Below are 127,434 nucleotides of genomic sequence, written 5' to 3'. Positions count from 1 at the left end.
GAATCGTTTAAGCAATATTGTATAGTTCATTGATTTTATCATAGTCTTATATCAAAGGCTCGTACAAAGTAATTTCAGTCCTGTGTTGTGCTTGTTGATTGAATTGTTTTTTGGTTTTACAGCAAATTTATTTCAAGCAGACGGGCTAACAATTTCTTAGTACACCGAAAACCATCGCGGACTGACCGAATCTATCGATCAATGATGCAAGCAGGCCAGGTAAGAAAAACAACTAGCATGCAGTAAGGTTCGAACCCACGATAGTTGTTTTTTCTAGCATCATTGATCGACAGATTTGGTGAGCCTGCAATAACTTTCGGTGTGCTAATGATATGTCAGCCGTAATCGTGGGTCAAAAAAGCAGATTCAGAAGGGCTAGATCACGTTTATTAACACACATATGTGTGTGCCTGTTTCTTTGACTAACAATTTCTTGTTTTAATATGTTTTTTTTTTCTTAACGGGTAACAAAGGGTTCAAAATATAAACTCACCCCGCTCGCAAATGTATTGAAACTGTTGGCTGCAAAGCGTTTTTCTCCATTCTCCACGATGCATATCTAGTAGAACACAAACCATATCTTTTCTTTTGTAGTCTGTTGGCGTCCAACGATGGAAATTTACTTTGTCCTCTATGTTAATCACCGGTGAACCGCTGATCCAATGCCAACCAATTTCGTATGTCATTCGCATGCCAATAAAAGCATAACGCCCTTCAGACAATTATAAATATAATTAATTTTGAATATGCTATGTAATGTTTTACCACAAAAAGCTTACGGGTGGGTGAAATCAAAAGAGCATTCTCACTTATTTTGTCGAGTTAAAAAATGGTTGTTTTGGTTTTGTTTGTACGTCCAGCGCATGATAAACGTTTTGGTAAGTTAACACGGAAACATGTTTCGGTTGACGGGATAATCGCATCAAACATATTGCAAAAGAAAAATGTTTTTTAACGTTGGCAATTATGCATGTCCTGTATCACTTAGCTGACTTAAATATCGAACTGAAGATAGAAAAAAAGTGCTCATAAGCCATTAAGCAAAAAATAACAGAAACTGCTCTTAACCGGTCATCATGTGTATGTTTACCTGTTCGTTTAAACGCATTAAAAACCCTCTCGTGCACGTTTTGCTCGTGTAAGTCGGCAAGCATGCCTCCAATAGCTTCACAGCTTTCGCTTGCCTCGGCGTAGTTGCGCTTTTCCACGAACAACTTGTATTCCTTGTCGTTCAACGTGAAGGTTTTTCCAACTAAGTCATACGAAGTTTGTCACAAAAGGGCATTTAAAGGTAATTCTTAACGAAGTTTTCCAGACGCTATGACTGCGTCACTGCCATTAGAAATGTCCGAAAGTACGGATCGGAGCCTATACCCAATGCCAAGCGTTATAGTGTCGGTACTCGCCCGATACTAGGGGAGTATCGGTGCTAATCCGAAGCATAATTAACATTTCAATTTCAGCCATGATTAGCAAACCAACGCAGCGATTCAAACTTGAGAAGTATATATTTATCGAAAATTATAGTTGGTCAACAACAACTGGAGGTAACTAAACTTTAACCTTGAAGCAAATTTTGGCATAATAACCTGGAAAAAATACCATTGAATGTTTCAATTTCACCTTTTGTGCTTGTCGGAGCATAGCAATGACGTCATTTGGTATCGGATCGGATCGCGATACATTTGTCCAAACTATCGAGTATCGAACAGCCTTAACTGCCACTTTATGTAATACTATACTAAAAATATTTATCCCTAAGATGCGATTGTTTAAACTCTTAAATTACTAAATGCGTCAAATATTTGCATTAGGGGTAAAACGTTTACTATTTCTAGTTAAATTCGACAAAAATATCAGTTTGGAAGTGCTACCCTGCCGTAAGCCATCGCAGACTCACCGAATCTGTTGATCAATGATGACAGCAGGACAGGCTAGAAAAACAACTAGCCTCCAGTGAGGTTCGAACTCACGAACTCCGGTCAAGCCGGGACCGTCGCTCTACCAACTGAGCTATGCAGGCTCAGAGAGGAGCGAGTCGAAACCATACGCCAATGCTTGATCAATCTGTTAGTACAAGCAACTTCATATTGAAATTTCCGAGAAATTCTTTAAACCCAATGCAAACCACCGAGCAGGGAAAGTCATTGGGTTGGACTTCCTGCATGTAAGTCGAAAACAATCCTCATCCATTTTTAACCAATTTTCTTGCGTTATCTAGGTGCCTTTATACGCCTAAACAGTGTTTTAAAACCGTTTTAACATTTAATTTTAATTTCAGAGTTCAGAGTTATACATGCGTTGAATATTCCTTAAATAGAACAGCACTACGATAAACTGCAATATGTAATATCTTACCGGGCGAACTATTACACTTAGGTTGATTACAGTCTCTCCGCTCGTAGTTTTTTCCCTTGCATTCCAGTACGTTGTGTGTGGAGCCGGGGCAGGGGCGTCGGCGGCGCTGCTGGCCCGATCCGCAAGTGACCGAGCAGGCCTCCCAAGGCCCCCAATCGCCCCAATTCCTCCACCAGGACCCTTCATCGGCGGGGGCTGAAGGCGGAGCGGTGGGGGCTGAATGCGTGGTCAGCGGGGGATGAAAAAAGGGCGTGGTCAGCTGGAGGCGTGGCTGGGTTCGATGGACGACAGAACGCATCGTAGTTGTAGGTGGCCTCGATGTAGTAGAAGCTATACGAAATTTAAAAAATAAAGTTTATAAAAGGCGACTATTGGAGAAATCGACGATGACTATGACTGTCCGATTCCAGCATTTTTAACAGTTTTTGTTTCTCTTACGGCCACCAGTTAAAAAAACGTTTTCAGATATGACATCATAGGGACGTCATAAAACGATTATCCTAAAGAACACCTGGCATTCTCTTGCGAAACTGTGCGCAAACATGCAACTAAAATCCAAAACAGTCGCGGAAAGCGCGATAAACTTTGCGTTTGTTTGGTTTAAATTGGCAAATCTTTCAATTCAAACAAAATGAGTATTATACCCATAAAAATATTGGTATATTGTTGAAAAATGCCAGCATATATATTCTAATTTAGGAGAAATCGAACGAGAGTTTTTTAGTCACAGGGCGCAACATACCTTAATATGTACAGCGCCCTTGACGTGAACAGATTTCTTCAAATCTGTCGTATTTCTAAGCTAATTGCACTGCTCTTCAAACAGCGTTGAAAATGTTTTCTAGTCAACCTAGTTTCGCAAGCCGACCGAAAACGTTTAGTTAAAAAAAGTATGTCAAATCGTTTAAAGCTCCTTGGTTAGAGGATACTGTGAATAAAAACCTTAGGTATGTCTTGTATACAAATCTAATTAATGTATGTATGAAGGCAATGATGTCGAATAAATGATGTACATACTTCAAAGTTTACATTAGGAAGATGACAAGCGAGAAATACTTTAAGATAAAGTAATATATATGTATCCTAGGTTTATTCTGCATAATCTAGGTTTTTTAAATTGTTAGCTAGGTTTGTCTATAAATTTTCGTGGCAATTTCAGTTTGTTGCTTGACAAGCTCTTGTGACCATAAGTTTGGTGGGAACCACTTCCCTAAGGTGACCAGCACTTTCACGTGTCCCGTAACATCCTTATTAGTGTTAGGCCACTTTTAACGTGGCAAAACTTTTCGCAGTTCCATGGCTTGTCGCTATTATCAATGAGCAGCCTATATTTTAGCTTTTATTGGCACATCGTCACGTTTTGACGCAGCTTTGTGACGTCACGTTTGACGTAGCTTTGTGACGTCACGTTTTGACACAGCTTTGTGGCTTAACGTGTGACGTCAGTTTATGACGTAACTTTGTGATGACATTCATAAAGTTGGTTTTATAAAAGTTTTCAATTAAATGCATTCAAACATTACCAACGCAATTTGCCACTCCTGTCCAACGCAAAGATTGGTCACAAATCGAAGTGCGGTCGCCCATGTTTTAGGAGCCTTGGTCACAGAAGAAGGTGACCTCAGACTTATAGAAATAAGGCCCACGTGGGTCAGTTACTCCACCGTTGTCCGTTAAGGGAGGAGGGCGACATCGCTTTTCTGTAATAAAGTAAGCCAAAGTTGTTGGCGCTGGCGGCTTCCTTAGTAAAAACAGACTTTTTGTGTACTACATAAAATCAGTTGTAATTTCCGAAAAGCAATTTCTGCAAAAATATTACTGCGTAAGTTTACGAAAAAAGTTCGTTATTGATGTTGTAAACAGGTAATTTTTAAATGACAAAACATTGCTTAAATAATTAAATCCAGTAAATTTATTGTAACCAAAAGATTAAAAAAACGGCTTAGTTTAAGGCACCAAGGTTAGGATATCATTGAGTTAACTTTATAAAACCCTGATTTCGATAAAAAATGCTAAATGTAATTTAGAACAGCAGTTTCATAAATCAACAGTCTTAAAAACTTAAAGCACGCGCTGTCAAGTGAAAAACCTCAAACCTTGACAACGTGGTTGGTGGTTCCAACCAGAAGTGGTGCAGTGTATTTCTCCTCTGTTAGCCCGATATCCTTTATTGCAAACCACTCGCACTCGACTGTGGAGATCCAAAGAAACCGGACCACCGCTGCTACTCTCGAGTCGGCCGTTTGCTGGTTCGTCCAGTCCTGGGCATCTGTAAACTGCGTTTGCGATTTTATACGTATCTTAGATTTTGGTTGTTATCTGGAACGATTTTTGTGCTATCTGATGACGAATTATCGTTGGTGCAGAGGTTAAATTAGTTTTTTTGGCGGACGGATAGCTAGGCAAGACTACTATAATAAAAGTACAGTGAGGGGATGAGAAGCGTCACCCAGGCTATGAGATACTGCGAAAGCTGTTAGTGATTTTGACATTTATGATTTGTTTAGTATACCTTCGGGCGTTTTTTTATTAATAGTAGGTATCATTAGCCGTTGTTGTTGCGGTTAAACTAGTCCTTTCAAGGCAAAAAAGTGCAGTGCAAATAGGGTTTTACTTTTAAAGAATATATTTTATCTCTTTTTCAATTATTATACGCACAACGCAAACCTAATGTTTTATTTCTCAAATTCACATAATGAAAATTTGGTGTGTTTGCCTACAGCTTTATTAAGATAAGTAATAAGAATTCAATTTGTCCTCGATAATTCATGCGATTTAACTAATGCCCATGGGCGTATCCACGGAGGGTGCACGGTAACTTCGTTACTGGATCCGCGCCTGCTAAGGCCCAATGCCAAAATCTGAATTATTAATATAATTGTGTTAAAAGCATAATCAAGAAAACACAAAATGCAAACAAGGATGACATTTTGGCATTTTTCAGTATCTATGGAGCGTATTTTTATTTTTTATTTGTAATATGGGGCAAATTGTAATAAAAGACTTATGGTATATCCCTTGGCTAAGTTTTGCAAGTTTGAAAAGGAAGTTGTTAGGCAAACACATTCGTTATTGGTTTAATTTTCGAAACTGCACATTTTTTAAACATTTTAAAAGTCCGCTTACCGCATCCTGTGGGAAGAGCGGTTTCCCATCTTCCGTAGTTGCCACAGCGGCTCTCTGTGGCGCCCACTAGTTGAAGCGAAGGATTTTTACACCGAAACGTAAAGGTTTCGTAAACAGAAGCGACGTGGTGACTTTCAACGTGAACATTGGCCGCATTTCGAATTGCAATATCATCGGGAATTTCTGACAGGCGACATGTGTACTCTGCATGACAATCAAATAATTTGTGGAAAATTATTTTTACTTTAAGCGAAAAACAAATAACCGCGGTGGCTACTGCATTGGTTTACAGAAACAAGGCAGTGTTCATATGTATACCTAATGTCTGCCGGTTTACTAAAATCTCGACTATTATAAAACACAGTCAGTGTTTTAAATTTACCGTTGTTAGTTTAAAGTTCAACGGTCCTAATTGTTTCGTTAGAAAACAAAAAACAAAAACAGTAAAGATTCTTGTGTGGTGTCGCAAAAATATTTTACCGTAACAGATGATTGTCAGCCATAATCCATAAAAAATGAACTTAAATGACATTAAAGAAAAAATGAGGTTTATGAGTTAAAGCCTACGAATTTAACAAACATAAAATCTAAACCTTCAAACTCTAAATTAAACCAAAAATGATTGCGTTAAACATCAGATTACCGTTCTCACAAATATTTCCGTAGAATCCGTCGCGACAATCACAACTGTAAGGCAACGGCGTTCCGATGCAGGCTGCTCCGTTTAAGCAAGGCAGAGTGCTGCAATGATCGGACACTAAAATAGGTAAAATAATTCTGCAACAATCCGGAATCAAAATGTATAAGGAACACTAAATAATGGTTAAAAATCAATACAATCAATGTTGTAAGCTACCTTGAACAAACAATAACATAATAGTCTACGTGTGTTGTCGTTACATTCCTCAGTCACCGAAGTTTAAATCAAGTAATGATTATTAAAAATACACGCGTATTTCTTTTTTAAACGAACGATGAACCGATGTTTGTTGAAACCGATATTAATTTGTGCGTTTGGCTAAAACATATTCGTTAGGCATCTTACCTGCTTCACAACGATCTCCGAAATAACCGCCCAGGCATGTACAGCGGCCATCCGTTTGACATGTTCCCCCGTTATAACAAGGGTCAGTATTATCGTTGCAGCGTTTGTCTGGTTACAAAAAAAACTACAGTAAATGCTTAAACATCTTTAGATGACGCGTTATCTTTCCAACAACTAAATACTCAGTAATCAACTTCGTTAAACTTAAAAGACTCCGCAATTTTACGCTGAGTCAAAAACATTTATAAACGACAGTTGTACAGCTTCCACGAAACACATTACCAGCGCTAAACCAGTTTGCTATAGCCTAGCAGGGGTGGCCAACACGTGGCTCGCGAGCCGCATGCGGCTCTTCGCCCAGTTATATTTCCTTTTTTAAGTTATGGATTATTGTCGGTTTCGAATCATGATCATGCTGGTTGATATACAACATTATATTAAAAAATGTGCATTTTTTTCTTCTTCTAAATTACAATTTTGTCTATTTATCGAAATAAAGGCAATTTTTTCGCGTTTCGCGCGATCGCCTTGTGGAGTGAGTAAGAAATGGGGTGATAGGCTCGTCCATGTGTGTAAAGTATGGCTCTTAACGGTTAACCAAGTAATAAATGCGCGTCCTGGAATCTGATTGGTTGGCCACCCCTGGCCTATAGCTTATTTTACTACGAAATGTTGCGAACAAGTAACATCAGCGGTGTAATGTACTGCCGACCTTGCATTCATTCAAATCAATACATTTTCTGAATTTAATCATTTAAGGGTAAAGGCAGTATTGTAAAGTTTATCGATTATATCGAAGTCTCATATTAAAGGCTCGTACAAGTCATTTCAGTCATTTGTTAATTCTTGTTGAGTGTATTGGTTTCCTTGTTTAAGCGCATCGAATTTATTTTAATTTCTAACGTCAGTTTGTCCGCATAGGAACTAATAATTTATTGTTTTAATTTTTTTTTAATGTTTTTTTCTTAACGTGTAACAAACGGTTCAAAATATAAACTCACCCCGCTCGCAAATGTATTGAAACTGCAGGTTGCAAAACGCTTTTCTCCATTTTCCAAGATTCATGTCTAGTACAACACAAACCATATCTCTTCTTTTGTAGTCTGTTGGCGTCCAACGATGGAAATTTACTTTGTCCTCTATGTTAATCACTCTTGAACCGCTGCTCCAATGCCAACCAAGTTCGTTTGTCTTTCGCATGCCGATAAAAGCATAACGCCCTTCAGACAATTATAAATATAATTAATTTTGAATATGCTATGTAATGTTTTACCACAAAAAGCTTACGGGTGGGTGAAATCAAAAGAGCATTCTCACTTATTTTGTCGAGTTAAAAAATGGTTGTTTTGGTTTTGTTTGTACGTCCAGCGCATGATAAACGTTTTGGTAAGTTAACACGGAAACATGTTTCGGTTGACGGGATAATCGCATCAAACATATTGCAAAAGAAAAATGTTTTTTAACGTTGGCAATTATGCATGTCCTGTATCACTTAGCTGACTTAAATATCGAACTGAAGATAGAAAAAAAGTGCTCATAAGCCATTAAGCAAAAAATAACAGAAACTGCTCTTAACCGGTCATCATGTGTATGTTTACCTGTTCGTTTGAACACACTAAAAACCCTCTCGTGCACGTTTTGCTCGTGTAAGTCGGCAAGCATGCCTCCAATAGCTTCACAGCTTTCGCTTGCCTCGGCGTAGTTGCGATTTTCCACGAACAACTTGTATTCCTTGTCGTTCAACGTGAAGGTTTTTCCAACTAAGTCATACGAAGTTTGTCATAAAAGGGCATTTAAAGGTAATTCTTAACGAATTTTTCGAGACGCTATGACTGCGTCACTGCCATTAGAAATGTCCGAAAGTACGGATCGGAGCCTATACCCAATGCCAAGCGTTATAGTGTCGGTACTCGCCCGATACTAGGGGAGTATCGGTGCTAATCCGAAGCATAATTAACATTTCAATTTCAGCCATGATTAGCAAACCAACGCAGCGATTCAAACTTGAGAAGTATATATTTATCGAAAATTATAGGTCAACAACAACTGGAGGTAACTAAACTTTAACCCTTAAGCAAATTTTGGTATAATAACCTGGAAAAAATACCATTGAATGTTTCAATTTCACCTTTTGTGCTTGTCGGAGCATAGCAATGACGTCATTTGGTATCGGATCGGATCGCGATACATTTGTCCAAACTATCGGGTATCGAACAGCCCTAACTGCCACTTTATGTAATACTATACTAAAAATATTTATCCCTAAGATGCGATTGTTTAAACTCTTAAATTACTAAATGCGTCAAATATTTGCATTAGGCGTAAAACGTTTACTATTTCTAGTTAAATTCGACAAAAATATCAGTTTGGAAGTGCTACCCTGCCGTAAGCCATCGCAGACTCACCGAATCTGTTGATCAATGATGGCAGCAGGGCAGGCTAGAAAAACAACTAGCCTGCAGTGAGGTTCGAACTCACGAACTCCGGTCAAGCCGGGACCGTCGCTCTACCAACTGAGCTATGCAGGCTCAGAGAGGAGCGAGTCGAAACCATACGCCAATGCTTGATCAATCTGTTAGTACAAGCAACTTCATATTGAAATTTCCGAGAAATTCTTTAAACCCAATGCAAACCACCGAGCAGGGAAAGTCATTGGGTTGGACTTCCTGCATGTAAGTCGAAAACAATCCTCATCCATTTTTAACAATTTTCTTGCGTTATCTAGGTGCCTTTATACGCCTAAACAGTGTTTTAAAACCGTTTTAACATTTAATTTTAATTTCAGAGTTCAGAGTTATACATGCGTTGAATATTCCTTAATTAGAACAGCACTACGATAAACTGCAATAAGTAATATCTTACCGGGCGAATTATTACACTTAGGTTGATTACAGTCTCTCCGCTCGTAGTTTTTTCCCTTGCATTCCAGTACGTTGTGTGTGGAGCCGGGGCAGGGGCGTATTCGGCGCTGCTGGACCGACCCACAAGTGGCCGAGCAGGCCTCCCAAGGGCCCCAAGCGCCCCAATCTCTCCACTGTCGTTGTCCTGTTGCAGGGGGAGCTGTAGGAATTCCTAAACAGTCCGACAATGATGTATTATCGGTATTGCTAGATAAGCTAGGTTCATTAATATCTGGAATTTTAACCAAGGAGTTTAACAACTTTAAGTGTATTTCAAGTTACTGCAAACTAAGCGAAATTCAAGTCGCTTTTAACTAATAGCAGCCAGGTTCCCGAACCGTTAAATCAGTAAACACTTTTAATTATATTAACCCACAGAAAAAAAGCGAAACTGAACAAATAGGACACAAACTGATAAATGATTGCAGAAAAGAAATTCTAGTCCGACTGTAGCAGCAAAATTTGCCGAACTCTGTGTCCCAACTCAAGGTCCGACCCTACAGCCTGTATTTCACTCAGTTGCGTAACTAAAGCGAGGTGCATATTCAGCAATCCACTTATTGGGGTGTCAGACAATGTATCATTCGCAACACGTGGTTGGCAATTGTATCTTATTTTACATATTTGCCTTATAAATTTCGAAATTTGGTACTTTGCATGTGCACGTCGGACCTGGAATTTCGGTATAGTCTTACTTGAGTCCCGAATCCCGAGTGCGACTCCGACTCCGCATCTAAAGTAGTCAAGTCATTTGCCAAAATAGGTCTACAAGCTTTCCATATTTGCACCTTTAAATGTCTAGAGTAGGGGTTCCCAACCTTTTTACGATCTCGTACCACTTGGACGCTCTGTAGTGTTACGCGTACCACTTTAGCAGAAAAATAATTTTATTGAATCATATTTTTATCTATTTTTAGCTTACAACTAGCATAATTCAACGCTATTAGATTATATTTATCAAGAGCAATCATTTGGTATAATTAACGCCCACTGTACCACAGCGTTGTACGCTTTACAAAGCAACTGTGCTCCCAACATTTTTTTTTAAGTATGCATTGTTTCCTGTTTTTTGAAGATTGCATTGTTTCGAAACAACAGGAATAGTTACCTACAATAAGAATGGGCTTCGGTTAATTTTTTTTATTTAAATAAAACCAAAGAACAAAATATAAAGTTATGAATCCAGGGTTTTGTGAAAAAAACGGGTGCTCCTCGCGTACCACCTGGAAAACTTTTGCGTACCACTAGTGGTACGCGTACCACAGGTTGGGAACACCTAGTCTAGAGCCTATAGATAGTTAAAAATGCAAATACGGAAAGCCTGTATTTTTTTTAAACAATTAGGTCGGAACAAAAAAAAAAAAAAATTAGGTTTCCGAGTTGAAGCCTATATAGGGGTTAATTCGATAAAATGCGACGAACATGAAACCTAAACCTTTAAACTCTAAGTTAAACTTAAAATGGTAGCGTTAGAAATCAGATTACCGTTCTCACAAATATTTCCGTAGAATCCGTCGCGGCAATCACAACTGTAAGGCAACGGCGTTCCGATGCAGGTTGCTCCGTTTAAGCAAGGCAGAGTGCTGCAATGATCGGACACTAAAACAGGTAAAATAATTATGTAACAATCGGGCCTCAAAATTGAACCGACTGGAACACTAACAAATGGTTAAAAAACAATGCAATCAATGTTGTAAGATATCTTGAACAATACAAAAAACACGATAATCTACATGTATGGGTGCACCTTCAGTCACAAAAGTTGTATATCAAATATTCTTATTAACACATGATAAATACACGCGTATTTCATTTTAAAACGAACGATGAACCGATGTTTGTTGAAACCGATATTAATTTGTGCGTTTGGCTAAAACATATTCGTTAGGCATCTTACCTGTTTCACAACGATCTCCGGTATAACCACCCAGGCATGTACAGCGGCCATCCGTTCGGCATGTTCCCCCGTTATAACAAGGGTCAGTATTATCGTTGCAGCGTTTGTCTGGTTACAAAAAAAACTACAGTAAATGCTTAAACATCTTTAGATGACGCGTTATCTTTCCAACAACTAAATACTCAGTAATCAACTTCGTTAAACTTAAAAGACTCCGCAATTTTACGCTGAGTCAAAAACATTTATAAACGACAGTTGTACAGCTTCCACGAAACACATTACCAGCGCTAAACCAGTTTGCTATAGCCTAGCAGGGGTGGCCAACACGTGGCTCGCGAGCCGCATGCGGCTCTTCGCCCAGTTATATTTCCTTTTTTAAGTTATGGATTATTGTCGGTTTCGAATCATGCTGGTTGATATACGACATTATATTAAAAAATGTGCATTTTTTTCTTCTTCTAAATTACAATTTTGTCTATTTATCGAAATAAAGGCAATTTTTTCGCGTTTCGCGCGATCGCCTTGTGGAGTGAGTAAGAAATGGGGTGATAGGCTCATTCATTTCGTCCATGTGTGTAAAGTATGGCTCTTAACGGTTAACCAAGTAATAAATGCGCGTCCTGGAATCTGATTGGTTGGCCACCCCTGGCCTATAGCTTATTTTACTACGCAATGTTGCGAACAAGTAACATCAGCGGTGTAATGTACTGCCGACCTTGCATTCATTCAAATCAATACATTTTCTGAATTTAATCATTTAAGGGTAAAGGCAGTATTGTAAAGTTTATCGATTATATCGAAGTCTCATATTAAAGGCTCGTACAAGTCATTTCAGTCATTTGTTAATTCTTGTTGAGTGTATTGGTTTCCTTGTTTAAGCGCATCGAATTTATTTTAATTTCTAACGTCAGTTTGTCAGCATATGAACTAATAATTTATTGTTTTAATATGTTTTTTTCTTAACGTGTAACAAACGGTTCAAAATATAAACTCACCGCGCTCGCAAATGTATTGAAACCGCAGGTTGCAAAACGCTTTTCTCCATTTTCCAAGATTCATGTCTAGTACAACACAAACCATATCTTTTCTTTTGTAGTCTGTTGGCGTCCAACGATGAAACTCCTCTTCGTTCTCTATGTTAATCACTCTTGAACCGCTGCTCCAATGCCAACCAATTTCGTCTGTCCATCGCATGCCAATAAAAGCATAACGCCCTTCAGACAATTATAAATATAATTAATTTTGAATATGCTATGTAATGTTTTACCACAAAAAGCTTACGGGTGGGTGAAATCAAAAGAGCATTCTCACTTATTTTGTCGAGTTAAAAAATGGTTGTTTTGGTTTTGTTTGTACGTCCAGCGCATGATAAACGTTTTGGTAAGTTAACACGGAAACATGTTTCGGTTGACGGATAATCGCATCAAACATATTGCAAAAGAAAAATGTTTTTTAACGTTGGCAATTATGCATGTCCTGTTTTACTTAGCTGACTTAAATATCGAACTGAAGATAGAAAAAAAGTGCTCATAAGCCATTAAGCAAAAAATAACAGAAACTGCTCTTAACCGGTCATCATGTGTATGTTTACCTGTTCGTTTAAACGCATTAAAAACCCTCTCGTGCACGTTTTGCTCGTGTAAGTCGGCAAGCATGCCTCCAATAGCTTCACAGCTTTCGCTTGCCTCGGCGTAGTTGCGCTTTTCCACGAACAACTTGTATTCCTTGTCGTTCAACGTGAAGGTTTTTCCAACTAAGTCATACGAAGTTTGTCATAAAAGGGCATTTAAAGGTAATTCTTAACGAAGTTTTCCAGACGCTATGACTGCGTCACTGCCACTAGAAATGTCCGAAAGTATGGATCGGAGCCTATACCCAATGCCAAGTGCTATAGTGTCGGTACTCGCCCGATACTAGGGGAGTATCGGTGCTAATCCGAAGCATAATTAACATTTCAATTTCAGTCATGATTAGCAAACCAACGCAGCGATTCAAACTTGAGAAGTATATATTTATCGAAAATTATAGGTCAACAACAACTGGAGGCAACTAAACGCTTTAACCTTGAAGCAAATTTTGGCATAAAAACCTGGAAAAAATACCATTGAATGTTTCAATTTCACCTTTTGTGCTTGTCGGAGCATAGCAATGACGTCATTTGGTATCGGATCGGATCGCGATACATTTGTCCAAACTATCGGGTATCGAACAGCCCTAACTGCCACTTTATGTAATACTATACTAAAAATATTTATCCCTAAGATGAGATTGTTTAAACTCTTAAATTACTAAATGCGTCAAATATTTGCATTAGGCGTAAAACGTTTACTATTTCTAGTTAAATTCGACAAAAATATCAGTTTGGAAGTGCTACCCTGCCGTAAGCCATCGCAGACTCACCGAATCTGTTTATCAATGATGGCAGCAGGGCAGGCTAGAAAAACAACTAGCCTCCAGTGAGGTTCGAACTCACGAACTCCGGTCAAGCCGGGACCGTCGCTCTACCAACTGAGCTATGCAGGCTCAGAGAGGAGCGAGTCGAAACCATACGCCAATGCTTGATCAATCTGTTAGTACAAGCAACTTCATATTGAAATTTCCGAGAAATTCTTTAAACCCAATGCAAACCACCGAGCAGGGAAAGTCATTGGGTTGGACTTCCTGCATGTAAGTCGAAAACAATCCTCATCCATTTTTAACCCATTTGCTTGCGTTATCTAGTGGTGCTTTCATACGCTTAAACAGTGTTTTAAAACCGTTTAAAATTTAATTTTAACTCCAGAGTTCAGGGTTATACAAGCGTTGAATATTTCTGATTTAGAACAGCACTATACGATATTAAATCTCACCGGGCGAATTATTACACTTAGGTTGATTACAGTTTCTCCGCTCATAATTTCTTCCCTTGCATTCCAGTACGTTGTGTGTGGAGCCGGGGCAGGGGCGTCTTCGGCGCTGCTGGACCGACCCACAAGTGGCCGAGCAGGCCTCCCAAGGGCCCCAAGCGCCCCAATCTCTCCACTGTCGTTGTCCTGTTGCAGGGGGAGCTGTAGGAATTCCTAAACAGTCCGACAATGATGTATTGTCGGTATTGCTAGATAAGCTAGGTTCATTAATATCTGGAGTTTTAACCAAGGAGTTTGTAACAACTTTAAGTGTATTTCAAGTTACTGCGAACTAAGCGAAATTCAAGTCGCTTTTAACTAATAGAAGCCAGGTTCCCGAACCGTTAAATCAGTAAACACTTTTAATTATATTACCCCAAAGAAAAAAAGCGAAACTGAACAAATAGGACACAAACTGATAAATGATTGCAGAAAAGAAATTCTAGTCCGACTGTAGCAGCAAAATTTGCCGAACTCTGTGTCCCAACTCAAGGTCCGACCCTACACCTACAGCCTGCATTTCACTCAGGTGCGTAACTAAAGCGAGGTGCATATTCAGCAATCCACTTATTGGGGTGTCAGACAATGTATCATTCGCAATACGTGGTTGGCAATTGTATCTTATTTTACATATTTGCCTTATAAATTTCGAAATTTGGTACTTTGCATGTGCACGTCGGACCTGGAATTTCGGTATAGTCTTACTTGAGTCCCGAATCCCGAGTGCGACTCCGACTCCGCATCTAAAGTAGTCAAGTCATTTGCCAAAATAGGTCTACAAGCTTTCCATATTTGCACTTTTAAATGTCTAGAGTAGGGGTTCCCAACCTTTTTACGATCTCGTACCACTTGGACGCTCTGTAGTGTTACGCGTACCACTTTAGCAGAAAAATAATTTTATTGAATCATATTTTTATCTATTTTTAGCTTACAACTAGCATAATTCAACGCTATTTGTAGCTTAAGGCTTAAGCTATAAAACAGTAGATTATATTTATCAAGAGCAATAATTTGGTATAATTAACGCCCACTGTACCACAGCGTTGTACGCTTTACAAAGCAACTGTGCTCCCAACATTTTTTTTTAAGTATATGCATTGTTTCCTGTTTTTTGAAGATTGCATTGTTTCGAAACAACAGGAATAGTTACCTACAATAAGAATGGGCTTCGGTAATTTTTTTTTATTTAAATAAAACCAAAGAACAAAATATAAAGTTATGAATCCAGGGTTTTGTGAAAAAAACGGGTGCTCTTCGCGTACCACCTGGAAAACCTTTGCGTACCACTAGTGGTACGCGTACCACAGGTTGGGAACACCTAGTCTAGAGCCTAGATATTTAAAAATGCAAATACGGAAAGCCTGTATTTTTTTTAAACAATTAGGTCGGAACACAAGTCATTTAACTATCGATGGCCCATACTGAACTTCAGGACAGCCAAGTCACAGCCTTAAGTTCAAATGCGATAAGGCTTGGTACTGAAATTTATACCGAGCACTTATTCAATTTTAGGTGGCCCTAAACTGAACAAAAAAATACCCCTTGTGTTAAGTGCACACGTTTACTCAGCAAAACAGAAGAAAACGTAAATTCACTTTTACCCTGGGAAATAACAACGGCCAGTTTAAACATTGTGCAAGCGTTTAAATCTATAATATGTTTAACATTTCAATACCATATTTAAGAAGGGAGTGCGACTGTTCTGTTGTCACAAGGATCCATAGTTTTTCTATTTTCAAATTTTTATTTCTGTTTTGGTTGTTTGAGTATATGTACGAAATAAACATGACGGAATAAGATTAAATCGACTCTTTTTGACGGTAAACGATATTTTGACCGTAAATCCAACCATATCAATGTACTTACTCTGACAGGTCGGCATATCGGCTGGCCAGTTACCGCCCTGGTTGCATCGCACATGGACATTGGTCCGAGAAAGCTTGAAACCTGCATCACAGCCCAAAGTAGCGAAGCTTCCTCTCGAAAACGTTCCCCGTTCGTTGCCGCCCGACATGCGACCATTCCGAATGTTGATTCTCTTGCAGCGATTTTCTGAAAAGTTGCCAAATCTTTAGCGGAATAATCTATGAAAGCATGTAGCATTACATCAACGTCATATTGAAAACACATATGTTAAATGGGATAAGATTCCTTTGGAATGAGTCCTAAACCTCATTAGATTACCTCCTCTAAACCCTTTGCAATTGGTACTAAATGGCCCAAGTAGCATATAAAACCTTAACAATAATCCTTTACTGGCTTGCGTAGCGCTTCACTGATAGTCTGACAAACCTGAGACACAATTAAGTCTTCTAGAAACACTTTAGATTGGTCACATAAATTATCAAGCTTGTATTGCTCACATAAATTATCAAGCTTGTCGTATGCGTAAGATAAGTCTAACTACCCAAAGGGACAGACTGATATACATGAAGTGTTTGCCCATATAAAGCTTACTGATCAAATTAATACTTTTAGCAGAATCTGGCTCCATCCTCACATACGATACGTGCCCTTACGCAGCAGAGATTTGCAAAACTTTTCTCCTACAGAGAGATTGTCAGCAGAGCTCACTAGGAGCATTTGGCAGGACTAACCAAAATCGTTTCACGTTACAAGTGAGAACAAATAGAGCAGAAAGTCGAGTTATAACTAGTTTAAACTTGCTTCACCACCACTATGAGCTCGTTCAACTTGCTGCGGAAACTGTCGGTCCGAGGAAGATGAAGTTTACCGCATGCCAGTTTTTTATTAAATCCTGACCTGCTTGCCTAGAGTTCACTGCCAAGCGAAAGATGTCGCTTAGACATTCGTGCCTTCATGTTGTTCGCCTATCGTGAGCTAAATAGCGTCTGTTTAAACTGAATTTTTTCGCATACGGCCATAGAGTAGCAGAAAACATAACCGGTATGAAAAAATATTTAGCTTTAAACCGGGTTAAGTTCTTACTATTTCGGCCTTCAGGCCGACCGGTAAAGCTTCTGTTCAAGTAGCCTAAGATAACAGAATGAGTATCAGCCACATATTTGTAAATAAGGGCATAGATCAGGGGCGGCCAACATACGGCCCTCCGGCCCGCGATAGGATTTTGAGCGGCCCGCAGACAGTTTCCGGTTTTACGTGATAATGTGGCCCGCGGCCACAGTCTACTACCGCAATCCCCAATTACTTTCTTACTACGTCAAATAATAGTGATTGTTAGTTATTCTTTAGTTTTTGTTTTGGGTTAAAATTTGAGGACTCCAGCCACAAGATCGAAATAAGAACAACATTAATCACACAGTTCGGAATAAGACCAAAATAGGACTAATATCAAATAGTCGTAATACCGTATAAATCGGCATAAGTCATAAATCCCTAGGAGTAAAACCTAAATGACCAGAATCAGGCCTATAAAAACATTTTACCTAACCCCAAACTTCACCCCTAAGTACATAAATCCACTAATAATTACAACCCTTACCCATTTTCTAACCCCACCCATTATCCACCGGCCACCAATAACCTCAAAACAGGGCCGGAAAATTAGGTGCCAAAACATACCAGGGCGCCCAAAATTCAACACCGAAGCGACCAATGCCATGGCCCCCATTGTCCCATACCTTCTCCCTACAGTTTCAGGCGGCGTGATTGTGACCATATAGGTCTTATTCCGAAGAATTTAGGACTTAGTTCGACAGATTTGTGTCTTTTTTGGACGATTTAGTTATTATTCTGTAGTATGTATTACTGCGTGTTTGGCTTTAGTATGTCGTTGGTGTTAATACTATGGTTTTATTGATTTTCTGCTTTAGGCATTGTTGGCCTCATTGTGTGTTCCAAATTTAGATTTAGAGTTTACATCAATATTTTTTCTTGGATTTTGCCGAGAAACGTAAAGTTTAACAAAGATTTGATGCCGAAGTACTTTTTCAAGTCGGCAAGAAAAAATCAGTTGTTAACGGGGCATTGCAAGTGTTGCTGTGTTTAAAGAGTAGAACATTAACCGCCATTATGCGACAAAACATGTGGGAATGGAAGTACAATTAATTTATCGATCAGGAATCCGGCCCGCCAAGTACTTCAGTTTCCCATTTCAGGCCCGCCGACTAGAGAAGTTGCCCGCCACTGGCATAGATTATAAATAAAATGCCAAGCTTAGTTAATTTAGTTTAATATTGCCTTAAAACCACAACCAAACGTAATGTGTAAAACAAATTACTGGTTGCGTTAAGTTATGTTTACTGGGTATCGAACAAAAGAGAATACCGTGGCAGCATTACTCCATATACTAGTATATACTGTATTAATCGGCTTTAAGGCCAATGAAAGAAGAATTAAACCTGTCTTGAAGAATTACAAAATAGTCAAAACCGTTGTCGGACGTGTATGGGGAAAACACAACAGCTTATATTTTAAGCACGGACTTACCAATACAAGACACTTGATCCAGATTTCGGCTCCACCGCTGGTTATCTCTACACGTAACGGTAATCGATGCATCTGCAGTTCCTTGAATGTGAAACCCGCTGTTGCAATTGAATCTTAATTCGGTGCCAGCGATTCTGTAACCTTGCGTTGTTGCAGGATAGTTGACCTCTACCCGACCGTTGACCAATCGCTCCGAAAATGGCGGACATTTTAGATCTGAAATGAACGCAAAATTTGTTTGACTGCTCTTTCAACTAAATTGTTGAAACCGGCACACAAGTTCCATTCCCGCTTTGTCAAGATATCAACCAATTAACTCCGCCGGTCGCAATGTAGTTCAAGTCATCACGACACATGATTATCCCTGTACACGCCCTCGGCTGTAGCCCAAAACCTAAACAATTTTTTTTTTTGTTTTTTCGACAACAATTCAGCATATTTTCTTTTGGCTTGCACTGTTTAATGGTTTGTAAATACATTTTGTAAATAAATATTGTTGGTTTTGTTGTGATATATTAAAAAAGGCTGCGTCAAACAAAAGATAAAGTCTTGGTTACTAAATGTTTGACTTACATGTCAAGAAGACATTAAAATGCATTGAAACAGTGGTTCCCAAACTTTTTTGACTCGCGGCACACCAAAAAAACAAAAATATTTTAACTATTTCGCGGCATGCTTTTAACAGAACAACAATAGGCTAGAGTTATTTTACAATCGCCCTAAACCCAAGACAAACTATATGTAAATATCTCGAAATCATTATTTGTAATAAATACTGCGAATTTAAGTCTAAAATGCTTGCGTGTATGCCTATTAGTAATACAAATACTCTCTTTTCCAAAATTACAAAAAGTTTCGCGGCATACTTGACAATCTCCCGAAGCGCACTGGTGTGACGTGTCACACAGTTTGGAAATCACTGCATTAAAATAACCGATTTCCAAAAGTGACCACATAAGCCAAAGCTCACTGCGATTTTAGCGGTAAAAATTTGTAAAACGATTTTATGTTTACTTGCCTTGTGCACACGTGGTACCTCCGAAATCCGGTGGACAATCGCAATAAAACCCTGACGGTCCATCGGTAGGCCTACAAGTGCCGCTATGTAGACAGGGATTTGACGCACATTCGTCGGCTACAACAAGAAAAAACACGTTACAACTATTGAACAATTTATCCTAATTTTTGCACATAATTTGCTTGCTTTATGTTGTGTTTTTCTTGTATTTTAGTTTGGTTATTGTTTATAATCGTACGACTTAAACAATTCCAATTGTTTAACGTTCCTTCTTTATGACAACGACATGACTTTCAACGCAAAAATAAAGGAAAACTGCTGATGGGGCAATTACACGACAACGAAGGTTTTCTAAACTACACATGACTACGTCTGGTTCTCATTCGGTCCAACAAACGACAAAAATAATGCTGTTGAAATTTAAAATGTAAATAAACAATGAACGGCCAAACATATTCGGGTATAGCCTACTTACAGCGTTTAGCTTCGAAATGCCGAAATGTTTTCTAATCTGACAATGTTATCACAGACAATATATATTTCATCGCGGTGTCATATAATATGTTTCATTTCACCACTATAGCTTCGTGGGTAAACCCCAGGCGAGGTAGGATATTGGAGGTATAAAAACAGGGGGTACGAAGTTGGATGTTGGGGGTAGTGTGGTTTACACAGTGTTTTAATCACTGAAGTCACTGTTTTTTAATGACTTGTCTTTGACTTAAGACATCTGTACAAATGCCTTTAGCCTACGTATGTTAAAGTGTTATAATTACATTTTTTTAAGCTAAAATGACTTTTGATTCCAATCATTAAATAAACTAAATGTTAACTCGCTATTTGTTCAAGTTTTCTGTGTTTTCTTTGCGAAAAAATGCTTAGAATAGAACGAGTTGCGTTTTCAGACGTTTAATATTACTGTTGATGCCTATGTAGTGACTATAGTGACTAAAAATTGACTTGCTGCGCAAAAATGACTTGGACTGGAACTTGACTTGCCATTTGTGAAAATAATTTGACTTGGACTTTAGTTATTTTACAATTGACTTGACTGGGACAGGAGTCATTTCAAATTGACTTATTTACAACACTGGGTTTATATATCAGACGTGGCTAAAACAGCTGCTTTTAGGTAACCAAATTAGCTTTTGAAACTGCAAAGTTAAGAAACTCGACCGCTTAACTTCATCAAGCTGGCTGTGTTTCTAAAGCAACATCAAGCCATGTTCATTTGCAGCTCGTCAATATATAGGCCTGTAACGCGAAATTTGGTCCGGGGCCAAAACTGATCCGGTCGGATCAATTTTGGCGTTGGAACAGCCGCTAAAACAGGTCCGGCTAGGCCAAAACTGGTCCGGCCTAACCCTAACCCTAGCCCTAGCCAGACCTCTTTTAGCGGCTGTTCCAACGCCAAAATCGGTCCGACCGGACCAGTTTTGGCGCTTGATTACGACCAAAATCGGTCCGGCCGGATCGGGCCAATTTTGGCGTGACAGACCCACTCTCGGTGTCATTTTGGCGAACCAATTTGAAAAATGTTCCGGTAAGCAGCATATCGTCCAACGGTCTGCGTGTGGATCAGAGCCGAATCGAAACTTTATCTAATTGCATTAGCTTAAATATCACCATTCTTTCGTATGCTAGTTGTTCTAATGTACCAGGCTACAAGTAACTGGGAGTACACCAATCAATAACAGCCGACTAATCACGTGATTTTTTTGCAAGCAAAAACAGATTCTTCTTTCATGTAATTCATATATTTAATGTGAGGTTTTTGCCTCGGTTAACTTCGGAAACCAACACTACACAGGAGTCAGAAAGGTCGCTACTTTTGTAATCATTGTAACCCTTTAAATCACTCGTATCAAAACAATTGGTATTGACGAAAACTGTAATTGTTTGGTTACATTTTAAGCAGTCACATGATTTTTCTAAAATACAAAAATAAACCACAAGATTTTAAAAATTACAAGCGGAATGAAAGTCGCTTAAAAGGAAGTTGAACCAGTTTCCAAGAAATTCCATGCAATCCTTACCTACCGATGCCTTCTGCACAACTATGAGCCTGCTACATCTATATTTGTATGTTCAACTCTATTGAATGTAATCAAATACAGCCATTATAATATTACTCGCACTGATGTAAAAATCATCCATTTTTAACCCATTTGCTTGCGTTATCTAGTGGTGCTTTCATACGCTTAAACAGTGTTTTAAAACCGTTTAAAATTTAATTTTAACTCCAGAGTTCAGGGTTATACAAGCGTTGAATATTTCTGATTTAGAACAGCACTATACGATATTAAATCTTACCGGGCGAATTATTACACTTAGGTTGATTACAGTTTCTCCGCTCATAAATTCTTCCCTTGCATTCCAGTACGTTGTGTGTGGAGCCGGGGCAGGGGCGTCTTCGGCGCTGCTGGATCGACCCACAAGTAGCCGAGCAGGCCTCCCAAGGGCCCCAAGCGCCCCAATCTCTCCACTGTCGTTGTCCTGTTGCAGGGGGAGCTGTAGGAATTCCTAAACAGTCCGACAATGATGTATTGTCGGTATTGCTAGATAAGCTAGGTTCATTAATATCTGGAGTTTTAACCAAGGAGTTTGTAACAACTTTAAGTGTATTTCAAGTTACTGCGAACTAAGCGAAATTCAAGTCGCTTTTAACTAATCGCAGCCAGGTTCCCGAACCGTTAAATCAGTAAACACTTTTAATTATATTACCCCAAAGCAAAAAAGCGAAACTGAACAAATAGGACACAAACTGATAAATGATTGCAGAAAAGAAATTGTAGTCCGACTGTAGCAGCAAAATTTGCCGAACTCTGTGTCCCAACTCAAGGTCCGACCCTACACCTACAGCCTGCATTTCACTCAGTTGCGTAACTAAAGCGAGGTGCATATTCAGCAATCCACTTATTGGGGTGTCAGACAATGTATCATTCGCAATACGTGGTTGGCAATTGTATCTTATTTTACATATTTGCCTTATAAATTTCGAAATTTGGTACTTTGCATGTGCACGTCGGACCTGGAATTTCGGTATAGTCTTACTTGAGTCCCGAATCCCGAGTGCGACTCCGACTCCGCATCTAAAGTAGTCAAGTCATTTGCCAAAATAGGTCTACAAGCTTTCCATATTTGCACTTTTAAATGTCTAGAGTAGAGGTTCCCAACCTTTTTACGATCTCGTACCACTTGGACGCTCTGTAGTGTTACGCGTACCACTTTAGCAGAAAAATAATTTTATTGAATCATATTTTTATCTATTTTTAGCTTGCAACTAGCATAATTCAACGCTATTTGTAGCTTAAGGCTTAAGCTATAAAACAGTAGATTATATTTATCAAGAGCAATAATTTGGTATAATTAACGCCCACTGTACCACAGCGTTGTACGCTTTACAAAGCAACTGTGCTCCAAACATTTTTTTTAAGTATATGCATTGTTTCCTGTTTTTTGAAGATTGCATTGTTTCGAAACAACAGGAATAGTTACCTACAATAAGAATGGGCTTCGGTAATTTTTTTTTATTTAAATAAAACCAAAGACAAAATATAAAGTTATGAATCCAGGGTTTTGTGAAAAAAACGGGTGCTCTTCGCGTACCACCTGGAAAACCTTTGCGTACCACTAGTGGTACGCGTACCACAGGTTGGGAACACCTGGTCTAGAGCCTAGATATTTAAAAATGCAAATACGGAAAGCCTGTATTTTTTTTAAACAATTAGGTCGGAACACAAGTCATTTAACTATCGATGGCCCATACTGAACTTCAGGACAGCCAAGTCACAGCCTTAAGTTCAAATGCGATAAGGCTCGGTACTGAAATTTATACCGAGCACTTATTCAATTTTAGGTGGCCCTAAACTGAACAAAAAAATACCCCTTGTGTTAAGTGCACACGTTTACTCAGCAAAACAGAAGAAAACGTAAATTCACTTTTACCCTGGGAAATAACAACGGCCAGTTTAAACATTGTGCAAGCGTTTAAATCTATAATATGTTTAACATTCCAATACCATATTTAAGAAGGGAGTGCGACTGTTCTGTTGTCACAAGTATCCATAGTTTTTCTATTTTCAAATTTTTATTTCTGTTTTGGTTGTTTGAGTATATGCACGAAATAAACATGACGGAATAAGATTAAATCGACTCTTTTTGACGGTAAACGATATTTTCACCGTAAATCCAACCATATCAATGTACTTACTCTGACAGGTCGGCATATCGGCTGGCCAGTTACCGCCCTGGTTGCATCGCACATGGACATTGGTCCGAGAAAGCTTGAAACCTGCATCACAGCCCAAAGTAGCGAAGCTTCCTCTCGAAAACGTTCCCCGTTCGTTGCCGCCCGACATGCGACCATTCCGAATGTTGATTCTCCTGCAGCGATTTTCTGAAAAGTTGCCAAATCTTTAGCGGAATAATCTATGAAAGCATGTAGCATTACATCAACGTCATATTGAAAACACATATGTTAAATGGGATAAGATTCCTTTGGAATGAGTCCTAAACCTCATTAGATTACCCCCTCTAAACCCTTTGCAATTGGTACTAAATGGCCCAAGTAGCATATAAAACCTTAACAATAATCCTTTACTGGCTTGCGTAGCGCTTCACTGATAGTCTGACAAACCTGAGATACAGTTAAGTCTTCTAGAAACACTTTATATTGGTCACATAAATTATCAAGCTTGTATTGCTCACATAAATTATCACACTTGTCGTATGCGTAAGATAAGTCTAACTACCCAAAGGCACAGACTGATATACATGAAGTGTTTGCCCATATAAAGCTTACTGATAAAATTAATACTTTTAGCAGAATCTGGCTCCATCCTCACATACGATACGTGCCCTTACGCAGCAGAGATTTGCAAAACTTTTCTCCTACAGAGAGATTGTCAGCAGAGCACACTAGGAGCATTTGGCAGGACTAACCAAAATCGTTTCACATTACACGTAAGAACAAATAGAGCAGAAAGTCGAGTTAGAACTAGTTTAAACTTGCTTCACCACCACTATGAGCTCGTTCAACTTGCTGCGGAAACTGTCGGTCCGAGGAAGATCAAGTTTACCGCATGCCAGTTTTTTATTAAATCCTGACCTGCTTGCCTAGAGTTCACTGCCAAGCGAATGATGTCGCTTAGACATTCGTACTTTCATGTTGTTCGCCTATCGTAACTATTAACCAGAGCTAAATAGCGTCTATTTTCGGCCTTCAGGCCGACCGTTAAAGCTTCTGTTCAAGTAGCCTAAGATAACAGAATGAGTATCAGCCACATATTTATAAATAAGGGCATAGATCAGGGGCGGGCAACATACGGCCCTTCGGCCCGCGATAGGATTTTGAGCGGCCCGCAGACAGTTTCCGGTTTTACGTGATAATGTGGCCCGCGGCCACAGTCTACTACCGCAATCCCCAATTACTTTCTTACTACGTCAAATAATAGTGATTGTTAGTTATTCTTTAGTTTTTGTTTTGGGTTAAAATTTGAGGACTCCAGCCACAAGATCGAAATAAGAACAACATTAATCACACAGTTCGGAATAAGACCAAAATAGGACTAATATCAAATAGTCGTAATACCGTATAAATCGGCATAAGTCATAAACCCTAAGGAATAAAACTTAAATGACCAGAATCAGGCCTATGAAAACATTTTACCTAACCCCAAACCTCACCCCTAAGTACATAAATCCACTAATAATTGCAACCCTTACCCATTTTCTAACCCCACCCATTACCCACCGGCCACCAATAACCTCAAACAGGGCCAGAAAATCAGGTGCCAAAACATACCAGGGCGCCCAAAATTCAACACCTAAGCGACCAATGCCATGGCCCCCATCGTCCCATACCTTCTCCCTACAGTTTCAGGCGGCGTGATTGAATTTAGGACTTATTTCGACAGATTTGTGTCTTTTTTGGACGATTTAGTTATTATTCTGTCGTATATATTACTGCGTGTTTGACTTTAGTATGTCGTTGGTGTTAATACTATGGTTTTATTGATTTTCTGCTTTAGGCACTGTTGGCCTCATTGTGTGTTCCAAATTTAGATTTAGAGTTTACATCAATATTTTTTCTTGGATTTTGCCGAGAAACGTAAAGTTTAACAAAGATTTGATGCCGAAGTACTTTTTCAAGTCGGCAAGAAAAAATCAGTTGTTAACGGGGCATTGCAAGTGTTGCTGTGTTTAAAGAGTAGAACATTAACCGCCATTATGCGACAAAACATGTGGGAATGGAAGTACAATTAATTTATCGATCAGGAATCCGGCCCGCCAAGTACTTCAGTTTCCCATTTCAGGCCCGCCGACTAGAGAAGTTGCCCGCCACTGGCATAGATTATAAATAAAATGCCAAGCTTAGTTAATTTAGTTTTATATTGCCTTAAAACCACAACCAAACGTAATGTGTAAAACAAATTACTGGTTGCGTTAAGTTATGTTTACTGGGTATCGAACAAAAGAGAATACCGTGGCAGCATTACTCCATATACTAGTATATACTGTATTAATCGGCTTTAAGGCCAATGAAAGAAGAATTAAACCTGTCTTGAAGAATTACAAAATAGTCAAAACCGTTGTCGGACGTGTATGGGGAAAACACAACAGCTTATATTTTAAGCACGGACTTACCAATACAAGACACTTGATCCAGATTTCGGCTCCACCGCTGGTTATCTCTACACGTAACGGTAATCGATGCATCTGCAGTTCCTTGAATGTGAAACCCGCTGTTGCAATTGAATCTTAATTCGGTGCCAGCGATTCTGTAACCTTGCGTTGTTGCTGGATAGTTGACCTCTACCCGACCGTTGACCAATCGCTCCGAAAATGGCAGGCATTTTAGATCTGAAATGAACGCAAAATTTGTTTGACTGCTCTTTCAACTAAATTGTTGAAACCGGCACACAAGTTCCATTCCCGCTTTGTCAAGATATCAACCAATTAACTCCGCCGGTCGCAATGTAGTTCAAGTCATCACGACACATGATTATCCCTGTACACGCCCTCGGCTGTAGCCCAAAACCTAACCAATTTTTCTTTTGTTTTTTCGACAACAATTCAGCATATTTTCTTTTGGCTTGCACTGTTTAATGGTTTGTAAATACATTTTGTAAATAAATATTGTTGGTTTTGTTGTGATATATTAAAAAAGGCTGCGTCAAACAAAAGATAAAGTCTTGGTTACTAAATGTTTGAAAAAAGTCTTGGTTACTAAATGTTTGAAAAAAGTCTTGGTTACTAAATGTTTGAAAATTTTTTACATGTCAAGAAGACATTAAAATGCATTGAAACAGTGGTTCCCAAACTTTTTTGACTCGCGGCACACCAAAAAAACAAAAAGATTTTAACTATTTCGCGGCATGCTTTGAACAGAACAACAATAGGCTAGAGTTATTTTACAATCGCCCTAAACCCAAGACAAACTATATGTAAATATCTCGAAATCATTATTTGTAATAAATACTGCGAATTTAAGTCTAAAATGCTTGCGTGTATGCCTATTAGTAATACAAATACTCTCTTTTCCAAAATTACAAAAAGTTTCGCGGCATACTTGACAATCTCCCGAAGCGCACTGGTGTGACGTGGCACACAGTTTGGAAATCACTGCATTAAAATAACCGATTGTCAAAAGTGACCACATAAGCCAAAGCTCACTGCGATTTTAGCGGTAAAAATTTGTAAAACGATTTTATGTTTACTTGCCTTGTGCACACGTGGTACCTTCGAAATCCGGTCGACAATCGCAATAAAACCCTGACGGTCCATCGGTACAAGTGCCGCTATGTAGACAGGGATTTGACGCACATTCGTCGGCTACAACAAGAAAAAACACGTTACAACTATTGAACAATTTATCCTAATTTTTGCACATAATTTGCTTGCTTTATGTTGTGTTTTTCTTGTATTTTAGTTTGGTTATTGTTTATAATCGTACGACTTAAACAATTCCAATTGTTTAACGTTCCTTCTTTATGACAACGACATGACTTTCAACGCAAAAATAAAGGAAAACTGCTGGGGCAATTACACGACAACGAAGGTTTTCTAAACTACACATGACTACGCCTGGTTCTCATTCGGTCCAACAAACGACAAAAATAATGCTGTTGAAATTTAAAATGTAAATAAACAATGAACGGCCAAACATATTCGGGTATAGCCTACTTACAGCGTTTAGCTTTGAAATGCCGAAATGTTTTCTAATCTGACAATATTATCACAGACAATATATATTTCATCGTGGTGTCATATAATATGTTTCATTTCACCACTATAGCTTCGTGGGTAAACCCCAGGCGAGGTAGGATATTGGAGGTATAAAAACAGGGGGTACGAAGTTGGATGTTGGGGGAGTGTGGTTTACACAGTGTTGTAATGACTTAAGTCACTGTTTTTTAATGACTTGTCTTTGACTTAAGACATCTGCACAAATGCTTTTAGCCTACGTATGTTAAAGTGTTATAATTACATTTTTTTAAGCGAAAATGACTTTTGATGCCAATCATTAAATAAACTCAATGTTAACTCGCTATTTGTTTAAGTTTTCTGTGTTTTCTTTGCGAAAAAATGCTTAGAATAGAACGAGTTAAACGTTTTCAGACGTTTAATATACTGTTGACGCCTATTTAGTGACTATAGTGACTAAAAATTGACTTGCTGCGCAAAAATGACTTGGACTGGAACTTGACTTGCCATTTGTGAAAATAATTTGACTTGGACTTAAGTTATTTTACAATTGACTAGACTGGGACAGGAGTCATTTCAAATTGACTTATTTACAACACTGGGTTTATATATCAGACGTGGCTAAAACAGCTGCTTTTAGGTAACCAAACTAGCTTTTGAAACTGCAAAGTTAAGAAACTCGACCGCTTAACTTCATCAAGCTGGCTGTGTTGCTAAAGCAACATCAAGCCATGTTCATTTGCAGCTCGTCAATATATAGGCCTGTAACGCGAAATTTGGTCCGGGGCCAAAACTGATCCGGTCGGATCAATTTTGGCGTTGGAACAGCCGCTAAAACAGGTCCGGCTAGGCCAAAACTGGTCCGGCCTAACCCTAACCGTAGCCAGACCTGTTTTAGCGGCTGTTCCAACGCCAAAATCGGTCCGACCGGACCAGTTTTGGCGCTTGATTACGACCAAAATCGGTCCGGCCGGATCGGGCCAATTTTGGCGTGACAGACCCACTCTCGGTGTCATTTTGGCGAACCAATTTGAAAAATGTTTCGGTAAGCAGCATATCGTCCAACGGTCTGCGTGTGGATCAGAGCCGAATCGAAACTTTATCTAATTGCATTAGCTTAAATATCACCATTCTTTCGTATGCTAGTTGTTCTAATGTACCAGGTTACAAGTAACTGGGAGTATACCAAACAATAACAGCCGACTAATCACGTGATTTTTTGGAAACAATAGACTCAACGCAGCCATAACACACCCGTGAATTCACATCCATCTCCGCATAAGCAATTTAACATGATTCGCTCAGCTCTAGTGTAGACGGGTCTTAATAGCAGAGCTAGCAAATACAAACCGAGTAGCCTACACTCACAACAAGGCTCGTCAAGAACAGTGACGTCATCCAGGCTAACAACGCCCGATCTTGCGACGAAGGAAATGGATTGACTTTGTGCGGGAAGTATTGGAACTTCGGCCGGTTGCCACTCGCCACGAGGCGTTGAAACGCTCCACCTTTGAAGGAAATAACATGTTACTATGGTTAATATCGACCCGAGCTTACCAGTATTGCTATCCGAAACTAGGTATTTTATTCGTAATAATTTACCTTTGTTGGTAGGCTACGCAATATTTTGGGAACATCTATCCGTTTCAATACCAAATGACCTTATGTTATTACTAATTGACCAACTTCTAAACAGAAATGTAATATTTTTTGATTAATAAGCGAAAATTGCTTTGGCGCTGGAAAACATTCGTTATCTTTAATATTTATATCCAACTTAGAAAAAAAAGTTTTTTTTTAAAGTTGAAAACGTCCAGTTAGATTGCAAACCATGTCTGAAATGCTAAAGTTAGTTTGGTTTTGGATCGGCACCGATTCCACTTGGCATCGGGTATCGGCTCCAATCTTATTTTATTGGACTACTTCCAGCTGAAATCCCTTCTAGGAGTCAACTGTTGTTAGTAAACAGTTATAGCTAATAAGGTTGGTTAATTTTTTGGTAAACAGTGATGTTTATTTGTTTTTTTTTTCAAAATTTAGTGAATAAAAAAATGAACTAACGCCAAAAAAAATTGTTGATAAAAATCACAGTTTGTTTCCACCAGTAAGGCTGCGGAGTCGGTTTGTTTTGCCGGAGTCGGACTCGGGACCAGGGCTGCGAGAGTCCGACTCCCGAGTACGACTCCGGCCAAAATGTAAGATCTTGTCTCGAGTCCAGCTCTGACTCTACAGCCTGTATTTTACCCATTTACGCAACTAAATTAAGGTGGAAATTCTGCAATTCACTCATATTGGTTTCCTAATTGATCCACCCGCAATACATGGTTTAATAATATTTTACCATTTGCTATTACGCTTTTACAACTTATTTTGCCGCCTTAACAGTTTTAAAATTTGATACTGCGCATGCGCACGTCGGACTCGGGACTCGGGTAGTTTTACGCGGTCTTACTCAAGTCCCGAGTCCGACTCCGGCAAAACAAACCGACTCCATCGAGTCCCGAGTCCGACTCCGACTCCGCAGCCCTGCTCGGGACGCGAGTAAGACGGCGTAAAACTACCCGAGTCCCGAGTCCGACGTGCGCATCCACAGTATCAAATTTTAAAACTGTTAAGGCGACAAAATGTAAGTTGTAAAAGCGTAATAGCAAATGGTAAAATATTTTTTAACCATGTAATGCGGGAGGATCAATTATGACACCAATATGAGTGGATTACAGAAAATCCACTCTAATTGCGTAAATGGGTAAAATACAGGCTGTAGAGTCAGAGCTGGACCCGGGACTCGACAAAATCTTAATTTGGCTGGAGTCGTACTCAGGACTCGGGAGTCGGACTCGGGTTGTTTTTAACCGACTCCGCAGCCCTGTCCACCAGTACGCTCAAAGCCATCACAGACTCGCCGAACCTGTCGATCAATGAGGCAAGCAGGGAAGGCTAGAAAAACAACTCGCCTGCAGTGATTTTCAAACTCACGACCTCCAGTCATATCGGGACCGTCACTCTACCATGGAATTTGATACGTAAGCCGTAATCGTTGGTCAAAAAGCAGCTTCATAAGGGCTAGATCACCTTGGTAAACACACATATGTGTGTGAAGGTTTTGTTGTTTTCACTAGTTCTGTTTTTAGTGACAGATCGACAATAGCTATACTCAGGGAGGGTAAGGTTTTCATGGACCTGGGAATGTATGCTAGTCAGAGGCCTATTGGACTATTTACATTCTGTTTATTTTTCCAACCACAATTACTTGAAATAACATTGATTTATTCTCTTATGAACCAGATTTAATTAATATGTTTTATAGCTTTAGAATTTAGACAAGGCAAAGCTTGTCTTCGCATAGTAGCTTCATGTTGTGAAGTAACAAACACGCACTGACGTCACAAGCTTATGGTCGAAAATATAAAAATAAACCTGGTGAATATTTACTCTAACCAATGAAACTATCTCGTATCAGAGATGATATTAGATTAAAACTTGACAGTTTTTTAAAAAGATAACTTAAGTTGTTGCGGTGGGCCTATTTTTTTGTGGGCCTGGGGCTGCGACCCCCTCAGCCCCCGCCTTAATCCGCCCCTGGCTATACTGCCAAACGAAATCGTTTCACACTTATGGTATATGTCAGTCAAGTGGAAGGTCGAACCTTTTGCGCGAACCGATTTTTACCGCCAGTTTCGATCGGATGGCGAGCTTAAAATGGAACTTGAGGCACTTTTCCCGCTCCACTGGAAATCCGCGAGAGAAAAGAATGCGAGGCTTGGTGCCGTACGCGTTGGTGCGCAGCGCATAACCTGCGAAAAGACCAATGTCAATTTTGTTTGCTTTCAGTTAAACCGGGAGGTTGCTTAAATTTAAACTTACTTAAAGGGATTAGATCCTGTGAAGACATTTACAGATCGCCAAAAGTTAACAGTTTTTAAGCTGTCCACATACAACTAAATTACTCAGAGTTGACCATAATTCGAGTTTACTAGGTTTTCGTATAGCCTCTTAAAACTTACCCGAAAACTTCTGTATTTCTAATAACGTACACAAAGTTTGTTCATAAATCTATAATTTCTTATTTCAAAATCACCAATCGCTCGAACTTAAATGTCACCACTAATTTAAAGTTACTTTTCAATTAATCTAAAATTGTCCATAATTTAACTTTACTGAAAATGTGAAGATATAAATTAGTACAGTAATTTTTTAACTCGATTCACATTTCAAGTGGTTCACATTTCAAGTTTAATGTCATTTTTTAAGGGTGAACCAGCAGAGATGGTCATCAGGGATGACGTATTTATTTTTATTCGTCTATCGATTTTGCCTTTCGGTGAGTGAATTTCAGGACATCTGTAGAATAGCAGTAAATCAGGCGGTCGAAAGGCGTGGCATGAAATACACACGCTGCTGGACAGTATCGCCGATACATTACGCGTCAATATAAGCCAGTGTTATAAAAAAGTAATTTTGAAATAACTTTAGTCAAAGTCAAGAGTTTTTCAATAAATCACCAGTCAAGTCCCAGTCAAGTAATAATTAAAGCATGTCAATTCGAAGTAAAGTCCTTGTCATAAAAATTAAACGCTAAACTACTAAAATTGAATAACTAGCTCGAACAATAATTCAAATGAAAAATAGCAAAACCCAACATATTTATGAAGAAAAATTATGATATATTACCCAATTTTATAGCAAAAATGCCTTACAAATCCCTTTATTTTAACCCAAGTCATTTATCCGAAAGACTAAATTCAAGTTAAGTCAGAAGCCTAAAATATTTAAGTCAAGTCAAGGAATTTGAAAACAGTGATTTAAGTGCTTCCAAGTAAAAAGTCATGGCAACACTGATATAGGCTTACTTCTTCTGCCCTGCCAGGTGTTCCATTCCAGATAACGGTTCCATTCGCTGTTCTCTCCGTTTAAGTAGCCACAGGTGGGATACCTGTACGATTCGAAGTCACAGCTTGGATCGACTGCAAATCAAGTCAATGGCTTGTTTTATTACGGTAAATCTCTGCTTGACATGCAAGCAATGCCGTCTGCTCGTCCGCCACAAATTATCCGGCGACCGACGCTTAAGGTTATATCAGAGGCCACCAACACTTTTCAGAGACCTGCAACACTTTTTTATGGCCGGAAATAATCGTTAATCAAGTGTTGACGCGGGATACAACTTTTGCGGAAACCAATTGACAACAACCCCTAATTACTCTTCAATTAAGGAGTAGCACAAAACCTATTGAGAAAGCCATGACATGTGCGAATTTTACCCAAATTTCAAAATACACGTTTAGCATGTATAGTATGAATAAACTGCGAACGATTTGTGTATCACAAGCTGAAGATAAATTCTGGCAGCACAATTCGTTACACGGCTGTCAGCTGCACATTTTGAAGTAACGTATACCATAATTTACGTCATTACCAAGAGCTAAATGAACTCTTCGATAGGCAGATGTAGATCCTGGATTTTTGTTTTGGGGGTCGAAATTTTTAGAGATTAGGTCACAAAGTTACTTCATAACGTTTCGTCATAAAACCATTATTTTTAGGCAAATTCGTCCGCAAATATGCCGCTTAAATCTAAGGTTTGTGACGTATTAAGAATGAGGCACATAAAATACATAATTATATTATATTCTAGTTTAATAGAAATGTCATTTTAAAGAGTTTAAGCGTTCACACAGCAAAAGATGATACCTAATGCATAGCGCATTTCGACTGAATACATTCCCTGGCCTAAAACAAACAAAATCTAGACGGGGTTGCGGTTGTTGTATATTTTGCCAGGGTTGTTTTTTTCAGAGCCTTTACTATGGGTGGTTCAATAATTGGGTCATTATTAAAAGGGTTCTTTACGAGGTTAATTTTTGTAGTATTATATATTACACTTTGGGTAATTCGTTTTGGTAAGTTGTACTTTCTCTTGACTTGTTTTTGCAAGCAAAAACAGATTCTTCTTTCATGTAATTCATATAATTAATGTGAGGTTTTTGCCTCGGTTAACTTCGGAAACCAACACTACACAGGAGTCAGAAAGTTCGCTACTTTTGTAATCATTGTAACCCTTTAAATCACTCGTATCAAAACAATTGAGTTTGACGAAAACTGTAATTGTTTGGTTACATTTTAAGCAGTCACATGATTTTTCTAAAATACAAAAATGAACCACAAGATTTTAAAAATTACAAGCGGAATGAAAGTCGCTTAAAAGGAAGTTGAACCAGTTTCCAAGAAACTCCATGCAATCCTTACCTACCGATGCCTCCGGTACAACTATGAGCCTGCTGCATCTATATTTGCATGTTCAACTCTATTGAATGGAATCAAATACGGCCATCATAATATTACTCGCACTGATGTAAAAATTGTAAGGAAAACCCGACACTGGGCTAGTGCTTCTTATTTAAATTTATACCTAGGGAAACCGTGTAGATTCTTATTGGCTTATATCAGGGGTCGGCAATTCCTGGCACGCGTGCCACTTGTGATGATATTTCAGGGCACGTCAAATGATTTAACACGCACGAACAATGTGCAACCATTACATCACTACTACATCATTAACATTATTATTACTTCACTAATTTCGATTCGGAGTGTTCGTGCCAAAAATTAATGTCCGTACTGTTGTATTTAACATTATTTTTTGTGGGCGATAAACTTGTTGTTCACGACTAACCGTTCGCACTACGTCACAATGCCTAAAAAGTGGCGTGTGCGTTAAAGCCACTGATCTCTATTCATAAAAGCGTTAAGCTAAAAGAGTAACTGATAGTTAAAACTTCTAGGTGTCGGCTGAAAAGCGTCGAAGTAGATTCCGAACTAGCGGGCAGCACAGTATTGTGTTCGTGACAGTTCGTTTTTTTCAGCAGGATTTGAGTATATTACAGAAATTGGCGCTTGTCTACAATCCTACCATAATTTATTTATTTTACCACTAACGAAACGAGGTGTCAAAGGTAAAATTGTAAGGAAGGCGTAAATATGTAAGAATAAATATAATAATAATAATAATACTGGACCCACCCAAACCCAAACGCTAACTCTGACCCTAGCCCAAACATTGTTAGCAATATAACCACAAAATGTAGTAGGATTCTTGACCAGCGCCCAGAATTTTACTTAAAAATTTGGTTTAATGGCGTCTCCCAAGAAACGTAAATTAGATGTCAGATCATTCGTCATTCGTCAATTAGCAGATAACAGCAGGGCTACGGAGTCGGACTCAAGTAAGACTAAGTAAAACTTCCTAAATCCGACGTGGCGCATGCAAATTTTGAAAGTAATAAGGCAGCAAACTGTAAATTGTTAAGGTGGAATAGCTTATCGTGGCATATTTTCTATGGGCCCTATCAGTGAATTGCTGAATATCCAACTTATTTTTGTCACGTAAGTGAGTGAAATACAGGATGTAGAGTCGGAACCAGATTTGGGACTCGACGTAATAGCACATTTGGATAGGGTCGGGCTCGGGTTCAACTTTTCGGCCGAAATCGGACTTGGGTTGTTTTAACCCACTCCGCAGCCCTGGTTGCTATTAGTGCGAAACCAAACATAGAAAAATGTTTGGCACACGAGTTATTTATATTTTCACATTATTCAGAAACTGGCACACTGCATACGAAAGGTTGCCGACCCCTGGCTTAGATTATATCAAATATACTGTATACCATCAGATGTACCCTCCTGTAGACAGAAATAGTAATAAAGAAACGTTCAGTAGTAAGATGTGAAAGAAACTACTAAGGTTTGAAAATGTCTAAAACAACCTATTGAAAACACAGAATAGTGAAATTATACGGAAAGGGCACCCCAATTCTGTTTAAAAATTACAAATGCAAACATGAGTTTTAATGAAGTTTTTTTAAATATTTTCAAACCTTTGTGATTTATTTGGATATTACGAGTGGAAAAGGTCTATAACTCTAGATTCTAAAATATAGATAAAAATAATATTATTTTATAAACTAAACAGCAAGGTTTTCACAGTGGTGAAGGCGAAAGTCGATTTAGCGTTAGAAAGTTTGTATATCGTTAGTTGCTATTAAACTACGCGAATCAATTTAGTTTTTCTGGTCGACTTTAATTTTGCTCTGTATAGTGTCGGACAAATAGCGCTGCTGTCTCTTGATAGATATTATTAGACATCCCTACTGTGGGCCCTTGAACTGACCGATGCACTCAGCTTGGCCTTGCCACGTCGCATTTTCGTTGCACGTGGCTGATTCGTTGCCGACCAGCGTGTATCCAAGGTCGCATGCGAAGGTCACTCGGGAACCGTAGGTGTAGTCGGAGTTCTGGTCGTCCACCCGACCATTGTCCGGTACCCGCGGCGCCTCGCACTGCTTCACTGCATTGCGGAAGGTATAGCTTTAATCAATAGTCCGGATTCTATAAACATTTATTTTTATGTCGTTAAAAGTGTGGACAGTGCATCCAGCGCGTAACATATGGTCTTATCCCACCTATATTTATGCTTATATCAGAAAAACAAACAATCATAAAGATGTCAAAGAAAAACAAGACAATGGTTGTTCCACAAAAATGTTGTAACAGTTAAAATACAACCTAAAAACTATTGCAGAAAATTAACAAAAACCTACTTATCGAAATAGAAATGGGATAATTGTAAATCAACAGCGAAAAAAAAAGCAAATGCTGTTCAATATGTTTGTTCAATTCAGAGATGAACAACTATATAACGTAAAAACGTTCTAGCTGAACCTAATGTGATAAAGCTAGGCCTGGGTAGTTAATTCTGCAAGCTCGCGTATGCCGCATTTTGCTTTGATGAAGATATAATACATTTAAAATGTCGTTGAATATAATTCAAAACTAAATTTATTGATAAAAATTTAACTGAACGACATTTTCAAAAAGCTGACTATAGCTTTTATAATTTTTAAACGATTTGCGTTCATTTTTAAATGATTTTTAATGTGATAAACTATAGGCCTGGGTGGTTAATTCTGAAAACTCGGGTATGCCCTATATGTTGCTCGAATGAAGATATAATACAGTTAAAATGTCGCTGAATATAAAGCAAAACTAAATTAATTGATAAAAATTTAACTGAACGACAACTTCAAAAAGCTGACTACAAGTTTCTTAATTTTGTAAACGAATAATGTGCAAAAAAATGTATTTTTTTCGTATACCAGTAACGTTACTTGTTCCGTGAAATGGATTACCACTAGTCATACGAGTTCTGTGAACAACATGAACTCTATCGCTGCTGTGCGACGAAAATGAAAATCAGTCGGCCTACACTATAATAATAGTTCATCATGGACTATAGGGGTGCAGTATGACCTCTTGAAAGAGGATTTCTTTTTTTTTTTCAAAACGAAAAAATAAATGATATTTAGAATACACTCAAAAATCCCTGATTGGTTCAAAAAACTTCAAAGCTTAAACTTAAAAAAAACATGCGACACACAAATAAAAATCAACGACAGCACCAACCAAGACACACGGAGGAATGTTTTCCGAACCAGCGTTTATTGCTCTGGCAAACGAGTCGGGTGAAACCTTCCAGTTTGTAGCCCTCGTTACAGACGTATTCGGCCTCGCTGTGATAGTGACGTGTTCCAGTAAGGTAGTAAACCTTTCCATGTGGTATTGCTGGCAGTGCAGGGCATTCGGCCCCTGGAAAATTATGGAAAACAAAATAAAATCAACATGTTTGCCAAAATATACTTTTTTTCTAAAACGATATAAACTACAAGTTTAAAACGGCCGTTAATTTCAGTTTTCTCCAGTGTTTAAAACTAGTAATTTCGAAATAACTTAAGTCCAAGTCAAGTCCCAGTTCAAGTAATCAGTTGCCATAGTCAAGTCCCAGACAAGTCGTTGTTAAAGCAAGTCAACTTCGATTCAAGTCATTAATATAAAAAATAAAGCGTTAAACCAATAGACTTGGTAAATTCGTCCTATTATGAGCAATAACTCAACTAAAATTAACAAAAACCCTATATTTACAGCATGAAAATTGTTTTACGTAAAACAAATAAGACAAATGGCCCAATTTTATCCAAAAAATTAAATGAAAACACTTCATTTTTTTTAACCAATGTATTTGACAAAATAGTTTCAGTCCAAGTCAAGTCATTCGTCCAACAGACGTAAGTCCAGTCAAGTCTTTGATAAACAGTGACTTAAGTGCACTCGATCTTGACTTAAGTTATTGCAACACTGGTTTTCTTCAAAGTGGCATATCGTCGTTTCTGATTTGAATGAAGCTTTTTCGTTTTATCTTGGAAGTACGGCATCCATGTTACATGGTTCATTGGTAAGATTGACGGACGCTTAACCGTTTTTTAAAGTCGACCGCAGCAACTATAGGACGATTAACTTTGGTCATCAAGAGACGTACTAACTCGTTTTTTCTTTTTATGCAACCCTGGCCCTTGATTAATTAATTATAAAGGGGTTATTCTGACAAATATTGTGTTCAGGGCCGACGTATCGGTAACCTATACAGGTGATCTTCTTCAGGGCAAAATACTAGTAACTTTACAGAAGGTCCTTGATGCCTAATACGCAATAGAATTCATGGATGCTCCCTATTCTGACCCGGCACTGTATAACCAGCAGGAATAAACGTTTTAAACCTTAGCAACCGAAGACCTACTTGGATTAAAGCACGACTTGCCGCACTCTCCGTCACACAAGCATCGCTTACTAGCCCCTCGACAGTCGCTCGTCGTAGTGCAAGGCTTTCTGCAGATTCGACCCTTAGGGAGCTGGTCTAAGTCACGCCTGCAAACGCATTGGCAGGTCTCTGTAAAGCAACGCTATAGTTAAACATTGGAAGCGAGGCAGCTTGAGCGAAAACATTCGGTCCCAATCAGTTCAAAACCAAAATAAAAATAAAGAGTCTCCGAAAAACGTGCAGCTCCCCATTCTGCATAATGATCTAGTTCTATTTTTCTATAATTAAAAATAAGTTGAAAGGATGATATTCATCCGCTGCCATAAAAAATACTAAACCAAACCCTAAAACTCACCAAACAGACAGTAGAAAAAGAAGAACGCCTCAAGAGAGAAATCGATTCTCATCTCTAAAATTCTGACCTGAATTATAAAAAAAAAACTTACAATAAATTTAAACAAATTTCGCATTAAGGAAAGGGGATTTTCAGCACGAAAATCTTTTGTACAATTAAAGTCCGTCTGCATAAATAAACTAGCATATTTACACAGTTTTTTTCCCTCAGCTTTTAGGTTTAACGCGATAGTAAAACCTCTCAGGCTGCTGAAAAATTGTGTAGGTTACGTTTGCACTTAACCAAACGAATCACGAGATCAGCAGTCAACCACTTCCGCCAATACAAGCCGCATTTCTCAAATTCAGCAAGAAGTGAGTCGCAGCTCTAGGTTTCAAACTATTACTGCGTTTCTGCAACTCGTAAAGCGCAAAAGTAAGCACTTGGCAAAGCCCTCTGAAAAAAAGCTTGATCCATTATTTTAACTAACAAATTCGGGTTGCGCAAGAAAATACCTTTCCAGTGATATAAAACTTGCTATAAGTTTAAGGGGGGAAAGTATTTAATAGCGCCGATAACCGATATTAATATTCATAACCGATCGCGGCCATCTTGATACTGCTCCAGACTGCTCGATTCTAATCCTTATCGCGGCGATTTTTAAACGGCTCCAGTCTAGTCAATTCGACTCGGAATCGAACGAGATTTTTACACGCTGCTTTTGTCTACTCTATCTTCTTAAGGAAAGGAATTTTGAAGAAAAAAATTAAAGTTTAAAAAATTCATATTTACAACTACACAGACGAAATATCGTGATTTTTCATCCTGGAAACATCCGGCCAAAACGATTCGATATTGCCAACTGCCCCAATAATGACCTATATTAAGAGAAGGACAGTGGTCACACCTTTCTAATGATACCCCATTTGTCATAATTTTGGCTTGGATAAGTGGTTCAGCGGAGAAACCTAGATTTCCAGATTGAAACAAAACTACCGTGTTTATTTAAGAACTCGTGTGTGGAAATTTGGTCCGAATCATTGTCAGTCCCGGAGGCTTTAAAATCGTCGTTCAAAAAAGATTTTATGTAAAAGCGTAAACGTCATCGGAAAACGTTAAGTAAAACTACTTTGAGAAACTTTAGTATGATTTATATGGCCTAATTACTCCAAGGATATATTGTAAATTGTACAGATGTAAAACAATTCTGTCAAAACGTCAAAAAAACAAGTTGGTTCTTGTTTAAGTTTGTAAATAAAAAATTTTAAATGTGGTCATGACATAGCCTACTTGATACGATAACAACTTCATGATGAATTACTACAACAACCCGCTTTCCGCTATAAATATCTAAAGGTTTCAAACTATTACTGCGTTTCTGCAACTCGTAAAGCGTAAAAGTAAGCACTTGGCAAAGCCCTCTGCTTCGATATGGGCTCCTTCAAGTTATGTTTTTCTGCGTTTCAGGCCAACATCGTACCAACAAAGTACATTCCGACAGAGAGAGCCGCGCTCTATCAAGACTATAGAAACCTCTAGTTGCCAAGTTTGACAAATCGTAGCGCTATGCTGGTAGTTCTAATCTAATTGGTGAAATGCTTCTGGTTTTAGCCTTGCATGTAAAACCGAATAGTGCTAATTCACATTTCATTTAAATAGAAAAGCTGTTTTATCAAGACTTATTGTGAATTGATTAAAACTAATTTTATTGTTCGGATTTTGGTTTAGTTTCAACTCTTCGCGATTACGGTAATTCTTATCTAAATGAGGCAAACTAGACTTTGCTTTGATATTAATTCTAAACTAATCTAAAAATGCTAATCCTTGGCTAGGGTGGTTAGATATTTCAGTAGCAGAAGCGACACCATGAATTTGCGTCCATAAACTGTTTCTACCAGAATAAAAATAATAATACTAACTTTAATAATAATTAAAAACATCTCCTTACTTATTATTAATTTGCATAGTTCTCGCTGTATTATTAGTAGGCCTACCATTAATCTGCGTGTTTCTCGCCAGCCATATACCAAAGGTATCACTAGTGTATCGGTATCGGACATACACTTATAGTATACACAGGCAGAAGTCTGTTGGTTCTGACGCCGAAATGCTGACACCGAAGGTCATGCATATAATGTTCAATTGAAAACCTTTTTTGGTTAAAATTCTGCCTCAATTTTTATATGTAAACACATTTGTTTTGTTTTTAACGTTTGGAATGAATTTACTAAGTTTTGTAGACATTATTTTTGATGCCAATGAAACTTCGTAAAATCTTATTTGAAACCCAATCAATGCAAGACATTATATGTCCGCTTCTTGAAACAAGATGCAATACAAGAAACCTTGCTGTATTTAACCACATCGCTTGAAACAAGATGCAATACAAGAAACCTTGCTGTATTTAACCACATCGCAAGAACATGCGCTGAACATGAATTTACTAAGTTTTGTAGACATTATTTTTGATGCCAATGAAACTTCGTAAAATCTTATTTGAAACCCAATCAATGCAAGACATTATATGTCCGCTTCTTGAAACAAGATGCAATACAAGAAACCTTGCTGTATTTAACCACATCGCTTGAAACAAGATGCAATACAAGAAACCTTGCTGTATTTAACCACATCGCAAGAACATGCGCTGAACACATTCCGTTGCATTGCTGCAAACTTGTCTCATTCATTTGCCGGGCTAGTTCTAGTTTGTTCGAAACGTCGCCGCCTGTGCAATCAGCGGTTTGACGTAACGACTTACTACCAGGGCTGCGGAGTAGGGGTAGGACTCGGGCCTCAAAGTAGTCGATTTATTTCGCTGAAGTCGGACTAGGGACTCGACAGAGTCGCTTTGTTTTGCTGGAATCGGACTCGGAACTCGGGCCCCGAATCCGACGTGCGCATGCCCAGTACCAAATATTTAAAGCTGATATAGCTTTCAACTGTGTGTTGTGAATGGATAAATTATATGACTTATGAAGGGATTGCTGAAAATTAACCTATATTCAACTTGTGAACTATATGCTGGTAGAGCCGGAGTCGGACTCGGAACTCGGGAGTCGGACTCGGGTTTTATTTATTGACCAGAGTCGGATTCGACAGTTAAACTCTGGTTATTATTAACCGACTTCGCAGCCCTTCTTACTACAGTGACGATTGCGCGATGCCTACTACGTCTGTTTTGCTGCTAGCGACTACTAGGACCGCTTTACAGGTACGAGCCACAGGCTAACTAACCTTTACGTTCTGCTTCATTTTTAAATAAACCAGTTTGTTTTTCCTCAAAAGCTAATGAGCACCCCAGTTTGCTTAATCTAAATGTAATTTAAAAACAAAGGCCAAAATGAAACTTCGTTTTACAGCATTGGTTCTTAAGGTTTTTTATAGTGTTTTAAAAGGTGCGATAAGAAAAACAGTATAAATTAGGTTAGGGATTCCCGGTAATTAACATTTTGTTCCGATGCCGATGACCTAAATTTTGAAAAAAAAGATTGCGACCCGGTCCGATACTAAATGTCGTCATCAGTGTGTTTAAACCAGGGCTGCGGAGTCGGTGAAAAACAACCCGAATTCGACTCCGGCCAAAAAAATACACCCGAGTCCGACTCCCGAGTCCCGAGTCCAACTCCGGCCAAATGTAATTTTTTGTCGAGTCCCGAGTCCCGACTCTGACTCTACAGCCTGTATTTTACCCATTTACGCAACTAAATTACGGTGGATTTTCTGCAATCCACTCATATTGGTGTCATAATTGATCCACCCGCATTACATGGTTTAAAAATATTTCACATTTGCTATTACACTTTTACAACTTACATTTTGTCGCCTTAACAGTTAAAAAATTTGATACTGCGCATGCGCACGTCGGACTCGGTACTCGGGTAGTTTTACGCGGTCTTACTCGAGTCCCGAGTCCCGAGTCCAACTCCGACTCCGCAGCCGTGTTTTAAACAAGCATAAATAGGTGAAATTGAAGTGTTCAAGAATATTTGTTTACGATTAAGACCGAAAATCACTTCACCGTTATGTTTAATTACTTCCAGTTGTTAACCTACTGTGCTTTAAACAGCTTTAAATTCTTGTGATGGTTGGGTATCAGATTGACACCGATGCCGCTCTAGTAATGAAAATGCGACCCGCCTTAAGCATTTTCACGCACCTTTAATAATTATGTCTCACGTGCTTTCTAAGCCCTTTATTTTGTCGTATATGTAGGCTATATAATGTTAAAAAAAACACAGCTTCGCAAAACCCTTCGTGGTCACCCAGATACTTTATTACCGTTTATTTTACTTAAGTCGCTCAAATGAGTAAACAAATTTTTTTTATTTATAGTTCTTGCTAACCACCGTATAGGCAACTTCAACCGGTCGCATAATAGTTTAATGTGCATTGCGTTTATCAGGGCTGCGAAAAGTCGGCGTCATCGTGTTTTTAAAAAAATGCTGTCTCGATTCATCGCGATGAAGTAGCTTGCACTTGCTTGGCTTAGCACTTCGGTTCTTGTGGTAAGTGTTTTTGCCGCTAACCACTGTTTATTGAACTAAACATAAGTTCACAGCATTCAAATGGCGATGTCTAGAAATAGTAATGGTTCTCAATCTTTCATGATAGTGGCATTTTGGGTTGATTTTGATTTTTAAAGGTCCACCGGTCCGCAAAATTTGTTTTGAAATTTCACCGGTCCGTAAGCTAAAAAAGGTTTAAAACCACTGGACTAGGCTACTGTTCGCCATGTCAGCTTGTTTAGTTTATTCCATCGACTTGTTTACAACACTGTAAAGAAGCTCCTTGTCATCATAAAGAGCTCCTTGTCTCTTGGCTGCCTATATGATTGGTGTTGCCTATTTTTTGAGAAATTTTAAACCTTGTTGGTGGGCAAGTGACAAAAGGTTTCGGAGCACTGGTCTAAAGGGTTTCCTTATATGTTGTAATATACGACAACACTTTATTGGGTACTTGTTTGCTTTACCGCTGCGGAATGGAGTTACCTTCTTCAGTAAACAAATCGTCTTTAAGATCGTCAAGTTGTTCTGTCTTAATTGCCTTGTTTGGTTTATAAACCCAAACCGGAGTTTCCTAAAATTTCAGCATCGCACGACACTCAAGGAAAAACCTACAAATCCTAAATACACAAATATAGAATACTTTTGGCAAACTTATCCATTTCATTTGTCTCAGTGCTTATTTGCCAAAAATTGGCCACAAAAGTTTTAAACCCGTTTATTTTCAATGGTTTGTGCCTAATAGTTGTTCCACTTGGTGACCATGCGTTCTCATACTTCTATTTTTCCATATAGGTATGATGTCGGAATGATATTTTGTTGATCTTAGGTTCTTAAAAAACTTGGACAGCGAATGATAAAAAAATAATCGTAAGGAACTGCCCTAACGCAAAAAGCCTGTGAGTCTCGGGCGCCCTGAAGCGGTGATTTATCCTGGTGGTTCGCTTCGTATATATATCACTACTCAAGGCAGAATGGCTGTCGCTAATAGGATTTAAATCTTAACGTTATGCAACCATTTTTTTGTCTGCTGTTTTTTGTGGTGACCCAAAAAATGAAATACCAATTGTCGGCACTGCTACCAACCAGGAAATTGGTCAAACCCATGTTTAACGAAGATCTCAGGCAACAATCTAAAAAATGAACGGAAGCATTCCTTTATAACCGGAAAATACTTTAACAAGAAAAGATGCAGAATACTTTTGTCCTGTACTTTTAGATATATCAATGAATAACTAAACAACATCACTGGAAGAAAGGGTGAAAGTTGCACTTAACTTTGGCGACTGGTGACATGGACTTGGACTTGACTTATTATTTTTATAAAAAATAACTTGAACTTCAGCTATTTTATAAATGACTTGACTGGGACTTACAACACTGTCTATAGTCTAGCACTATAGTAGTGGTACAGTTAAAGGGAAAGTTTACGACTAATAAATAAAATCAATGCAATATTCGCATTCTCTTTTCTTTGTATACTTACGCATTTCTACTCGCGCAAATATATAAGGGACTGTTACAAAAAAGGTATCACAACTTGTTCAAACCTTAGCAGCTGATCAAATGTAAGGCTAACACACATCAGTTCTGTATAATAAAGTTTTCTTGGCCGAAAACTGTTTTTATTTTAGGTTACGATGTCATGTTATATTGGGCTTTAAAGACGCAGAAGAAATGTCAAAACCAATATAGAGGTAGGTTTCATTTTGAACGTTTCAAACATCACTTTGATCATTTTTTAACATCTGTTGTAAATTTGTTTGGTTACAACGCTGGCTCAACAGCGATGCCTTGGCACCAAACAAACAGTTTGAGCAACCCTTAATAGTTGTTTTCATGTCTGGCTTACGCAAATCAATTCTGCACGATAAAGTTTCCCTTTCGCAAAACAATGTTTGGATTTACGAGTTACGGAGCATGCACCATATGGCCAATGTGACAATCGGCTTTCACTATTTGTTACGACTTTACTAGTAATACTAGAAAATTACCTAGGCCTCCTGTAAAGTCGCTGTGAGTTCTTATTTTCGGGCAATAAATAACCTACCAAAGAGAACTTATATTAAAGACCACAACAAGAAAACCCAATGTACAGATGTATTGGTTGCAAGAGTAGAATATTACCACACCACAAACAATAATGACACTTAGACACACACAATTACTTACAAAAGCGACAGACAGAGCATAATGAAGCTTAAGGTTTTACTCGCTAATTTCACAAGGCTACACCCAGACGTCTATCATCGCTGTAGGCGGTGAGCCGCTCGTAATATACGCTAAAATAAAACTCCTTTTCACGGGAACCGACGCGCTCCCGGAAACCCCAGGCCTGCCTTACAGGGCGGCCGTTTCGTGGAAAGATAACATTGGGCGGACCTTTTAGTGAGAAGTTAAACCGCGCCGGAAAACAAGCGATAAATGATTGTGAGATTTGCAGAAATGTTTGGAGACAGGAAAAAACATGTCTAAAGTCCAATTAACGGTGAACACCACAGCGCACAAGAATATTACATTAATATACGATTATACATGTCTCGAAATGCGAAAACCTAATTCCTAGCCCTACATTTAAGAACAAAGGCGCAAAATTAATAATGAATGTTAGAATTTACAGTCGGCGTAATTAGCAACCGGTGATAATTTTGTAGTGCTAATTAAGCACGTAACACTATTCACACACATCGTTCGCGTTCATCGTGTCGTTGATCCAACTTGCCAATCTCGGTACGTTTGCGCAGTAGCCAGGAAAACGCTCTCCGTCGCGTACGTACCCGCATCCGTAGCCCCAGCTCAAGATCCCAATCTGCATCCAGCACGTTTCTCCGGTTTGTGAGTTGACGACCTGCCACGCAGAGTGTGTTACAGCAAGGACGTACAGCACAACGGCCCAATCTTACCCCAAAGTATGAAGTGATTTTGTTCCGAATAGTAAGGGTCTTGTATATTACTGCTCAAAAAATACCTCTAAAATATTTTTTTCACGGTTTAGTTTTTTTATCTTTTGTGTTTGTAGTGTTAACGTTGTTTGTGTTAATTGTCAATAAAGTCACTAACTTGAAACTATTGTTATACCCCATACCAGATTATTGATTTTTATAAAAATGAAGCAGGCAACAATTCTTTCACTCGTCCGACATTACATTAACGCCGAGTTTGCTTAACCTTAGAGGTTATTTCCTACAGAAAGGGCATCTTTAAGGTCATAACATCAAATCCCACCACCTGCTATATTATTTACAAACATCTGCATGTAATCATAGAACACAAGCACGCACATGTGTGTGTTAACAACTGTGATTTAGCCCTTCTTAAGCAAGCTGCTTTTTGATCAACGATTATTAAGCCCGTGTAGCTCAGTTGGTAAAGCGTCGGTCCCGGCTTGACCGGAGGTCGTGAGTTCGAACCTCACTGCAGACTGGTTGTTTTTTCTAACCTGCCCTGGTGGCCTCATTGATCGACAGGTTCGGTGAGTCTGCAATTGCTTTTGGTGTATCTCTGCATGTAATGAGATAATATATTCCGCACAAATGTGCGAACGTAAAAGTGTTTGTTTATTATCGATGACAGGCCTACCTTTCGGACCAATGGTCCACCAGCGTCTCCTACACAAGTATCCGCTCTTACATTGGCTCCTTTAAAGGTGGCGCATATCATTTGTTCGGTGAATCGTTTATGTCTATCATTCATCCTTTGTACGTTGGCATTGCAACTGAAATTATTATGTAGGTTATGTTGATGTGTGTCGCCTGAGCTTCCAAAGTCTTTAACCATTGCGAAAATATCATTGTAGACATCTTTGTGTTTTCGGACCATTTAAGTAACCATTTTTCAGAAAATGATGCTTGATGCTTGATTTAGAGCGGCAAGATTTATTCACATTTTCTCAATTTGACTCGATTGTGATTTTTTTATGGTTGTTAAACTTAAAATGAAATTCATGTATATATTTCGTGACATGAGGGATACTTACTCTTGTCTGCTGAGCAACCTTTGTTCAACTTGTTGGAGTTTATTCGAAGCTAGTATATTTCGGGGACTGTCATAGCCTACGACAACTTCGATGTGGCCAAAACCAGTTGCAATGATCGTTGTTCTATCATTTCGATCATTTAACAACCAGTTTACTAAAAATACAATAGTCAAAAGTTTGTCCCTTCTTAGATAACATTTCAGCATTCAAGATTGAATGTATAAAACAACATTTGAAAAACGAATTTTACTCGGGATTCAATTAAGACATTTGGTCAAAAATTTAAAGATTGAAAATAATATACATATTTTGCGGCCCCGAAAGATTCAAAAAAATAAATTTCGGTTCTTGGTTGGAATCCCATCGTTTTCACCTTCTTTTTGGCACAAAACTTCAGGAGAATCATCGTCGGAAATCAATTGTTGGCCGTTTGTGTTCAGCATTTCTGCTCGATTCAAACAGCCGCCACTGCAAGGCAAGCACACAGGCCTGACGTAAGGGGTTAGCGGCACACGGCCGTTAAAGCCGTCGTCAGAGGGCACAAGGTCACGCCGCTGGTTTAACACCAGCTCCTTACCGATCCGAATCTACAGAAAAGAAGCATTAGAATCCGAGTGAAAGGCAAATAACTGCTGGCAGACTTGGTCAACTAGATAATTTTAGTTTTTTAATTCAATGGATTAGAGTAAAATACGGCTAACAAACCTAATTTGTGAATTGCTGATGCGCTTTAATTTTAGTTCTAATCTAATTCAGATTTTACCAAATGTGCTACTTTGTCCAACGGCATTTTTATTCTCTTAGTCAAATCAAAGGATTTCAATTCAAACTCTTTGGTTGGAACGTAATTTTCACAGTCTGAAAAGCATACGCAATGCTTAATAACATAAAAATTAGCACACATATATTTACCATTCGCATTCTTATTAGAATACTTCTCGATTTAAATGAAATTGGTGTAAATAATCAGATGTAAATTTCAGTTCAAGTTCGTTTTTTATAATTCGGTAATTCTATTATTCTAATCTATTTTGATAAAACTCAAAATAATCTAAAATTCTAATTCTAATTTAACTTGAAAAAAATGAAATGTTGTAATTTCAATTCTAATCTAATTTAAAAAGCTAAAATAAATCTAGTTGTCCAAGTCTGACTGCTCGGTGTTGATGTGGCAGACAGATATTTCTTTAGAGAGAAAACATATGAAGTTTATGGACCCTTGCATCTCAACCAAACGAATTTTGCCGTTCATCAATGGGTATTATAACGGTATTATAAATAAATTGTCTATAGTTACCACATTAAACGGTCATCAGCTTTACGAATGTGACGAAATAACCATTTAGGGCTTTAGGCTATGTTAGTTTTATCATAATACTGTATTTACTCACAAGTGCCACGTCGAAGTCATAAAGGTACGCGTTGTTATAATCGTTATGTTGAATGATGTTGCACGGCTGAAAGAACCTCTCTGCCTTTGTGTTGATTTCACTTTTCTTCCACTTTTTGGCCGGCAACTCGAAAACCCCTAACATATTAACAAAAACGTTTATTTAAAGATTGCATTTGTGAATCAACAATTAATGCAAAAGGCTTATCAAGTGTTTCTGAACCTGTGAGTCGAAAATTGCCGATGACTTTGAATTAAACTTATTGATCCCAATGTTCTATCTTTGTTCGCTTACAAGAAGATCAGTGAAGAAATTGGGTCGCCAAAGCCTTGCTTTATACTTTAGTTTTAGAAAAAAAGGTTGAGAAACACTGGATTAACGCTTAGTATAGGAAAGAAAAAACTCCGTTGACGAAGTTGTATTATTACATGTACAATCGTGATACATAGCAACTATCAAATATTTCTTATGTTAACAAGCCCCTGGTCGACCACTTACCAAGACCCACCGCAAAGACGCCGTATCGACCATAGATTGCCTCAGCCACGTGCGCAGCAGTTAAAACCCACTTGTCATTGATGAGAGATCCTCCGCCCAAAAGGCCGTGTTTTATACTCTGTACGTCAAACAGCTAGCTGTTAGGTTCGAAATGAGTAACTGATGTACTGATTATGCAACTTTTATTGTTCTATACCAGGGGTCGGCAACATTTTTCTAGTCGCGGGCCAAAACCAAACTCAGAAAGGTCTCTGCGGGCCGCACAAAAAGTTAACTAAGAATTGTGTGATTAAAATGTTAGAATCACTGTGAATCAGGCGGGCCTCGAATCTTTTATTGCACTTAAAAACTTGTTTAATTACATTTAAGGAGGTAGGAAAGTGTTGGTGGCAAAGGGCGAAAAAAGGCGGTCGTTTGGTTTGAAAGCCACACGTCGTCATCCATTTTACTAAAGAAAAGTGTAATAAAACATAAAACTACTTTGAGAAAACGCGATGACTTTAATAGTTAATCTAGTTCAGTGTTTCTTAACCTTTCTAAGTCAAGGCACACATTGCGAGCGAAGCGAGTACGATTTTTTTTGCGTATACCGGCATTCTTTTTAAATTTCTTGCAAGTATTTAATACATTGCCGAAAATAAAAAAAAATGGTAGAAAGTATATGTCCCATATTTTTGAATATGTTTCGACCGAACAATTCCTTTGCATTGATATTTATATAAACAACGAAAGCATTAAAGCGACTTAGCGTTTAGAAGTGAATAGGCAAGTTGCATATCGGTACCTGTACAGTGTACGTAAATCTCTTTCACCTCAGAAAATATATTCATAACCTGCAAAAAAAGTCACACAGGCGCACGTCCCGCAAACCTAAAGGCGTGTGTTTTAAACGACAAACAAAATTATATTTTACTATGCGTGTTGTTGAGAATGGTGTTGTTGCATTCACTGATTCATCTTGTACAGGTTGCCGAAACGTTGGAGAAAATAATGACATTTCGTTGTTTGCGAAACAAACCGTTTGAGAGAACAAGAGCAGTCTCTTTTGGTTAAGTTGTGGTGTGGTTTGGTCACTTTTTTTAGGAGCAAGCAAGCTAGCGTTCGCGCTAGCAGCAATTGCTTAAGAAAGAGTCAGCGTTGGCGTTCAAAAAAAGTTCTATATTAGTTGTGTGCGTACACAAGGTCAGAAACAAGCCGTTAAGCAGGAACAAAAGGTGGGCGTAACACTTCGTTTTAGTATATTATGCCTGGCAGCAACAGCATATGTATTAACAGACTAAAATATTGACAGACACTTCAAAAACAATTATTTGATTCTGTAAAGTTATGCCGAGCTTACTCGATGAAGAGTTCCAATCCTTCGGAATATAATCGCCTGCCAAGGCCAAGCCCTCTCGGCTGCTTTGCCAGCAATCACCCTTCCACCACTTTTTGCTTTAAGTATGCTCTCATTGTCGCCGGCTATTCCGCATTCGCTGTAGTCTGCAACAATACGGGTGAAAAACTCATTTAGGCGTAGTTCACCCAAACCAACACGGCCCATTGAGCAGATAACGGCGCACAAGCGACTTTGTTTCGCGACTCCCTTTTTAGTTTTGAAAAACCTATACAGCCTCCTATTTTATGTGTATTACACATAGACCACAATACAATCTTGTACAATTCGAAAAAAAGTTCACATTCCTTGATAGATTGCTTCAAAATTAGTTGAATTGAGTTGTGCCATGGTGACGTCATAAAACTGCAATGGTGACGACATAAACACGACACGTTTACTGAAACAAACGAAATTTGCACAATTGTTAAACTAGCGGTTGTTCTTGCTACTCTACTGCTATCTTTTGTTTATATTGTTTGTTTTTTGTCAATTATGCGTATGGCAAATAGCACACGACGATCTCCCATACCTCTTGCGACCCCCAGGGTGGGAACCACTGTTGTAAAGGGAGGCTTAGAACAAAGTTTAGAAACGTTTTTTTCACTGGGAATGTATACCCAAACAAATAAGAATAGACAAGCTGCTACATAGCTTTTACGTGGCAAACTAAAACCTTAGATGAAGAGCTGTAGGAAAAGCGCTGATCTTCTTGGGCACCATTCACTAAAATTATGATTCACCCAAAGCTGTTGTAGTAAATCTTAAAGAATGCTGTTCTTTAATTGTGTATATAGTATTAGATAGAATGGAAATTGAAAAAACTCATAAATGGGAGTCGGCTCTCTATGTGACTAAGTGTGACAAGTGCTATACCGAAAGATATATTAAGCACGTGCTGAAAAAGCCGGTCGTGAAAATGTTGTTTTGAAGTGAAACGCCTAAACAAACGATACATTTATTTTACCGTTTCCTCGTTTGTTTTCAAAAACAAGGTAACAAAATCTTGACCTTTCTATACACTCACCAAACGTGGAATTGAAGACCTTATCCAAGCTTTTGTATAGTAGATAGTAGCTCTCCAGGTGAATGTAGTTGGCAGGCTTGCTGGCCAACTTTCTAAGCCCAAGATTTTGCTTTGATGGCCAGTTGCAGTTCTTGCAAGAACTAACGCCGTAAAACTAATTTGAACACTAATAGAGGTTTTCTGTTCTTTTTAAATAAAGTCTCCGAAGACATTAATCTTAAATTTAAAACATAGATCACAAAACATGACAAAGGGTTCTTCAAAGCAAAATGTAGTGTACTTTTAAGGTTCATATTGGATCCCCAACGCCGCATATAAAAGCAACTTTATAAACGAACTGATTGCAATACCGCCTTAATTAAGGAAACTGAAAAGCTCTACTACTGTGAATCCTCAAATAAATCAACAAAGCTTTCAAACTGCATAAAACGTCCCACGGGGTAATACTGACACAACAAATAGCGTTCTTAAGTCACATTTGCAAGATCTTACCTGTAAGTTGTCTCCATAGATTAGTTCCAAACGTTGTTTGGTTGGCTCAGGGCTGCCTTCGTTGTCGCGACCTACAAATCAAACGCGTTGCTATAAAAGGAAAAGTAATTTGGGTCTAAGCACAAGAAAGTACGCAGAGTGTTATTCCACAGTTGGTAATGTTTTTAACGTGGATATGCGTTGTGGTATTTTGTTTTAACGTTGATATGCGATGATGTATGTGTGTTGAAATGCGACGTGTGTAACATGGGACGTATTTTTTGTCAAGGTTCAAGAACCGCAAAACTTTTTTGCGCTAAATGTAATTTCGCATATATTTTATCTTACTAAGCTCTATAATCTAAGGTGACAGGTTGTTAAAAAACGCATTTTTTCTTCTGGATGGTCCTAGAAACTGTTTGTTTCTTTCCAGGAAAAAACGGTAAGTTTGCTTAGACCAGGGGTTCTTAAACTTTTTTTACCGCCGACCCCTGAAATTTTTTTTTGCGTTGCATGGACCCCGATAGACAAGAAATGCCACAAAATGACGTCACAAAACAAATAGACTTCATGACTCTGTTATTTCGGTCCGAAAATTGTGAAAGTTAAATGGAGTCAACTATACATTCAGTCCAAAACCGTTCAATTTTCAATTAAAGTGATTTCTTTTAAAAAATAATTACCTTATGTATACACTAGTTTTTTAACTAGGCCTTCATGGACCCCCTAAAACTAGTTCACGGACCCCCAGGGGGACCCCAGTTTAAGAACCCCTGGCTTAGACGGTCCAAACCACTGTGCTTATATTAGACGCGTTACTGGGCTAAGAGCGAAAGGGACCATTAAGACATTTTAATGTTGTTGTTTTGTTCAACGAGCGAGGCAACACTGTGTGACTCTGCAAATCCAAGTCACATAGCCACGATTTTTTCCATAAGAAATATAAGTATTTTTCAAAAATTGGAAATAAGCAATCGTGGTTTAAAATTGTGAAGCAATTTTGTTAACTTGCACGATAAAAGTCTTAGCGCAAAGTTTTTTATCAGTCCTTAACACTTGGGCTAGCGAGGACAGTTGGGCGACAGCCTAGATGGTTGCGATCTTAATTTTGTATATTGGTTGTCTTGAAACGAAATGAAACCCAATAATTCGATTATATAATAGTTATTACCAAAACAAAGTACGGTAAGCCTGTTAGCACGTTCTGTGGGCGCATAAGACAACAAATGAGTACTAAAGTATCGGGGCCTTTAGATAAGTTTTAAAATTTGTTTTAATATATTCTCTTAATGACTGCCCTTTCGTCTCTGACACTCTTTTCGAATAACTAACAAGTCAAGTCCCAGTCAAAGTCATCGGTTGCCCAAGTCAAGTCCCAGTCAAGTAACAATTAGAGCAAGTCAAGCCAAGTTCTTAATTGTCATAAAAATAAAACGTTAACTGATAAACTCGTCAGATTATGAGCAATAACTCAAGTAAAAGATATCATAAACGCAACGTACAGCAATCAAATTGTTTCATGTGTAAATTTTAAAATAAATATCCCAATTTAATAAATAGGCTTAATCAGTGTTGTAATGACTTAAGTGCACTTAAGTCACTGTTTTCAAATGACTTGACTTGACTTGAGTCTTTTGACCAAAATGACTTGACTTGGACTTAAGTCATTATGTCAAATAACTTGGTATTAAAGTAAGTGTTTTTCATTAAAATTTATTTTAAGTTTTGCACATTAAACACATTAAGTGCTGTATATTGCGTTTATGTTAGTTTTTTAGTTAAATTGTTGCTTATGATCGAACAATTTCACCAATTTCAATAGTTTAATAATTCACTTTTATATCAATGACATGACTTGAAATTGACTTGCTCTCATAATGACTTGACTGGGACTTGACTTGGGCAACCGATGACTTGGACTGGGACTTGAGTTATTTTCGCTTGACTTGGACTTGGTTATTTCAAAATGACTTGTTTGACACAACACTGGGATTAATGAAAAAACTTTATTTTAACCCAAGTGATTTGTCCAAACAACGTCAAGTCATTTTGACCAAAAGTGACTTGACATTTTGACCAACATTTTTGACCAACAATTTTGACCAAACAAGTCAAGTTAAGTCAATTCATTACAACACTGGTTTCTGTGTATGACATTTACATGTGAATAAAAGGCAGAAAGAGCACACCTACCGTACGTGCAAATAAAAACGTGACGTTTTCTGTCTGGGTATCTCGAGAACGTGGCAGCGAGCTGGGCATCTAGCAAAACCAGAGGTTCGGTAGTATTCTTCCCCAAGTTGACTTTTGAAAATAATCTCCCTGTGACAAACATTGTTGCAAAATGCGTTTAGAAATTCAAGTAAAGTAATTTGTTACATCACTCCAATTTAGTAACTTCTAAGTCAGGTCGCAGTCCAAGTTGCTAATACCACATAAGTCAACTGTATGAAGTTAAACCATTGAAACTACAAAACCGTTCTGAGAAAAATAATTTACGTTCAAATGCCAAAAATATAAATTCGAGTTCAAACACCCAAATAAAAGAATATAATTACAAAATATAAACCCAAGCCCACGGTTTTAGGTGTGCAAAATTGCGGTAAGCAAGCTATATTGAACATGATTTTATTCACCAAAATTACTCAATCCTAAGTCATTTTGTTTAAATGACTTGAGTCCGAGTCAAGTCGTTTAATGAAAAACTTGTGTAAAGTCAAGTCATGTTACTTTGGGATTGCACCAAACGCATGGCAATACTGGTAAAGGAGTGAGTTGTAAAACCAGCTGAAAAGCTCCTAGACTAGATGAATGGAAATTTGTACGATTTGGACAACATAGCAACCAAATTTACGGCAATGTTGTATTTTTCTTTTTCTTAATTTTTAAGGCATGCAAAGCTGAATTAAACTTTATACAAAACTTTACTTTTGGTGTAGTTGGTTTTTAACTCGTCGAGCTTTTCAACAACGTAGTCAGTGTTGGAAATTTCTTCGGTTAAATCAATAACGGTGTGAGCTGTTCTTGCAACAACAATGATGCCAAAACTTACCGCATTTGAATACATTTCCATCTAAAAAATATTGGTTATTGTCTCTTATGAGAACTTGCATTATGTTCCCAATAAGTACAGAATGTGAATATCTTTTATTTTAAAACGCCCTTTGAAACGTACTGTCCAAGCAATTATGACAGGAAAAAATATATATTAATTCACTTTGAAAATACGTAAACGTTTTAAAACTAAGTTAAAACAAAAGATCACGATACACTTTACATAGCTGCTGAGAGTGGTCCATTTGTGGGTGGATCCAGGGGTAGGGGGCATCTATCGAAACTTTTCCCAAACTTTGCTAATGGTTGTAATTTTTTTTATTGACCGGGAACACAATTTATCGAAACTTACGCAAGCAAATAATATGTTTCATAGCCAAAATGATTAGCATTTTTTTTTTCGATCATCATCTTACAGAAAACTGTAATCTCGTTGCATGGTTATCGAAAAGTTGTTGGGAGGATTAACAATCCATTCGCTTCGAGACACATTCATATAACTCAATATGGCCGTGTCGCGCATAAAAGAAAATCGGACTCTCACCCTTTCAACAAGTTTCTGGGCGAAGCGAATCGCGTTGGTGAACTCCTTAAATCCCATGCTTCTCGAGCAATCAATCACAAAGGCAATCTCCAGACCTTCTTGGTAATTCAGGTTGATTGGCTTGATAATATTGCTCGGCTCGGGGGTGACCCTGATGTAACGGGCATCTTCCGACAAAAACGTAATGGTTGCCACCATTTTTTCTGAAAAGAAACGTACTGAGAGGTATCAATAATTTTGTGACACGCCTGGTTTGCAAATATTTTCTCTGTGGCAAGCATTAAACTAAGCGACATAAACAAGCATGGATTGGACCTCGACATTTGGAATTGTCTTTTTCAATCTGAAAAAGTGCACTTAGAACTCGAATACAATTAAATTAATAATAAATAATAATCTTTAATATCATCAAAAATGGCCTAACGAAATGTCTGTTGCGGACGAAATAACAATGTTCATATATGCTTTCAGTAATCTGTTGTTTATATGCTACATTTAATGCTAGCTAATTGCAGTTATAACAATGACTCGCTATGGGTAGTGTTATCTTGAGGTTGTTATTGCTCTTTCAATTTTTAAACTATAAACCAACACCATATTTCGAAACTCCATTTAATGATCTTAACACATTTTGCTGCTGTGATTTCAATTGAAATGTGTTATACTTTTGATACGAACTGTATTCGTTGTCGGTTGTCGCATTTTAGCACCGATACCGCGCCTTCATTTGTATAATATAACACTGAAACCACAGTTCTTGCAGTTTAGAGGTCGGTGGTGGATTTCCTGAATTTTCTGACAATAATTTTTCTGAAATCATAAGCCTAGGTTTGCTTACCTGTGAGCCAATGCGTGGCTAAAGTGTTGGACATCACAACTCCTAATGTCGAAGTAAAAACTACATGAACTGAGTTAAACAACCGAGTAGTTTTCAAACTCACCGACGCACTTGGGCGCCCCTCCGTTGCTCCACTCGAGATTTTGTGCACATCTGATTATTGCTGACCCATCCATAACAAAGCCTCTATTGCAGCCGAAGCGTACAGTCTGGCCTTCGCCGAAATTATCACCCAACCGCCAACCGTACAACGGCAAACCAGGGTCCAGGCACGCCCTTTCTGTGTGGGTCAAAATCGAGTTAGGTTACGTAGGGATCGAAATTATCGGATAAGAGCAGTGTTGTAAACAAGTCATTTTGAAATGACTTAAGTCCCAGTCAAGTCATTCGTAAAATAACTTAAGTCCAAGTCAAGTATTTTTGAATAAATAACAAGTCCAGTCCCAGTCCAAGTAATCGGTTGTCCAAGTCAAGTCCCAGTCAAGTCATAATTAGAGCAAGTCAACTTCAAGTCCAGCCCTTGTCAAAAAAATTAAACTTTAAATTATGAAAACTGGCAAACTCCTCCGATTATTATGAGCAACTCAGGTAAAAAAATAACATAAAAGCAGCATATTACAAGCAAATTCTTTTATGTGCAAAGATTCGGATAAGTAACGCGGTTTTATAAATATTTGCTTAATTAAAACACTTTATTTTAACCCAAGTCATTTGTCCAAATCACTTAGGTCAAGTCAAGTCATTTGCCCACAAGACTTAAGTCAAGTCAAGTCAAGTCATTTAAAAACAGTGACTTAAGTTCACTTAAAGTCATTGACTTAAGTCATTACAACACTGGATAGGAGACGTCAAGTAATAGTATCGGTATTTGTCCTATACTAAGGTGGTATTGGTGCGGCTTAATTTCTTAGATTATACAGTAGTAAACCAACAATCAGACGTTTTCCGCTGAAGCAGATGTTTGGCAGTACCTCTTTGCAAATGCTTTCGTTAAATTTCCTATAGTCGAGTGGTTATATATACACGGTATTGATTCTCCTCGTTACGGCCTACAACAAAGCTATGGCAACAATTTTTTTAACCCAGCAAAACCGCAAAAGTTGCAATCAGGGGATGTGTTAACAAAACGTCCAATTTGCATGGAACAGCGCGAAAATTACACTGTGCTGATTAAGCCTATAGGGTTGTTTTAGTACATTTAACCTGATGAGAAGAAGTGGATCAATTTATGCTATTTAAGACTGTGAGTTCCATTATTTCGAGCAATATGCGAATCTCATTCATGTGGCTAAAGCTTTACGTATTTAAAGCACAGTTTGTGTGGGGTGATGGTCTGATGCCCCCTGAATCCGTCCTTAGGTAGTGTCATCTTGATTGTTACGGATTTCAAATTTAAATGTCTTAGTTTCTACTTTTAAATTTTTTGGTCTCAAATAACCGTTTTATAGATAATATGAAAGTGTTTTGACAAGCCAAAACATTTCGTTCATTAGTTTAAATTAAACTTTAACGCCCGACCACATATCACAAAAAAACATTGGTAGGTATCACGTAAATAACCATTTGTTCAAACCATTGATATGGCCCAAGATATAGCATTGTTAGGCAAAAATGAGCTTTCAACCGTATAAACTGCGGTAAAGTTACGACCCATCATTGTGTATGGAATCCTGATATAAACCCTTGGCTCTCCCCGTCTCACCCCGGTACTTTCACACGTCCCCACCTAATATTTCGTATTCCCTTGGGTACCACAATACTGCCAACGTGATGTATGTCACTAAAATAGTTCAAACAGCAAACCGATGTGGACTATAGTCTAATTTCATCTTTCACATAATTCACCACTGACGCATTAGCGTTCACCCCTCAACAACAACAGCATCGAGCGGGTCAGTCTAGTGGCATTGTTCGTCCTCTCTTAAAATGTTTTCTTACCACAACCAACAGGCAATTCATCCTCCCAGATTCCGAAGGTGCCACAAATGATCTCCGGTGAACCATTTAAGATTAGTCTGTGGTCGGTGCATCGAAATCGCACCACGTTGCTTACTGAGACTTGAGAAGCTGAAATACTGTTTCCACGTTGGTCCAATATATCAATACCAGCTGGTAAGCCCTCCAACGAGCACGTGTACTCTGCAAAATGTAATTAAACGTTTTAGTTATCATGCTCATTTTTTGTGAAAATATTAAGATTTTAAAAAGCACCGTTTAAAGGAGGCATAATAAGTAGGCTATGCGTGTAAAAAAGTTAAAAAAAAAAAAAAGAACAGTGAAGTCATGTTCAATGTAGGTTGCAGATTATCGTTTGGCAACATTTATGGCATATAGGTTTTGATCTGCCGTTCAATAATTAACTATTTTTTTATGAGAACCAAAACAAACTTTAAACTGTTCAATGGGAATCTTTTTCTACATTTTCTGACACCTGTTTCGTGAGAGAGTATCAGAGGCTTATAAATACCATTTACCATAAGTTGTCAAACATTAAAAATGGTCACTCTTTACCTTGCTCACATCTCGTGCCGTGGAAACCATTGCGACAAGTGCAACGGTACTGCAGATTTTCAAGGACGCAGGTAGCGCCGTTCAGGCAAGGCAAAGTGCTGCAGTGATCCGACACTGGAAACAGAAACATTCGTCATAAAGCTGCGAATGAACTTAAAACGTAAAGGACAACGTTTGCGCAAAGTAATGCGTCGCAGTAATCTGGGGACAGTCGTATTGCGGACAGTCGTATTTACTGAAACATAGTTCAGTAAAAATGGGATTTGGTATAGTTGTGGCATCTCTATTCATCTGTCACGTGGTTTAGGTAAAGTGGCCTTAAATAAAATGTTCTTCGACGTAAGCAAACAAACATCTAATACTCGTAAAGGTTTCTGTGGATAGATTTTTTTGACAGATTGGCTTGCACAAAAGATTAAGCTATAATCGCTTTGCTGTGTATTCTCACCGACGTCGCATCGATCCCCAACGTATCCAGGTGTACAAGAGCAGACACCTTCGTGACAGGTTGCTCCGTTCTTGCACAAGCCTGGGAAGCATTCATCGGCGACTGTGAAAAGTAACATTTTAAAGCAGTGGTTTCCGACATGTTTTATTCACGGACGACTTTCCATTTACTATCCAGTTTACGGACCCCTAAGTCTATATAACCAACAACTTTACGAAACTACACCAATACTTATCAATAACTAAACGTTAAATTCAATATTGTAAAATCGAGTTAAATAGCAAATTTTCAAAACATAATATTTAAACATAAAACGTTATATTCAAGAATTTGAACCTGCATTAAAAACGTTTTGAATTCTGTGTGGAATTGCGGAAACCCTGCAACCTTTTAACGTACCTATTTTCTTTAACTGCAAACTTTCTTTGTACAAAAACGCCATGACAGATACATCTACGTTTTGGGGCTGTCAAAGAGCGAATTTTATTGCCTGACACGACACGTGGCTTAAGTTGTTTTAATGCACTGCAATGGAGTACAAAACGAAAAAATTTTACTCCGTACCAGTTGGGAAAGTATGTGTTTTATTTTTTGAGTTCAGTGTCATTTGCTTTTGCCTTATCAACACACTAATTCAGCAAATCAATGCACGAAACAAAAAAGAAATTTTGTAAATTGAGTTCTGCTGTCGGCTAAAAGTCTACTGTCAGATTCTACTGGACGGGCATGTTATTCGCAAATATCCTTTTCACAAAACCTTTGCTTGTAATGAAAAGTATTTTCATATTGTTTAGGCATGGTTTAAACATGTTATAGTTTCTTCCAACGACAAAGTTAGTAATTACTAGGGCCATTTTTATTTTAACCTAAAAAAAATTTTTTTTAACTTTATTTTTATCAAATTTTAACTTTATTTTAACCTAACGAAATTGCTTGTTTGTAGAGGCCACAGTTCTTCCTTGAATTGATGCCAGTTATCCAAACATAATATTTTGTCTATTTCAGATCCAAACGTGATATTTTGTGGCAAAGTCAAGGTGTTTTATGAATTTTAAAAGATTAAACTTGCTTAGGCATTTTTGTATTACAGATTGTTAGTATAGGCCATTCCCAAAATTCAAACTGTTGATCTTCGAAAAGACTACGTTTATGAAGAGGAAGTGTTTTGTAACAACCAATAAAAAATAGACAATTTGCGATAATAGTTACTGCTGATCCAAGTGGGCATTGTGACATTTTGCCTGCTTTTATGGGTTAATATGGTTTAATTGTGTCGCAGTTCCTGATTTACAATGCTTCCACGACGATATTTACATAAACCACTCTCAAGAAACACAAAAACTTTGTCAAAAGCTATAATTTGACAAATTTTGACTTTATTAATAAATTTTAACTTTATTGTAAATTTTAACTTTATTTTAACCTATAAACTTCTTAGTAACAGTCCCCTAGGTGCTGAAAACAACTTTATTCTTTGATTCATGGACAGACGAGGTCCTTAAAAAATTTTAACTTTATTGACTTTTGCGGGCCCTAGTAGTTACCTATGATGAAAACATGGCATATCGCTGCCATCGACGAAGATTTTATGGGCACCTAGTAAACCCTGTTGCCGTTTCTCGGTTAATGTTTAAAAAGCGTAAAAAATACGACCAACCTTTCTCGCAAACGTAGAAATGTTCGGCATTGCAGTCAGCCTTCTGCCAGCATTTAGTGTGACGCCAACCGCGATGCCAATCCCAACCCCAATCATGGCATTTCGCATCAGCATTTAAGTATGCACATTGCAGGCGGCGATTTGTTTGACCTTCGGTAGTCCAAGGATTAAATACATCTCTGTTGTCGATGTTTATCACCTTGTCACCGTCGGACCATTTCCAGAAGTTAGTCACCCTGAGGCCAATCCATGATGGGCTGGCTGATAACACAGACACAGTAGCATGTAAAGCAAGCAACTACTGTAAATACGATGCATATAAATAGGTCAGGCGCGGGTCTAGGAATTTGGTTTGGGGAGACATGACCATTTTTTTTTCAGAGACGAAGTTAGTCAAAATTATAAAGTACGTCAAAATTATAAAGTTGTACCTAAACGTGACGTCATAAAAGTAACCTTATAAACACACACAGTTCGTTTCACTTGGTATACTTTCAGATTCGACAGGTGTTACCCTAAGCTACAACGATGTTATAGATTCGCTCACAGCGCAAAACACCTTTATATCGTTTAAGTTGCCCAAACTTTAATCTTCGATGTTGTGATGATCCTTTAGGCTAAAGCGATTTTATTCAAATGAACTGAGACATCCTAGAAACATAATTAGATTCAAACTAGAAATATTTTTGCATTTACTTAAATGGGCGAAAAATACAGTTTTGGGAGGCCATGGCCACGTGCCTCACCCCCCTTGGATCCGCCCTGGTAGTGAGCCTATACGCGAAGCCAAGTAGAAATGTCATGGCTAAGTGGAAATACTTATCAGGGGTGGCATCTGTGATAATCGAATGTAAAGTTCTTATAAATATGCTGTTGCTACCAGACATAGTATATTTAAAATAGGTTCCTCTGGCATATATTTTTTCAACCAACGTTTCGGCTTACTATCCGGCAAGCCTTCGTCAGGGACTAACACACAAGTCAACAGGGCGCAAAGTAAAAACACACAAAGAACCCCTGTTGACTTTGTGTGTTAGTCAAAAGGTTTTTGGCTTGTTAACGCTTAAAGCAGTTTTGAGTAAATTGGCCCGTATGTATATTATAACGTCACTTGTAATCGAATGGCGGGGAAAAAGCTTTAGCAGAAATGTCGAACATTGACATGTAATAAAAAATACAAAGGACCGAACAATTCTATCAGTCAAGTTAAAATTGAATTAAGCCAACCGTAAGTAAGAAGTTTTGCAATCCCCACGTGCACCTCCTTCTCCTTGAGGACTGCAAGACGACCTCCGAGGTGGCGGCAGGCATCCTCGGCGTTTGCGAAATTCCTTAAATCAGAATGGGCAATATACCGCTTGTTTCGGAAGTCGTACTCGCGTCCACCTTTACACATGCAAACATTGAATGTAAATCAGCGTTTTTTGAAATGTCAGAAAAAGCATGCTCAGATTTATCCTAGAGGCAGACTGTTGGTTTATTCCGGTTCTAACCATATGTACACATCGGCAAACTTGGGCCGATATTTTGCTGTTCTTAAAACCACCCAAACTTCTGAGGGTTAAGTTGGCTGTCGTTAGTATCATGCAAAGCTAATACGCAAAATAAGACTTTTTTGTTAAATAGGTAATAAACTTAATGTTAAATTGGGTTGGATTGGTATGTAATGTTGTAGGTGTTCCGTAAGATTTTATGTACATATTATACCGCGCAAGCTGACACTGCCTATAAAGCATTGGTGTAAAAGCTGACTGATTGGTTTTAATGTAAAACTCAATTCATCTTCTAGTTCAATACTTTTCAACCCGTGGTATGGCACGCACTTGTGCGGATAAAAAAGATAAAGCGGATGACAAACGTCGTGCGGATGAATGTGTGGATGAAAGTGGTGCATATTATGATTTTATTATGTGTATTATAGTAATCAAATAATGTGGTGCGCCCACTTATGTGTTACAGGACAGTCATATAGTGTATAAGACACAAACTCCTTCATTGTGATTTCATAAGTAGGAAAAAACAAATGTTGCAAACTTACTGTGCTATAGTTTCGTGAGGACAAAACTTTTCCGAAATAAAAAAAGTAAAGGTTGAAAAGCACTGTTCTAGTTGATTATAAAGTTGTCTAATCAAAATAAATCGAGTAAATCAATGCTGTTTTCACAAGAAATTTGGTTTTGTACTTTGCCAGAAGGCTTATTTGACGCAGCGACCTATTTACTCCCTTCTTAAGTCAATTGTTTTGGCACAAAGCTGGACTTCACTTTTACAACCTTAAGATGACTATAAAAATCCAATATTGTAGGATAAATCAGAAAATAATTTTATAGCATAATCCATTATACTCTACATAAGTGGTTCTCAACCGGGGTGCCGCGGCACCATGGGGTGCCATTTATAATGCTCACGGGTGGCGCGAAATATAAGATTTTTAAAATTTTGCTAAACTGTTACAACTTTTTTGTGTAAGATTTGAGTTGAATAAACCCAATTTTAACTTCCTACGTTTTATAGAGTTGTTGTAGGTTGTTCCAATTCCGTTTATTGCAACATTCTAGTGAATTACCTACAGAAAAATCTTGCAGGGGTGCCGCAAGCCATAAAAGGTTGAGAACCACTGCTCCACATGTACACTATTAAACAAAAAACAAAACAAAAATTGCTGCAAAACAATTTACCTAGTAGAAAAAATTGTTGCAAAGCATAATAATGTTGAAGAAAGTATATTAGAACTGCTTTGACTCATTTACACAGATTCAATTTTGATAACTTGTTGATCAAATCTGATCATACTTTGATAGCTAACCATACAAAACAGATGAAAAGCAAGAATAATTTAGTTTTAATTGCACTTAATGAAAACATTTAAGTCTAAATGAGGTGTTTTTGAGTAAACTACTGAAGTTAAAGTCTAAAGAACTTTATTAAAGTCTACTCATGTTGCCCAAAGTAGTTTAATCAAGTAATTTGACAATATTGTCTCAAGTGAACTTGAGTAAAGCAATTTACTTGAGTTCTTGAGTCGTGACAACTTCTAAGCTTAAATGTGCAACTAACTGAAGCAACTTTGTTAGATATACCACTTACAGGGATACAGGGGACAGTCTCTCAGCTTATAGTTGGCTCCCTTGCATTGTAGAACATTGTGTCGGGAGCCGGGACAGGGGCGTCGTCGGCGCTGCTGGCCCGACCCACAAGTGACCGAGCAGGCCTCCCAAGGGCCCCAGGCGCCCCAATTCCTCCACCAGGACCCTTCATCGGCGGGGGCTGAAGGCGGAGCGGTGGGGGCTGAATTCGTGGTCAGCCGGGGGCTTGGCTGGGATCGATGGACGACCGAACGTACCGTTAGTTTGTAGGAGGCTATACAAAATTCAAAAAATAAAGTTCATAAAGGCGACTATAAGAGAAATAGACTTTCCGATTCCAGCATTTTTAACAGTTTTTTTTCTTACGGCCACCAGTTAAAATACGTTTTCAGAAATGACGTCAAAGGGACCTCATAAAACGATTATCCTAAAGAACACCTGGCATTCTCTTGCGAAATTGTGCGCAAACATGCAACAAAAACCCAAAATAGTCGCAGGAAGGGCGAAAAAAAAAGCGTTTGTTTGGTTTAAATTGGCAAATCTTTCAATTTAAACAAAATGAGTATTATACCCATAAAAATACTGGCATATTGTAAAAAAATGCCAGCATTTATATTCTAATTTAGGAGAAATCGAACGAGAGTTTTTTAGTCACACGGCGCAACATACCTTAATACGTACAGCGCCCTTGACGTGAATAGATTTCTTCAAATCTGCCGTATTTCTATGCTAAATGCACTGCTCTTCAAACAACGTTGAAAATGTTTTTTCTAGTCAACCTAGTTTCGCAAGACGACTGAAAACGTTTAGTTCAAAAAAGTATATCAAATCGTTTAAAGTTCCTTGGTTAAAGGATACTGTGAATAAAAACCTTAGGTATGTCTTGATGTCTTGTATACAAATCTAATTAATTTATATATGAAGCCAATGATGTGGAATAAATGATGTACATACTTCAAAGTTTACAATAGGAAGATGACAAGCGAGAAATACTTTTAAGATAAAGTAATAAATATGTATCCTAAGCTTTGTATGTGTATTAACAACAGAATCTGGCCCTCCAACAGAACTCATAATGCCGAAGATAAAAGTTCTAAAATGTATTAATAAAAGCTTGAGAAGCGCACCGCTCCGAACAAAAATCAGTCAGCAAGGTCTAAAACTTTAATACAAATATGTATTTCGCTTTAATACAAATATGTATACGCTTTAATACAAATATGTATTAGGTTTATTCTGCATAATCTAGGTTTTTGAAATTGTGAACTAGGTCTGTCTATAAATTTTTGTGGCAATTCTGTTGGTTGCCCTTTTTACTGCTTAAATCTTAGTTCTATTGTCTGGTTTTTCTTGTCAGTTTGTTGCTTGACAAGCTCTTGTGACCATAAGTTTGTCGGGAAGCTCTGCCCTAAGGTGATCAGTAGGCCCCGCAAAAGTCAATAAAGTTAAAAAATTGTAAGGACCTCGTCTGTTCACGAATCAAAGAATAAAGTTGTTTTCAGCACCAAGGGCTGTTTTTAAGAAGTTTATAGGTAAGAATAAAGTTAAAATTTACAATAAAGTCAAAATTTTTAACAAAGTCAAAATTTGTCAAATTATGACTTTTGACAAGGTTTTTGTGTTTCTTGAGAGTAATTTTTGTAAAAATCGTCGTGGAAGCATTGTAAATCAGGAACTGCGACACAATTAAACCATATTAACCCATAAAAGCAGGCAAATTGTCACAATGCCCACTTGGATCAGGGGTAACTTTTATCGCAAATTGTCCACTTTTTTATTTATTGTTACGTATCTAAATTATTCTTATAAAACACTTTATCTTCATAAACGTGGTCTTTTCAAAGATCCACAATTTGGATTTTCGAAATAGCCTACTGACATTCTGTAATACAAAAATGCCGAAGCAAGCTAAATCTATCGCCAAAAAAACGATGCACTTTTTATAATCCATAAAACACCTTGACTTTGCGACAAAATATTACGCTTGGGTCTGTAATCGACAAAATATTATGTTTGGGTAACTGGCATCAATTCAAGGAAGAACTGTGCCCTCTGCAAACAAGCAATTGCGTTAAAATAAAGTCAAAAAACAACAAAAATAATGCTGGTGAAATTTAAAATGTAAATAAACAATGAACGGCCAAACATATTCGGGTATAGCCTACTGACACGTTTAGCTTTAAAATGCCGAAATGTTTTCTAATCTGACAATATTATCACAGACAATATATATTTCATCGCTATAATATGTTTCATTTCACCACTATAGCTTCGTGGGTAAACCCCAGGCGGCATATTTACATAGTGTAGGCTCTGATGGCACTTATAACAATATTAACCAATATGAACGCTCTATTGCGCCAAACAGTTGACCAATCAAAAAGCTGTTTGAATCAGCTGTTTAGTGGCGTCAGTTTTGTCCTTGAACAAGGGTCAAATTAATTAGTAGGTACATAATAACAAATACTTTTTGGACATACATTTATTAAAACTGTGAACTTTTTTTACGATAGTAACAATTACTTTTTGGACGTATAGAAACGCTGTATTGCGCCAAATAGTTGACCAATGAGAGAGCCGCTGTTTAAATCAGCTGTTTAGTCGCAATCAGCTGTTTACTATAATTAACAAATACTTTTTGGACGTACATTTATTAAAATTTTGTACATTTGCTTACTAAATTAATTTACATTAGGCTATCTTGCAAAACACAGGTGGAATAATAGTTTCACTTTATACAAAGCAGAATGACGGAGGTGGAATTATTAGAGAGTTTAGGCGCTTTGGTTGAGACTAAAGGTGAGGATTTCATTGAGGCAAGGTTGCCGATATGATTTCAAAACGAATGGGATCAATGGCTAATCAACTATAGTGTTATAACAAACACAAGTTGGAACTTCAGAAAAACATTTCAACTTGTAAAAAAATTATGTTTTAAAAAATATTATCAATGTCAACATAATCAAACAAGAGGTTCAGGAACTCGGAAAACAGACACGGGGTTTTATTTTAATTGTATCAGCACTGTACCTTTTTTTTTCACTTTTTTTTTTCACTTTTCTACTAAAAAAATTATTTAAATTTTAGTTGCCCTAGCTTAATGGAAATTCGGATCAAGAAAATAACAAAAAAGACAAGACACACAAACAAGCTTGTGACAAAATACCCCTGCATTGTGAAATTTATTAATCAACACAACCATAGCCGGAGTTCATCGGATGTTTTGGAGCAACTTAAATTATTTAATTGCACAAAAGCTCCATATACCAAGTATTTTGAGAGTGGCTTTAAACCAGCTGCAGCAATTCGACATCATGAAACTAAATTATTAGCTACACAAGGAGTAAAGGCACTGACAAACAACAGGCTAGAAGGTTTGTCTATCACATTTGGCAAAAGTGGCTGCAGTTGTCTTGTGGAAAGTACACTGGGCATACCATGTTTACAGCAATTGAAAAATATGCATCTGGTGTTGATGCCAAAATCAAACTAAAAAAAATAGATGAATCTGCATTTGTTGTCTGCATTTTAACACCATTGATGGAAAGGGTTCATCAGACCAAGCAATCGAGTGAGATAATTTTTGTGGATTCCACATAAAATCTAAGTACTATATTAGAATATTATAAAATTAATTAGCTAAATTAACTTATTTTATTTTAATGGGCTATATTTCTATTTGAAGGATTTTCACTATTCAAAGAAATGCTTGGAAGGAACGATTTTTATGGAAAATTATCGCCTCAAATTTTTGTGACTGATGATGGCACTGCAGAGAAAACTGCTCTTCAGATTGTTTGGCCAGATGCGGTGCAACTTTTATGTGTTTTTCATGTACTACAAGTAGGAAAAAATATAATTAAAGTTATTGTTCCATTTCCCTTACATTTAAAAACAGTATATGCTGGGTTTTAAAGGATGGTTTACATTTTTTTAGGTTTAGAATAATTTAAATAATATAATTTTAGTAACAATAATAAAATTAATGTAACAAAATGTAGAACAACCTAGGTATATGCTGTAATTACATTATTAAACTCTCACCTATTCAAAAAAAGTAAATTCTGGTTTATCTAGTGCCAAAAATAAACCCAGAACAAGTATAAACCAAATCCCCCATAAGGTTTCTGCTCTGTACATAGTTATTTTATTGGTAAATGTTGTATTGTTTGTTTTACTTATTATAATATAAAGTTTTTAACTTGTTATTTTTATCACGTATGTTAATGGGTTAATGAATCGTAAGGAAGAATGGTGCCTTGCATTTCGCAACAAAAATAACCTTTTAACTAGAGGTCAACAGACTAATAACTGTTGTGAAGTAACTATTCGTATTGTCAAAGAGATTGTTTTTAACAGGTGTGGATATATCAATTTTAATGACGTAGCCTTTTAAACTGTTTGTTTTAATTAAATTTAACATGGCGTTGCTTTTGCCTATATGAATTTTTAGCCTATAGCATGAATTTAAAATAAACATTTGTAAACCTATTGCTAAACTTGACATTTTTCTATTTTTGTATAATGTGGTAAAATAAACAAGTTGGGTCTAGCATATTCTACAATAATGTGGTACATTTAATTTACATTTTCAGGTGCAAAGTTTACAATCCTTGTCAACTGATTCACTTTCATTACAGAAATTTACAGTCCTTACTTTTCCAATAGAATTTTAAGTAGAATATTAAACCGATCCAAAACAGTAATGCTGCTTCAGTCCCCTATTCCATCGGCATTTATTACAAAAAAATATGAAACTCAATATATATATACATATATATATAGTAAAAAGTGAAAAAACAGAAAATGGGGAGTATATAGTACAAACAGATGAAGGTGTGTGCTCATGTGTGGACGGCATGGGGGGTAAAATGTGCAAACACCAAAATCGGTTATTTTAACCAAACAACTAACATCAAGTTACCTCTATCAGTCAACACCACAAGAGAAAAATTTTTATGCGTGTTTGGCTCTTGGGACAGAACATGCTCCCAATGTTGAATTTTTTGAAAATATGACCACTTTTCCAGACGATAAAGATATCAATACTGAAACTAGGGATGGTAAGTATATGGTATAAATATGCTGTTATACGTTGTCAATTATTCCCACATTATTTTACCATTAACATTTTTGTGTAGGTGAGGTTTTTCAAAGTCGTCAACACAAAACAACTCAACTACATGAAGAATTTTTGGAAAAACAACCTAGCAAAAAGATTAAAACATCCTATGTGAATAAATATTCTGGTATACAAAAGGAAGCCAATATTAAATCATTGACACAGTCATTTGATACTGTAAAAGAAAATCTAGGAAAATCTTTTGAAACCGAGCAATGTCTAGAAGCACTGGAAAGTTTTATTGGGACTTTAACTAAAATAAAAACTTCATCACAAATGATGACTTTTATGCACCAGCTAAAATAAACTCCTATGCTTGCAAAACGGAGTGGAGGGCGAACCAAAATTTTGTGCCAACCGACTGCAATTCAGAGAAGGCCTTCTGGGGCTCCAAGATGTGCAGCCCCCCTTTCTAAGGGTAGAAAATCAAGAAATCTGGCTCAAAATGTTAAAAATAATCAACAAAATGCAAAAGCCCATTAAATTCGACTTGATATTTTTTCTGTGTAAACCAATTTAAGCTTTATGGTTCGAGTGGCTAGAGTTATAGTTTTTTTGTGATGTTTAACATCGTATTTAATGGCAAATTATTTGCAGTTAAGCTTTAGAGCTGTAAAATAAAACAAAAGTTGCACCAAGCTGTGTTGTGTTTTTGCATCGAAACAGCATTTAACAACCTTTAGTACAGTGGTCTCCAACCTTTTTATTAACCGACCCGAACTTAAATGAAAACAAATCAGCATTTGCATGCGACCCCAATTTGTTTTAACACGTGGATTTAAAGTTAACACATGAAACAACTTATACTTTTAATCCATGTTGTTTAAGGACAAAACTGACGCCACTAAACAGCTGATTCAAACAGCGGCTGTCTGATTGGTCAACTGTTTGGCGCAATAGAGCGTTCATATTGGTTAATATTGCTATAGGCGCCATCAGAGCCTACACTATGTAAATATGCCCCCAGGCGAGGTAGGATATTGGAGGTATAAAAACAGGGGGTACGAAGTTGGATGTTGGGTGAGTGTGGTTTACACAGTGTTGTAATGACTTAAGTCACTGTTTTTTAATGACTTGTCTTTGACTTAAGACATCTGCACAAATGCCTTTAGCCTAGGTATGTTAAAGTGTTATAATTGAATTCTTTTTGAGCAAAAATGACTTTTAAATCCAATCATTAAATAAAATAAATGTTAACTCGCTATTTGTTTAAGTTTTCTGTGTTTTCTTTGCGAAAAAATGCTTAGAATAGAACGAGTTGCGTTTTCAGACGTTTAATATTACTGTTGATGCCTATGTAGTGACTATAGTGACTAAAAATTGACTTGCTGCGCAAAAATGACTTGGACTGGAACATGACTTGCCATTTGTGAAAATAATTTGACTTGGACTTTAGTTATTTTACAATTGACTTGACTGGGACAGGAGTCATTTCAAATTGACTTATTTACAACACTGGGTTTATATATCAGACGTGGCTAAAACAGCTGCTTTTAGGTAACCAAACTAGCTTTTGAAACTGCAAAGTTAAGAAACTCGACCGCTTAACGCCATCAAGCTGGCTGTGTTTCTAAAGCAACATCAAGCCATGTTCATTTGCAGCTCGTCAATATATAGGCCTGTAACGCGAAATTTGGTCCGGGGCCAAAACTGATCCGGTCGGATCAATTTTGGCGTTGGAACAGCCGCTAAAACAGGTCCGGCTAGGCCAAAACTGGTCCGGCCTAACCCTAACCCTAGCCAGACCTGTTTTAGCGGCTGTTCCAACGCCAAAATCGGTCCGACCGGACCAGTTTTGGCGCTTGATTACGACCAAAATCGGTCCGGCCGGATCGGGCCAATTTTGGCGTGACAGACCCACTCTCGGTGTCATTTTGGCGAACCAATTTGAAAAATGTTCCGGTAAGCAGCATATCGTCCAACGGTCTGCGTGTGGATCAGAGCCGAATCGAAACTTTATCTAATTGCATTAGCTTAAATATCACCATTCTTTCGTATGCTAGTTGTTCTAATGTACCAGGCTACAAGTAACTGGGAGTATACCAATCAATAACAGCCGACTAATCACGTGATTTTTTTGCAAGCAAAAACAGATTCTTCTTTCATGTAATTCATATATTTAATGTGAGGTTTTTGCCTCGGTTAACTTCGGAAACCAACACTACACAGGAGTCAGAAAGGTCGCTACTTTTGTAATCATTGTAACCCTTTAAATCACTCGTATCAAAACAATTGGTATTGACGAAAACTGTAATTGTTTGGTTACATTTTAAGCAGTCACATGATTTTTCTAAAATACAAAAATAAACCACAAGATTTTCAAAATTACAAGCGGAATGAAAGTCGCTTAAAAGGAAGTTGAACCAGTTTCCAAGAAACTCCATGCAATCCTTACCTACCGATGCCTCCGGTACAACTATGAGCCTGCTGCATCTATATTTGTATGTTCAACTCTATTGAATGGAATCAAATACGGCCATCATAATATTACTCGCACTGATGTAAAAATTGTAAGGAAAACCCGACACTGGGCTAGTGCTTCTTATTTAAATTTATACCTAGGGAAACCGTGTAGGTTCTTATTGGCTTATATCAGGGGTCGGCAATTCCTGGCACGCGTGCCACTTGTGATGATATTTCAGGGCACGTCAAATGATTTAACACGCACGAACAAAGTGCAACCATTACATCACTACTACATCATTAACATTATTATTACTTCACTAATTTCGATTTGGAGTGTTCGTGTCAAAAATTAATGTCCGTACTGTTGTATTTAACATTATTTTTTGTGGGCGATAAACTTGTTGTTCACGACTAACCGTTCGCACTACGTCACAATGCCTAAAAAGTGGCGTGTGCGTTAAAGCCACTGATCTGTATTCATAAAAGCGTTAAGCTAAAAGAGTAGCTGATAGTTAAAACTTCTAGGTGTCGGCTGAAAAGCGTCGAAGTAGATTCCAAACTAGCGGGCAGCACAGTATTGTGTTCGTGACAGTTCGTTTTTTTCAGCAGGATTTGAGTATATTACAGAAATTGGCGCTTGTCTACAATCCTACCATAATTTATTTATTTTACCACTAACGAAACGAGGTGTCAAAGGTAAAATGGCAAGGAAGGCGTAAATATGTAAGAATAAATATAATAATAATAATAATACTGGACCCACCCAAACCCAAACGCTAACTCTGACCCTAGCCCAAACATTGTTAGCAATATAACCACAAAATGTAGTAGGATTCTTGACCAGCGCCCAGAATTTTACTTAGAAATTTGGTTTAATGGCGTCTCCCAAGAAACGTAAATTAGATGTCAGATCATTCGTCATTCGTCAATTAGCAGATAACAGCAGGGCTACGGAGACGGACTCAAGTAAGACTAAGTAAAACTTCCTAAATCCAACGTGGCGCATGCAAATTTTGAAAGTAATAAGGCAGCAAACTGTAAATTGTTAAGGTGGAATAGCATATCGTGGCATATTTTCTATGGGCCCTATCAGTGAATTGCTGAATATCCAACTTATTTTTGTCACGTAAGTGAGTGAAATACAGGATGTAGAGTCGGAACCAGACTTGGGACTCGACGTAATAGCACATTTGGATAGGGTCGGGCTCGGGTTCAACTTTTCGGCCGAAATCGGACTTGGGTTGTTTTAACCCACTCCGCAGCCCTGGTTGCTATTAGTGCGAAACCAAACATAGAAAAATGTTTGGCACACGAGTTATTTATATTTTTACATTATTCAGAAACTGGCACACTGCATACGAAAGGTTGCCGACCCCTGGCTTAGATTATATCAAATATACTGTATACCATCAGATGTACCCTCCTGTAGACAGAAATAGTAATAAAGAAACGTTCAGTAGTAAGATGTGAAAGAAACTACTAAGGTTTGAAAATGTCTAAAACAACCTATTGAAAACACAGAATAGTGAAATTATACGGAAAGGGCACCCCAATTCTGTTTAAAAATTACAAATGCAAACATGAGTTTTAATGAAGTTTTTTTAAATATTTTCAAACCTTTGTGATTGATTTGGATATTACGAGTGGAAAAGGTCTATAACTCTAGATTCTAAAATATAGATAAAAATAATATTATTTTATAAACTAAACAGCAAGGTTTTCACAGTGGTGAAGGCGAAAGTCGATTTAGCGTTAGAAAGTTTGTATATCGTTAGTTGCTATTAAACTACGCGAATCAATTTAGTTTTTCTGGTCGACTTTAATTTCGCTCTGTATAGTGTCGGACAAATAGCGCTGCTGTCTCTTGATAGATATTATCAGACATCCCTACTGTGGGCCCTTGAACTTACCGATGCACTCAGCTTGGCCTTGCCACGTCGCATTTTCGTTGCACGTGGCTGATTCGTTGCCGACCAGCGTGTATCCAAGGTCGCATGCGAAGGTCACTCGGGAACCGTAGGTGTAGTCGGAGTTCTGGTCGTCCACCCGACCATTGTCCGGTACCCGCGGCGCCTCGCACTGCTTCACTGCATTGCGAAAGGTATAGCTTTAATCAATAGTCCGGATTCTATAAGCATTTATTTTTATGTCGTTAAAAAAGTGTGGACAGTGCATCCAGCGCGTAACATATGGTCTTATCCCACCAATATTCATGCTTATATCAGAAAAACAAACAATCATAAAGATGTCAAAGAAAAACAAGACAATGGTTGTTCCACAAAAATGTTGTAACAGTTAAAATGCAACCTAAAAACTATTGCAGAAAATTAACAAAAACCTACTTATCGAAATAGAAATGGGATAATTGTAAATCAACAGCGAAAAAAAAAGCAAATGCTGTTCAATATGTTTGTCCAATTCAGAGATGAACAACTATATAACGTAAAAACGTTCTAGCTGAACCTAATGTGATAAAGCTAGGCCTGGGTAGTTAATTCTGCAAGCTCGCGTATGCCGCATATTGCTTTGATGAAGATATAACACATTTAAAATGCCGTTGAATATAACTCAAAACTAAATTTATTGATAAAAATTTAACTGAACGACATTTTCAAAAAGCTGACTATAGCTTTTATAATTTTTAAACGATTTGCGTTCATTTTTAAATGATTTTTAATGTGATAAACTAGGCCTGGGTGGTTAATTCTGAAAGCTCGGGTATACCCTATATGTTGCTCGAATGAAGATATAATACAGTTAAAATGTCGTTGAATATAAAGCAAAACTAAATTTATTGATAAAAATTTAACTGAACGACAACTTCAAAAAGCTGACTACAAGTTTCTTAATTTTGTAAACGATTAATGTGCAAAAAAATGTATTTTTTTCGTATACCAGTAACGTTACTTGTTCCGTGAAATGGATTACCACTAGTCATACGAGTTCTGTGAACAACATGAACTCTATTGCTGCTGTGCGACGAAAATGAAAATCAGTCGGCCTACACTATAATAATAGTTCATCATGGACTATAGGGGTGCAGTATGACCTCTTGAAAGAGGATTTCTTTTTTTTTCAAAACGAAAAAATAAATGATATTTAGAATACACTCAAAAATCCCTGATTGGTTCAAAAAACTTCAAAACTTAAACTTAAAAAAAAACATGCGACACACAAATAAAAATCAACGACAGCACCAACCAAGGCACACGGAGGAACTTATTCCGAACCAGCGTTTATTGCTCTGGCAAACGAGTCGGGTGAAACCTTCCAGTTTGTAGCCCTCGTTACAGACGTATTCCGCCTCGCTGTGATAGTGACGTGTTCCAGTAAGGTAGTAAACCTTTCCATGTGGTATTGCTGGCAGTGCAGGGCATTCGGCCCCTGGAAAATTATGGAAAACAAAATAAAATCAAAATGTTTGCCAAAATATACTTTTTTTCTAAAACGATATAAACTACAAGTTTAAAACGGCCGTTAATTTCAGTTTTCTCCAGTGTTTAAAACTAGTAATTTCGAAATAACTTAAGTCCAAGTCAAGTCCCAGTTCAAGTAATCAGTTGCCATAGTCAAGTCCCAGACAAGTCGTTGTTAAAGCAAGTCAACTTCGATTCAAGTCATTAATAAAAAAATAAAGCGTTAAACTAATACACTTGGTAAATTCGTCCTATTATGAGCAATAACTCAACTAAAATTAACAAAAACCCTATATTTACAGCATGAAAATTGTTTTACGTAAAACAAATAAGACAAATGGCCCAATTTTATCCAAAAAATTAAATGAAAACACTTCATTTTTTTCAACCAATGTATTTGACAAAATAGTTTCAGTCCAAGTCAAGTCATTCGTCCAACAGACGTAAGTCAAGTCAAGTCTTTGATAAATAGTGACTTAAGTGCACTCGATCTTGACTTAAGTTATTGCAACACTGGTTTTCTTCAAAGTGGCATATCTTCGTTTCTGATTTGAATGAAGCTTTTTCGCTTTATCTTGTCAGGATGGCATCCATGTTACATGGTTCATTGGTAAGATTGACGGATGCTTAACCGTTTTTTACAGTCGACGGCAGCAACTATAGGACGATTAACTTTGGTCATCAAGAGACGTGCTAACTCGTTTTTTCTTTTTATGCAACCCTGGCCCTTGATTAATTAATTACAAAGGGGTTATTCTGACAAACATTGTGTTCAGGGCCGACGTGTCGGTAACCTATACAGGTGATCTTCTTCAGGTCAAAATACTAGTAACTTTACAGAAGGTCCTTGATGCCTAATACGCAATAGAATTCATGGATGCTCCCTATTCTGACCCGGCACTGTATAACCAGCAGGAATAAACGTTTTAAACCTTAGCAACCGAAGACCTACTTGGATTAAAGCACGACTTGCCGCACTCTCCGTCACACAAGCATCGCTTTCTAGCCCCTCGACAGTCGCTCGTCCTAGTGCAAGGCTTTCTGCAGATTCGACCCTTAGGGAGCTGGTCTAAGTCACGCCTGCAAACGCATTGGCAGGTCTCTGTAAAGCAACGCTATAGTTAAACATTGGAAGCGAGGCAGCTTGAGCGAAAACATTCGGTCCCAATCAGTTCAAAACCAAAATAAAAATAAAGAGTCTCCGAAAAACGTGCAGATCCCCATTCTGCATAATGATGTAGTTCTATTTTTCTATAATTAAAAAGAAGTTGAAAGGATGATATTCACCGCTGCCATAAAAAATACTAAACCAAACCCTAAAACTCACCAAACAGACAGTAGAAAAAGAAGAACGCCGCAAGAGAGAATTCGATTCTCATCTCTAAAATTCTGACCTGAATTATAAAAAAAAACTTACAATAAATTTAAACAAATTTCGCATTAAGGAAAGGGGATTTTCAGCACGAAAATCTTTTGTACAATTAAAGTCCGTCTGCATAAATAAACTAGCATATTTACACAGTTTTTTTCCCTCAGCTTTTAGGTTTAACGCGATAGTAAAACGTCTCAGGCTGCTGAAAAATTGTGTAGGTTACGTTTGCACTTAACCAAACGAAATCTCTCAGCAGTCAACCACTTCCGCCAATCCAAGCCGCATTTCTCAAATTCAGCAAGAAGTGAGTCGCAGCTCTAGGTTTCAAACTATTACTGCGTTTCTGCAACTCGTAAAGCGCAAAAGTAAGCACTTGGCAAAGCCCTCTGCTTCGATTTGGGCTCCTTCAAGTTATGTTTTTCTGCGTTTCAGGCCAACATCGTACCAACAAAGTACATTCCGACAGAGAGAGTCGCGCTCTATCAAGACTATAGAAACCTCTAGTTGCCAAGTTTGACAAATCGTAGCGCTATGCTGGTAGTTCTAATCTAATTGGTGAAATGCTTCTGGTTTTAGCCTTGCATGTAAAACCGAATAGTGCTAATTCACATTTCATTTAAGTAGAAAAGCTGTTTTATCAAGACTTATTGTGAATTGATTAAAACTAATTTTATAGTTCGGATTTTGGTTTAGTTCCAACATTTCGCGAATACGGTAATTCTTATCTAAATGAGGCAAAATAGACTTTGCTTCGATATTAATTCTAAACTAATCTAAAAATGATAATCCTTGGTAGGGTGGTTAGATATTTCAGTAGCAGAAGCGACACCATGAATTGGCGTCCATAAACTGTTTCTACCAGAATAAAAATAGTAATACTAACTTTAATAATAATTAAAAACATCTCCTTACTTATTATTAATTTGCATAGTTCTCGCTGTATTATTAGTAGGCCTACCATTAATCTGCGTGTTTCTCGCCAGCCATATACCAAAGGTATCACTAGTGTATCGGTATCGGACATACACTTATAGTATACACATGCAGAAGTCTGTTGGTTCTGACGCCGAAATGCTGACTTCAAAGGTCATGCTTACAAACTGAGCAATCGAACGTTATATTCCGGAACTATTGACTTTTTCCAGGTCGAAAACTTCCGGAACCCCGAAGCTCAACACGAATGATTTTACTTGTTTGTTTTTACTTCTAACCATTTCCACTCCCACACAATCGAAACTGAACACTTAACTGCATCTTCCAAAGCGAGTTTCCTTTGTACATGGCTCAAGTTTTTCACAACCGAGCTGCAGCAATCGCATTCCGTTGCATTGCTGCAAACTTGTCTCATTCATTTGCCGGGCTACAAGACGAAATAAGGCGGGTTCTAGTTTGTTCGAAACGTCGCCGCCTGTGCAATCAGCGGTTTGACGTAACGACTTACTACCAGGGCTGCGGAGTAGGGGTAAGACTCGGGCCTCAAAGTAGTCGATTTATTTCGCTGGAGTCGGAATCGGGACTCGACGGAGTCGCTTTATTTCGCTGGAATCGGACTCGGAACTCGGGCCCCGAATCCGACGTGCGCATGCCCAGTACCAAATATTTAAAGCTGATATAGCTTTCAACTGTGTGTTGTGAATGGATAAATTATATGACTTATGAAGGGATTGCTGAAAATTTACCTATATTTAACTTGGTGAAATATATGCTGGTAGAGCCGGAGTCGGACTCGGAACTCGGGAGTCGGACTCGGGTTTTAATTATTGACCAGAGTCGGATTCGACAGTTAAACTCTGGTTATTATTAACCGACTTCGCAGCCCTTCTTACTACAGTGACGATTGCGCGATGCCTACTACGTCTGTTTTGCTGCTAGCGACTACTAGGACCGCTTTACATGTACGAGCCACAGGCTAACTAATCTTTACGTTCTGCTTCATTTTTAAATAAACCAGTTTGTTTTTCCTCAAAAGCTAATGAGCACCCCAGTTTGCTTTATCTAAATGTAATTTAAAAACAAAGGCCAAAATGAAACTTCGTTTTACAGCATTGGTTCTTAAGCTTTTTATAGTGTTTTAAAAGGTGCGATAAGAAAAACAGTATAAATTAGGTTAGGGATGCCCGGTAATTAACATTTTGTTCCGATGCCGATGACCTAAATTTTGAAAAAAAAGATTGTGACCCGGTCCGATACTAAATGTCGTCATCAGTGTGTTTAAACCAGGGCTGCGGAGTCGGTGAAAAACAAACCCGAGTTCGACTCCGGCCAAAAAAATACACCCGAGTCCGACTCCCGAGTCCCGAGTCCAACTCCGGCCAAATGTAATTTTTTGTCGAGTCCCGAGTCCCGACTCTGACTCTACAGCCTGTATTTTACCCATTTACGCAACTAAATTACGGTGGATTTTCTGCAATCCACTCCTATTGGTGTCATAATTGATCCACCCGCATTACATGGTTTAAAAATATTTCACATTTGCTATTACACTTTTACAATTTACATTTTGTCGCCTTAACAGTTAAAAAATTTGATACTGCGCATGCGCACGTCGGACTCGGTACTCGGGTAGTTTTACGCGGTCTTACTCGAGTCCCGAGTCCCGAGTCCAACTCCGACTCCGCAGCCGTGTTTTAAACAAGCATAAATAGGTGAAATTGAAGTGTTCAAGAATATTTGTTTACGATTAAGACCGAAAATCACTTCACCGTTATGTTTAATTACTTCCAGTTGTTAACCTACTGTGCTTTAAACAGCTTTAAATTCTTGTGATGGTTGGGTATCAGATTGACACCGATGCCGCTCTAGTAATGAAAATGCGACCCGCCTTAAGCATTTTCACGCACCTTTAATAATTATGTCTCACGTGCTTTCTAAGCCCTTTATTTTGTCGTATATGTAGGCTATATAATGTTAAAAAAAACACAGCTTCGCAAAACCCTTCGTGGTCACCCAGATACTTTATTACCGTTTATTTTACTTAAGTCGCTCAAATGAGTAAACAAATTTTTTTTATTTATAGTTCTTGCTAACCACCGTATAGGCAACTTCAACCGGTCGCATAATAGTTTAATGTGCATTGCGTTTATCAGGGCTGCGAAAAGTCGGCGTCATCGTGTTTTTAAAAAAATGCTGTCTCGATTCATCGCGATGAAGTAGCTTGCACTTGCTTGGCTTAGCACTTCGGTTCTTGTGGTAAGTGTTTTTGCCGCTAACCACTGTTTATTGAACTAAACATAAGTTCACAGCATTCAAATGGCGATGTCTAGAAATAGTAATGGTTCTCAATCTTTCATGATAGTGGCATTTTGGGTTGATTTTGATTTTTAAAGGTCCACCGGTCCGCAAAATTTGTTTTGAAATTTCACCGGTCCGTAAGCTAAAAAAGGTTTAAAACCACTGGACTAGGCTACTGTTCGCCATGTCAGCTTGTTTAGTTTATTCCATCGACTTGTTTACAACACTGTAAAGAAGCTCCTTGTCATCATAAAGAGCTCCTTGTCTCTTGGCTGCCTATATGATTGGTGTTGCCTATTTTTTGAGAAATTTTAAACCTTGTTGGTGGGCAAGTGACAAAAGGTTTCGGAGCACTGGTCTAAAGGGTTTCCTTATATGTTGTAATATACGAAAACACTTTATTGGGTACTTGTTTGCTTTACCGCTGCGGAATGGAGTTACCTTCTTCAGTAAACAAATCGTCTTTAAGATCGTCAAGTTGTTCTGTCTTAATTGCCTTGTTTGGTTTATAAACCCAAACCGGAGTTTCCTAAAATTTCAGCATCGCACGACACTCAAAGAAAAACCTACAAATCCTAAATACACAAATATAGAATACTTTTGGCAAACTTATCCATTTCATTTGTCTCAGTGCTTATTTGCCAAAAATTGGCCACAAAAGTTTTAAACCCGTTTATTTTCAATGGTTTGTGCCTAATAGTTGTTCCACTTGGTGACCATGCGTTCTCATACTTCTATTTTTCCATATAGGTATGATGTCGGAATGATATTTTGTTGATCTTAGGTTCTTTAAAAAACTTGGACAGCGAATGAGAAAAAAATAATCCTAAGACAGCTTGAACTGCCCTAACGCAAAAAGCCTGTGAGTCTCGGGCGCCCTGAAGCGGTGATTTATCCTGGTGGTTCGCTTCGTATATATATCACTACTCAAGGCAGAATGGCTGTCGCTAATAGGATTTAAATCTCAACGTTTTGCAACCATTTTTTGTCTGCTGTTTTTCGTGGCGACCCAATATCAAGTATAACAGCTTCTACAAAAAATGAAATGCCAATTGTTGGCACGGCTACCAACCAGGACATTGGGCAAACCCATGTCCAACGAAGATCTCAAGCAACAACCTAAAAAATGAATGGAAGCATTCCTTTATAACCGGAAAATACTTTACCAAGAAAATATGCAGAATACTTCTGTACTTATTTGGGTGGAAGTTGCACTTAACTTTGGCGACTGGTGACTTTGACTGGGACTTGACTTATCATTACTATATAAAAAAATTGGACTTCAGCTATTTTACAAATGATTTGACTGGGACTTACAGCACTGTCTAGTGAGAAAGTTTACGAGTATACCAACATAAAATCAATGGAATATTCGCATTCTCTTTTCTTTGTATAGTTACGCTTTTCTATTCGCGCATATATATATAAGGGACTTAAAAAAAGGTATTACAGCTTGTTCAAACCTTAGCAGCTGATCAATTGTAGGGCTAACACACATCAATTCTGCATAATAAAGTTTTCTTGGCCGAAAACTGTTTTTATTCTTGGGTTAAGATAGCATGTGATAGAAGGCTATAACTATTCGCACACATCGTTCGCGTTCATCGTGTCGTTGATCCAACTTGCCAATCTCGGTACGTTTACGTAGTAGCCAGGAAAACGCTCTCCGTCGCGTACGTACCCGCATCCGTAGCCCCAGCTCACGATCCCAATCTGCATCCAGCACGTTTCTCCGGTTTGCGAGTTGACGACCTGCCACGTAGAGTGTGTTACAGCAAGGACGTACAGCATAACGGCCCAGTCTTACCACAAGGTATGAAGCGATTTTGTTCCGAGTAGAAAGGGTCTTGTATATTACTGCTACAAAAAATACCTCTAAAATATTTTTTTTGGCAACAATTCTTTCACTTGTCCGGCGTTGTAGCAAAGCCGAGTTTGCTTAACCTTAGAGGTTATTTGCCACAGAAAGCGCATCGTTAAGGTCATAAGATGAAATCTCACCATCTGCTACATTAATACAAACCTCTGCATGTGATGAGATAATATATTCCGCACAAATGTGCGAACGTAAATGTATTGTTGTAAAAACGACAGGCCTACCTTTCGGACCAATGGTCCACCGCTGTCTCCTACACAAGTATCCGCTGTTTTATTGGCTCCTTTAAAGGTGGCGCATATCATTTCTTCGGTGAATCGTTTATTTATATCATCCATCCTTCGTACGCTGGCCCTGCAACTGAAATTGTTATGTAGGTTATGTTGATGTGTGTCGCCTGAGCTTCCAAAGTCTTTAACCATTGCGAAAGTATCATTGTAGACATCTTTGTGTTTTCGGACCATTTAAGTAACCATTTTTCAGAAAATGATGCTTGATGCTTGATTTAGAGCGGCAAGATTTATTCACATTTTCTCAATTTGACTCGATTGTGATTTTTTTATGGTTGTTAAACTTAAAATGAAATTCATGTATATATTTCGTGACATGAGGGATACTTACTCTTGTCTGCTGAGCAACCTTTGTTCAACTTGTTGGAGTTTATTCGAAGCTAGTATATTTCGGGGACTGTGATAGCCTACGACAACTTCGATGTGGCCAAAACCAGTTCCAATGATCGTTGTTCTATCATTTCGATCATTTAACAACCAGTTTACTAAAAATACAATAGTCAAAAGTTTGTCCCTTCTTAGATAACATTTCAGCATTCAAGATTGAATGTATAAAACAACATTTGAAAAACGAATTTTACTCGGGATTCAATTAAAACATTTGGTCAAAAATTTATAGATTGAAAATAATATACATATTTTGCGGCCCCGAAAGATTTAAAAAAATAAATTTCGGTTCTTGGTTGGAATCCAATCGTTTTCACCTTCTTTTTGGCACAAAACTTCAGGAGAATCATCGTCGGAAATCAATTGTTGGCCGTTTGTGTTCAGCATTTCTGCTCGATTCAAACAGCCGCCACTGCAAGGCAAGCACACAGGCCTGACGTAAGGGGATAGCGGTACACGACCGTTAAAGCCGTCGACAGAACGCACAAGTTTACGCCGCTGGTTTAACACCAGCTCCTTACCGATCCGAATCTACAGAAAAGAAGCATTAGAATCCGAGTGAAAGGCAAATAACTCCTGGCAGACTTGGTCAACTAGATAATTTTAGTTTTTTAATTCAATGGATTAGAGTAAAATACGGCTAACAAACCTAATTTGTGAATTGCTGATGCGCTTTAATTTTAGTTCTAATCTAATTCAGATTTTACCAAATGTGCTACTTTGTCCAACGGCATTTTTATTCTCTTAGTCAAATCAAAGGATTTCAAATTGATGTAAATAATCAGATGTAAATTTCAGTTCAAATTCGTTTTTTATAATTCGGTAATTCTATTATTCTAACCTATTTTGATAAAACTCAAAATAATCTAAAATTCTAATTCTAATTTAACTTGAAAAAAATGAAATGTTGTAATTTTAATTCTAATCTAATTTAAAAAGCTAAAATAAATCTAGTTGTCCAAGTCTGACTGCTCGGTGTTGATGTGGCAGACAGATATTTCTTTAGAGAGAATACATATGAAGTTTATGGACCCTTGCATCTCAACCAAACGAATTTTGCCGTTCATCAATGGATATTATAACGGTATTATAAATAAATTGTCTATAGTTACCACATTAAACGGTCATCAGCTTTACGAATGTGATGAAATAACCATTTAGGGCTTTAGGCTATGTTAGTTTTATCATAATACTGTATTTACTCACAAGTGCCACGTCGAAGTCATAATGGTACGCGTTGTTATAATCGTTATGTTGAATGATGTTGCACGGCTGAAAGAACCTCTCTGCCTTTGTGTTGATTTCACTTTTCTTCCACTTTTTGGCCGGCAACTCGAAAACCCCTAACATATTAACAAAAACGTTTATTTAAAGATTGCATTTGTGAATCAACAATTAATGCAAAAGGCTTATCACAAGTGTTTCTGAACCTATGAGTCGAAAATTGCCGATAACTTTGAATTGAACTTATTTATCCCAATGTTCTATCTTTGTTCACTTACAAGAAGATCAGTAAAGAAATTGGGTCGCCAAAGCCTTGCTTTATACTTTAGTTTTGGAAAAAAAGGTTGAGAAACACTGGATTAACGCTTAGTATAGGTAAGAAAAAACTCCGTTGACGAAGTTGTATTATTACATGTACAATCGTGATACATAGCAACTATCAAATATTTCTTATGTTAACAAGCCCCTGGTCGACCACTTACCAAGACCCACCGCAAAGTAGCCGTATCGACCATAGATTGCCTCAGCCACGTGCGCAGCTGTTAAAACCCACTTGTCATTGATGAGAGATCCTCCGCCCAAAAGGCCGTGTTTCATACTCTGTACGTCACACAGCTAGCTGTTAGGTTCGAAATGAGTAACTGATGTACTGATTATGCAACTTTTATTGTTCTATACCAGGTGTCGGCAACATTTTTCTAGTCGCGGGCCAAAACCAAACTCAGAAAGGTCTCTGCGGGCCGCACAAAAAGTTAACTAAGAATTGTGTGATTAAAATGTTAGAACCACTGTGAATCAGGCGGGCCTCGGATCTTTTATTGCACTTAAAAACTTGTTTAATTACATTTAAGGAGGTAGGAAAGTGTTGGCGGCAAAGCGCGAAAAAAGGCGTTTGTTTGGTTTAAAAGCCACACGTCGTCATCCATTTTACTAAAGAAAAGTGTAATAAAACATAAAACTACTTTGAGAAAACGCGATGACTTTAATAGTTAATCTAGTTCAGTGTTTCTTAACCTTTCTAAGTCAAGGCACACATTGCGAGCGAAGCGAGTACGATTTTTTTTGCGTATACCGGCATTCTTTTTAAATTTCTTGCAAGTATTTAATACATTGCCGAAAATAAAAAAAAAAGGTAGAAAGTATATGTCCCATATTTTTGAATATGTTTCGACCGAACAATTCCTTTGCATTGATATTTATACAAACAACGAAAGCATTAAAGCGACTTAGCGTTTAGAAGTGAATAGGCAAGTTGCATATCGGTACCTGTACAGTGTACGTAAATCTCTTTCACCTCAGTAAATATATTCATAACCTGCAAAAAAAGTCACACAGGCGCACGTCCCGCAAACCTAAAGGCGTGTGTTTTAAACGACAAACAAAATTATATTTTACTATGCGTGTTGTTGAGAATGGTGTTGTTGCATTCACTGATTCATCTTGTACAGGTTGCCGAAACGTTGGAGAAAATAATGACATTTCGTTGTTTGCGAAACAAACCGTTTGAGAGAACAAGAGCAGTCTCTTTTGGTTAAGTTGTGGTGTGGTTTGGTCACTTTTTTTAGGAGCAAGCAAGCTAGCGTTCGCGCTAGCAGCAATTGCTTAAGAAAGAGTCAGCGGTGGCGTTCAAAAAAAGTTCTATATTAGTTGTGTGAGTACACAAGGTCAGAAACAAGCCGTTAAGCAGGAACAAAAGGCAGGCGTAACACTTCGTTTTAGTATATTATGCCTGGCAGCAACAGCATATGTATTAACAGACTAAAAGATTGACAGACACTTCAAAAACAATTATTTGATTCTGTAAAGTTATGCCGAGCTTACTCGATGAAGAGTTCCAATCCTTCGGAATATAATCGCCTGCCAAGGCCAAGCCCTCTCGGCTGCTTTGCCAGCAATCACCCTTCCACCACTTTTTACTTTAAGTATGCTCTCATTGTCGCCGGCTATTCCGCATTCGCTGTAGTCTGCAACAATACGGGTGAAAAACTCATTTAGGCGTAGTTCACCCAAACAAACACGGCCCATTGAGCAGATAACGGAGCACAAGCGACTTTGTTTTAGCGACTCCCTTTTTAGTTTTGGAAAACCTATACGGCTTCCTATTTTTTGTGTATTACACATAGACCACAATACAATCTTGTACAATTCGAAAAAAAAGTTTACATTTCTTGATAGATTGTTTCAAAATTAGTTGAATTGAGTTGTGCCATGGTGACGTCATAAAACTGCAATGGTGACGACATAAACACGACACGTTTACTGAAACAAACGAAATTTGCACAATTGTTAAACTAGCGGTTGTTCTTGCTACTCTACTGCTATCTTTTGTTTATATTGTTTGTTTTTTGTCAATTATGCGTATGGCAAATAGCACACGACGATCTCCCATACCTCGACCCCCAGGGTGGGAACCACTGTTGTAAAGGGAGGCTTAGAACAAAGTTTAGAAACGTTTTTTTCACTGGGAATGTATACCCAAACAAATAAGAATAGACAAGCTGCTACATAGCTTTTACGTGGCAAACTAAAACCTTACATGAAGAGATGTAGGAAAAGCGCTGATCTTCTTGGGCACCATTCACTAAAATTATGATTCACCCAAAGCTGTTGTAGTAAATCTTAAAAATGCTGTTCTTTAATTGTGTATATAGTATTAGATAGAATGGAAATTGAAAAAAACTCATATATTGGAGTCGGCTCTCTATGTGACTAAGTGTGACAAGTGCTATACCGAAAGATATATTAAGCACGTGCTGAAAAAGCCGGTCGTGAAAATGTTGTTTTGAAGTGAAACGCCTAAACAAACGATACATTTATTTTACCATTTCCTCGTTTGTTTTCAAAAACAAGGTAACAAAATCTTGACCTTTCTATACACTCACCAAACGTGGAATTGAAGACCTTATCCAAGCTTTTGTATAGTAGATAGTAGCTCTCCAGGTGAATGTAGTTGGCAGGCTTGCTGGCCAACTTTCTAAGCCCAAGATTTTGCTTTGATGGCCAGCTGCAGTTCTTGCAAGAACTAACGCTGTAAAACTAATTTGAACACTAATAGAGGTTTTCAGTTCTTTTTAAATAAAGTCTCCGAAGACATTAATCTTAAATTTAAAACATAGATCACAAAACATGACAAAGGGTTCTTCAAAGCAAAATGTAGTGTACTTTTAAGGTTCATATTGGATCCCCAACGCTGCATATAAAAGCAACTTTATAAACGAACTGATTGCAATACCGCCTTAATTAAGGAAACTGAAAAGCTCTACTACTTTGAATCCTCAAATAAATCAACAAAGCTTTCAAACTGCAAAAAACGTCCCACGGGGTAATACTGACACAACAAATAGCGTTCTTAAGTCACATTTGCAAGATCTTACCTGTAAGTTGTCTCCATAGCGGAGTTCCATACGTTGTTTGGTTGGCTCAGGGCTGCCTTCGTTGTGGCGACCTACAAATCAAACACGTTGCTATAAAAGGAAAAGTAATTTGGGTCTAAGCACAAGAAAGTACGCAGAGTGTTATTCCACAGTTGGTAATTTTTTTAACGTGGATATGCGATGTGTTATTTTGTTTTAACGTTGATATGCGATGATGTATGTGTGTTGAAATGCGACGTGTGTAACATGGGACGTATTTTTTGTCAAGGTTCAAGAACCGCAAAACTTTTTTGCGCTAAATGTAATTTCGCATATATTTTATCTTACTAAGCTCTATAATCTAAGGTGACAGGTTGTTAAAAACGCATTTTTTCTTCTGGATGGTCCTAGAAACTGTTTGTTTCTTTCCAGGAAAAAACGTTAAGTTTGCTTAGACCAGGGGTTCTTAAACTTTTTTGACCGCGGACCCATAAAATTTTTTTTTGCTTTGCATGGACCCCGGTAGACAAGAAATGCTACAAAATGACGTCACAAAACAAATAGACTTCATGACTCTGTTATTTCGGTCCGAAAAATGTGAAAGTTAAATGGAGTCTAACTATACGTTCAGTCCAAAACCGTTCAATTTTCAATTAAAGTGTTTTCTTTTAAAAAATAATTACCTTAAGTATACACTAGTTTTTTACCTAGGCCTTCATGGACCCCCTAAAACTAGTTCCCCAGGGGGTCCATGGACCCCAGTTTAAGAACCCCTGGCTTAGACGGTCCAAACCACTGTGCTTATATTAGACGCGTTACTGGGCTAAGACGGAAGGGACCATTAAGACATTTTAATGTTGTTGTTTTGTTCAACGAGCGAGGCAACACTTTGTGACTCTGCAAATCCAAGTCACATAGCCACGATTTTTTCCATAAGAAATATAAGTATTTTTCAAAAATTGGAAATAAGCAATCGTGGTTTAAAATTGTGAAGCAATTTTGTTAACTTGCACGATAAAAGTCTTAGCGCAAAGTTTTTTATCAGTCCTTAACACTTGGGCTAGCGAGGACAGTTGGGCGACAGCCTAGATGGTTGCGATCTTAATTTTGTATATTGGTTGTCTTGAAACGAAATGAAACCCAATAATTCGATTATATAATAGTTATTACCAAAACAAAGTACGGTAAGCCTGTTAGCACGTTCTGTGGGCGCATAAGACAACAAATGAGTACTAAAGTATCGGGGCGTTTAGATAAGTTTTAAAATTTGTTTTAATATATTCTCTTAATGACTGCCCTTTCGTCTCTGACACTCTTTTCGAATAACTAACAAGTCAAGTCCCAGTCAAAGTCATCGGTTGCCCAAGTCAAGTCCCAGTCAAGTAACAATTAGAGCAAGTCAAGTCAAGTTCTTAATTGTCATAAAAATAAAACGTTAACTGATAAACTCGTCAGATTATGAGCAATAACTCAAGTAAAAGAAAGGATAAACGCAACGTACAGCAATCAAATTGTTTTATGTGTAAATTTTAAAATAAATATCCCAATTTAATAAATAGGCTTAATCAGTGTTGTAATGACTCAAATCATTGACTTGACTTAAGTGCACTTAAGTCACTGTTTTCAAATGACTTGACTTAAGTCTTTTGACCAAAATGACTTGACTTGGACTTAAGTCATTATGTCAAATAACTTGGTATTAAAGTAAGTGTTTTTCATTAAAATTTATTTTAAGTTTTGCACATTAAACACATTAAGTGCTGTATATTGCGTTTATGTTAGTTTTTTAGTTAAATTGTTGCTTATGATCGAACAATTTCAATAGTTTAATAATTCACTTTTATATCAATGACATGACTTGAAATTGACTTGCTCTCATAATGACTTGACTGGGACTTGACTTGTTATTTTCGCTTGACTTGGACTTGGTTATTTCAAAATGACTTGTTTGCAACACTGGGATTAATGAAAAAACTTTATTTTAACCCAAGTGATTTGTCCAAACAACGTAAGTCAAGTCATTTTGACCAAAAGACAAGTCAAGTTAAGTCAAGTCATTACAACACTGGTTTCTGTGTATGACATTTACATGTGAATAAACGGCAGAAAGAGCACACCTACCGTTAGTGCAAATAAATACGTGACGTTTTCTGTCTGGGTATCTCGAGAACGTGGCAGCGAGCTGGGCATCTAGCAAAACCAGAGGTTCAGTAGTATTCTTCCCCAAGTTGACTTTTGAAAATAATCTCCCTGTGACAAACATTGTTGCAAAAAGTACGTTTAGAAATTCAAGTAAAGTAATTTGTTACATCACCCCAATTTAGTAACTGTATGAAATTAAACCATTGAAACTACTAAACTGTTCTGAGAAAAAAAGTTTACGTACAAATGCCAAAAATATAAATTCAAGTTCAACACCCAAATAAAAGAACATAATCACAAAATATAAACCCAAGCCCACGGTTTTAGGTGTGCAAAATTGTGGTAAGCAAGCTATATTGAACATGATTTTATTCACCAAAATTACTCAATCCTAAGTAATTTTGTTTAAATGACTTGAGTCCAAGTCAAGTCGTTTAATGAAAAACTTGTGTCAAGCCAAGTCATATTACTTTGGGTTTGCACCAAACGCATGGCAATACTGGTAAAGGAGTGAGTTGTAAAACCAGCTGAAAAGCTCCTAGACTAGATGAATGGAAATTTGTACTATTTGGACAACATAGCAACCAAATTTACGGCAATGTTGTTGTTTTCTTTTTGTGAATTTTTAAGCAATGCAAAGCTCAATTTAACTTTATACAAAACTTTACTTTTGGTGTAGTTGGTTTTTACTTCGTTGAGTTTTTCAACAACGTAGTCAGTGTTGGAAATTTCTTCAGTTAAATCAATAACGGTGTGAGCTTTTCTTGCAAGGACAATGATGCCAAAACTTACCGCATTTGAATACATTTCCATCTAAAAAATATTGGTTATTGTCTCTTTTGAGAACTTGCATTATGTTCCCAATAAGTACAGAATGTGAATATCTTTTATTTTAAAACGCCCTTTGAAACGTACTGTCCAAGCAATTATGACAGGAAAAAATATATATTAATTCACTTTGAAAATACGTAAACGTTTTAAAACTAAGTTAAGTAATTTGGACTAAATATGTCATTTCGTTAGTAATACTTTTTCATCAAAGCAATCCCGCAATCATAATAAAATTAAAAACAAAAGATCACGATACACTTTACATAGCTGCTGAGAGTGGTCCTTTTGCGGGTGGATCCAGGGGTAGAGGGCATCTATCGAAACTTTTCCCAAACTTTGCTTTGACAAACTTAAAGCTAAACGCATTTTATTTTCGCAACATAATTTGGGTTTTGTGATTTTTTAACTGTTGTTTCATCTAAATTTAAAATACATCTAATCGTTGTAATTTTTTTCATTGACCGGGAACACAATTGATCGAAACTTACGCAAGCAAACAATATGTTTCATAGCCAAAATGATTAGCATTTTTTTTTTCGATCATCATCTTACAGAAAACTGTAATCTCGTTGCATGGTTATCGAAAAGTTGTTGGGAGGATTAACAATCCATTCACTTCGAGACACACTCATATAACTCAATATGGCCGTGTCGCGCATAAAAGAAAATCGGACTCTCACCCTTTCGACAAGTTTCTTGGCGAAGCGAATCGCGTTGGTGAACTCCATAAATCCCATGTTTCTCGAGCAATCAATCACAAAGGCAATCTCCAGACCTTCTTGGTAATTCAGGTTGATTGGCTTGATGATATTGTTCGGATCGGAGGTGTACGGGCTGTATTTGTCTGTAGCCGAATTTTAGCACCGTTACCGTGCCTTCATTTGTATAATATAACACTGAAACCACAGTTCGTGCAGTTCGGTGGTGAATATCCTGAATTTTCTGACGAAATCATAAGCCTATAGGTTTGCTTACCTGTGAGCCTATGTGTTGCTAAAAATTTGGACATCACAACTCCCAATGTCGAAGTAAAAACTATATGAACTAAGTTAAACAACCGAGTATTTTAAACTCGCCGACGCACTTGGGCGCCCCTCCGTTGCTCCACTCGAGATTTTGTACACATGTGATGATTGCTGACCCATCCATAACAAAGCCTCTATTGCAGCCGAAGCGAACGGTTTGGCCTTCGCCAAAATTATCACCCAACCGCCAACCGTACAACGGCAAACCAGGGTCCAGGCACGCCCTTTCTATGTGGGTCAAAATCGAGTTAGGTCACGTAGGGATCGACATTATTGGATAGGAGCAGTGTTGTAAACAGGTCATTTTGAAATGACTTAAGTCCCAGTCAATTCATTCGTAAAATAACTGAAGTCCAAGTCAAGTCTTTTTGAATAAATAACAAGTCAAGTCTTTGTGAATAAATAACAAGTCCAGTCCCAGTCCAAGTCATCGGTTGCCCAAGTCAAGTCCCAGTCAAATCCTAATTAGAGCAAGTCAACTTCAAGTCCAGCCCTTGTCAAAAAATTAAACTTTAAATTATGAAAACCGGCAAACTCCTCCGATTATTATGAGCAACTCAGGTAAAAAAATAACATAAAAGCAGCATATTACAAGCAAATTCTTTTATGTGCAAAGATTCGGATAAGTAACGCGGTTTTATAAATATTTGCTTAATTAAAACACTTTATTTTAACCCAAGTCATTTGTCCAAATCACTTAGGTCAAGTCAAGTCATTTGCCCACAAGACTTAAGTCAAGTCAAGTCATTTAAAAACAGTGACTTAAGTTCACCTAAAGTCATTGACTTAAGTCATTACAACACTGGATAGGAGACGTCAAGTAATAGTATCGGTATTTGTCCTATACTAAGGTGGTATTGGTGCGACTTAATTTGTCAGATTATACAGTAGTAAACCAACAATCAGACGTTTTTATCGCTGAAGCAGATGTTTGGCAGTACCTCTTTGCAAATGCTTTCGTTAAATTTCCTATAGTCGAGTGGTTATATAAAAACGGTATTGATTCTCCTCGTTACGGCCTACAACTAAGCTATGGCAAGTGTACCGTGGTTTACAATATTTTTAACCCAGCAAAACCGCAAAAGTTGCAATCAGGGGATGTGTTAACAAAACGTCCAATTTGCATGGAACAGCGCGAAAATTACACTGTGCTGATTAAGCCTATAGGGTTGTTTTAGTACATTTAACCTGATGAGAAGAAGTGGATCAATTTATGCTATTTATGACTGTGAATTCCATTATTTCGGGCAATATGCGAATCTCATCCATGTGGCTAAAGCTTCACGTATTTAAAGCACAGTTTGTGTGGGGTGGTGGCCTGGTGGCCCCTGGATCCGTCCTTAGGAAGTGTCATCTTGATTGTTACGGATTTCAAATTTAACAGTCTTAGTTTCTACTTTTAAATTTTTTGGTCTCAAATAACCGTTTTATAGATAATATGAAAGTGTTTTGACAAGCCAAAACATTTCGTTCATTAGTTTAAAATAAACTTTAACGCCCGACCACATATCACAAAAAAACATTGGGAGGTATCACGTAAATAACCATTTGTTCAAACCATCGATATGGCCCAAGATATAGCATTGTTAGGCAAAAATGAGCTTTCGACCGTATAAACTGCGGTAAAGTTACGACCCATCATTGTGTGTGGAATCCTGATATAAACCCTTGGTTCCCCCCGTTCCACCCCGGTACTTTCACACGTAAAAAACGTGGTTCAGGCCCATGTTTTTTTTTTTAAATTACTTTACTGGCAAGGAATCCAAATAAATCGTTGATCAACAGGGACGGATCCAGGATTTTATTCTATTTGTTGTTTTTTGGGAGAGGAGGTGCAGAAATGACGTCATAGGTTGCGTCATAACGTGACGTGCATATTTTTAGACATGGCGTTTATAAAATTATTTGGCAAAAATTGCACTTGGTAGAGTTTATTCAAACGTTTCCAAGAGGTAAAAAACATAACAGAAAAGTAAAATAAGTTCGCTCCCTTTTATTATGAAGTTACTTGTACTAAAAGAATGTAGCAAGCATTGGCGTTATAGTTGTTTCTCAACTCGCTCCCCTCTTAGCCTGCGTGGCTCAGTTGGTAGAGCGACGGTTCGCTTCAGGCCGGAGGTCATGAGTTAAAACCTTACTGCAGGCCATAGTTGATTTTAGCATGCCTTGCTTGCATCATCGATCTACAGATTCAGTTAGTCTGGGATGGCTTTCGGTGTACTATTGATACGTAAAAAGTCATCGTTGGTCAAAAAGCAGCTTCAGTATAGGGATAGATATTGGTTGTTGAACACACATGTGTGTAAGGTTCTTCAAGTTCGCGTGAAGTGCATTTTTTGCATTTACATGGTAAAGGTTCTTAAAATTGTTTATAATATAATACTTCGAGTATAGTTCAATATCTAAAAAACGATATTAAGCGTTAGGTGTCTTAACTCGTGAAAAGGCGATGTAGTCCCGAAATGAGCACCGACAGGTCACAATCCTAGACAAAAAATGGAAAGGTAAAAAAACTAAAAAAACAATGATGTTGTCCTAGGCACCTAGCTGTTGTTCATTCGCTTCACCAATCTGCAGTTGATTAGTTGTCCTTGTAGGAGGTACTTTGTTGTTTCCATTTTTATGTGAAACGCATAAAAGCACGAAATTGACGGAGCTCGCAGCACATCAACGGGATTTGACAAATGTTTAGCTTTGCTCTTTTCATGGTAAAAACGTGGGAATACCTAACTTGAAGTCAGAGAGCTGCGGCTCGCTCTCCTGAATTGGCAACAAGTGTGAAGCATTTTCAAGCGTTTGGGCCTTCTTTTAAATGCACCAGTATAAAGGATGCTATAAGTTTTAATTTACGACCTTTTTTCTATTTAAACTCATGTATATAGGTTTACCTAGACAAAACGGAGTGATGCACCATGCTCTTTTCTATGCTCCTGCGTGCCAAAGTTTCGTGAATCGCCTAAGTAGTGTAAGTGAAGTACACCACTATAAACCCAAGCAAGTTGCTTAGAATTCGGTGACATATGTCTGTGCTCTTCTGATGTTCGTCAAGTTTTCACCAATATTTTGAATCGTTTTAACGAGTCTTTTGTCACACTACTGCGTTCATCTGTAGGTTAGGTAAAAAAAGGCTTCTGAAAGTATTGTCGATTCTCTCCACAATGCAACACTCGTAATGTTTAACTTTGTGATATTTTTATCAATTTAATATTTGTATAAGCAGTATATCAAGCTTTGTTTACCATTTGAACACGCGTGGATGTAGTTTTGACTTTTAAAAACATTCACCTGGAGGTTGGCTAAATGCAAACGGTTAGCTTCGCTTCCGACTTTTTAACACCATTTTTTGATATTGAGTAAGTCCAATGCCTTAACAATTTCAAAGTTATATACTTGATAGTTACTTATATACTTGATAGTTACTACAAGGTATGCCTTCGAACAAAACAAACAACAGAACAATGATTCTTTCGAGTTTTTAAGCAGAACTGATGATGCATTGCATAAATATAGTATTCTCCTCTATTTGAAAAAATCATTTTATACCATTCGTGGTTCTGATCTTACGACATGGATAACATATCAACAACGATAGAAGTGTTGGAACAGGCTAAGATCTCATGATAAACAATACAAAAAATAATAATATTATTATTGTTTTATTAACTTTATTGCTACAATTAAACAAATTATTCCAAACCTACGTCTGTATGGCTTTGCGATTCTATCCAAGTCATACGGTGTTGTCAAATGTACCTCATAAATTATCAATATTTTTGTTCATTAAACAAATGATGAGAAACAAACCAAATCTAAAGCCTACCGATGCATGACGGAAGTCTTCCTACCCATCCTCCCGCTGTGCATTCAACCGTGCCAATCGAACTCGGCTCGAATCCAGGATTGCAGTTCACCCCCAGCACAGCCCCCAACACCCTTCCTCCTTGCCGCCCAGAAGTCCTCCATACAAATTTCCCGTTGTTCGGAACGGTCAGGGCGGAACAGGGCGAACGACAGAAAAATAGGGCGTAGTTAAAATCCCACAAGCCGTTTGCGCCGCAAGTGAGCACAGGCGAGTAACCAAACAGGTCCAGGGCGCTGTCGACGCACTGAAAATGCCAAACAAGAGAATAAATTGTTTACTGTTTATGTCAGTGCTCTTCAAACGGTGTGCACGCATGGGGTGCATGGGGTGCACCAGTACGAAAAGGTATACAAGGGTGCATCACGAACTTTTAATGAACCATTATTATGTCACATTGAATGCTGTTTTATGACAAGCAATTGTACTCGCAAGCAACCTGCAGCCATAATCTAACTCTCACCGACAGTGTGTAAAACTTCGGCAGCTCCGCTCTGTTTAATTGACATGGAAATATTTACATGCATAATGATTTTTCATGTCGCCTTTTACCTCAGTTCACCTTTCAAGTAAACAGGGTGCATGAGTTCGTCATTTCACCAAACCAAAAACGGTTAAAGAACACTTATTTATGCTATCTCAAAAGTGCTCAGCAATAGCCACACGGATTTGATTTAGGCCAATTGGAGAGGGGAATGACTTTTTTTGAAGGAACCCTGCTTGCCGACCAGATAACGAAGTACGCCATGTCGAAAGAAATTTAAACGATTTATTTTTGTTGGTATGAGAACAGTGGACTTTTTCAAATGACTTTACTTAATTCCTTTAATAACCCAAATTCGAACTTGGACTTAAGTCATTTTGTTAAATACCTTGGGTTAAAATTAAGTGTTTTCAGTAAATATTTTTCAATAAAATTGGGGTATTTGTCTCAATTTTTGTAAAAAAAACATGCTGTATATTGCATTTTTGTTATTTTTAGTCGAGTTATTGCTCATAATCTTAACGAGTTGACCAATTTCATTAGTTTAACGCTTTATTTTTATGTCAATGACTTTACTTGAAGTTAACTTGTTCTACCAACGACTTGACTTGGACTTGACTCGTTATTTTTGCCAGAGACTTGACTTGGACTTAAGCTATTTTTTAAATAACTTAACTGAGTCTTGAATTTCAAAATGTGAATTTTGAAATGACCTGTTTACAACACTGCTAAAGTATATCCCATATATTGGACATTTGTTTTTAAATGAAACGTTTTTTTTTGCCTTAATACATGTATATTTTAAAATTACATCAAGACTGTTGAATTAAAAGAACCTAAAATGCAAGCATTCCACGCCCCTTTCCTCAGCGTGCCGAAAAGAATATTTAAATGTTGGCAGGTCCGCAGCAAACAGACTGTTGCCTTGCGTTGTAAGTAAGCCCAAACGATACCTCGAAAGTTGCCCGAGTTCCTGAGTCAAACCACAGAACAGACTCTTCTGTTGAATCGTTTCTCTGCAACCTCACGCCCTGACGGATATCTTCGATGACGACCGAGCAACGTGCTGCAAAAAAAAACTTAAACTTTGGGCTTGGTGTTGACAAATCTTGTGGCCCTTGATGTAAACGATCGAAACTTCGCCTTAAAGGGTAACTGAAAAACCTTAACCCGATAACCGAGCCCTTTCGGCGAAAATCATGCTGATTTTATTGGTTTGAAAAACTGAGGCGTGTGTATACTGAATATATTTATTTTTTTATTTATTCCATTCTTTTTAAGAAAATGTCCATTATCGACAAGAGTGTATTTCTTTGGTCAAAAGGGCCTTAATGGCGACCAAAGCGAATATTGATTCGCCGTCATTACCTAGTCCAGGATGGTTCAAACCTAGGCCCGCTAAGCCCTGTTGAAGTTTGCAATGCGTACCTTTGAGGATTTTTTAAGGGAACATATGTAACCGACGAACAGCAAGCGTGTTCGAATTGTTTGGTTAGGATTACATTTTTCGGTTAAACCATTAAATAAACCAGTTTGCTATGGCTCAGGATTCAGGGGGTTGCAAGAAAGACTAAATTTTGGTGTGTGTTAGACTGGTTTGAAAGTCGCGGTACGTCCTATATGGAACTTTTTTAAATGGCCGTTTTGCGAACTTATGATTTATGTTTGCGTTTTGTTTTTCCTATTGTTAATATGAACATAACATAAAAAGTATGCCCCTGTATAAATACTATTGTTGGTAGTTAAAAATAAATAAACAATAAAATATATCGCGCTTCTGGAAAGTATTGTTTTTACAAGTTTTCACAGTGACTAAAGGCTAACGCCCTGACTCTTTCCATGATGTAATTTCAGCAAAATTGATCTAGTGAAAAAACATATTACGCTTATCAAATGAAGTCGTCCAAATGAAAAGTTTTGTCAAATACTGGTACGCAATTTTTTATCGCTTCGCGCGCACCATTTTGCCAGTCTAATTATCACTGGATTCCAATTGCGCACAAGTTCGACGAAAGCAGCAAGCTTCTGGAGCTTTAGTTCTTTGTAGTTACTTATTGACGATTCTTTGTTGCGTCATTTTTAAACAATTCAACACCAAACAAAAATCATTAATCCGCCCCAGGCACGCTTGTACTCTATGTGGCCCTCAAACAATATGCAAGAAATTTTGTGGCCCGCGATGCTGTCAACCTCGGACCACCCTGACCTAGTCTGTCAAATCCCGCTATTTGACATTATTCCCAATGCAAAATATATGAGCATCCCTTTGTATGGATGAATAAACAATAGGAAAGGAAATGCCGCTTGTTCAGAAATTTACGCCTTTGTTTGGGTAGAGATTATTACAAAAAAACAAAAAATATAAAGTAAGATATAAATCTTAGTTATTTTGTAATTACTAAGGAGTCTCCGGTGTTTAGAGTTGTCTGGAAAGTTAAATTTTTTCATTGAATTGAGGTTGGTATACCTCGGCAGATAGGGAGACGCGACCATCCGTTTCTTGTGCACGTTAACTCTTCTTCCACAGGAAAATAACCGGGATTACAAGCTACTTTGGCTCTTTGCTGTATACTCAAATAAGCAGCGCCAAGTTGCATGGAGGGCAGTAATTCACCGTTCGCCGGGTCGGGCAGCTTTTGACATAAGAGATCTATAAAAAGAAAGAGGATGTTCCCCTAATGTGCAGTGTACGCCCCGAACATGCTCGAGTTAAGCCGCCCAAACCTTTTGGTCAGCGACCCTAGCATAACTTTACTCGACACTTCATGTGTGATAGTGTTAACCATAAAATTGCGATTCACCTACTTCTGCACACATTTGCAACTCGGTCAGCGATTATACGCTTTGCATAAGTTTTTTTTTTGTAGAAAAAAAGTGTGATTTATGAAGATGAGGGATTAAAGGTAGTTAGTGTAACATTTGTTTAATTTCACACGCGGCCACTGAAACCTGTAGGAATGCGACCCTTGGTTTATAAAGCACGGTGTTAGAGAATGAGGATTTGAAATAGACGAAAGAAATCACAGCCCGGCGCTCGTTGCATCTAATAAAAGGCTTAGGCGAGTAGCAGTGTAAATCTTGCAAAGCATTTTTAGCTGCCCAGGCATATAAATAAACATACAGCAGGGAGTAATGATTGATTGGGATAAAATTAGAATGTGGCGGAGGAACTTGAATACCCCTCGTGCTCAATTTGCGCTATAAATCATACAATCCGACGTTTGATTTTTCTGTAATGGTGGTGACGATTCAGCGGTGTTAAATAGCAGTGTTGTAATGAAGTAAATCGATGACTTTACTTAGGTGCACTTAAGGCACTGTTTTTAAAAGACTTGACTTAACTTAAGTCGGTTTGGTAAACTAAATTGAATTGGCTTGAGTATTTTCGACAAATGATTTGATTTGGACTTAAGTCATTGAGTCAAATCATTAGATGCTACAGATAGATGTTGTTTTTTTTGTTATTCCCTATAGTTGAATTATTGCTTATTGCTCATTTAATCGAAACATTTACGAATTTTAATGGTTCATAGTTTTACTATATTATATCAGTGATTTGACTTGGTAATGACGTGCCCTAATAAAGACTTGACTTCGACTTGGGCAACTGATGACTTGGACTGGGACTTGACTTGTCATTATTTTAAAAGACTTGACTTGAACTCAAGGTATTTCAAAATGACTGGTTTACAACATTTTAAATAGATTTAAGTGTTAGACTTGCCGCAACCGGTTGGAAGGTTGTTTTTCCAATTGCCGCGTTTGCCACATCGGTTCCTCTTTTTGCCAACCAATGACTCTGCCGTATCAACGCATTGAAACCACACCACTTCATTCATTGGGGCAAACTGTTTTGATGAAAGAACGTTCCCGTGTTGATCCACAATGTTTATTTCATCTGACAATCCTTCCAGTGAGCACATTTCTGCATAAAATAATTGTAAGTTGCTTTTTTGTTTCTCCACTGAAATTGTGTTCTTCTTATAAAGGCCTGAATCAATTTGCCGAAGAGGCGGATTTTTTAAAAATTAAATTTTTTTTGACACATACGTTTAGAGACATTTGATAACTTTAGGACATCATGTGACTCGTGTTCTATCGCTCGCTTTACACACCTCTACGCGATAATAACCATTCTTCCATAAACAATTTTGTTCTTTTGAAATAGTTTCCCTATGATCAATATTAAGTGTACTATATTTTCTTGTTAAGCGTCTAAACTCTTAAGCCTTTGACGCATAGGATATGTTTTATCAAATGGTATCATATCGCCCTAGTTCCTGGAGTTTGAAGGGAGGCAAGACCCTGGTGCGCAATAACGTAGATTTTTTCTGACAAAACATAACCCACATTGTAGAAAAAAGAAACAAAACTAAATATTAACCCAAATAGCAGCCTGAGATAATGGCAAAATTTTGAGTTACGTAAATACGCATGTGTAGATTTTGTGCAAAGCACGGGACAGCATAAAATACGACCTAAAGCCGACATGACAAAATGGGACAATTTAAATCTCTGTATAAAAGGTTCATTATTGCATTAAAGCTAGCCGTCTCTGGACATTGGTTGGCGCCCCTCTGTAAAGAACCAGGTTTTAAAACCTAGATTTTAAGATGGCACAAACAAACAAATTAAAAAAATGCCCACTCATGCATGACGGCAGTTCCCTTGTCCATCCTCCTGTTGTGCACTCGACCGTTACCTCAGAACTTGGTTGGTAATCACGGTCACAGTTGACATTTAACACAGTCCCAAACTTCCAGGTACCCGGAGACCCGGAAGTCCATACTAGGGCTCCGTTGCTAGGGTTACTGAGAGGCGGACAGGGCGATGAGCATTGGAAATCGTTGTAATCGAAATTCCACAGGCCGTCGCTTTCACATGTTAATACTGCCGGGTTGCCGTTCAGAACATGGTTACTGTTGGCACACTGGAATCATATTGCACAAAATTGCCATTTACTGCACTTTGCACAAACGCAACCCTATTTTGGTCTGGCAAATGAAGGTTATTGACCGATAATTATAGTCTTTTAAAAACTGTTGTTACTAAAATGTCTTGAGGTGACAAACAGGCAATTCACACATTAATTCAGGATTGAAAAATGTTAGTGGATATAAACAGCGCATGTTTAATGTGATAATGGATGTGTTTGGTAACTGACAAACTTGATTTTTTTCAAAGTAAGCTAATGCTTTAAGTTATTTTTGCCAATTGAACAATATTTTTACTGGTAATAAACTGGTAACAGGCTTGACCCATACTTCGAAGGTTGCCTGTGTTCCTACTTTAAACCATACAATACGGTCGCTTTGTTGATCTGTTCCGATCAACCTCACGCCTTCTTTTAAGTGGGAGATGAACACGTGACACTGCCCTGCAAGACAAATTTACCAAACCTTGGTATTGTTTTTTTTTGTTAATTTAAAACTAGAGAAGAGCGTTTCGTTACGTGTTAAAGTTCCAATTTAATACTATGGAATCGTATACATTGAAACATTGTATATTTTTTTAAAAAAGGTCTAACTAATTTAGAAACAATCTTGTAAGATCACCGACATTTATGTTGTAAGGCCACGGTCAAGTCATTAGTAAAAAAACTGAATTTATATTGAAGTAATTTGTGAAAAATAGCAATTCAAGTTCTATTTTAGGTCGTTGTCACATGAGGCTAATTTCAAGTGAATTCAGCATTTTCATCAAAGTAAAAATTCCCAATCATTAAAACTAGCTAACTCCTCTATTGGTTCATTGGTTCTAAAAGGTTGCAAATTTAAATTAAATGAACCCAAACACCAAAATAAACTGGCAAAACTATAGTAGCTCAGATAATGACAAATCGCCTAAATCAAATCTTTCAGTTAGGCAACTAAGCATGCATGTGTATGTTTCGTGTAAAGCTGGGACAGCATAAAAGACGACTCAACTTCAATATGATAAATGAGACAATTAAAATCACTGTATAAATGGTTAGATCTCGCGCCCATACGAAGTGGTTGGCCCTCGGTTAAGTAACACTGTTTTCATATCTAGATTTTTAGATGTGAAAACAAACTAAATAAAAATGCCCACTCGTGCATGACGGCAGTTCCCTTGTCCATCCTTCTGCTGTGCACTCGACCGTGATGTCGGAACTTGGTTGGTAACCACGGTAACAGTTAACCTTCAATACAGTCCCAAACTTCCAGGTACTCGGAGACCCGGAAGTCCATACTAAGGTTCCGTTGCTAGGGTTACTGAGAGGCGGACAGGGCGAGGAGCATTGGAAATCGGTGTAATCGAAATCCCACAGGCCGTCGCTGTCACATGTGAGTACTGCGGGGTTGCCGTTCAGAACCTGGGCACTGTTGGCACACTGGAATCATATTTAAAAAAATAGCCATTTACCCCAATTTGTACAAATGTAACCCTATTTTGGTCTGGCAAATGAGTGTCATTGACCGAAAATTTAAAGTCGTTTAAAAACTGTTGTTAGCAAAAATATCTTTGTAGTCTTTGTAGGTGACAAACAAGCAATTCACACAGAGTTCAGAATTGAAAAATGTTAGTGTATATAAACAGCGCATTGTTAATTTTTTAATGGGTGTGTTAGGTAACTGACAACCTTGATTTTTGTTTAAAGCACTGCTTTAAAACATTTTTGCCAATTTAGCAACATTTTTATAATGGTAATAAATTGGTAATAAGCATGACCTATACCTCGAAGGTTGCCTGGGATCCTACTTTAAACCATACAACACGGTCGCTTTGTTGATCTGTTCCGCTCAACGTCACGCCTTCTTCTAAATTGGAGATGAACACGTGACACTGTCCTGCAAGACAAATTTGTACGACATTGATATTGGGCATATACCTTGAGTGTTATTTTAAAAGCATAAAGCATCGTTTCGTGATCAAGTGTACACTTTTCTTATATTTGCAACATTGTATAAATAACATAGGTCTAACTAATTAAAAAACATTCGTAAAAGTTCACCAACTTTAGCTTGGTTTAAGCCAACAACTAAACTCCAAATCAATTTGTGAAAAATAGCAATACAAGATTTAGTTTAAGTCGCTGTCATAGTAAGTCGAGTTTAAATTAAGTGAACATTTGTATTAAAACTAAAAATAAAATTATTACAACTCCTGAACTCGTCGGATTTTTGGCTATATTTTGATGAAGAAACAACAAAAACGTATATAACCGTTATCACTGTTTTATAAGAAGAATTTAGGAATACCTTCGCAGAGAGGTTGACTTGACCATCCTGATTTTGTACAGATCAACTCTTCTTCTGCAGGAAAGTATCTAGGATTGCAAACTACCTTTGCTCTCTGTCGAATGTTCAAACTAGCAGCCCCTGGTTGCCCGGATGGCATAATTTTACCGTTCTCGGGGTCAGCCAATTCCGGACATAACAGATCTAAAATAATAATCGCGATTATTAATGCTCTGTTAATTAATTAAAATAATCAATTGATCAGTCGAGTGGCATTGTTTTACCCCACTTAAATTGTTTTCTTACCACAACCAACAGGCAATTCATCCTCCCAGATTCCGAATGTGTCACAACTGACTTCCGCTGAACCATTTAATGTAAGTTTGTGGTCGGTGCATTGAAATCGCACTACGTTGCCTACTGAGACTTGAGAAGCTAAAATACTGTTTCCACGTTGGTCCAATATATCAACACCAGGTGGTAAGCCCTCCAACGAGCACGTGTACTCTGCAAAATGTACTTTAACGTTACCGCCATGTTCACTTTTGGTTATAATTAGGAGATTTTAAAAAGTGCTGTAGAAAGGAGGAATAACGGGTCAGAGTTTGCACTGCCTATAAAACAAGTTTTTATATTCATTACGGGGTGAAAAATACCGTTTCGTAGCATTTATGGAATTTGGTTTGGGGAGCATGACAATTTATTTTCAAAGATTTTGTTAGAAAGTTACGTCAAATTGTGACGTCATAAAGTTATATCTAAACGTAACCTTATAAACTTGTATCTTAACGTGACGTCATGCAAAGTAACCTTATTAACAACATACAGTTCGTTTCTCTTGTTATAGTTTTAGATTCGACAGTCTTCCCGAAAGCTAGAACAATGTTATAGATTCGCGCATAGCGCAAAACGCCCTTAGGTCGTTTTAAGTTGCCCAAATTTTTATCTTTAATGTTGCGACAAAACGTACTACGCCTTTGGTCTAAAGCGATTAATTCAAATGAGCTAAGACGACCTAGAAACATAATTTGATTCAAATTAGAAAAAAAATGCATATGAATAAAACAACAACATTTTCCGTCAGCATTTTGTGAGAAAGTGTCCTAGGCTTACCAATACTACCTACAACGGGTCGTCAAACATTGAAAATGGTCACTCTTTACCTTCTTCACATTTCGTGCCGTGGAAACCATTGCGACAAGTGCAACGGTACTGCAGATTTTCATTTTCAAGGACGCAGGTAGCGCCGTTCAGGCAAGGCAAAGTGCTGCAGTGATCCGACACTGGAAACAGAAACATCCATCATAAAGCCACGAATCAAATCGAAAAGTAAGCGACCACGTTTATACAAATTAATGCTTCACAGTGTTTGGGGACAGTTAATCGGTCGTTTTCCAGTGTTTTTCCATTAATAAAAAGTCAGTCATAGTTTGGTAGAAAAGCGTCTTGATTTGGCTTTGTTTGTTAAATCGTCTGACTCGTTGTTTTGGCCAAGTTGATTCGATTAAACACCTTAAGTAAAACATGGGTCTAATCCTCGTATGGGTTGCGATGGGCAAGTTGACCATTATACTTTAGACCGGTTAGCTTGCTGGTTAGCTCTAAACCAGTGGTTCTCAACCGCCGGTCCGCGTCAACTTCTGCCGGTCCGCCAAATATATTACAATTTTATATCCTAATTGCAAAATGCAAGATGTAGTCTTCAACTTTAAGACCAGTTGTATGTGAAAACCTTTTATATACCACGAATGATATAAAAAAGACAGCGGAAAATTGCTAATTAAAGTTTCCATTTTTTGCTTTTAAGTTTTACTTTTGTCGTAATCACATTTTGGGTTGATTTTGATTTTTAAGGTCCACCGGTCCGCAAAATTTGTTTTAAAATTTCACCGGTCCGTAAGGTTGAGAACCACTGCTCTAAACCAGTGTTTCCTAATCAGGTGAATGGTTCACCCCAGGGTGAATAAAATTTTTGCAGGGGTGAATCAACTAAAATTGGAGAATAAGGGTGAACCGTCAGAAATTTTCTAAACGTTGATAGTCCATTGTATTTCTAATAGTCGATTGATTTTTTGATAGTCGATTGTTTTTCTAAACGTTGTGACTGTGTTTTGTGCTTTTGTAGCTTTATAACTCCCGACTCGAGAAATTGTAGATTTGCAATTATAAAACTTAGCTTGAGTTGATCTTAACAAAAATCGAAACAACCTAAGTCATTTTGTGCTGTTATATATAAACTAGATAGTATGAGCGCTATGCTCTGTATTCTCACCGACATCACATCGATCCCCAACGTATCCAGGTGTACAAGAGCAGACACCTTCGTGATAGGTTGCTCCGTTCTTGCACAAGCCTGGGAAGCATTCATCGGCGACTGTGAAAAGTAACATTTTAAAGCAGTGGTTTCCGACTTGTTTTAGTCACGGACCACTTTCCATTTACTGTCCAGTTTACGGACCCCTAAGTCTATAACCAACAACTTTACGAAACTACACCAATACTTATCAATACATAAACGTTAAATTCAATATTGTAACATAGAGTTAAATAGCAAATTTTCAAAACATAATATTTAAACATAAAACGTTATATTCAAGAATTTGAACCTGCATTAAAAACGTTTTGAATTCTGTGTGGAATTGCGGAAACCCTGCAACCTTTTAACGTACCTATTTTCTTTAACTGCAAACTTTCTTTGTACAAAAACGCCATGACAGATACATATACGTTTTGGGACTGTCAAAGAGCGAATTCTATTACCTGACACGACACGTGGCTTAAGTTGTTTTAATGCACTGCAATGGAGTACAAAACGAAAAAATTTCACTCCGTACCAGTTGGGAAAGTATGTGTTTTATTTTTTGAGTTCAGTGTCATTTCCTTTTGCCTTATCAACACACTAATTCAGCAAATCAATGCACGAAACAAAAAAGAAATTTTGTAAATTGAGTTTTGCTGTCGGCTGAAAGTCTACTGTCAGATTCTACTGGACGGGCATGATATTCGCAAATATCCTTTTCACAAAACCTTTGCTTGTAATGAAAAGTATTTTCATATTGTTTAGGCATGGTTTAAAGATGTTATAGTTTCTTCCAACGACAAAGTTAGTAATTACTAGGGCCATTTTTATTTTAACCTAAAAAAAATTTTTTTAACTTTATTTTTATCAAATTTTAACTTTATTTTAACCTAACGAAATTGCTTGTTTGTAGAGGCCACAGTTCTTCCTTGAATTGATGCCAGTTATCCAAACATAATATTTTGTCTATTTCAGACCCAAACGTGATATTTTGTCGCAAAGTCAAGGTGTTTTATGAATTTTAAAAGATTAAACTTGCTTAGGCATTTTTGTATTACAGAATGTTAGTATAGGCCATTCCCAAAATTCAAACTGTTGATCTTCGAAAAGACCACGTTTATGAAGAGGAAGTGTTTTGTAACAACCAATAAAAAATAGTCAATTTGCGATAATAGTTACTGCTGATCCAAGTGGGCATTGTGACATTTTGCCTGCTTTTATGGGTTAATATGGTTTAATTGTGTCGCAGTTCCTGATTTACAATGCTTCCACGACGATATTTACATAAACCACTCTCAAGAAACACAAAAACTTTGTCAAAAGCTATAATTTGACAAATTTTGACTTTATTAATAAATTTTAACTTTATTGTAAATTTTAACTTTATTTTAACCTATAAACTTTTTAGTAACAGTCCCCTAGGTGCTGAAAACAACTTTATTCTTTGATTCATGGACAGATGAGGTCCTTAAAAAATTTTAACTTTATTGACTTTTGCGGGCCCTAGTAATTACCTATGATATAAACATCGCATATCGCTGCCATCAACGAAGATTTTATGGGCACCTAGTAAACCCTGTTGCCGTTTCTCGGTTAATGTTTAAAAAGCGTAAAAAATACGACCAACCTTTCTCGCAAACGTAGAAATGTTCAGCATTGCAGTCAGCCTTCTGCCAGCATTTAGTGTGACGCCAACCGCGACGCCAATCCCAACCCCAACGATGGCATTTCGCATCAGCATTTAAGTATGCACATTGCAGGCGGCGATTTGTTTGACCTTCGGTAGTCCAAGGATTAAATACAGCTCTGTTGTCGATGTTTATCACCTTGTCACCGTCGGACCATTTCCAGAAGTTAGTCTTCCTGAGGCCAATCCATGATGGGCTGGCTGACAACACAGACACAGTAGCATGTAAAGCAAGCAACTACTGTAAATACGATGCATATAAATAGGTCAGGCGCGGGTCTAGGAATTTGGTTTGGGGAGACATGACCATTTTTTTTTCAGAGACGAAGTTAGTTACGTCAAAATTATAAAGTTGTACCTAAACGTGACGTCATAAAAAGTAACCTTATAAACACACACAGTTCGTTTCACTTGGTATACTTTCAGATTCGACAGGTGTTACCCTAAGCTACAACGATGTTATAGATTCGCTCACAGCGCAAAACACCTTTATATCGTTTAAGTTGCCCAAACTTTAATCTTCGATGTTGCGATGATCCTTTAGGCTAAAGCGATTTTATTCAAATGAACTGAGACATCCTAGAAACATAATTAGATTCAAACTAGAAATATTTTTTGCATTTACTTAAATGGGCGAAAAATACAGTTTTGGGAGGTCATGGCCACGTGCCTCACCCCCCTTGGATCCGCCCTGGTAGTGAGCCTATACGCGAAGCCAAGTAGAAATGTCATGGCTAAGTGGAAATACTTATCAGGGGTGGCATCTGTGAAAATCGAATGTAAAGTTCTTATAAATATGCTGTTGCTACCAGACATAGTATATTTAAAATAGGTTCCTCTGGCATATATTTTTTCAACCAACGTTTCGGCTTACTATCCGGCAAGCCTTCGTCAGGGACTAACACACAAGCCAACAAGGCGCAAAGTAAAATCACACAAAAAAAACCTGTTGGCTTTGTGTGTTAGTCCCTGACGAAGACTTGCCGGATAGTAAGCCGAAACGTTGGTTGAAAAACTATATGCCAGAGGAACCTATTGTAAAGTTCTTATGTGCACCTAGCTGTGTTTCGTGATCCAATGTACCGTTTCGCACCTTACCTTGAAAATCATGAATTAACAATCAAAGGTTTTTGGCTTGTTAACGCTTAAAGCAGTTTTGAGTAAATTGGTCCGTATGTATATTATAACGTCACTTGTAATCGAAGGGCGGGGAAAAAGCTTTAGCAGAAATGTCGAACATCGACATGTAATATAAAATACAAAGGACCGAACAATTCTATCAGTCAAGTTAAAATTGAATTAAGCCAACCGTAAGTAAGAAGTTGTGCTATCCACACGTGCACATCCTTCTCCTTGAGGACTGCAAGACGACCTCCGAGGTGGCGGCAGGCATCCTCGGCGTTTGCGAAATTCCTCAAATCCGAACTGGCAATATACCGCTTGTTTCGGAAGTCGAACTCGCGTCCACCTTTGCATGCAAACATTGAATGTAAATCAGCTCTTTTTTAAATGTTTGCCTGTGATGCATTGCAAATATGCTTGCAGAAAAAGCATGCTCAGATATATCCTAGAGGCAGACTGTTAGTTTATTCCTGTTCTAACCATATTTACACATCGGCAAACTTGGGCCGATATTTTGCTTAAAATATAATATACCGTTTCTTAAAACCACACAAATTTCCTGAGGGTTAAGTTGGCTGTCGTTAGTATCATGCAAAGCTAACACGCAAAATAATACTTTTTTTATTGAATAGGTAATAAACTTAATGTTAAATTGGATTGGATTGTTATGTAATGATGTAGGTGTTCCGCAAGATTTTATGTACATATTATACCGCGCAAGCTGACACTGCCTATAAAGCATTGGTGTAAAAGCTGACTGATTGGTTTTAATGTAAAACTCAATTAATCTTCTAGTTCAATGCTTTTCAACCCGTGGTATGGTACGCACTTGTGCGGATAAAAAAATGACAAACGTCGTGCGGATGAATGTGTGGATGAAAGTGGTGCATATTATGATTTTATTATGTGTATTATAGTAATCAAATAATGTGGTGCGCCCTCTTATGTGTTACAGGACAGTCATATAGTGTCTCAGACACAAACTCCTTCATTGTGATTTCATAAGTAGGAAAAAACAAATGTTGCAAACTTACTGTGCTATAGTTTCGTGCGGACGAAACTTTTCCGAAATAGAAAAAGTGCGAACGGTTCTTTTAAAGGCTGAAAAGCACTGTTCTAGTTGATCATAAGGTTGTCTAATCAAAATAAATTGAGTAAATCAATGCTGTTTTCATAAGAAATTTCGTTTTGTACTTTGTCAGAAGGCCTATTTGACGCAGCGACCTATTTACTCCCTTCTTGAGTCAATTGTTTTGGCACAAAGCTGGACTTCACTTTTACAACCTTAAGATGACTATAGACATCCAATATTGTAGGATAATTCAAAAAATAATTTTATTGCATAATTCATTATACTCTACATGAGTGGTTCTCAACCGGGGTGCATGCTCAAGGGTGGCGCGAAATATAAGATTTTTAAGATTTCGACTGTTACAACTTTTTTGTGTACGATTAGAGTGGAATAAACCCAATTTTAACCTCCTATGTTTTGTAGAGTTGTTGTAGGTTGTTCCAGTTCCGTTTATTGCGACATTCTAGTGAATTACCTACAGAAAAATCTTGCAGGGGTGCCGCAATCTATTTATTATTTCTGAGGGGTGCCGCAAGCCATAAAAGGTTGAGAACCACTGCTCCACATGTACAATATTAAACAAAAAACAAAAAAAAATTGCTGCAAAACAATTTACCGGCTAGAAAAAAATGTTAGCATAATAATGTTGAAGAAGGCATATTAGAACTGCTTTGCCTCATTTACACTGGTTTTACACACCAATCTACATTTTTATTTAGGCCTTTAAATACAGCAATGTTGTGAAAAAGTAATGTTGTCTGGACAAAGCCCAAATAAGTCCGTCCAAGTCATTAGAATAGCAAGGCAAGTTTAGTTATTAAGTTGTTAAAATCGAACATAAATTCAATTTTGATAACTTGTTGATCAAATATGATCATACTTTGATAGCTAACCATACAAAACAAACTAAAAGCGAAAATAATTTAGTTTTAATTGCACTTAATGAAAACATTTAAGACTAAATGAGTTTTGTTTTGAGTAAACTACTGAAGTTCAAGTCTAAAGAACTTTATTAAAGTCTACTCATGTTGCCCAATTAGTTTAGTCAAGTAATTTGACAATATTGTCTCAAGTGAACTTGAGTAAAGCAATTTACTTGAGTTATTGAGTCGTGACAACTTCTAAGCTTATATGTGCAACTAACTGAAGCAACTTTGTTAGATATACCACTTACAGGAATACAGGGGACAGTCTCTCAGCTTATAGTTGGTTCCCTTGCATTGTAGAACGTTGTGTTGGGAGCCGGGGCAGGGGCGTCGGCGGCGCTGCTGGCCCGACCCGCAAGTGACCGAGCAGGCCTCCCAAGGGCCCCAATCGCCCCAATTCCTCCACCAGGGCCCTTCATCGGCGGGGGCTGAAGGCGGAGCGGTGGGGGCTGAATGCGTGGTCAGCGGGGGATGAAAAAAGGGCGTGGTCAGCTGGGGGCGTGGCTGGGTTCGATGGACGACCGAACGCACCGTAGTTGTAGGTGGCCTCGATGTAGTAAAAGCTGCCAACGTTGTAGAGGCTATACGAAATTTAAAAAATAAAGTTCATGAAGGCGACTATTAGAGAAATCGACGATGACTATGACTGTCCGATTACAGCATTTTTAACAGTTTTTGTTTCTCTTACGGCCACCAGTTAAAAAGCGTTTTCAGATATGACATCATAGGGACGTCTTAAAACGATTATCCTAAAGAACACCTGACATTATCTTGCGAAATTGTGCGCAAAAATGCAACAAAAACCCAAAATAGTCGCAGGAAGCGCGAAAAAAAGCGTTTGTTTGGTTTAAATTGGCAAATCTTTCAATTCAAACAAAATGAGTATTATACCAATAAAAATAATGGCATATTGTTAAAAAATGCTAGCATTTATATTATAGTTTAGGAGAAATGTACAGCGCCTTTGACGTGATTAGATTTGTTCAAATCTGTCGTATTTCCAAGCTAAATGCACTGCTCTTCAAGCTGCGTTGAAATTGTTTTTTCTAGTCAACCTAGTTTCGCAATACGACCGAAAACGTTTAGTTAAAAAAGTATATCAAATCGTTTTAAGCTCCTTGGTTAGAGGATACTGTGAATAAAAACATTAGGTATGTCTTGATGTCTTGTATACAAATCTAATTAATGTATATATGAAGCCAATGATGTCGAATAAATGATGTACATACTTCAAAGTTAAATACTTTTAAGATAAAATAATAAATCTGAATTCTAGATATATTCTGCAAAATCTAGGTTTTTTAAATTGTTAACTAGGACAATTCTGTTGGTTGCCGTTTTTACTGCCTAATTCTTAGTTCTATTGTCTGGTTTTTCTTTTTCAGTTTGTTGCTTGACAAGCTCTTCTGACCATAAGTTTGGTGGGAACCACTTCCCTAAGGTGATCAGCACTTTCACGTGTCCCGTAACATCCTTATTAGTGTTAGGCCACCAAAACTTTTCGCAGTTCCATGGCTTGTCGCTATTATCAATGAGCAGCCTATATATTTTACGGAAATAAGTTTTTATTGGCACACCGTCAAGTTTTGACGCAGCTTTGTGACGTCACGTTTTGACGTAGCTTTGTGGCTTAACGTGTGACGTCAGGTTATGACGTAACTTTGTAATGACATTCATAAAGTTGGTTTCATAAAAGTTTTCAATTAAAGGCATTCGAACATTACCAACGCAATTTGCCACTCCTGTCCAACGCAAAGATTGGTCACAAATCGAAGTGTGATCGCCCATGTTTTGGTAGCCTTGGTCGCAGAAGAAGGTGACCTCAGACTTGTAGAAATACGCATCACGTGGTTCAGTTACTCCGCCGTTGTCCGGTAAAGGAGGAGGGCGACATCGCTTTTCTGTAAAGTAAGCCAAGGTTGTTGGCGCCTTATTAGAAACAGACTTTTTGTGTACTACCGGTATAGAAAATCAGTTGTTGTGATTTCCGAAAGCAATTTCTGCAAAAAATATTACTGTGTATGTTTACGAAATTATTTTTTTATTGATGTTGTTATTTTGTATATTGATGTTGTAATTTTGAAATGACAAAACAATACTTAAATAATTAAATCCAGTTAATTTATTTTAACCAAAAGATTAAAAAAATGACTTAGTTTAGTTTAAGGCACCAAGGTTAGGATATCATTAAGTTAACTTAATAAAACCCTGATTTCGATAAAAAATGCTAAATGTAATTCAGAACAGCAGTTTCATAAATGCGTTCCTATCACGTCTGCATTAAGTTATGTAGTATCATTCGAAAAAAAAAACATGCAACTTTTAGGGCACTTTTAACACGGCAAATGATATGGGCGCATTCGCAGCCCTACTGGATTAAAACCATATGTAAATTCCCTTTTTCCTTCAACGTACAATAACTGCTTAACAACTCTGTTCAATTATATTAATTGAAATAAAGTTTCAAACGAAAATGCAGTTTTAACTTAAATCAACAGTCGTAAAAGAAGCACACGCTATGAAGTAAAAAAACTCGAACCTTGACAACGTGGTTGTTGGTTCCAACCCGAAGTGGTGCAGTGTATTATTCCTCTGATAGCCCGATATCCTTGATTGCAAACCACTCGCACTCGACTGTGGAGATCCAAAGAAACCAGACCACCGCTGCTACTCTCGAGTCGGCCGTTTGCTGGTTCGTCCAGTCCTGGGCATCTGTAAACTGCGTTTGCGATTTTATACGTATCATATATTTTGTTGTTATCTGGAACGATTTTTGTGCTATCTGATGACGAATTATTGTTGGTGCAGAGGTTAAAATAGTTTTTTTTTTTGGTGGACGGATAGCTAGGCAAGGCTGCAATAGTAAAAGTACAGTGAGGGGATGAGAAGCGTCACCCAGGCTATGAGATACTGCAAAAGCTGTAAGCTGTTTGTGATTTTGACGTTTGTGATTCGTTGTTTTTATTTAGTATTTAAATATTGGTTATATTTATTAGTCCTTTGTTATTGTGGTTAAACTAGTCCTACCTGCACACAAAGTGCAATGCAAAAAAAAATAGAGTATTACTTTTAAAGAATATATCATCTCTTTTGGGATTATTAGAGCAAACGTCATAAATGTTTTGACAAATTCACCTGATGTATATTTGTTATTTGCCTTTTTCCTCAATAAGTCATTTTATTTAACTAAGGCTCATGGGCTTATCCAGGGAGTGGACAGGTCATGCCCTCCAAAATTTTTTTTTTGCTTATGGTATAACTAAGTAAATGCAATTTTTACGCGTTTGCAACTCTTAGTTGTGTTTTAACTATGTGTCAGATTTTGATAAAACGCTTTCACGGTACGCCAATAAAGGCGGTCATATGCGTCGCTGGTAAAAGGAAAAAACATTTTAATATTTAAACACATTTTTTTTTACTTTTTTTTAGGAATTGATTGCACAGTACTTTCAAGTGTGGCACACAATAAGCCTTACAAAGCAACAATGTCTAAATTAGAATAATCCATCAACGATATTATAAGGCTAAATTCGCATTAATAACCACGGCAGATTAAGATGTAAAATCATTTAAATAAGACCTAGACATGTCGAAATAAATCCTAAAATGTTATAAATCAGACCAAAATAAAGATTCTAATGCCTAAATTTGTATGGCTAGGGTATTGAAATATTTAGGGCCACCTGTTTGCCATCGACCATTTTGGATGGTTTGCCCCTTTTAAAGGTTACGGAATTAGTGAAGTTAGTAGCGGGATTAGATAAAAGGTTGCATATTGGTCTAATTTTGGACATTTAGGACCTCTTCCGACGTTACTAGGTCTTATTTCGATTAGCAAATTATAACGATTTAGTTGAGTTATATTTAGGCCTTATTGCGAACTGTGTTTTATGTCGACGTTGAGGTTGTTTTAAATTTGGTCCTAAGACTGGAGTCTCATGTTACATATTCAAGATATGTAACTATGAAGCATATGTAATAAAAATTTGCAGGCAACTCAAGAGAAATATACCTACGATTTTTTGAAAAAGGCATATGATATAGCCCTGGGCAAAGCTGGAAATTAATAGAAAGAGAATTTTTTAGATTTTAAAAGTGCACATTTTTTAAACATTCAAAGTCCGCTTACCGCATCCTGTGGGAAGAGCGGTTTCCCATCTTCCGTAGTTGCCACAGCGGCTCTCTGTGGCGCCCACTAGTTGAAGCGAAGGATTTTTACACCGAAACGTAAAGGTTTCATAAACAGAAGCGACGTGATGATTTTCAACGCGAATATTTGCCGCATTTTCAATTGCAATATCATCGGGAATTTCTGACAGGCAACATGTGTACTCTGCATGACAATCAAATAATTTGTGGAAAATTATTTTTACTTTTAGCGAAAAACAAATAACCGCGGTGGCTACTGCATTTGTTTACAGAAACAAGGCAGTGTTCATATGTATACCTAATGTCTGCCGGTTTACTAAAATCTCGACTATTATAAAACACAGTCAGTGTTTTAAATTTACCGTTGTTAGTTTAAAGTTCAACGGTCCTAATTGTTTCGTTAGAAAACAAAAAACAAAAACAGTAAAGATTCTTGTGTGGTGTCGCAAAAATATTTTACCGTAACAGATGATTGTCAGCCATAATCCATAAAAAATGAACTTAAATGACATTAAAGAAAAAATTAGGTTTATGAGTTAAAGCCTACGAATTTAACAAACATAAAATCTAAACCTTCAAACTCTAAATTAAACCAAAAATGATTGCGTTAAACATCAGATTACCGTTCTCACAAATATTTCCGTAGAATCCGTCGCGACAATCACAACTGTAAGGCAACGGCGTTCCGATGCAGGCTGCTCCGTTTAAGCAAGGCAGAGTGCTGCAATGATCGGACACTAAAATAGGTAAAATAATTCTGCAACAATCCGGAATCAAAATGTATAAGGAACACTAAATAATGGTTAAAAATCAATACAATCAATGTTGTAAGCTACCTTGAACAAACAATAACATAATAGTCTACGTGTGTTGTCGTTACATTCCTCAGTCACCGAAGTTTAAATCAAGTATTTGATTATTAAAAATACACGCGTATTTCTTTTTTAAACGAACGATGAACCGATGTTTGTTGAAACCGATATTAATTTGTGCGTTTGGCTAAAACATATTCGTTAGGCATCTTACCTGCTTCACAACGATCTCCGAAATAACCGCCCAGGCATGTACAGCGGCCATCCGTTTGACATGTTCCCCCGTTATAACAAGGGTCAGTATTATCGTTGCAGCGTTTGTCTGGTTACAAAAAAAACTACAGTAAATGCTTAAACATCTTTAGATGACGCGTTATCTTTCCAAGAACTAAATACTCAGTAATCAACTTCGTTAAACTTAAAAGACTCCGCAATTTTACGCTGAGATAAAAACATTTATAAACGACAGTTGTACAGCTTCCACGAAACACATTACCAGCGCTAAACCAGTTTGCTATAGCCTAGCAGGGGTGGCCAACACGTGGCTCGCGAGCCGCATGCGGCTCTTCGCCCAGTTATATTTCCTTTTTTAAGTTATGGATTATTGTCGGTTTCGAATCATGATCATGCTGGTTGATATACGACATTATATTAAAAAATGTGCATTTTTTTCTTCTTCTAAATTACAATTTTGTCTATTTATCGAAATAAAGGCAATTTTTTCGCGTTTCGCGCGATCGCCTTGTGGAGTGAGTAAGAAATGGGGTGATAGGCTCATTCATTTCGTCCATGTGTGTAAAGTATGGCTCTTAACGGTTAACCAAGTAATAAATGCGCGTCCTGGAATCTGATTGGTTGGCCACCCCTGGCCTATAGCTTATTTTACTACGAAATGTTGCGAACAAGTAACATCAGCGGTGTAATGTACTGCCGACCTTGCATTCATTCAAATCAATACATTTTCTGAATTTAATCATTTAAGGGTAAAGGCAGTATTGTAAAGTTTATCGATTATATCGAAGTCTCATATTAAAGGCTCGTACAAGTCATTTCAGTCATTTGTTAATTCTTGTTGAGTGTATTGGTTTCCTTGTTTAAGCGCATCGAATTTATTTTAATTTCTAACGTCAGTTTGTCCGCATAGGAACTAATAATTTATTGTTTTAATTTTTTTTTAATGTTTTTTTCTTAACGTGTAACAAACGGTTCAAAATATAAACTCACCGCGCTCGCAAATGTATTGAAACTGCAGGTTGCAAAACGCTTTTCTCCATTTTCCAAGATTCATGTCTAGTACAGCACAAACCATATTTCTTCTTGTGTAGTCTGTTGTCGTCCAACGATGGAAATTTACTTTGTCCTGTATGTCAATCACTCTTGAACCGCTGCTCCAATGCCAACCAAGTTCGTTTGTCTTTCGCATGCCGATAAAAGCATAACGCCCTTCAGACAATTATAAATATAATTAATTTTGAATATGCTATGTAATGTTTTACCACAAAAAGCTTACGGGTGGGTGAAATCAAAAGAGCATTCTCACTTATTTTGTCGAGTTAAAAAATGGTTGTTTTGGTTTTGTTTGTACGTCCAGCGCATGATAAACGTTTTGGTAAGTTAACACGGAAACATGTTTCGGTTGACGGGATAATCGCATCAAACATATTGCAAAAGAAAAATGTTTTTTAACGTTGGCAATTATGCATGTCCTGTATCACTTAGCTGACTTAAATATCGAACTGAAGATAGAAAAAAAGTGCTCATAAGCCATTAGGCAAAAAATAACAGAAACTGCTCTTAACCGGTCATCATGTGTATGTTTACCTGTTCGTTTGAACACACTAAAAACCCTCTCGTGCACGTTTTGCTCGTGTAAGTCGGCAAGCATGCCTCCAATAGCTTCACAGCTTTCGCTTGCCTCGGCGTAGTTGCGATTTTCCACGAACAACTTGTATTCCTTGTCGTTCAACGTGAAGGTTTTTCCAACTAAGTCATACGAAATTTGTCATAAAAGGGCATTTAAAGGTAATTCTTAACGAATTTTTCGAGACGCTATGACTGCGTCACTGCCATTAGAAATGTCCGAAAGTACGGATCGGAGCCTATACCCAATGCCAAGCGTTATAGTGTCGGTACTCGCCCGATACTAGGGGAGTATCGGTGCTAATCCGAAGCATAATTAACATTTCAAATTCAGCCATGATTAGCAAACCAACGCAGCGATTCAAACTTGAGAAGTATATATTTATCGAAAATTATAGGTCAACAACAAGTGGAGGTAACTAAACTTTAACCTTGAAGCAAATTTTGGCATAATGACCTGGAAAAAATACCATTGAATGTTTCAATTTCACCTTTTGTGCTTGTCGGAGCATAGCAATGACGTCATTTGGTATCGGATCGGATCGCGATACATTTGTCCAAACTATCGCGTATTGGACATCACTATCTGCCACTTTATGTAATACTGTGCCTATACCTCAAAGAAAGAATAAATGATTCCCTACCGCCTTGAGCGGTTTCACAGGTCTTTTGTACTTATTTTTCCCGAAGTGTAACCGAACCCGAACCATTTTTATAATCAACCTTAATCTAACCGGAGCATAACCGAAACGTTTAACATGAACTACATCAAAAGCGGAACCAAAAATGAAATGGATTCTTAGAAATTATTTGAACCCGAAGCAAACTTGCGAGCCGAAAACAAAACGGTTCGACTTTCTGCATGTAAGTCGACAGAAATCCGCTATTAGAACAGCACTATACGATAAACCACAATAAACTATGCGATAAAGTATTATCTTACCGGGTGAATTACTGCACTGCGGTTGGCTACAGTCTCTTCTCTCATAGTTTCTTCCCTTGCATTCCAGCACGTTGTGTGTGGAGCCGGGGCAGGGGCGTCTTCGGCGCTGCTGAACCGACCCACAAGTGGCCGAACAGGCTTCCCAAGGGCCCCAAGCGCCCCAATCTCTCCACTGTTGTTGTCCGGTTGCCGGGGGAGTTGTAGGATTTCCTAAACAGGCCGGCGATGATTTGAAGTGTAAATGTATAAATTGATATTCTAAGCAAAATATATTTTTATCCGACGCGCTTTTAAAGCTTGGTATTATATTGATATCGCCAGCTACGCTAGGTCTGGGGTTTCAACAAAGGAATTTAAACGACCAATGTGTATTTCAAGTTACTGCAAAATAAGAAAAATTCAAAGCGCTTTTAACAAATAGCCGGCCAGCTTCCCGAACCGTTATATCACTCTTTTATTATTTTTTTTATTTTTTATTATATTACCCAAAAAAAAAGCAAAAATATATAAGCTGAACGAATAGAAAACAAAGTGCAATATATGCAAAGCAGGGCTGTTGAGGCGGTTAACAAACCCGAGTCCGACTCCAGCAGCTAAATGTGTATTTCACTCATTTACGTAATTAAAGTACGGTAAATATTCGGATATTCACTCATTGGGGTTTCCTACAATTCGGCCTCCACAATACGTGGTTGGCAATTCCATCTTAACATTTACATCTTTTGCCTCATAAGTTTCGAAATTTGGTACTGTGACTGTGCACCAGACTTGAGATTTTTGGTAATCTTACTCGAGTGCAAAGTGCGACTCCGACTCCGCAGCCCAGGTACAAAATTATAATAATTTAGGCCACCTCAAATTATGTATTTAAAGTAGTCATTTTGCCAAAATATTTAGACATTTAAAAGTGCAAAAAATGACAGGCTGTATTTTTCCTTTAAACCAGTGGTTCTCAAACCTGGGGGTCGCGAACCCCAAGTGGGTCGCAAGGGGTTGTCGGGGGGGGTCGCCGTGTAGAATTTCAAAAATAAAATAATCATAAGACTTAGGCAATTTGAACTCAAAGTTTAGCAGTATAGAAGAAGCAAAAGCAATCGCCAGTCTAACATTTGTCTTTGTGTGGCTTTTGCTGCAGTGAACCTGTCGCGTTTATGACGTCACGATTACACTTTTCAATTAATGAATCAAGCGTAGCTTCAGTCAAACAATGTCTAATAAAAATGAATAGACGCTTAAACCAGGGTTGCCAGATGGCCTAAAATTCGATCCAAAAACGATAAATTGTCCTAATTTATAGTGCTGTGTCCGACGGTTTGTAAAATCATTAGGACAGTTAGCTTTCTGTCTCAATTTTGCCGAATTTATTTGGAACATTGGATGAAGTAAAACCATGGGCTCACGAAGCCACAAAAATTTTTTATACCAACTTTACCAACGTGAATCCAAAAATTTTTCGTATTTCTACAATAATTCTGTGCAGCACAAAAGCGTCAAGTGTACTCTATGGCGCTTTAGATTCAAATTTAAATTTAGGCTAGCTTACAATAAAATTTGTACTGATTTACAATAGATTACAGGCAGAGTATTTCTACTTTTCAGCGGTATTATAACATTTTACATAGCCTTTTCCAAAACATCCACAGAATTTCGGTAAGAAAATTTTGGTGTTGCAGTTTTGGCAAACGGAAACATAATTCACAGAAAGCTTTACTATTGCACTGCTGTTAATGACTAACCGTTTGGTAAATTTGTAAGGAATTTGGCTATTCACCAAGAACTTTTACCTCCATTGATTTCCTTTAGTTTTGCACTACGTACACGTACATAATTATTGTTATCAACAATTTGGATTTTAGAAATAGCCTACTGACATTCTCTAATACAAAATGCATAAGCAAGCTAAATCAATCGCCAAAAAACGATGCACTTTTTATAATCCATAAAACACCTTGACTTTGCGACAAAATATTACGTTTGGGTCTGAAATCAACAAAATATTATGTTTGGGTAACTGGCATCAATTTAAGGAAGAACTGTGGCCTCTACAAACAAGCAATTTCGTTAGGTTAAAATAAAGTTAAAATTTGATAAAAATAAAGTTAAAAAATTTTTTTAGGTTAAAATAAAAATGGCCCTAGTGATCAGCACTTTCGCGTGTCCCGTCACATCCCTGAAAAGTGTTAGGCCACTTTTAACGTGGCATAACACTGACACTTTTCGCAGTTCCAGGGCTTGTCGCTATTATCAATGAGGAACCTTTATTTTTACGGAAATAAGTTTTCATTTGCACACCGTGACGTTTTGACGCAGCTTTGTTACGTCACGTTTTGACGTAGCTTTGTTACGTCACGTTTTGACGTAGCTTTGTGACGTCATGTTTTGGCGTAGCTTTGTGACGTCACGTTTTGACGTAGCTTTGTGACGTCACGTTTTGGGGTAGCCTTTTGACGTCATGTTTTGGCGTAACTTTGTGGCGTAATGTGTGACGTCAGGTTATGACGTAACTTTGTGATGACATTCCTAAAGTTGGTTTCATGAAAGTTTTCAATTAAAGGCATTCAAACATTACCAACGCAATTTGCCACTCCTGTCCAACGCAAAGATTGGTCACAAATCGAAGTGTGGTCGCCCATGTTTTGGTAGCCTTGGTCGCAGAAGAAGGTGACCTCAGACTTATAGAAATAAGGCCTCCGTGGGTCAGTTACTCCGCCGTTGTCCGGTAAAGGAGGAGGGCGACATCGCTTTTCTGTAATAAAGTAAGCCAAGGTTGTTGGCGCCTTATTAAAAACAGACTTTTTGTGTACTACATAAAATCAGTTATTGTGATTTCCGAAAAGCAATTTCTGCAAAAATATTACTGTGTATGTTTACGAAAAAAGTTCGTTATTGATGTTGTAAACAGGTAATTTCTAAATGACAAAACATTATTTAAATAATTAAATCCAGTCAATTTATTTTAACCAAAAGATTAAAAAAACGACTTAGTTTAAGGCACCAAGGTTAGGATATCATTGAGTTAACTTTATAAAACCCTGATTTCAATAAAAAATGCTAAATGTAATTTAGAACAACAGTTTCATAAATCAACAGTCGTAAAAACTTAAAGCACGCGCTGTCAAGTGCAAAAACCTCAAACCTTGACAACGTGGTTGGTGGTTCCAACCCGAAGTGGTGCAGTGTATTTCTCCTCTGATAGCCCGATATCCTCGATTGCAAACCACTCGCACTCGACTGTGGAGATCCAAAGAAACCGGACCACCGCTGCTACTCTCGAGTCGGCCGTTTGCTGGTTCGTCCAGTCCTGGGCATCTGTAAACTGCGTTTGCGATTTTATACGTATCTTAGATTTTGGTTGTTATCTGGAACGATTTTTGTGCTATCTGATGACAACTTTATCGTTGGTGCAGAGGTTAAATTAGTTTTTTTGGCGGACGGATAGCTAGGCAAGACTACTATAATAAAAGTACAGTGAGGGGATGAGAAGCGTCACCAAGGCTATGAGATACTGCGAAAGCTGTTAGTGATTTTGACATTTATGATTTGTTTAGTATACCTTCGGGCGTTTTTTTATTAATAGTAGGTATTATTTGCCGTTGTTGTTGCGGTTAAACTAGTCCTTTCAAGGCAAAAAAGTGCAATGCAAATAGGGTTTTACTTTTAAAGAATATATTTTATCTCTTTTTCAATTATTATACGCACAAGGCAAACCTAATGTTTTATTTCTCAAATTCACATAATGAAAATTTGGTGTGTTTGCCTACAGCTTTATTAAGATAAGTAATAAGAATTCAATTTGACCTCGATAATTCATGCGATTTAACTAATGCCCATGGGCGTATTCACGGAGGGTGCACGGTAACTTCGTTACTGGATCCGCGCCTGCTAAGACCCAATGCCAAAATCTGAATTGTTAATATAATTGTGTTAAAAGCATAAGCAAGAAAACACAAAATGCAAACAAGGATGACATTTTGGCATTTTTCAGTATCTATGGAGCGTATTTTTATTTTTTATTTGTAATTTGGGTCAAATTGTAATAAAAGACTTATGGTATATCCCTTGGCTAAGTTTTGCAAGTTTGAAAAGGAAGTTCTTAGGCAAACACATTCGTTATTGGTTTAATTTTCGAAACTGCGCATTTTTTTAAACATTTTAAAAGTCCGCTTACCGCATCCTGTGGGAAGAGCGGTTTCCCATCTTCCGTAGTTGCCACAGCGGCTCTCTGTGGCGCCCACTAGTTGAAGCGAAGGTTTTTTACACCGAAACGTAAAGGTTTCATAAACAGAAGCGACGTGGTGACTTTCAACGCGAATATTTTCCGCATTTGCAATTGCAATAACTTCAGGAATTTCTGACAGGCGACATGTGTACTCTGCATAACAATAAAATAAATTAAGGCAAAATATTTTTAATGTAAGTAAAATATAATTAACCGCGGGGACCAAGAAAAATGTTTATTGCATTGGTTTATAAAAAACTAGGCGGTATTTTTGTACACTATCGATGTCTAGATTTTATTAAAAAGTTTTTTATTATTAATTACCGACCGTTGTTCATTCAACGTTCAACGGCCTTAGTTGTTTCGCCAAAAAACAACAAAAAATATTCTTGTCACGGGTCGCAGGAATATTTTACCGTAACTGATAATTGTCAGCCATAATCCATAAAAAATGAACTTAAATTACATCAAGGAAAAATTTGGTTTCCGAGTTGAAGCCTATATAGGGGTTAGTTCGATAAAATGCGACGAACATGAAACCTAAACCTTTAAACTCTAAGTTAAACTTAAAATGGTAGCGTTAGAAATCAGATTACCGTTCTCACAAATATTTCCGTAGAATCCGTCGCGGCAATCACAACTGTAAGGCAACGGCGTTCCGATGCAGGTTGCTCCGTTTAAGCAAGGCAGAGTGCTGCAATGATCGGACACTAAAACAGGTAAAATAATTATGTAACAATCGGGCCTCAAAATTGAACCGACTGGAACACTAACAAAAGGTTAAAAAACAATGCAATCAATGTTGTAAGATATCTTGAACAATGCAAAAAACACGATAATCTATATGTATGGGTGCACCTTCAGTCACAAAAGTTGTATATCAAATATTCTTATTAACACATGATAAATACACGCGTATTTCATTTTAAAACGAACGATGAACCGATGTTTGTTGAAACCGATATTTCATGAAAGTTTTCAATTAAAGGCATTCAAACATTACCAACGCAATTTGCCACTCCTGTCCAACGCAAAGATTGGTCACAAATCGAAGTGCGGTCGCCCATGTTTTGGTAGCCTTGGTTGCAGAAGAAGGTGACCTCAGACTTATAGAAATAAGGCCTCCGTGGGTCAGTTACTCCGCCGTTGTTCGTTAAGGGAGGAGGGCGACATCGCTTTTCTGTAATAAAGTAAGCCAAAGTTGTTGGCGCTGGCGGCTTCCTTAGTAAAAACAGACTTTTTGTGTACTACATAAAATCAGTTGTAATTTCCGAAAAGCAATTTCTGCAAAAATATTACTGCGTATGTTTACGAAAAAAGTTCGTTATTGATGTTGTAAACAGGTAATTTTTAAATGACAAAACATTGCTTAAATAATTAATTCCAGTAAATTTATTGTAACCAAAAGATTAAAAAAACGACTTAGTTTAAGGCACCAAGGTTAGGATATCATTGAGTTAACTTTATAAAACCCTGATTTCGATAAAAAATGCTAAATGTAATTTAGAAGAGCAGTTTCATAAATCAACAGTCGTAAAAACTTAAAGCACGCGCTGTCAAGTGAAAAACCTCAAACCTTGACAACGTGGTTGGTGGTTCCAACCCGAAGTGGTGCAGTGTATTTCTCCTCTGTTAGCCCGATATCCTTGATTGCAAACCACTCGCACTCGACTGTGGAGATCCAAAGAAACCGGACCACCGCTGCTACTCTCGAGTCGGCCGTTTGCTGGTTCGTCCAGTCCTGGGCATCTGTAAACTGCGTTTGTGATTTTATTCGTATCTTAGATTTTGGTTGTTATCTGGAACGATTTTTGTGCTATCTGATGACAAATTTATCGTTGGTGCAGAGGTTAAATTAGTTTTTTTGGCGGACGGATAGCTAGGCAAGACTACTATAATAAAAGTACAGTGAGGGGATGAGAAGCGTCACCCAGGCTATGAGATACTGCGAAAGCTGTTAGTGATTTTGACATTTATGATTTGTTTAGTATACCTTCGGGCGTTTTTTTATTAATAGTAGGTATTATTAGCCGTTGTTGTTGCGGTTAAACTAGTCCTTTCAAGGCAAAAAAGTGCAATCCAAATAGGGTTTTACTTTTAAAGAATATATTTTATCTCTTTTTCAATTATTATACGCACAACGCAAACCTAATGTTTTATTTCTCAAATTCACATAATGAAAATTTGGTGTGTTTGCCTACAGCTTTATTAAGATAAGTAATAAGAATTCAATTTGTCCTCGATAATTCATGCGATTTAACTAATGCCCATGAATTGCTGAATATCCAACTTATTTTTGTCACGTAAGTGGGTGATATACAGGATGTAGAGTCGGAACCAGATTTGGGACTCGACGTAATAGCACATTTGGATAGGGTCGGGCTCGGGTTCAACTTTTCGGCCGAAATCGGACTTGGGTTGTTTTAACCCACTCCGCAGCCCTGGTTGCTATTAGTGCGAAACCAAACATAGAAAAATGTTTGGCACACGAGTTATTTATATTTTCACATTATTCAGAAACTGGCACACTGCATACGAAAGGTTGCCGACCCCTGGCTTAGATTATATCAAATATACTGTATACCATCAGATGTACCCTCCTGTAGACAGAAATAGTAATAAAGAAACGTTCAGTAGTAAGATGTGAAAGAAACTACTAAGGTTTGAAAATGTCTAAAACAACCTATTGAAAACACAGAATAGTGAAATTATACGGAAAGGGCACCCCAATTCTGTTTAAAAATTACAAATGCAAACATGAGTTTTAATGAAGTTTTTTAAATATTTTCAAACCTTTGTGATTTATTTGGATATTACGAGTGGAAAAGGTCTATAACTCTAGATTCTAAAATATAGATAAAAATAATTTTATTTTATAAACTAAACAGCAAGGTTTTCACAGTGGTGAAGGCGAAAGTCGATTTAGCGTTAGAAAGTTTGTATATCGTTAGTTGCTATTAAACTACGCGAATCAATTTAGTTTTTCTGGTCGACTTTAATTTCGCTCTGTATAGTGTCGGACAAATAGCGCTGCTGTCTCTTGATAGATATTATCAGACATCTCTACTGTGGGCCCTTGAACTTACCGATGCACTCAGCTTGGCCTTGCCACGTCGCATTTTCGTTGCACGTGGCTGATTCGTTGCCGACCAGCGTGTATCCAAGGTCGCATGCGAAGGTCACTCGGGAACCGTAGGTGTAGTCGGAGTTCTGGTCGTCCACCCGACCATTGTCCGGTACCCGCGGCGCCTCGCACTGCTTCACTGCATTGCGGAAGGTATAGCTTTAATCAATAGTCCGGATTCTATAAACATTTATTTTTATGTCGTTAAAAAAGTGTGGACAGTGCATCCAGCGCGTAACATATGGTCTTATCCCACCAATATTCATGCTTATATCTGAAAAACAAACAATCATAAAGATGTCAAAGAAAAACAAGACAATGGTTGTTCCACAAAAATGTTGTAACAGTTAAAATACAACCTAAAAACTATTGCAGGAAATTAACAAAAACCTACTTATCGAAATAGAAATGGGATAATTGTAAATCAACAGCGAAAAAAAAAGCAAATGCTGTTCAATATGTTTGTCCAATTCAGAGATGAACAACTATATAACGTAAAAACGTTCTAGCTGAACCTAATGTGATAAAGCTAGGCCTGGGTAGTTAATTCTGCAAGCTCGGGTATGCCATATATTGCTTTGATGAAGATATAATACATTTAAAATGTCGTTGAATATAACTCAAAACTAAATTTATTGATAAAAATTTAACTGAACGACATTTTCAAAAAGCTGACTATAGCTTTTATAATTTTTAAACGATTTGCGTTCATTTTTAAATGATTTTTAATGTGATAAACTATAGGCCTGGGTGGTTAATTCTGAAAGCTCGGGTATGCCCTATATGTTGCTCGAATGAAGATATAATACAGTTAAAATGTCGTTGAATATAAAGCAAAACTAAATTTATTGATAAAAATTTAACTGAACGACAACTTCAAAAAGCTGACTACAAGTTTCTTAATTTTGTAAACGATTAATGTGCAAAAAAATGTATTTTTTTCGTATACCAGTAACGTTACTTGTTCCGTGAAATGGATTACCACTAGTCATACGAGTTCTGTGAACAACATGAACTCTATTGCTGCTGTGCGACGAAAATGAAAATCAGTCGGCCTACACTATAATAATAGTTCATCATGGACTATAGGGGTGCCGTATGACCTCTTGAAAGAGGATTTCTTTTTTTTTTTTCAAAACGAAAAAATAAATGATATTTAGAATACACTCAAAAATCCCTGATTGGTTCAAAAAACTTCAAAACTTAAACTTAAAAAAAACATGCGACACACAAATAAAAATCAACGACAGCACCAACCAAGACACACGGAGGAATGTTTTCCGAACCAGCGTTTATTGCTCTGGCAAACGAGTCGGGTGAAACCTTCCAGTTTGTAGCCCTCGTTACAGACGTATTCCGCCTCGCTGTGATAGTGACGTGTTCCAGTAAGGTAGTAAACCTTTCCATGTGGTATTACTCGCAGTGCAGGGCATTCGGCCCCTGGAAAATTATGGAAAACAAAATAAAATCAAAATGTTTGCCAAAATATACTTTTTTTCTAAAACGATATAAACTACAAGTTTAAAACGGCCGTTAATTTCAGTTTTCTCCAGTGTTTAAAACTAGTAATTTCGAAATAACTTAAGTCCAAGTCAAGTCCCAGTTCAAGTAATCAGTTGCCATAGTCAAGTCCTAGACAAGTCGTTGTTAAAGCAAGTCAACTTCGATTCAAGTCATTAATAAAAAAATAAAGCGTTAAACTAATACACTTGGTAAATTCGTCCTATTATGAGCAATAACTCAACTAAAATTAACAAAAACCCTATATTTACAGCATGAAAATTGTTTTACGTAAAACAAATAAGACAAATGGCCCAATTTTATCCAAAAAATTAAATGAAAACACTTCATTTTTTTTAACCAATGTATTTGACAAAATAGTTTCAGTCCAAGTCAAGTCATTCGTCCAACAGACGTAAGTCAAGTCAAGTCTTTGATAAATAGTGACTTAAGTGCACTCGATCTTGACTTAAGTTATTGCAACACTGGTTTTCTTCAAAGTGGCATATCGTCGTTTCTGATTTGAATGAAGCTTTTTCGTTTTATCTTGGAAGTATGGCATCCTTGTTACATGGTTCATTGGTAAGATTGACGGATGCTTAACCGTTTTTTAAAGTCGACGGCAGCAACTATAGGACGATTAACTTTGGTCATCAAGAGACGTGCTAACTCGTTTTTTCTTTTTATGCAACCCTGGCCCTTGATTAATTAATTACAAAGGGGTTATTCTGACAAATATTGTGTTCAGGGCCGACGTGTCGGTAACCTATACAGGTGATCTTCTTCAGGGCAAAATACTAGTAACTTTACAGAAGGTCCTTGATGCCTAATACGCAATAGAATTCATGGATGCTCCCTATTCTGACCCGGCACTGTATAACCAGCAGGAATAAACGTTTTAAACCTTAGCAACCGAAGACCTACTTGGATTAAAGCACGACTTGCCGCACTCTCCGTCACACAAGCATCGCTTTCTAGCCCCTCGACAGTCGCTCGTCCTAGTGCAAGGCTTTCTGCAGATTCGACCCTTAGGGAGCTGGTCTAAGTCACGCCTGCAAACGCATTGGCAGGTCTCTGTAAAGCAACGCTATAGTTAAACATTGAAAGCGAGGCAGCTTAAGCGAAAACATTCGGTCCCAATCAGTTCAAAACCAAAATAAAAATAAGTCTCCGAAAAGCGTGCAGATCCCCATTCTGTATAATAATGTAGTTCTATTTTTCTATAATTAAAAAGAAGTTGAAAGGATGATATTCATCCGCTGCCATAAAAAATACTAAACCAAACCCTAAAATT

General features: G+C 37.6%; 3 protein-coding genes and 2 long non-coding RNA genes across 5 annotated transcripts; all 5 read right to left on the bottom strand.

Moving 5' to 3' along the window:
- Window positions 1-8,001: 8,001 nt before the first annotated feature.
- On the bottom strand, window positions 8,002-26,643 carry LOC146132052 (uncharacterized). Its single transcript, XM_083397004.1, has 14 exons — window positions 26,637-26,643; window positions 26,288-26,503; window positions 23,853-24,038; window positions 21,983-22,162; window positions 18,622-18,837; window positions 16,078-16,263; window positions 14,176-14,385; window positions 12,918-13,079; window positions 12,322-12,540; window positions 11,327-11,434; window positions 10,915-11,028; window positions 9,392-9,601; window positions 8,128-8,289; window positions 8,002-8,042 (listed from the first exon to the last, which is right to left on the bottom strand). The coding sequence occupies exons 1-14, from the start codon at window positions 26,641-26,643 to the stop codon at window positions 8,002-8,004; spliced, it is 2,217 nt and encodes a 738-aa protein (XP_083253130.1).
- A 723-nt stretch (window positions 26,644-27,366) lies between these two features.
- LOC146132051 (uncharacterized) lies at window positions 27,367-31,631 on the bottom strand. The gene is made up of 3 exons (XR_014501689.1): window positions 31,494-31,631; window positions 29,216-29,355; window positions 27,367-27,475 (listed from the first exon to the last, which is right to left on the bottom strand). It is a non-coding gene; the product is annotated as an uncharacterized LOC146132051 (long non-coding RNA).
- Window positions 31,632-45,371: 13,740 nt separating this feature from the next.
- Window positions 45,372-76,539, bottom strand: LOC146132050 (uncharacterized). Its single transcript, XM_083397574.1, has 23 exons — window positions 76,479-76,539; window positions 76,104-76,253; window positions 74,937-75,119; window positions 73,646-73,822; window positions 64,209-64,481; window positions 62,349-62,507; window positions 61,122-61,382; window positions 59,465-59,566; window positions 59,017-59,130; window positions 58,444-58,644; window positions 56,609-56,785; window positions 55,668-55,870; window positions 54,998-55,142; window positions 54,263-54,391; window positions 52,091-52,161; window positions 51,599-51,752; window positions 50,536-50,678; window positions 49,197-49,314; window positions 48,699-48,835; window positions 47,681-47,894; window positions 47,308-47,461; window positions 46,911-47,046; window positions 45,372-46,179 (listed from the first exon to the last, which is right to left on the bottom strand). Exons 1-23 carry the CDS (start codon window positions 76,528-76,530, stop codon window positions 46,006-46,008), a joined length of 3,627 nt encoding a protein of 1,208 aa, XP_083253700.1. The 5' UTR covers window positions 76,531-76,539; the 3' UTR covers window positions 45,372-46,005.
- A 4,793-nt stretch (window positions 76,540-81,332) lies between these two features.
- On the bottom strand, window positions 81,333-124,635 carry LOC146132049 (sushi, von Willebrand factor type A, EGF and pentraxin domain-containing protein 1-like). The gene is made up of 41 exons (XM_083397194.1): window positions 124,603-124,635; window positions 124,113-124,116; window positions 123,093-123,272; window positions 122,520-122,696; window positions 122,113-122,226; window positions 121,466-121,669; window positions 120,434-120,613; window positions 119,867-120,043; window positions 117,298-117,507; window positions 116,316-116,477; window positions 115,719-115,937; window positions 114,709-114,816; window positions 114,306-114,419; window positions 113,663-113,866; window positions 112,073-112,252; window positions 111,258-111,434; window positions 109,782-110,114; window positions 107,723-107,881; window positions 106,354-106,614; window positions 104,700-104,801; window positions 103,591-103,710; window positions 102,734-102,934; window positions 102,449-102,631; window positions 101,925-102,037; window positions 101,298-101,580; window positions 98,950-99,150; window positions 97,693-97,875; window positions 96,179-96,291; window positions 94,703-94,988; window positions 90,538-90,701; window positions 89,695-89,839; window positions 89,006-89,134; window positions 86,906-86,976; window positions 86,414-86,567; window positions 85,353-85,495; window positions 84,014-84,131; window positions 83,514-83,650; window positions 82,625-82,838; window positions 82,252-82,405; window positions 81,855-81,990; window positions 81,333-81,506 (listed from the first exon to the last, which is right to left on the bottom strand). Exons 1-41 carry the CDS (start codon window positions 124,633-124,635, stop codon window positions 81,333-81,335), a joined length of 6,720 nt encoding a protein of 2,239 aa, XP_083253320.1.
- Window positions 124,636-124,707: 72 nt separating this feature from the next.
- LOC146132048 (uncharacterized) lies at window positions 124,708-127,202 on the bottom strand. The gene is made up of 3 exons (XR_014501691.1): window positions 127,065-127,202; window positions 125,898-126,080; window positions 124,708-124,779 (listed from the first exon to the last, which is right to left on the bottom strand). It is a non-coding gene; the product is annotated as an uncharacterized LOC146132048 (long non-coding RNA).
- Between the last annotated feature and the right edge of the window lie 232 nt (window positions 127,203-127,434).

The sequence above is a fragment of the Ascidiella aspersa genome, chromosome 9, assembly GCF_963924565.1.
Source record: "Ascidiella aspersa chromosome 9, kaAscAspe10.2, whole genome shotgun sequence".
NCBI classification, from domain to species: Eukaryota; Metazoa; Chordata; class Ascidiacea; order Phlebobranchia; family Ascidiidae; genus Ascidiella; species Ascidiella aspersa.
The sequence above is the reverse complement of the archived record's forward strand: the minus strand, read 5'-3'. Positions and strand labels throughout refer to the sequence as shown.

Excerpts from the sequence above, each read along its gene's own strand:
- LOC146132052 (XM_083397004.1), bottom strand. Across the intron at positions 16,264-18,621 it reads GGATCAAGTGTCTTGTATTG|AAAATCGCTGCAAGAGAATC; the intron begins GTAAGTCCGTGC and ends GCAACTTTTCAG. Across the intron at positions 9,602-10,914 it reads CGGAAATATTTGTGAGAACG|GAATTCCTACAGCTCCCCCT; the intron begins GTAATCTGATTT and ends CGGACTGTTTAG.
- LOC146132050 (XM_083397574.1), bottom strand. The coding sequence starts at position 76,530 with ATGAGAATCGAATTCTCTCTTGCGGCGTTCTTCTTTTTCTACTGTCTG. Across the intron at positions 59,567-61,121 it reads TTTCTACGTTTGCGAGAAAG|TCGCCGATGAATGCTTCCCA; the intron begins GTTGGTCGTATT and ends TACTTTTCACAG. Across the intron at positions 55,143-55,667 it reads CCCAGAAACTTGTTGAAAGG|ATGGAAATGTATTCAAATGC; the intron begins GTGAGAGTCCGA and ends AATATTTTTTAG.
- LOC146132049 (XM_083397194.1), bottom strand. The coding sequence starts at position 124,635 with ATGCGACGTGGCAAGGCCAAGCTGAGTGCATCG. Across the intron at positions 114,817-115,718 it reads TCAATACATTTGCGAGCGCG|ACAAACGCTGCAACGATAAT; the intron begins GTGAGTTTATAT and ends TTTTGTAACCAG. Across the intron at positions 99,151-101,297 it reads GGAACTGCCGTCATGCACGA|AAATGTGCTCACTGGAAGGA; the intron begins GTGGGCATTTTT and ends TATTTTATGCAG.